At 66.0% G+C, this 137,620-nt stretch overlaps 4 protein-coding genes and 1 pseudogene across 21 annotated transcripts in view; 2 read left to right on the top strand and 3 right to left on the bottom strand.

The window, feature by feature from the left end:
- The first annotated feature begins 9,280 nt into the window (after window positions 1–9,280).
- FAAP20 (FA core complex associated protein 20) lies at window positions 9,281–14,994 on the top strand. The gene is made up of 4 exons (XM_051839300.2): window positions 9,281–9,424; window positions 9,554–9,674; window positions 9,747–10,000; window positions 13,223–14,994. Exons 1-4 carry the CDS (start codon window positions 9,363–9,365, stop codon window positions 13,293–13,295), a joined length of 510 nt encoding a protein of 169 aa, XP_051695260.1. The 5' UTR covers window positions 9,281–9,362; the 3' UTR covers window positions 13,296–14,994.
- A 1,035-nt stretch (window positions 14,995–16,029) lies between these two features.
- Window positions 16,030–99,822, bottom strand: PRKCZ (protein kinase C zeta). Of its 5 annotated transcripts, none has more exons than XM_070076675.1 (18): window positions 96,205–96,223; window positions 95,936–96,057; window positions 94,729–94,818; window positions 92,951–93,001; window positions 42,922–43,007; window positions 37,234–37,365; window positions 33,330–33,411; window positions 32,363–32,412; window positions 32,086–32,274; window positions 28,989–29,086; window positions 23,177–23,263; window positions 21,521–21,656; window positions 21,341–21,428; window positions 19,896–20,015; window positions 19,392–19,471; window positions 18,966–19,055; window positions 16,466–16,581; window positions 16,030–16,366 (listed from the first exon to the last, which is right to left on the bottom strand). In XM_070076675.1, exons 2-18 carry the CDS (start codon window positions 95,988–95,990, stop codon window positions 16,279–16,281), a joined length of 1,638 nt encoding a protein of 545 aa, XP_069932776.1. In that variant the 5' UTR covers window positions 95,991–96,057; window positions 96,205–96,223; the 3' UTR covers window positions 16,030–16,278.
- An 11,285-nt stretch (window positions 99,823–111,107) lies between these two features.
- GABRD (gamma-aminobutyric acid type A receptor subunit delta) lies at window positions 111,108–119,769 on the bottom strand. 2 transcript variants are annotated; one of them, XM_070077111.1, is made up of 9 exons: window positions 119,608–119,769; window positions 115,227–115,339; window positions 114,915–114,982; window positions 114,616–114,806; window positions 113,777–113,859; window positions 113,243–113,380; window positions 112,315–112,470; window positions 111,793–112,004; window positions 111,108–111,671 (listed from the first exon to the last, which is right to left on the bottom strand). In XM_070077111.1, exons 1-9 carry the CDS (start codon window positions 119,670–119,672, stop codon window positions 111,372–111,374), a joined length of 1,326 nt encoding a protein of 441 aa, XP_069933212.1. In that variant the 5' UTR covers window positions 119,673–119,769; the 3' UTR covers window positions 111,108–111,371. The 2 variants fall into 2 exon arrangements, with proteins under 2 accessions (XP_069933212.1, XP_051685513.2); XM_051829553.2 differs by having other exon boundaries at window positions 114,616–114,836.
- A 6,367-nt stretch (window positions 119,770–126,136) lies between these two features.
- LOC138850372 (NADH dehydrogenase [ubiquinone] 1 beta subcomplex subunit 5, mitochondrial pseudogene) lies at window positions 126,137–129,601 on the bottom strand (annotated as a pseudogene).
- A 2,184-nt stretch (window positions 129,602–131,785) lies between these two features.
- The window catches only part of CFAP74 (cilia and flagella associated protein 74), a 63,137-nt gene continuing 57,302 nt past the window's right edge, over window positions 131,786–137,620 (top strand). For 4 of the 13 annotated variants that reach the window (XR_011390921.1, XR_011390922.1, XR_011390923.1 and 1 more), the window contains exon 1: window positions 131,786–132,043. The gene's annotated coding sequence lies outside the window, so the exon portion shown is untranslated. Of the gene's footprint in view, window positions 132,044–133,146; window positions 133,168–137,620 lie in introns of those variants that run through there. The other 9 variants (XM_070079403.1, XM_070079402.1, XM_070079400.1 and 6 more) reach the window with 8 other exon arrangements.

The following is a 137,620-nucleotide window of genomic DNA, read 5'->3' on the forward strand; positions in this document are numbered from 1 at the left end:
CGTCTGGGGCTGTGTTCTGCGTGGACGCGGACATTTGCTGGGATGCCCGAGAAGTCCCCGGGCCCCGCGGGATGGACACGAGCTCCGGAAGCTCCCCGTCTGCGCTCAGCACGCCGGAGGACGCCGCCCCACCGGGCCCCTAGCTTGCCGAGGCCTGCCACCTTGCCTGGGCTCCTGTCCCCAGCCAGGCCCGCGCCTCCCGTCTCTGAGGCTGAGTAAGCTCCAGGCCCACCCCCATCTGGCCTCAGCCCCAAACCCAGGCCCTGGGGGTGCGAGGGGAGGGGGCACAGGGCTGTGGGGCTGGGAGCGGCTGAGCCTCCACGCTGCGGTGCTGGAGGGGTTTCCAGGCGCTCATTCCTGCTCGCTTTCAGCGTGAAGTCCCAACTCGCCTGCGCCTCACGTCGGCAGGCGCGGCCGCAGGTCTGGGCACGAGGCAGGCAGGTGGGCGCTGACTCCAGCGTCCCACACAGGCCCGGTTACCACCCAGGTGGGTCCTGAACGGCCTAGGGACTGGCCCCAGTGGGTCCTGCACGGCCTAGGGACTGGCCCCGGTGGGTCCTGCACGGCCTAGGGACTGGCCCCGGTGGGCCCTGCACGGCCTAGGGACTGGCCCCGGTGGGCCCTGCACACCAGCCCTGCCCGGGGACAAGTGCCTGGAGGAGGCCCCAGGAGTGTCCGGGAGCCTGGCGGGCCTCTGCTCCCAGACAGGACCCGGCTGCGCCTGGGAGACGGACGCTCGTCCAGGGACGCACCTGCGGGCGCGCTCTGTCTACACAGAAGGCAGCACGGAGCCGCGGGGTCCCGGGGGCTGTGAGGGCAGGGGGGCGGCCCATGGAGTGTGCGTGGCCCGCTCCCGGCCTGGTGGGCCTGCCTGAGATGCCACCTCCACCCAGATGCCTGGGGTTGAACTGGTCCAGCCAGCTCCTCCCTCCTGACGTCTGGGGTCTCCGCTGGGCCCTGGGCCAGCCAGGCCTGTCCTGCTCAGACAGGGCTGCAGGGCTGTGGCCTGGAGGGGGTGGGCGCCGGGGGGCGGGGCCCATGCCAGGGTGGGAACCACTGTTTTCTATCGGGTTCCTCTGACAAGTGCCTGTTCTCAGGGCCCCAGGGGACACTGCTCGTTGATGGAGCAAGTGGCACGCTCCTTTTTTAAAAAAATTTGTTTTATTTTATTTGTTTGAAAGGCAGAGTTACAGAAAGAGACACAAGGCAGAAGACTCAACCTTGCCTCCACCGCTTGGCTCCTCAAAGGCCCCCATGGCCAGGGCTGGGCCAGGCTGGGCCGGGCTGGAGCCCGGAGCCAGGAGCTCCGTCTGGGTCTCCCGTGTGGGAGGCGGCAGCACCAACACCTGGGCCATCCTCCGCTGTTTTCCGAGGAGTGGGAACCGAGCAGCTGAGGCATGAGCCGGTGCCCAGATGGGCTGCCGGATCGCAGCCGCGGCTTCACCCGCTGCCCCCCACAGCCGCCTCCTGCAAGGCCCGCTGAACCCAGCTCAGAGCTGGGTGGGGGCGAGGACTGCAGGCAGGGGGACAGCAGGGCAGGGGCCCTGGGGCGGGAGGCGCAGGCTGCCTGTCTGTCGTTAACCTCCGGCCGGGCTTCCCGGGGACTGGGCGCCGCACTGAGGCCGGGAGACCCCACTGTGGGGTGAGCGGGGGCCGGGCCCTGCCGGCCGCCCCAGGGACCGTCCGTGCCTCTGTGCTAGCTGAGGGTCGGCTGGACAGACAAGGCTGTTTCTCTGAACAGTTTGTTCCCAGCCTCGCCCCTCGCCTGGCTCAGGGCTGGGGTGACCGGCTGAGCGGCGGGGAGGGCCTGGCCCTGGCCCAGCCCACGCCCCCCTGGGGCCCCTGGCCAGCCCCTCCCTGCCCTGCCCACTGTGACCCAGCCTGGGGGTTAAGCAAACAGCACCTCGAGTGACTTTGGTCTGGGCTGCGGATGCCCGTCCTGGTCCCCGGCGGGCGCTCCAGGGAGGCCAAGGCGGCCTCCGCCCAGTCCCTTCCTCGGCCGCGCCCCTCAGGCCGGGCTGCCCAGGGCGCTGGGCTCCATGAGTAATATTTAACTTGGAAGGGCTCTCGGACAACTGCGGGGGAGAACTTAACAAGTTAGGATTGGGTCTGCTTGCCAGGGGAGGGGGGAGGGGAGGGAAGGAGGGAGGGGGCGGCCAGAGCGCCAGGCACGCCGGGAGGCGGGGCCCAAGGACCACAGGGCCACCCGGCCCAGGAGTGGGCGCTCCGAGGCCAGTGACGCACGCTGGACGCACGGCGGAGCCCTGGCCCTGACTCAGTTTCACCTGCAGGAAACAAGGGGCAGCCTTGGGACTCAGCTCTGCGGCTCAGAACCCAGGACACGGGCGTGCACGCACACACATGCACACACGTGCACACGCACACACGTGCACACGCACACACATGCACGCACACACACACATGCATCTATACCCACACACATGCACGCACATACATGCACACACACACGTGCACACACACACACGCAGCCCGCCTGTGACTCTGAAGCTCAACCCAAGACCGGAAAAATCCAAGAGGCTTCATCAGGGAGGAGGTTCCAGTGGGGGTGGGGCCGGGACCAGGCTCCCCCAACACAGGCTGCTGTGAGTTCAACCCTCCGCCCGGGCTGGGCAGTGCTCCGACCACTGCCCTCGGCCACCGCGGAGAGCACACACCGCGGCCTGCCTGCGGAGTCTGCTGGGCCGGCGGGCGCTGTGCGGGTGCCCTGGACGGTCGGGCTCCCAGCTCCCGGGGGCGTCACTGGGGTCCCCACAGGCCCCGGCCCCGCCGGGTGCCCCGAGCTGTGGCCACAGCCCCTTCAAGCCAGGCAGGAGTCACGCCCCCTCGCCTGACTCACTCATTCCAGAATGCACCGCTTCTCAGTTTTCAAACCTTTTTTTTCCAGCACCGCGCTGGTTCACAGGGAAAAATCCACCCCTCCCGTAACCTCCTCTTTTTACCCTGATTTGCCCTTGAGCAAAAACCCTACCCCATCTCCTAGGGGGGCAGGGGGCTGGGGGCCTGCAGGGCCCGGGTCCCAGGGGAGCCTGAGCTCCAGGGCCCCAGCGAGGAGCCCCCCGGGTCACACCCAGGGATGCCCGCAGCCAAGCTGCCCCTCCTGGGCAGCCCGCAAGTCCAGCAGGGGCAGCTCCAGCGCCCCAGCCGAGGGGACAGCAGCGTGCTGGATTCCGGCAGCACAGGGTCGGCGACCCCGGCCACAGGGCGAGGCACCTCCGCTGGGGGCTGTGCGGTCAGCGGCCCTGGGACAGGGTCTGCTGGACACGGTCATGCAGTCAAGACCACCCCGGCCCCGAGGCCGGAAGAGACGGAGGGAAACTGAGGCCAGAGACCTTGCACCCTCCCTGAGCCGTGCTCCTGGGGCTGGGCACCCTTGGGGTCGTCCAGGGGGGACCGTCAGAGCCCCCACGGAGCACAGCGCGGAGTAGGGGCGCCCCCAGCACGCGGTCACGGGGGCCCTGAGGCGCGGCCCAGGAACAAAAGGACGCGCGTGGGCCGGCGGGCGCGGGGGCCTCGGGCGCGGCTGCAACTTTCAATCGGCCTTCGCAGGCTTTTCGGTCGCTGCGGGGACAAGGCCGCCCCAGGGCGCCTCTGACGAGCGGGAACCGCGGGCTCGGACCCCGGCCTGGCAGCGGGGCGGGCAGCGCTGGACCGAGGCCCAGAGGCCGGCGGCGGGCGGGGCCCGGGAGGGGAGACGGCGGGTGTGGGACGAGCTGCGGGAGGGGCGGGGGCGGGCGTGGGAGGGGCTGGGGCGGGACTTAGGCGTGGGGGATGCTGGGGAGGGGCGGGGAGTGGGAGGGGCCCGGAGGCGGGGCTGGCGCGGCCGGCCGACGGACAGAGGTCCGGAGGGTGGGGGCAGGCCTGAGGCCAGAGGGAGGCCCCGGCGGCCGGCGGTGACCGGCGGCCAGCGGCTGGCCAAGGCTCTTGCTCGGTGGCGTTTCTGTAGGATGGCGCCGCAGGTCACCCACGGCTCTGGTTGTCTGGGCGGCCATCGTCAGACGGGGCGGGGTGGCCGGCCTCCAGGCCATGCACGCGGCTGCAGGGAGCCCTGGAGAGGTGCTCCCGGCGCCTGTCTCTGGACTTCCAGGCTGTCTGAGCGAACTGATCGGCCCCAGGTCACTCCCGGGCGGGGGGGGGGGTGTCACAGCTCTAAGGGAGGTGGGCAGAGGTGACCCCCGTGGGTCAGCTCCATCCAGAACCATCCAGAATGTGCCAGCCCCCAGACAGCAGCCAGAGCAGGCAGGGTGGGCGCCTGGGGGCACCCGGGGTTGGCAACACTGAGGGACGCCGGCCCATGTCTGGCTGCAGAGGTGGTGGCCGGCGGGCGGGACTGTTGGAGGGAGACCACGAGGGGTTGGCCAGCCGTGGAGGGGCAGCTCTTTCCCTAAGGGTCTCCAGGGGCCCACAGCACGGGAGGCAGCCTGTGTGCACCTGGGGCCCCCGCATGGCAGGAGCAGCCCTCGCTGGCTCCCGTGCGTGGGTCAGCCTCCAGGGTGCTCAGGGAGCGAGGGGCTCAGTTCACGCCGACTCACAACCCCCAGCGGGCGCCACCAGGTGCTGCTGAGTCAGCAAGACCTCCCCCACCCCACCCCGGGCCACCCCAGGGCAGCAGCACCAAGGCCTGGTGTACATCCAGCTGGGGGCTCACTGTCTTGTGGCTCTGACAAGTGGTCGGAGGAGCCCGGGCCTCTGAGATGGGCTGGACGCCTGGACACAGAAGGACCGGGCAGGGATGAGGCCAGAGGCCCAGCACCAGGCTGCCCGCGGGGCAGAGCGTTTGGGGGGTGGTTCAGAGGGGGCAGGCAGAGCCTGCCTGTGTCCTGGGGTGGTCTGAGGGCCTGCCTCCCTCCATCACCCCAGGAACGGGCTCGGGGCACTGGCCAGCTCCAGCCCAGGGAGTGATGGGCAGGTCAGCGCTGAGAGACACGGGGCAGAGCAGAGCTGGGCACGGCAGGGTGACCCCTCCCCCACCCAGTGCTGACCCCCTGCCCGCTGCGCGGCTCTGTGACGCCAGGAGATCCTGGCGCTCAGCTCGCCCACCCCGCACTGCGCCGAGTCCTCAGGTCCGGGCCCAGGGTGGGACACAGCCCGGGAAGGCCAGCGGCCCCCGTGAGTGTCGGGAGCTGCTGTGCAGTGGCCACTGCCGGATGGCGGGGTGGCTGCTTCAGCTCTGCAAACCGGAGTCCACAACCGGGGGGCCCGCGGGGAGGGGACCGGGTCCTGGCCTCCTCACGGGGTCTCCGAGTCCAGGTTTCCTTTTCTTGTAGTCATGGTGGACGGAGGGCCAAGCCTAACCGTGCTACTTTGGCGACGCCTGCTTTCCCAGGTCGCCGGGGGACACAATTGGGCAGACAGACGCTGCTTGGTCCACAGCTCTCCGAAGCCTGGTCCCTGCCTGCCCTTCCCTGGGGGGTGGGTGCCCAGAGTCCCCCACCGGGAGGGTCAGTCGGCTGACTGCTCTGGGCCAGGGCACCCACGAGACTCTGGACAAGGGCTGGGTTCACAGCGGGGGAAGGGCCAGCACCCCAGCCCCGCAGGACAGCCCCACGGGGCTAAGGGGTGGAGAGGCAGGCTGGGGAGGGGCCTGGGGCGAGCAGGATCCGCTGCAGGGCTGTGGGCCGCGACGGCATTGGCCCAGGGTGTGGACAGCCGTGAATGCTGGGGGGTGGCGCGGCTCCGGATGCCCAGCAGACGGCCTGGGACGGAAGCGGGGCCGGACTGCTTCCCGAGGTGCCCCTGGCTGCTGGGCCCCTGGGGCCGGGAGCTGCGGGCTGCACTGGGCTTCAGCAGGCGGCCCGCCAAGCGCCGGCAGGTCCCGGCCACGACCTGCCCCACTGAAACCCGAGGGAGCCCCAGGCCGCCGTGGCGTGCCCCCGCTCTGCACCCCAGGTGGGGGCCCAAACGCTTGCTCTCCTGCAACGTCTCCCAGGCAACATCACACACAGCCTGTCTGCCTGGCACTCCCGCACCCCGTAAATGCCACGGTGCCTGGCTCCAGGCAGCTTTGCCTGCTGGCACGCGCCGGCCAGCAGGTGTGGGGAGCACAGCCCGCTGCCTGGTAGCTCGCCTAGCCTCTAGCTGTGTCCAGCCAGTGGGCACCGCTAGGGCACCTCTGCCATCTGACGCGTCCAGTGCCCGGCGTGCCCACCCGCTCTACCCCAGTGGACACATGTGCTGCTACTTCCTAGACTGCGCTGGCCCCGGGCCTGCTCTGCTCACTGCCGTGTCTTGACGGAGTTTCTAGGGTGCCCCGAAGGCTGAACCAACCCCAAGAAATCAAGGAGGGTGTGGGGGAGCCAAGTGGGCCGGGGTGCGGCTGGGAAGCTGACCTGGGCTGGTGCTGACCAGCCCTGCGCTGGAGTGGAGGCGCGTGGGGAGCCCCGGCTGTGACCCCGGGGGCCAGCGCTGCAGAAGCCAGAGCGGGGAGCCCATCCAGTCCACCTGGAGGGTGCTCCTTGCTGGGGGACCTGCTGGCCAGCCCATCTCACCCCCTTTCTGGAACTGGCTCCTTGGAGAAAGGCCTGGCTCGTCCTGCCCGAATGCATCACGTGATCACGTTCAAAGCCAAGACGAGGAGGGGGAGGCTCCAGCCCAGCCAGGCTGCAGGTGCGGGGGGCGGAGGGCGCACCCCCCACTCTCTGCCCTGAGTGCGAGTTTTGTTCCTAAAAGACTTGTCTCTGCAGCTCGTGTCTGTCCCAGCCAGAAACTAACTCCCCGGAAGGCTCAGTCCCTTCTCAGAAGCGGTAGGCCCTCGGCACCCGCAGCGCCAGCATCCCGCGTGGGCACCAGTTCAAGTCCCCGCTGCTCCACTTCCCATCCAGCCCCGTGCTAATGCATCTGGGAAAGCAGCAGAAGACTCCAGGGTTTGGGCCGCTGCACCCGCATGGGCGACCTGGATGGCGCTCCGGGCTGCTGGCTTCACCCGGGCCCAGCCCTGGCCGCTTTGGTTCCGGGAGTGAACCAGCAGATGGAGGATCTCTCCGTCTCCCCCTCCTCTGTAACTCCGCCTTTCAGATGAGTAAGGGAATCTGGGGGGGGGGGGTGAAAGCCTCCTACCCAGTTCAGCTCTGGAGCCCCCGTCACCACGCCTCGTGCTGACGGCGCAGGGAGGGCTTGTGGGGGGCTCTTCGCGCGTTGCTCCCTCCAGAGGGTCTCGGAGGGGCTGGTCCCCGTGCAGGCCGGGCGGGCAGGCGGCTGTCAGGGGGTCCTTCCCGGGGCGGGTGGCGATTCCTGACAAGTGAGGCAGAGGTCACCCCTGCCTGGGAAAGTGTCCCAGGCTGTAGGTCAAGGACCTCCCCACCTGGCCCTCTGTCCAGTGGAGCCCCCAGGAGGACGGCTGTCACCACTGGGCCTGCTCCTCGTCCCAAGGCCTCCCTCTGAGAGCCACTGCTTAAGTGGACCCCGTGGCACAGCTGAGGCCAGGTGGGGGCCCCTCCTGTGCCTCCCTGGTCTCGGCACCTGTGGCCATCTGGGCCACTTGAGACCCCTCCCCTATTCTGCCCCTCTGGGACCAAGTGGCCGGGCCCCCCGTGTGAGGAAGCTGGGCCACCTGAGGTCTGTGGAGGAGGGGACCTGGCGTGCCCAGCAGGGCCTGGGAGGGACCGGCTGCTGCAGGCCCTTGGTGAGCGCTGGGGTCTGGGCTCCCGGGGGTGGGGTGTGCTGTGTCTCCCCCAGGGAAGCTCCTGCTTGGGCACAGCAGGTGCACACCTGCTCCTGCTGCACACACGTCTGCCCCGCGCACAGGCAGAGAACGGCTGGGGGGCATCCCCGGGGCAGGCTGGCACTGGACCACGGGGCGTCTGGGGACAGGGACAAGGAGCAGCTGGGCCACCCTCCAGGTTGGGGAACCAAAGTGTGGGAGGGAGAGGAAGGGCTGGGACGCTCCCAGGAGAGGCTGAGAGCTGGGACGTTGGAGCCAGGGCCAGCAGGGAACCAGTCAGGGACCCTGGACGCAGGCCACGTGGGACTCTGGTCATCCACCACCTGCAACCTCAGCCCGGCCGCCTCCCTCACCCGAGAGCAGCCCGACCCCGGTCACCTCCTCAGGGCCCTCCGCAGAGCACTGCCTGCAGGGGTGAGCCGGGCCCCGGGCACGCTCGGGACGCCCGCTCAGCCTGCTGGGCCCCTCGGCGACGTGGGGTGCAGGCCGGCTCCCACGCTTCGGGCAGCGGGGATACAGGGCAGCCTGAGGCCCGGTGATGCCCCCGGGCCCAGCAGGCTCCACAGACCACCGACCTCCAGCCTCTTGGGAGGGCAGGAGACCAGGCCTGCAGGGGCAGCATGCTGACGGGAGGAGGGCGGGGGCGCTGGCCCCAGCACAGCCCAGGCTTCTGGGGTGGGGATGGCGGAAACCAGCAAGGGCGCCCGTGCCCTGTTGTGGGGCTGCCACTCGGCCCTGCAGGCCTCAGGCAGGGAGGGGTCCCCGCAGGGGCCGGGAGGGGCTGGGGAGGGCTGGGCCCACGGAGCACCCGGCGCAGCCAGGGCCGGCACAGGGTGCCTGGGCTTCTGCTGCCACCACGTGGCGGCCTTGGACGGAGCCCGGCGGGAGCCGCAGGGCCGGCGGCCGGGTCCACGCAGGGTGTTAGGGCCCCAAGCTCGTCTGGACAGCGTGGGCTCCTGCTAAGGAAGCTGCGTGGCGGCGCGTGACCGCCGTGACCAGCCCTCCTGGGGGGACGGCCAGGCGCGCCAGGGCCAGGGCGGCCTGCGGCCGCGGTACTCGCAGGGAACACGGTTCCCGGGGCTCCTGGGCGCTGCCCCTACCGGGAAGCCTCCTCCTGGGGGCGCAGCAGCCGGCTGGGCGGCCCCGCCCCTCCTCTCCCTCGGAGGGAGGGACCCCGGCCTCAGCTTCCCCAAGGGTGGGGGTCGGGACACCTTGGGCTCGACCTTGTCTGAGGCGGGTGCAACTCGCGGCCTGAGGAGTGGGCGGCGGGAGCCTCCCGGGGGCCGCTCGGCCGGCTGCGGGTGGGTCTCGGGGGCCGGCTTCTGTCCAGGCGCGGAGCCCGGGGCCCGGGACCCGGCGAGCGCTGACGGGGGGCGGGGCTGGGCGGGCCGCGCTCCACGTGGGGCGGGACTCCGTGTGGGGGCGGGCCTCCTGTGGGGCGGGGCCTGGGAGGGCGGGGCTCCTGTGGGAGCGGGCCTGGGCGGGCGGGGCTCCTGGGCGGGCGGGGCTCCTGTGGGGGCGGGGCCCTGGCTGGGCGGGGCTCCTGTCGGGGCGGGCCGGTTTCTGCAGGTGAGGGGCAGGGCCGGGTTAGGGGCGGGGCCTGGGTCCTTGGGGCGGGGCCGGGGCGGCATCCGGGGCGGGGCCCCGCCGGCGTCCTTTTCCGGTGCGCGCGCTCTCGGGGCTGATGGAGGCGGCCAAGAGGCCACGGTTGCGGTTGAGCCGCCGGAGGCCGGCCTCGGAGGGCGGGTGAGTGCGGGGCGGGGGTTGGGTGGGGGTGGGGGCGCGGCCGGGGCCCGCGCCCGCCCCCTCCGTGCCCCCGGCCCGCCCCGCGCCCCGCGCCCCGCGCCGACGCGCCCCTGCCGCCCTGCCCCGCAGCGGCCGCCCCTGGTTCCTGCCCGGCGGCGAGTGCGAGCTGTGGGCCGCGCTGCTGCGCACGGTGAGCGCGGACCTGCGCCTGGACGGCGAGGTGCCGCCGCTGCCCGCCTTCCCCGGCCAGGTGAGCGCGCGGGGCTGCGGGGCCGCCCGGGGGGGGCGGGTAGGGCGCAGCGCGACGACCCCTGCCTTGCAGGAGCCGGGACGCGGCCCGGAGCCCGCGGACCCCTGCGAGGCCTTCTCCGTCGGACCCCAGACCTTCAGCTGGACGCCGTTCCCGCAGCCCGCGGGGGGCTCACGCTGCTCCTACCGTCTGCTCCGCGGGGCGGGGGCGCGGCCCCAGCCGGCACCCCCCGCCTCCGAGTCGCCCGGGACCCCCGACCGGCCGGACGTGAGGAGGCCGCCGGCCCTGCAGAGCTGCCCCATGTGCCAGAAGGAGTTTGGCCCCGGGTGAGTGCGACCCCAGCCCCGGTCTGCGACCCCAGCCCCGTTCTGCGGACCCCAGCCCCGGTCTGCGACCCCAGCCCCGTTCTGCGGACCCCAGCCCCGGCCTGTGGACCCCAGCCCTGCCCTGTGACCCCAGCCGTGCTCTGCGGACCCCAGCCCCGCCCTGCGACCCCAGCCCCGCCCTGCGACCCTAGCCCTGCCCTGTGACCCCAGCCGTGCTCTGCGGACCCCAGCCCTGCCCTGCGACCCCAGCCCCATCCTGCGGACCCCAGCCCCGCATGGAAACCGCAGCCAGGGGTGCCCAGCTCAGCTCTGGCAGCTAAGGGACAGGGAAGCTGCCGGCTGAGAGGCAGAAGGAGGAAGCATGCCTCCCACTGGCTCGCTGCCCAGGCGGCTCCAGCGGCCAGGGCGGGGCCGGGCCTCCCCCGTGGGTGGCAGGGACCCGAGTGGGCGCCGGCGCCACGGCGTCCCCGGTGCGCGTTGGCGGGAAGCCAGGCGCTTCCGTGCGGGGCTGAGTGCGGCCCCGGGTCTGCCTTGGTGCGGGGTGCAGGTGGGGGCTGGCCGGCTCCGACCCCTGCCTCAGGCCGTGTGGGCGGTGTGCAGGGAGCTGGCCTCGGCCCACAGTGGTCCCTGCACCGGTTTCCTCCTGGGACCACGCGGGTGGGGGGCGGGTAGGGGTGTCCTTCACTCTGAGCTTCTGGTCCAGTGCGTTTTTTTTGAAGATTAATTAATTAATTAACTTAGAGTTACACAGAGAGAGGGAGAGGGAGGTCTTCCATCCGCTGGTTCACTCCCAGGCCAGGACAAAGCCAGGAGCCAGGAGCTCCCTCTGGGTCTCCCACGTGGGTGCAGGGGCCCGAGGACCTGGGCCGTCCTCCACTGCCCTCCCAGGCCACAGCAGGGAGCTGGATGGGAAGTGGAGCAGCCGGGACTCTGACTGGCGCCCACAGGGGATGCCGGCACTGCAGATGGCGGCGTTACCCGCTGTGCCACAGCGCCAGCCCGAGCTTTCTTTTTTTAAAAGCGTATATATTGGGGCTGGCGCCGTGGCACAGTGGCTTAGGCTGCAGGGCCGGCTGCTCCACTTCCGATCCAGCTCTCTGCTGGTGGCCTGGGGAGGCAGCGGGAGATGGTCCGGCGCTTGGCCCCGAACCCGTGTGGGAGACCGGAAGGAGTTTCTTGCTCCTGCTTCGGTCTGGCCCAGCCCCAGCTGTGGCAGCCATCTGGGGAGTGAACCTGTGGATGGAAGGTCTCTCTCTCTAACTCTGCCCATCAAACAAGTCTTTTAAAAAAAGGATAGATATGTATTTTTTAAGACTTATTTATTTATTTGAAAGGTAGAGTTAGAGAGAGAGAGAGACAGAGAGGTCTTCCATCTGCTGGTTCACTCCCTAAATGTCTGTGCCAGTCAGGAGCCTGGAGCCTCTCCCAGGTCTCCCACGCGGGTGCAGGGCCCAAGCACTTGGCCATCTTCCACTGCTGTCCCAGGCCACAGCAGAGAGCGGGATCAGAGTGGGGCAGCGGGACTCAAACTGGTGCCCGTATGGGATGCCAGTGCTGCAGGCGGTGGCTTTACGCAACAGCACTGGTCCCTAAATCTTTTTTTAAATAAGGGGTTTGAACCTGGTTTTGGCAGGAAGTTAAACCTCGCATTTGGGCTGCCGATTCCCGGTGGGGCCTTGGCTCTTGCGCTCGGGCCCCAGGTGGGATCCTGGCCTCGACACCGATGTGCAGTCAGAGTTCGGCGGCTCTGCAGGCGCTGGCTGGCAGGCGCCGGGTTCCTGGCCCTCCCTGGATTGCAGCCTCCGCCCCTGCGAGTGCTGTGTGAACCCAGGCTGCTCGGCTCCTAGAGTGGCTCTGCTGACGGTCTGGGAGGCACTGGACACGGCCCAAGTGCTCGGACCCTGCACACATCCGGGAGACGCAGGTGGAGCCCCTGGCCCGGCCCGGCCTGGCCATTTGGGGAGTGACCCTGGGCGGAGCCTCTGCCTCTTTCAGAGAGTTAGGCCGGGGTCCTCAGTCTCCGGAAGCGCAGGCAGCCGCAGGGGAGATTCCAGCGAGCGGGCGTGGGGGTGGGCGCCTGGCACTGAGGGGCAGGGACGGAGTCTCCACCCACGTCCGCTCCCCGGCACTGTTTCCTGGTCTCCCACGTGGGTGCGGGGCCCGCGCACGTGGGGTTGTGGCGTTGCAGGCGGCCCCTCCCGCGCCGTCTGCACCATCAGGACCTGCATGGGCCGTCGCTGGGGGAGTCGTGGCCAGAACAGGCCTGCAGCCGGGCAGCAGGCGCGGGATTGGTCTCCGCGGAGCTGGAGCCGGCAGGTGCCGGGGTTGTCTCCGGGGCTCGCCCTCTGGTGCTGCTCCTGTCCAGGGCTGGTGGCAGTGTTGGGCCGAGCCCCTGCTGCCCCGTGCCAGCTGCCCGCCCCCAGGCTCGGCAGGAGCCCAGGGCGGGCGCAGATGTGGGGAAGAAAAGCTCTCGTTGCTGGGTGGGGTCTGCGGGAATCCCCACCGGCCTGGATGCCCTTGGACTTTTACTCATTTATTTAAAAACTTAGTTGAAAGGCAGAGAGAGACAGCGACAGCGCCTCCGCTGGCTCGCGCCCCAGATGGCCACTACAGTGAGGGCCGGGTCAGGCTGAAGCCGGGAGCCTGGAGCTCCGTCCAGCTCTCCCCGAGCGCCGGGCCGCGGCACTGCCTCCCGGGAGCCCCTCAGCGTCTCAGGGAGGGCGCGGGGGGTGTGTCTCCGTGGCGCCTCGGTCCTCCGCCCGGGAGGAGGGAGATCTTCACTGGCCAAGTGGCCGCCACGGCCCGCGGCAGCCAGGCTGAGCCAGGAGCTCCCGAGCAGGCGAGCAGGCAGCGCGGAGCGGCTGGGCTCGAGTCAGCACGGGGACACCGGCTGTGGCCTCTGTGCTGGTCTCCGTCCCACGGGCACGCGTGCTCCTTCCCGGCTGAGGGCTGGGCAGGGCTGGCCTGGCTGCTTACTGGTGGACACCTGACGGCGCGGGGAGGGCCGGGCCCTGTGGGAGGCGCCATCCCCTGTGCTGCAGTGGGCTTGGGGTCGCTTCCCAGGAAGGCCCCAGGCCGGGTCCCCCAGCTCAGCCACAGAAACCTGGGTGGGCCTGGGAGCTGGAGGGACGCTCCCCCCGGTCCAGGGCTTGCTGGGCCCAGCAGAGCGCCCAGGCCTGGCTTTGGCCGGGCGGAGGTGGCCATGACCGCCTTCTCTCACAGGCTGGCGCAGCTGGACGTTGACAGCCACCTTGCCCAGTGCCTGGCTGAGAGCACGGAAGACGTGGTGTGGTGACCGTCGGAGCCACGCTTGGGCCGAGGGCTGCACAGGCATCTCAGGAGGCAGAGGCCTGGGCTCCTCTGGGATGGGCGCTGGCCGGGGGCAGGGCAGGCGGCCCCGTCCTGTCACCCTCCACCCCCGCCCTGTCACCGCCCCCACCCCTGCCCTGTCACCGCCCCCTGCCCTGTCACCCCCCCCGCCCTGTCGCCTTCCACCCCTGCCCTGTCGCCCCCCACCCCCGCCCTGTCGCCCCCCCTGCCCTGTCACCCCCCCCGCCCTGTCACCCCCCCCCCCCGTGTTCCTTGTGCCGAGGTGGACGTGGGGCTCAGCTGCTCCCCGTGTCCCTCTGCGACGCGGCTCTGGAATCCTGGTCCCCAAGGTGACGGTGGCGGAAGTGGGGCCTTTGTGAGGGCGGGGCTGGAGGGGGCCACCCCGGGCTCTGCAGCGCTGTCCATGCCACACGAGGACCCAGGGGCGGCCCTCAGACCCCAGCGCCTGGAGAAGGGAGTGACTTCAGCCCACCTGGGCCTCGCCATCCGTGGTGTGAAGGGGCCTTGGCGGTGGGCGGGCCGGTGCACCGCGTGGGCGGTGGGTCCTCGCGGGGCTCTGGGCCTGGCCGGGTCCCGCCCCGTCCGCGCACGCCGTGAAAGCTCAGCGGGAGACGCGCACTTTCCTTTTTGGAAAAGGCGCGCGCGGAAGGCCCGGAAGTCATCCCCTGAGCAGGAGGCCGGTGTGGCGTGGGGTTCTCCAGGGGGCAGGAGAGGGACACGAGACATCTCCCGTCGACGGCAGACCTCCCACGTGCCTGTAACGGCCAGGGCCGGGCCAGGCTGCAGCCAGAGCTCCCTCCGGGTCCCTCGCGGGGGCAGGGGCCCTGGGCTGTCGCCGTCTGCGTGAGCACGCGGCCGGGTCAGAGGTGCAGAGGAGCCAGGACTGGAACCAGGCCCTGGGATGTGGGGTGGGGGACCTGCCCCACGCGAGGATTTGTGGGGAACCAGCTGAGACCCGGGGGCCTCAGACCTGGGGAGCCGAGGGTGGGACTCCTGGCCCAGGGCCAGAGCCCGAGTGTGGGCAGGGGCCGCTGGCGTGAGTCCCGGAGCCCAGCGGCGGAGGAAGGCGTGCAGGCGCCCGCCCCCAAGGCCGCACACCTGGGCCCCACAGCCAGGACTGGCCGGCGCTGCCACGCGCTCCTGACCACGTGAGCCCACTTTCCCTCAGTGTAGCTGGGTACCTGAGAGGCTGCTCCGGGGCGGGGGGCAGTCATGTCGCAAGGGAACAGCACCTGGGCCAGGGGCACTCGGATGCTGACCGCCCAGGGTCCCCGCCGGCCCCGAGAGCCCTGGGCCCACCTCAGCCGCCGGCGCTCCGAATACGCAAGATGGGGATGGCACGGGTCAGGGACTGCTGTGGCCCAGCGCCAGACGCACGGGCTGCCCCGCGGCCGGAGTGGACTCCGATGGGGCGGCACGTGTGGCCCGGGCAGGGAGGCGGGGGTGGGGGCAGCGGCCAGCTGGGGAGTCTGCCCCTCCCCCTGCTGCGAGCCCGGGCCTGGGGGTGGGGGCACCTGGGTCCTCGCCAGCTGTGGACCTGCATGGCGTTCTGGGCTCCTGGCTCCAGACTGGCCTGGGCCTGGCCGCTGCGACCCTAGGCGGAGTGAACCAGTGGACAGCAGCTCGCTCTCGGTTACTCTTTCAAATAAATCTTTAAAAACGTCTGAGAGTGGCTTGGCAACCTTTGCTTCCTACATGAGCGTTTTCATTGCGGTCGGGTGGGCAGCACGCCGGGCTCCACGCGTCCGTCCACCGAGCAAGCCCACCACCGAGCAAGCCCACGGCCCCTGCTCAGCCCTTCGCCGCAGGCTACGCTGAAACATCCGTCAGTTTACTTGTGAAAACCCATGCCTGCAGAAACCTCCCTTCTGCTGGGCATGTCCACGTCCTGCGCGCGGGGGCCACGCAGGGAGCGTGGGGGCCACGCAGGGAGTGTGGCCGCCCAAGGGCACTTGTCAGCCCCTCCCTGGAAGGCATCGGGGGGGCCGGGGCTGGGGCCTGACACCATTCTGGGAGAGTGGGGGTGCTGGTTCAAACGCACCCTGACTTGTGGCCAGAAGCCCAGGCTGGGGGGCTGCCTGTCCCTGTCCCTGTCCCACCCTAGCGTCCCAGGCCCGGGTGTGAGCTCAGCCCTGAGAAGGCAGTGTGGGGCGAGGTGCCCTCTCCCAGACTGCCTGGCCCGGGTGGGGCGGGAGCCCCCATGGCCACGCGGCCCCTCCCCTTCCGCCACGGCTGCACCGCGCCCGTCCGTGCTAAGGGCGCGCAAAGACCCAAACCCCAGTGCCTGCCCTTGGGCCGGCCGGGCCGCGTCCAGGTGTCCCTCCCCGAGGCGGCGGCCGGGGCGGGGCGTTGAGGGCGAGGGTTCGAGGGTTCGTCGTGCGTGACTCCTGGAGTCCTCTGAGCTTTGTGTGAGTGATAAAGTTTCCAGAAATCCACGTAACACAAGACAGAACGGAGGCGCGGCTGTTTCCAGAAATATATTTTGTGCAGCTCTGGTGTGGACTTCTGTTCGCTGTTTTTGGTCTGCTGGTGCTCTGGAGAGCACGCCTCAGAACCTGTACCCGGCCTCCTCCCCACGGCCGGCGCTCCACCGACGACGCCCGCCAGGCGCCAACTCACTTACCGCGACTCCGCGTCCTGCTGCCAACGCGGCGGGGGCGCGGCGGGCTCGCGGAATAAAGGCGCCAGGGAGGCCTGGACATCATCGGCACATTTTATTCCTCGGGACAGGACACGCCAGCTTCCTGGCGCAGAGGTCGGGGCACCGAGTTCTGTCTCTGAGGGCCGTGCAAGTCTGCCCTCGGCGTCCGCGGCGCGGAGCCTGCCTCGCTGGGCCCGGGCGCCGGCCGGTCCTGAGCCTCGTGCCCAGCCTGGCATGCATATGCTGTGGTTCAGGATAAAGGTCAAGGGTCATTCACAGGCGTGTCCACGGCGGGGCTGCGCCGGCCTCACACGGACTCCTCAGTGGAGAGCAGGAGTGGGTTGATGTACTCGAAGCCTTCGAACTCGGACTGGTCGATCCTCTTGATGACGTCCCTGGAAGCGCAGGGGAGGGTGGCGGCATCCCGTGGGGCTCCTCCCTCCTCCCCCAGCCCGGGGCGGAAGTGGGGCCGCCCTGCGGCAGGCGGGACTCACTCGTCGTCTGGGGTCAGCTGCACAGGCTCGCTGGTGAACTGCGTGTCGAAGTTGTCCAGGCCGTAGTCGTCCGTGATCTGTGGCTGGAACGGGGGCAGCGCCTGCTTCTTCTCCAGCTGGGGGAACGGGCGAGACGGGCGGTGAGCCTGCTGGACGGAGCTCACACGCCCACGGGCGAGACGGGCGTGCTCCCTGCTGGACGGAGCTCACGCCCACGGGCGAGACGGGCGCGCTCCCTGCTGGACGGAGCTCACGCCCACGGGTGAGACGGGCGCGCTCCCTGCTGGACGGAGCTCACACGCCCACGGGCGAGACGGGCGCGCTCCCTGCTGGACGGAGCTCACACGCCCACGGGCGAGACGGGCGCGCTCCCTGCTGGACGGAGCTCACACGCCCACGGGCGAGACGGGCGCGCTCCCTGCTGGACGGAGCTCACACGCCCACGGGCGAGACGGGCGCGCTCCCTGCTGGACGGAGCTCACAGGCCACGCCGCAGACCCAGGGTCTCAACAGCGCCTGGTCTGAACGCTGGCCGTGTTGTTCCTTAAGATGCAAAGTTTAGGATAAGGGGCGGGCACTGGGACACAGCGGGTGACAGCCCCGCAAGCTCCCTGCTAGTGCACCCGGGAAAGAAAGGAGGCTGGTCCAAGTGTTCGGCCCCTGCGCCCACGTGGGAGACCCCGGCCCAGCTCTGGCCCATGTGGCCATTTGGTGACGTGACCCAGAGGATGGCAGACCTCGCTCGCTCTCTCTCCCTATCTCTAACTCTGCCTTTCAAATAAGTAAATCTCTTTAAAAAATTATGACAAAATACCCACAAGTCCCAGCTGCACTGAGACCTGCTGGGAGCAGCCAGGTGGCGCCCGGGGGGGGGGGGCAGGGCGTGGCCGGGACACCTGGACCCTGGTCAGGAAGGGCTGGGCCCGCATCGCCTCCGCCCCCCGCGGGGCCTGTCCTCCATCAGCAGGCCCTGACGGTTTAGATGCCAACTTCAAACCACAAGGGCCCATGGGCGGGAGAAGCGGGCGGCAGGGAATGGCCGCGGCAGCCCTGAGCCGTGGCTGAGCCGAGAGCGGGCAGAGGGTCGTGTGCCCCACACAGGGGCCTGCTGCACGGCGCCCTGTGGCACACACCTGTGCTGAGACCGTCTCAGTGTGCTGGGGCTCAACCAGTGCAGCGTGGGGGCCGTGGGGGCCGTGGGGGCCGTGGGTCCCGGGGGAGCAGGGCGGGCGCCCCCTGGGGTGGCGGTGTCCCAGCACCATCCTAGGAGCACCAACGCCTCCCCTCCCCGCACACTGGCAGGTGCCTTGGCCTGGGGCTACGGAGCTGGGGCGGTGTTCCTGGGTTACCCAGCCTCATCGTGGCACCAGACGTGCACTCTGGCTCGTCCTCTCGCTCACCCACAGGGGTGCTGCACTCCTGCGGACCCAGAGGGCGCGAGGGAGGGACTGACCGCTGGGTGCTGCCGCCACTCAGCTGCTGTGGGATGGGCCTCACCCCGACAGCCACGTCCTGCACGCTTGGCCCCGACAGGCCCCAGGGCTCCTGCAACAGGGTCTGCCCTGCTCAGGAGAGCCCGAAGGCCTGGGCGACAGCAGCTTCCCCCTCCTCCGAGGGTCCCACACACCCGAGACGCAACGCCCTGGCACATGGCCAACAGTCGCTGTGCCCAAAGGGAAGAGCCCAGGCAGGAGGCGCCCACCACAGAGGACGGCTTTCTCCCTGCTACGCCTGAGCTCGGGTTGGAGGGGACCAGCGCTGTGGTGCAGCCGGTGAAGCCACCGCCTGGGGCGCCGGCACCCACACGGGCGCCGATCGAGTCCCGGCTGCTCCGCGTCTGATCCAGCTCCCTGCGAACGGCCTGGAGGCAGTGGTGATGGCGCACGTGGCAGGCCCCTCCCCTCCACGTGGAGAGCCAGACTCAGGCTCCCGGCTTCAGCCTGGTCCAGTGCTGACCGTTCGGGGAGTGGCCCAGCAGGTGGAAGATCTCTCTGTGTGTGCCACTCGCTTTTCAAACAAATAAATGAATCTTTTACAAAAGTTGACTTGATAAGCTACCTAATGTTTTACATCCTGAGAGAGCACGTAAAGGTTGTATTTCAGTAACTGTGACTGTTTATCTTGAAATTCCGTTTTCCTTTGCCTCAGGAACCACAGCACGGAAGGCCAACCCGGGTGCCACTGGCCAGCCCAGTGCAGCAGCCAGACGCCCAAGGGAGACCAGGCAGGCTGTAGAAGCCAGCGGCGAAACCAGCGAAAATGCCTCTCCCGGGGCCAGCCCCCGAGCTACCCCTCTCAGAGCCCCCGGGCAGTGTAGACCACGCCCAGCGTGTCCCTGCAGGCCCACGATGGCGATGGCCGGGAAGCACCAGCCACAGGCTCCAAGCTGTCTCCGGTTCCCTGCTGGGGGCCCTGCGGGGAGGGGCCCTGCAGTCACTCACCCCAGCCCTACCTGCCCACCCGCCCCGGCCCTGCCCGCCCGCCAGACGTGCTGCCTTACCAGGTCCCAGTCTATGCTGCGGAAAAACGCGTGAGATTTGATGTCAGAAAAACCAGTCTGTGGCCGGCAACCAAGCCTCTCTTTGGGGTCCTGGGGGGAGAGGTCAAAGGACAAATCAGGCCAAGCAGAGGTGGCCCTGCTTCCCCAGAGATCCCAAGTGCCTCTGAGCACAGGGAACCAGCCCCGCCCTTCTGCACCCCCACTCCCCACACCGGCCTCCTGCACCCCCCCACTCCACACCCCCCTCCTCCACCCTCCCATGCCCCACACCAGCCTCCTGCACCCCCTGCTGTGGCTTTACTCTGTGAACTGAGGACACAAATGCAGACTTGCGAACCCACAGCTGGCCACACCCGCCCCACTGCAGCACCTGCAGCTCCGTCCCCACTCCCTGCCGGGGGAGACACTTGGAAGCAGAGCGCGCACCTTGTTTAAAAAGCCTTTCAAGACGTGGGAGGCCTTGACGGACAGGAACCGGGGGATCCGGATCGGCTTCTCCAGGATGACTGCAAGGGCGAGGCCCGGGCGGCATTTCCGATCGGGGCTTTGGGCGCTGGGGCGTCAGCCCCCAGCCCCTTCCCACTGCTCCGTCCTCCCAGGCCTTCGGCTGTACCACCCAATAGGAACCAGCTGCCTCTGGCCAGGTGGGCCAGTGGAAGCCTCTGCACAGGCGCCACTAGAGGGCGCCACAGGTCCTGCACTGGGCTCCCAACTAACTCTGGGCCAGGCGCAGGAGGGCAAGGGCCGTGTTCTGCTCCAGGTGGGCACCTGGCCAGGGCAGACTCTCTTTCCTGGGGCCCCACGGCTGTCCTCTTGCTTGCGAGACTCTGAGAGCCCGTCTGCGGGAAGGGAACTGGCCAGGGGCATGCATGCGGGGGCCTGGGCCCTCGTCCACACATCTGCGGGGCAAGCAGGGCCAGGCCCACGCACCTTGGAAAAGGTAGTCCTCCGTGTTCATGTCAGGGTTGTCGGTGATGATGTCGAAGGGGGAGCGCCCGGCCATCATCTCAAACATGAGAACGCCCAGCGCCCACCAGTCCACGCTGAACCCTGGGCCAGAGCGGGCAGCCGTCAGGCGGGCGTGACCCTCCCCACCTCTCCGGTGGGCCGGGGCAGGATCTCCGGTCTTCGGAGGAGGCAGCGTCCGCTTCCCCAGCGGCTGGGCCTCCCCAGCGTTACCAGCCAGAGCACAGACGCCTGCTCAGGCCTCAAAGCTGGCCCGACACTGCGGGTTTTCCAGGGGTCACTGGGCACCTCTGACCCCCACCTCGCCCCATGTGAAGAGCCGTCCAGTCTGCCTACAACGTGACTGATCCCACAAATGCCTGTTCTGAGACAGGAGCTCGAGCACTGGTGGGGAGCGTGCCGCAGTGGACACGGGGCGTGGGAGGGACTTCTGCCCGCCCATGGACACCAGCTGTCTGGGCGCTGGCACTGCCCACAGTCCACTGCTTGCTGCCCCCATCACGTGCAGGGCAGCGTTCTGGTCCCACCAACTGCTGTCCTTCCTCTGCTAGCCACTGGGTGATTCCGGGAGCCCAGCTACCCCGAGGACCAGTGCCTACCCCCGCCACCACGGACCTGAAGCCACACCTGAGACATGCTTCTTTAGGAACCTCATGGACAACGCACAGGTGCACACAACCCCCCCAGACACACAGCAGTACGTGGTACACACCGTGCACAGGCACAGACATGCGGTGAACACGTTACACCCACATGAGTACACACACGCACGCCGGGCACTGATGAGCGGGCTGCACACGTGTGCACAGGCACAATATGATCACAGGAGGGCCACACACGTGTGCAGGTGCACAGCACATATGTGCACAGGAGGGCCACACACGCGTGCACAGCACAGAGGTACACATGTAAGCACGCACGTGTGCACACGCACAACACACACTCACATATGGGTCACACACAGGTGCAGGTGCACAGCACACACGCGTGCACACTGTGCTCCCCCCAAGTCAAGGAGCAGAAAGGTGCGCCTGGGCCACAGGGCTGGGGTCCTGGGGAAGCCCCCTGCCCTCGCCTGTTCCTGCACAGCCGCCTGGGCGGAGCCTGCTGCTCCCCGGCAGGGTTCGCCTTTGCACCCCGTGTCTCCTCCCCCCGTCCAGACCCCTCCACCAAGGAGACACCCGGGGTTGGGGCTTGCGTGGGTGACGACGTCCAGGTGGAGCGGGTGCGGGCAAACGTGTGCACGCGTGCGCATGCGTGTTAGTTCTGCGAGGGACACACGGATACAGTCCCTTCCCAGCGCTGGGCTGGGAGCCCTGCCTGCCCCACTCCTGCTGAAATGACCTCACCAGGGGGCTTCTGGGGGGCAAGGTGGTCTCCCTGCCCCCACCCGGGCCCCACGTGCTCACCGTACTCTTCTCCCCGCAGGATTTCTGGGGCGATGTAATTTGGGGTCCCACAGAAAGTGCTGGTCGTGTCGCCGGGGCCCAGGCCTTCCTGTGGGGACAGCCACTTCGTCAGCTGCTCCGGGGAGGCCGGGCGCCGCCCGAGCCCGGAGGCCGCGCGGGGAGCAGGGCCGCGCCGCCCACCTTGCACATGCCGTAGTCCGTGAGCTTGATGTGGCCGTCGGCGTCCAGGAGGACGTTGTCCAGCTTCAGGTCCCGGTAGATGATCCCTCTCTCGTGCAGGAAGTTGAGGGCGATGCAGATCTCCGCGGCGTAGAACCTGGGGGTGGGGACGTCCTGTCGTCAGCCCGGGGACCGCGACGCAGCCTGCGGCCTCCTCCGGGGTTCCAGCCGGGAGGGCTGTGCCGCCCAGCTGCTCCCCTCACTACCACCGAGCGTGGGGCCAATAGGACTCGAAGCAGATGCGCTACGCCGCCAGCCCTCAGGGAGACACAAGCCAAGCCACAGTGAGGTGCCAGTGCTGGAGAGAGGAGCGAGCGAGGCCCCGGTGTGCGGGAGCTGGGAGCCGTGGACGTCGGAGGACGCGGCAGCCGCGCTCACGCACAGGTGCACCCGAGAGCCGACCGCACGGACTCAGGCCGCGGCACACCCATGGTCACCGCAGCCCGGCTCCAACAGCTGAGAGGTAAAGCGGCCCAAGTGAGCATGACGGATGGACGGACGGACACGGCGGGGCCGTGCTCACAGGGAGGACACGCTGGCCCGGGCTGCAGCAGAGCAGACGGGGGACGACCGGGCACTGCGGGCACCGTAGCTGCCTCTGCAGGAGGCCCCTGGGGCAGGGCCGGGGTGTTCAGTGGGGACAGAGCCTGCACGGGGAGGGTGAGGAATTCCTGGAGGCAGACAACGGCGTGCAAGGAGCCGACCCCACGGGGCTGTGCCCTGGAAAACAGTGACGGTGACGATGACCAGGCTGGCGCTGCGTGTGGCTAACGCCTGGTTTACTGCGCGTTTCCCCCACAGGGGATCCGGGGACTCACGAAGCCGCCTGGAAATCTCTTTCAAGTGAGGAGATAGAGGAGAGGGCGCGTGTGGGAGCAGGAAGAGGCGATGCGCTTGCGATGGGCCACCCCCGCCCCCCGAGCGTCCGAGGCCCCACGCAGGCCCCACGCAGCCGTCAGACTGCGGAACGGAACACGCCCTCTGAAAACTGCCTCCTCCCGACGCTGCGGGACACCTAGCACGCCGCACACTCAGCGGAGCCCTGGGAAAAGGGGACCAAACCCAGAGAGGCCCAGGAAGCACCCGCCTCTGCCCGAGCTGAGCCTCGACGCTGACTTCATGGCCCCTGCTTGGGGTCTGTCACTGGGGAGCAGGCGGCAGCCTCTGCCGCTTCCCCAATACTGTCTCCTTCAACTCTGCTGACCTCCCTAGGAAGGGGCCCACACACGTGCCCCCTCTGCACAGCCTGCGCGCACCTGGCTGTGGCACCCGCCTGGCTGTGGCGCCCACCTGGCCGTAGCACCTGCCTGGCCGTGTGTGGTGCTCGCCTGGCCATGTGTGGCACCCGCCTGGCCGTGTGTGGCACCCGCCTGGCCGTGTGTGGCACCCACCTGGCTGTGGCACCCGCCTGGCTGTGGCGCCCACCTGGCCATAGCACCTGCCTGGCCGTGTGTGGCGCCCGCCTGGCCATGTGTGGCACCCGCCTGGCCGTGTGTGGCACCCACCTGGCTGTAGCACCTGCCTGGCTGTGTGTGGCACCCACCTGTGTGGCACCCACCTGGCCGTGTGTGGCACCCGCCTGGCTGTAGCACCCGCCTGGCCGTGTGTGGCACCCACCTGGCGTGCTCCTCCGGGAGCTTCCTCTGTCTCTGCATGTGGAACATAAGGTCGCCTCCGTTGACGTACTCTATGACCAGGAACAACCTAGCAGGAGAGGGCACAGGGCAGGCTGGCGACACCCCGTGGCAGGGGTCAGCCCCACCCTCCCCAGCCCGCTGGGGCAGCCCCGCTCCCTGCCTGCCCGAGGCCCTGCCCGCGGGCAGGGGGCCCGGCCACCGTGAAGAGCGAGCCCGTGCAACTGCTGCGGAAAACAGAGACTGACACTCTCATTCGCATCACCCCTGCTCGCTCTCCAATGGTGCCAGGCCAGTCTCGGGTAAAAACGGTGGGAATAAGGCAGGGTGCTGGCCGGAGGCCCCGACGGGGTGAGGGCGGGAGGCTGAGGGCTGCAGAGCCACTCGGGAGGCAGGGCCCGGCCAGGGGACCAGCCAGGGCCGCCCGGGCAGGCGCCCTGGCCAGGTGAGGACAGCATGGAGGTGGCCTCGGGAAGGAGGGGTGGGCCCAGGAGTGCAGGGGGCAGTTTGAGGCCAGGGTGGGGGTGGTGAGGAGGGGCTGGGGCAGAGCTGCCAGGAGGCTGTTCACCAGGGAAGGCAGAAAGGGGCTGGGGATTGGGGCAGCCTGGCTCCTCCGCAGGCTGCAGACAGCACTGCCCGCGACCTGGCCACGTGGGCGTGATGCCACCAGCCCTCTGCAAGGCGGAGCTGAGGCCGCAGCTGGGGGCTGGGGGAGGTCGGGCCAGGGGTGGCATCTGGGCCTCCTCCTGCTCACCTCTCCCAACAGCTGCCCTGGCCAAGTGGTCTCCCCCACTGCCCAGATCCCTCTCCCGTTTCCTAAGATCTGGTTTCGAGGTGACGTCCACACACGACTTCCCGGAGGTGCCCTGGCGCTGGGTGGCGCTGGGTCACTTCTCTGGCCGCATTTGTTGCCCTCAGGAGGGGAAGGGGTGCAGGAGGAAAGGCAAACATGGCTGGTCACCCCCAGGTCCACGGAGCTGACAACGCACTGGCACACTGGGCGGACGCCCGCTCTGTGGCTGGGCTCCGGGCAGTGAACAGGACAGAGGTCAAGGTGCCAGCACAGACAGGCTGCCTGCCAAGTACCTGGGAAGCCCTGAGACCGCCTTCAGGGGGGAGGCCGGCCCGAGCGAGCCGCACCCGCTGGGAACGCCTTCACTCACTCGGAACTGTGACCCTGACCTGGCCCACACTGCCCTCTGCGAACACAAGTCTCCACAACTCACAGGCGTGCACGTAACGAAAAGTAGTACGCACTGTTATAGGTTCTTGCACTGAAAAGGTTTTTTTTTTTTTACAGGCAGAGTGGACAGAGAGAGAGACAGAGAGAAAGGTCTTCCTTTGCCGTTGGTTCACCCTCCAATGGCCGCCGCGGCCGGCGCGCTGCGGCCGGTGCACCGCGCTGATCCAATGGCAGGAGCCAGGTGCTTCTCCTGGTCTCCCATGGGGTGCAGGGCCCAAGCACCCGGGCCATCCTCCACTGCCCTCCCTGGCCACAGCAGAGAGCTGGCCTGGAAGAGGGGCAACCGGGACAGAATCCGGCGCCCCGACCGGGACTAGAACCCGGTATGCCGGTGCCGCAAGGCGGAGGATTAGCCTAGTGAGCCGCGGCGCCGGCCCAATCCTAATTTTTTAAAACAAACTTTTTCAAGCGCATCTAAGTAGTTTTACTAACACAGTACGGCCCGGGGCCTGCCTGCAGCGTCCCTCTGTCCCGGCGCCGGCTCCTGCGCCCCAGAGCGGAACAAGCTCAAGTCCTCTGGAGAACAGGCCCTGTGGTCACGCAGAAGCCACGCGTCCTCCTGTACCCTGAGTCACCTCCAGGTCACTGACAACACCGACACGAGGTCGCCTGCAGCGCCGTGCAGAGCCGGCCAGACCCCGCCATCGGCACGCGGAAACGTTGCGCTCTGGGACTTTTTTTCTGAAGAATTTTTCTCTCTCTTTTTCTTTTTCTCTCTCTCTTTTTTAGATTTCAGTATTTGAAAATCACAGTTCACAGAGAGGGACAGAGATTTTCCAACCACTGGTCACTCCCCAAATGGTTGGAACAGCCAGGAGCTCCATCTGAGCTCTCCACAGGGTCAGCAGGGGCCCAAGCACGTGTGTCACCATCGTCTTCTGCCTCCCAGGTGCCTTCGCGGTGAGCTCGACGCGAGCCCAGAGCAGCCGGGGCCCGTACTGCGCTCTGATAGGAGACGCTGAGCTGCAGGTGGCAGCTTCACCTGCCGAGCCACGCTGGCCCCAGTAAGAACAGCAACAGAGACAGCTGGAGCAAGGTGACCACACACTGTCACGGGAAAGCAGAGGCAGTGTCCTTTTCTACCAGGGCGAGTCACAGCAGAGGTCTGTCGGGGCCTCTGGTCCAGGGCCGCAGCCACCGGCAGGTGGAGCTCCCTTAATCTGCGACGCTGACCAAGCTACAGTAACAGTGGAGGTTTCTGCTGCCTTTGTTTTATGTAAGTCAGAGTTACACACACACACACACACACACACACACACACACGGGGCGGGGGGACTGCTTCACTCCGCAAGGGGCTGAGCCAGGCTGAAGCCAGGACCCAGGAGCTCCTTCCAGGTCTCTCACAGGGCGCAGGGGCCCCCGCACCTGGGCCGTCCCCCGCTGCTCTCCCAGGCACGGAAGCAGGAAGCTGCATGGGAGCTGGATCAGCGCCCACGTGGGACACGGGCACTGCAGGCAGCGGCTGGCCCTGTACCCCACAGTCACAGTGCCGGCCCCGCTTCTCCCAACAGCTGAGTCCCCATTTTTTTTTTTTTTTTTTTTTGCCTGCAGATAAAGACGACTTCAGTCCACCTCTGACGTCTCTCCGAGCAGACACACAGGAGGCCTGTGCTCAGCCCACAGCTCAGACCCCGCCCACGGTGCAGCAGCGCGCAGCCGTCCAGGTGACACTGCACCCGTCTGCTGTCACACAGGCGTCCCAGTGGGTGGCCTGACAGGCACCCTGCGGGCGTGACCACTCCAGGAGTCACGGCGTGCGCAGCAGGAGACTGTCTCTCCAGAGCTACGGGCAGCCTCTAACCTGCAAGTCAGCAACGGTCAGGGACTGGGGCCGGCGGGCACCACTGCACGGCCCAGGGGCAGTCCACTCCCGTGGCCTACGAGGGCGCGTCTGCTCCACGCCACGTGCGGCACAGCCACGGCGTGGCCGAGGCTCGAGGGACAAAGGCAGCAGTCAGGCTCGGCCCGGCGGGCAGGCAGGCAGGCAGGCAGGCGCCGGAACCACAGCAGCAGCTGGAGAGAGGACGCCCGGGCGGGCGCTGACTCCCTGGGGGCGGGCACAACTGCACTTCCAGCTGAGCCCCAGAGCACCTCTGCCTGGAAAGCCCGGTGCAGCCGTGTCCTCCGCTTCGGAGAAGGCCGCAGCCCGGACGTGGAACGTGGTCTCTCCACGAAACTGTTTGTTCTGAGTCACAAACGCCATCGTCCTCGTTTGCACCAAACGTGCACATGTGGCGACGTCAGAGCCGATCCTAAGTCTCAGGGACGGGCGCGGCCGCCCAGAATGGGCACGGCCTGATCCGGGGGCAGTGGGAGAAATCCTCACCCTTCCCCGCCCTGAGCCCCGCGAAACACCGAGCTGATGCGCACACGTGTGCCGCTTCATTCGCCAGACCTGGGGCTGCCTAGGAGAAACCGGTCCCGGCTGCTGCGATCCTGTCGGAACAGGGTCACACTGGCGGGCAGCTGGCCTAGCAACAGAAGGTTCCTACCAGCGCTGCAAACACCGTGTGCGACCAAGGTGCCAAGCACACGCCGGGCAGAGCCCTCTCCCCCGCAGGGTGGGTGGCAGCTGCATGCATGTCCTGGCGGTGGCCACGGGCACTGTGTCACCAGCCACCCCTCGGGGCTCACAGTGTCCGGGTCATGAACAGGGCTCACGGTGGCAGGGCCTCGCTGCTGACTCCCGCGGCGACGCTGGGGGGGGGGGGGGGGGTTCCCTGCCCTCTTTCCAGAGCAGCCAGCTGTGGTCCAGGGGCTGCGCCGTGCAGTGCGGGCGCCAGGGCCTCCACGCACCAGGCGCCGATGGCTTTCCAGCAGGCCACAAGGCGGCAGGTGTCCTCGTGGGGAAGGCACACTTCCGCCCCATTTCCAGGACTCTGTCGTGGTCTCTGAGGCATTTTCTAAGCCTGCAGGATGCACAGGACAGTGGAGCATGACGCCGACGGGCCTGGCGGGTGAGAGGACAACGGACCCCAAGCCTGTCCCCAGCCGGTGCCACGCCTGGCTGCGGCTCTGCCCCGGGGCTCCTGACCCCGACCTCTCTGAGCAGGTTGGAACTTTCCAGACGTTCACGTTGCTTGTAGAAGAAACGTTATTCTACATTCTTCCCTACCGCCAACACAAGGGCCAGGTCTCGAACAACGCTGAGACCCGAGGGACTCGTGCCAGTGCGGTGCGGCGCAGTACACGCCTGGTGCACCAGGGTGAAAACAGAGCCCGAGAGTGCGGGGAGATGCCTGGAAGTCAGCGAGAGTCCAGGAAAGACAAACAGGGAGAGGAATGCGACTCCGTTCGTCCTTCCTGGGCGTGGCCTCTCGTGAGGACGCGGACGCTGCGGAAGTCTTGCAAGCTTTGTGGGAGAGGCAGCACTGAGGGGCTGCACAGTGGGGCCCACAGGGAGCCCGGGGGCGCGGGCCCTCAGGCTGTCTCACACACCAGACTTGTGGCCCCGCACAAGTGCAGGGTGCACGTGCAGTTGTAATGCTCGACGCTTCCTTTGTGCCAGTCGTATGGGGAAAGTAACAGAAACTCGGGGCCGGCACTGTGGCGTAGCAGGTCAGGCCACCCCTGCGCCACCTGTGTCCACATGGGCGCTGGCTTGGGTCCCGGCTGCTCCACTTCGATCCAGCTCCCTGCTATGGCCTGGGAAAGCAGTGGAAGATGGCCCAAGTGCTTGGGCCCCTGCACCCCGTAGGGGACCTGGAAGAAGCTCCTGGCCTGGACCTGGCCCAGCTCCAGCTGCTGCAGCCCTCTGGGGAGGGAACCAGCGGACGGAAGACCTGTCTCTCCCTGTCCCTCTGTGACCTGCCTTTCAAATAAATAAGTCAACCTTAAAGAAAAAGCGCTCTGCCAGGAAGGGTCACTGAGGGCCAGAGCCTGCGATGTTCAGGACACCTGCAGCCCCCACGCTGACCTCGACGCCCCGGCCGTGCTCTCCTGGCTGTGCACAAAGGCTACGCCCTGGGGCTGACTTTACCCCACCCCCGGCCGGGCCACAGGGCGTCCAGGCGCTGAGTGCGTCTGTGACGGTGTTTCCGGAACCGAGACCGGGCTTTGACTCCCTTCTTCGAATCCCAACTCTGCAGAGAATCCGGGCGGTGAGCAGGGCTGTCGGGGAGACCTGGGAGTCCTCCCGGGGAGTCGTCTAACCCGGGGCGGCCTGGGGGCCTCAACGCTGAACAGTTCATGATTTTCAAAGAAACACGCTGGGAGAGGCCAAGCCAACCGAACAAGGACTTCCAACAGGACGCGTGTCTGAGACCGCGGACTGCCAGGCTCTGCCACAGCACACGCGGGTCCAGGGCTCGTGAGAGAAGCTGCCGGGGGCTGCTCGCCCAGAGACCCAGCGCTTGGGCCGCTGCTTCCCTGGCTGTGGCTCACCCGGCCCCAGGCCCTGGGCCTGCGCTTGGTGGCTCACTTCCTTACTAGGACAACCACCACGCAGAACAGGTGCGTCTGATGACCCCAAAAGCATCCTGCTTGGACCCAGAACTCTGGCTGGCAGCCAGAGCCCCAGGCAGACTCTGCCCCCACGAGCCGTCCCCCTTACCGACTTGTCGTCTGGAAGCAGGAGTGCAGGCCGACCAGGAAGGGGTTGCCGGACGCCTGTTCAAACACGTGCTTCTCCGTCTGCACCCAGTCGATGTCCTGAAACAGAGACCAGGGCTGTGGCTGCGGCTCCGGAGAGCAGGAGACAGCGGAGGAGAAGCCCCTCAGGAGACGCCCTTGGGGCCGGCGCCGTGGCGTAGCGGGCTAAGCCTCCGCCTACGGCATGGCATCCCTTACGGGCGCTGGTTTGTGTCCCGCCTGCTCCTCTTCAGACCCAGCTCCCGGCTAACAGCCTGGAAGGCAGTGGAAGGCGGCCCGAGTGCTTGCCCTGCTCGACGTGGGAGACCCGGAAGAAGCTCCGGGCTCCTGGCTTCGGATCAGCGCAGCTCCAGCCACTGCGGCCACTGGGGAGTGAACCAGCGGATGGAAGCTCCCTGTCTGTAACTCTGCCTCTCAAATAAATAAATCTCAAAAAAAGAAAAAAAGACACTCCACTACTGCCTCGTCACCCCCACCATCCGCATCTCCCCGGGCGGCTCTGGGAAGCCGAGGGGGCTCGGCAGCCTCCCCGGGTCCACGGCCGCGACCCGGGAGCCTGCACGGAAGCCCACGGCCGCCTCCAGCTCCCACGGTGGGCGCCTCCCTCCTGTTCACGCCGGACTCAGCGAAGGGCTGCGGACCCGACGCCACAGGGCCGGGTGCGGGGCAGCAGGTCAAACCACGGGTTGCAACGCCGACATCCCACGTGCTGGTTTGGGTCCTGGCCGCTCCGCTTCTGACGCAGCCCCCGCTAACGGCCTGGGGAGGCGGTGATGACGCCCGAGTTCCTGGCCCGACAGCGCGTGGGACACGAAGCCGAAGCTCCTGGCGCCTGACCTCAGCCTGGCCCGCGCTGGCCACCGCGCGTTTTGAGGAGTGTCGGCGGGCGCAGGCTCTCTCTCTGTTTCTGCCTTTCCAATAACTAAGAATTTTTTTTAATCCTTCTCGAACTTGCCAGGGGACGCCACAGAGCTCCAGAAGGCAGAGCTGGAGGCCTGGGGCTCCCTGGGTCACCTCCTCCACCTGAGGGGGCCTGGGGCTCCCTGGGTCACCCCCCACTGAGAGGGCCTGGGGCTCCCTGGGTCACCCCCCACGGAGGGGGCCTGGCGCTCCCTGGGTCACCCCCCCACGGAGGGGGCCTGGCGCTCCCTGGGTCACCCCCCATTGAGGGGGTCTGGGGCTCCCTGGGTCACGCCCCATGGAGGGGGTCTGGGGCTCCCTGGGTCACCCCCCACGGAGGGGGTCTGGGGCTCCCTGGGTCACCCCCCACGGAGGGGGTCTGGGGCTCCCTGGGTCACCCCCCATTGAGGGGGTCTGGGGCTCCCTGGGTCACCCCCCACGGAGAGGGCCTGGGGCACCCTGGGTCACCCCCCACGGAGGGGGCCTGGGGCTCCCTGGGTCACCCCCCATTGAGGGGGCCTGGGGCACCCTGGGTCACCCCCCACGGAGGGGGCCTGGGGCTCCCTGGGTCACCCCCCATTGAGGGGGCCTGGGGCACCCTGGGTCACCCCCCACGGAGGGGGCCTGGGGCTCCCTGGGTCACCCCCCACGGAGGGGGTCTGGGGCTCCCTGGGTCACCCCCCACGGAGGGGGTCTGGGGCTCCCTGGGTCACCCCCCACGGAGGGGGCCTGGGGCTCCCTGGGTCACCCCCCATTGAGGGGGTCTGGGGCACCCTGGGTCACCCCCCACGGAGGGGGCCTGGGGCTCCCTGGGTCACCCCCCACGGAGAGGGCCTGGGGCACCCTGGGTCACCCCCCACGGAGGGGGCCTGGCGCTCCCTGGGTCACCCCCCACGGAGGGGGTCTGGGGCTCCCTGCGTCACCCCCCACGGAGGGGGCCTGGCACTCCCTGGGTCACCCCCCACGGAGAGGGCCTGGGGCACCCTGGGTCACCCCCCACGGAGGGGGCCTGGCGCTCCCTGGGTCACCCCCCACGGAGGGGGTCTGGGGCTCCCTGCGTCACCCCCCACGGAGGGGGCCTGGCGCTCCCTGGGTCACCCCACTGAGGGGGTCTGGGGCACCCTGGGTCACCCCCCACGGAGGGAGCCTGGCGCTCCCTGGGTCACCTCCTCCACCTGAGGGGCCTGGGGCTCCCTGGGTCACCCCCCACGGAGGGGGCCTGGGGCTCCCTGGGTCACCCCCCACGGAGGGGGCCTGGCGCTCCCTGGGTCACCCCCCATTGAGGGGGTCTGGGGCTCCCTGGGTCACCCCACTGAGGGGCGGAAGCCGTCGGAGAGACGAGGCTCAGGGACGGGGACCCGGGGACCTGCTGTGCCCCGCCGCTGGGATCGGCCCGGGGAAAGCCCAGTCCCATCTCGGAGCCCAGGACCCCAGGCCTCTGGGTGACCAGGACCCCAGGCCACCTCTGCGTGGCCCCTCCCCGCGCGCAGCCCCCGCCCTGTGTGACCCGGGTGGGGCCGGCAGGGGCTCCCTGGGGGCGCGGAGCACACAGGCTTGGGGGGCCGGCGGGCCAGGGCTCCCTCGCCCTCGCTGGGGGTGCGCGCACCGCACTTCCTCCCTGGCCGGCTGCCTCCCACGCGGGCGCTGCGGCCACGCGGGCACCCGCGCCCGCTCCGCGCCCTCCAGGGAGCATCAGGCTGAGGAAGCTGCTTTAGAGAGACGCCATCACCCGCGACTTCGGACCCTGCCGAGCGCGCAGCCGGCGACTCGACCCCAAGCGGTAACAGACTGCGACCGCCACCGCCACCGCCACCGCGGTTCGCGCACACCTCAGGCCCACCCGAGACGCGCGCCCACCTCACGCGCAGCCGCCACGAGACCAGCACATGCGCGTCACGCGCGCGGCCGCCATGGGAATAGCGCATGCGCAGTGTGTGCGTCGTCCATGGGAGCAGCGCATGCGCGGTATGTGTGCGTCCTCAGACTAGCGCACGCGTGGGATGTGGGCGTCCTCAGTGAGACTAGCGCGCGCGTGGGATGTGGGTGTCGTCCGTGGGAGTGGCGCATGCGCGGTCCGTGTGCGTCGTCCATGGGGGCAACGCATGCGCGGTCCGTGTGTGTCGGCCATGGGGGCGGCGCATGCACGGTCCGGCGCCCACCTCGTCGTCGTGGACCAGCTCCTTCTTCACGACCTTCATGGCGTAGACCTGGCCGTTCTTCTTGAGCCGCACCAAGAGGACCTTGGCGTAGCTGCCGCGCCCGATGACCCTGATGAGGTCGAAGTCCTGCAGCCCGAGCCCCTGAGAGATCTTGATGCCGTCCACGCCGTCGATCACGGGCTTGAGGTCCTGGGGGGGGGGGGGCGCGTCAGGGCGGGGCCGCGGACGGGGCCCTCTGGGGCGACCTCGTGGAGGTCCCGCCCACCTCGGCACTCACCTCGGCGTCCTCCTGGCCGCTGTCCTGCTTCCGGGTGGAGATGAAAGCGACTGAGGGAGAGCAGAGCCGCCTCAGGCGGGGGCACCTCCCGGGCCGCAGACCCCGCCACGGCGCGCGCCTGCGCCGTGCTCGGCCCTCCGAGCGCCCGTGCCCTTTGTCCGGCCCACCCGCGGCCCTCCGGGCCAGACCCCGCCCAGCGCTGCGGCTCACGCCGGGCCCAGCCCACACGGGGGCCGTCCGCGCGGCTCCGAATGCGTCCCAACTAGACGAAGCCGCTTCCACGCCGGGAAAGAAAAGCTCACTCAGGCTGCCCCGCCGTGTGCAGGCCCGCAGGGCTCCCTGGGGACAGGGCTCCGCGCAGCGCCCAGCTGAGGGCGCGCTGCTGGCTGCTGTCCAGAACCCCTGGAGCCGGCACTCGGTGCACAGCCCCCACCCCGGCACCACGGCGATGTCCCCGCCCACCCCGGCACCCATGGCGATGTCCCCGCCCACCCCGCACCTCCTGGAGCTGTCCCCGCCCACCCCGGCACCCATGGTGATGTTCCCGCCCACCCCGCACCTCCTGGAGCTGTCCCCGCCCACCCCGCACCCACCCCGGCACCATGGAGCTGTCCCCGCCCACCCCGGCACCCATGGCGATGTCCCGCCCACCCCGCACCCCATGGAGCTGTCCCCGCCCACCCCGCACCTCATGGCGATGTCCCCGCCCACCCCGCACCTCCTGGAGCTGTCCCCGCCCACCCCGGCACCCATGGTGATGTCCCCGCCCACCCCGCACCCATGGCGATGTCCCCACCCACCCTGCACCCCATGGAGCTGTCCCCGCCCACCCCGCACCTCATGGCGATGTCCCTGCCCAAGGCCCTCATGTGCCCGTGGCACGCTGTCGGCTGAGTGGGTCAGGGAGGCTGGCAGGGCCCAGGGTGAGGGGCTGCGCTCTGCCCAGCAGGGAGAGGGCGGCACCTACTTCCGTCAGTCTCCTGGGAAGGAAGGTCCGCGTCGTCGCTCTTGTCGGCTACTGGAGGCTCTTGCGAAGGCATGACAGAATCCTGCCCGGGAGACCACAGGGCAGGGTCACCACGCGGCTCTGCAACGCTCCTGTGACCTCTGACCCCACCACGCGCCCCTGCACACTCCTGACCCCGTGACCCCACCACACGGCTCTGCACACTCCTGACCCCATGACCCCACCACACGGCTCTGCACACTCCTGACCCCGTGACCTCACCACACGGCTCTGCTCACTCCTGACCCCGTGACCCCACCACGTGCCCCTGCACACTCCCGACCCCGTGACCCCACCACACGGCTCTGCACACTCCCCACCCCGTGACCCCACCACGCACCCCTGCACACTCCTGACCCCGTGACCCCACCACACGGCTCTGCTCACTCCTGACCCCGTGACCCCACCACACGGCTCTGCACACTCCCCACCCCGTGACCCCACCACGCACCCCTGCACACTCCTGACCCCGTGACCCCACCACACGGCTCTGCACACTCCCCACCCCGTGACCCCACCACACGGCTCTGCACACTCCCCACCCCGTGACCTCACCACACGCCCCTGCACACTCCTGACCCCGTGACCCCACCACACGGCTCTGCACACTCCCCACCCCGCTCTGCACACTCCTGACCCCGTGACCCCACCACACGGCTCTGCACACTCCCCACCCCGTGACCCCACCACGCGCCCCTGCACACTCCTGACCCCGTGACCCCACCACACGGCTCTGCACACTCCTGACCCCGTGACCTCACCACACGGCTCTGCTCACTCCTGACCCCGTGACCCCACCACGTGCTCCTGCACACTCCCCACCCCGTGACCCCACCACACGGCTCTGCACACCCCTGACCCCGTGACCTCACCACATGCCCCTGCACACTCCTGACCCCATGACCCCACCACACGGCTCTGCACACTCCTGACCCCGTGACCTCACCACGCGCCCCTGCACACTCCTGACCCCGTGACCCCACCACACGGCTCTGCACACTCCTGACCCCATGACCTCACCACACGGCTCTGCACACTCCTGACCCCGTGACCCCACCACGTGCCCCTGCACACTCCCCACTCCGTGACCTCACCACACGGCTCTGCACACTCCTGACCCCGTGACCTCACCACATGGCTCTGCTCACTCCTGACCCCGTGACCCCACCGCACGGCTCTGCACACTCCTGACCCCGTGACCTCACCACACGGCTCTGCACACTCCTGACCCCGTGACCCCACCACGTGCCCCTGCACACTCCCCACTCCGTGACCTGTGCAAGGGACTTCACAAAATTCATGGAAAACGGAATCAAGAAGACAAGTTTATTTTGGTACAGAAATTTTTTGAAATCTGTGCATAATCTTTTCATAAAATGTATTTTTCATGAACTTTTGGAAGATTCCTCACATGTGTGGATTTAAAAATGTCTTGTACCAAAATAAACTCACCCTTAAATTGTTTTTCCCTTGGTAATTTGAGAGGCAGTGAGCGAGCGAGTGAGCAAGCTCCCACGCACCGATTGCCCCTCAGGTGCCCGTGACAGTGGGGAGGGGCTGGCACCAGAGCCGGGAGCCCCCCACGCCCCCCACGGGTGGCAGGAACCCCACCACTGGAGCCTGCAGGAAGCTGGAGACAGGGGACCAGGCCAGTGCAGAACGCAGGCCTCTGGGATGTGGGGTCCGCTGAGCCACCCTCGGCCCCATCTGGGATGTGGGGTCCTGCTGGGCCATGCCCTGCCCCCATCTGGGATGTGGGGTCCTGCTGGGCCACGCCTGGTACCATCTGGGATGTGGGGTCCTGCTGGGCCACCCCGGCCCCCATCTGGGATGTGGGGTCCTGCTGGGCCACGCCTGGTACCATCTGGGATGTGGGGTCCTGCTGGGCCATGCCTGCCCCATCTGGGATGTGGGGTCCTGCTGGGCCACCCTCAGCCCATCTGGGATGTGGGGTCCTGCTGGGCCGCCCTGCCCCATCTGGGATGTGGGGTCCTGCTGGGTCACCCTCGGCCCATCTGGATGTGGGGTCCTGCTGGGCCACCTTTGGCCCCAGGCTTCTGAATTCCGTCCCACAGCGCTCTCTGGAGTACTGTGGCGCAGCGGAGGAACCTGGCTGTACCGGATGCATGACACGAGTGACCGACAGATGGCCACCCACCCACGCTCCACCCTTCCCTGCAGGTGCTGCGTGGAGTGGGCACTTCAGTCCTGCACGCCCGTCTCCCCTCACGCGCAGCGTCCTGTGTGGTCGGCAGCCAGGGCACCCAGGGTTGATCTTACAATGGAGGCGACTCCCAGTGGTGGTCATTCAGGTCCCACGCACTGGCCTCTCTGGGGCTGCTCTCACTGTCCTACCGAGAGTGGATCTGTGGGGTCAAAGGGCACACACCGTTCCGGCTTGTAGCAGACTCACGGGGCAACACTGGGGTGAGAGGCGGGTCTAAACTCTTCCTGTCCCACAAGGGGGCGCCTTCCCCCTCTGCATACAGCGCACGCAGGGGAGCCACCCTCCCAGGTGGAGCCCACCATGGACCGTGGCCAGGACGCCAGCCGGGCGCAGAGGGCTGAACATCCAGGCCAGGTGCCCGTCCTGTGGCTCTAGACACAGGCTGGTCAGCAGGTCACCAACGGCCTCTTCAAACCCCAACCTGCAGGGAAGGCGCAGGGGGTGCCTTGAGCCCAGGCCAGTCTCCAGCTACCCACAGGGCCCCAGGCGGGGTCCTCGGGCTTCCCGAGGGAAGGGTGCAGACCTGACTGTGCCTCTGCAGCTCTCAGAGCTGCGTCAAGCGGGTGGGGTGAGCCCCTCGCTCGCCTGTCCACCCCCCAGCCACTCTGGCTTCCCGTCCACCCCCCAGCCTTCCCCACTCCCCTGTCCACCCTCCCAGCCTTCCCCACTCCCCTGTCCACCCCCCAGCCTCCCCCACTCCCCTGTCCACCCCCCAGCCTTTCCCGCTCCCTTGTCCACCCCTCAGCCTCCCCCGCTCCCCTGTCCACCCCCCCCAGCCTTCCCCACTCCCCTGTCCACCCTCCCAGCCTTCCCCACTCCCCTGTCCACCCCCCAGCCTCCCCCGCTCCCTTGTCCACCCCTCAACCTCCCCCGCTCCCCTGTCCACCCCCCAGCCTTCCCCACTCCCCGTCCACCCCCCAGCCTCCCCCGTCTACCCTCCCAGCCTTCCCTGCTTGCCTGTCCACCCCTGCAGCCTCTCTGGCTCCCCCGTCCACCCCTCAGCCTCCCCCGCTCCCCTGTCCACCCCCCAGCCTCTCGCTCCCCTGTCCACCCCCCAGCCTCCCCTGCTCCCCTGTCCACCCCCCAGCCTCTCTCGCTCCCCTGTCCACCCCCCAGCCTCTCGCTCCCCTGTCCACCCCCCAGCCTCTCTCGCTCCCCTGTCCACCCCCCAGCCTCCCCCGCTCCCCTGTCCACCCCCCAGCCTCTCTCGCTCCCCTGTCCACCCCCCAGCCTCTCACTCCCCTGTCCACCCCCCAGCCTCTCTCGCTCCCCTGTCCACCCCCCAGCCTCTCTCGCTCCCCTGTCCACCCCCCCAGCCTCCCCCGCTCCCCTCCCACCCCCCAGCCTCCCCAGCTCCCCTGTCCACCCCCCAGCCTCCCCCGCTCCCCTGTCCACCCCCCAGCCTCTCTCGCTCCCCTGTCCACCCCAGAATTGCACAGGGTTCTGGAGCCTCTCAAGTGCACGGGGGAGGGGCACTCAGGGTCCTGTCCCAGATGCTGCCTGGGGTCCTCAGTGCCCGGGTGCCCCTCCTCATGCCTGGCCAGTAGCGAGGACGGTGCCGCAACCCCTCTGGACAGGGCAGAGGCCCAGGCTCGTGCGATGAGCTCCGACGAGGGCGGGGCCTGCGGCCCGACTCACCATATGCCTCCTGCAGGTCAGCGGGACGAGGCCGTGGCAACGCTTATGCACCAGCAGTTTGCAGTTGATGCACCTGTAGCCCTGCCTTGCGAGACCCCATATCCTTTCGCTGCACTGGCCACAGTACGCTCTCTGTGGGTGAGAACAGCAGACAGAGCTGTCAGCCAGGGCCTGCTCCCCGAGACGCTCCGGGCTCCCGAGATGGAGCCGCCGGCCAGGCGAGAGGCCAGCTGCCTCCTCAAGGGCCCCAAGCAGAGGCCTGGCCCCTCTCTGCGAGGCCCACCGGACAGTGGTGCCCAGGCCAGGGGCTGAGCGCCTGCTGGGCTGGGCCTAGTTGGGGGGGAAGCCCCCTGCAGACCCCACCGGAGGAGAACCTTGGAGAAAACCTGCTTGGATGGTGCCGGCCCACAGGGCGGCTTGCGAGGTCTCAGCGCCACTTCACGGCCTTTCTCTGTTCCACTAAACAACTGGAAATGAGTCACTGGCTTCTTTCCTGATGTTTCCATGAATTTTTTAAATTTTACAAAAGGCACAGAACCAAGGTCTCCTAGCCAGGGCAGGCGTCCGTTACCTGTGTCCAAAGCCACTGTCAGGGTCACAGGCACACTGCACGCGTCCGCGGGGCCTGGTCTCCCACCATCATGGTTATAGGCAACTGCACGCGTCCGCGGGGCCTGGTCTCCCACCGTCACGGTCACAGGCACACTGCACGCGTCCGCGGGGCCTGGTCTCCCACTCCCACTGTCACGGTCATGGTCACGGTCACACTGCACGCGTCCGCGGGGCCTGGTCTCCCACCGTCACGGTCACAGGCACACTGCACGCGTCCGCGGGGCCTGGTCTCCCACCGTCACGGTCACAGGCTCACTGCATGCGTCCGCGGGGCCTGGTCTCCCACCATCATGGTTATAGGCAACTGCACGCGTCCGCGGGGCCTGGTCTCTCACCGTCACGGTCACAGGCATACTGCATGCGTCCGCGGGGCCTGGTCTCCCACCGTCACGGTCACAGGCACACTGCACGCGTCCGCGGGGCCTGGTCTCCCACCATCATGGTTATAGGCAACTGCACGCGTCCGCGGGGCCTGGTCTCTCACCGTCACGGTCACAGGCACACTGCACGCGTCCGCGGGGCCTGGTCTCCCACCGTCACGGTCATGGTCACAGGCACACTGCATGCGTCCGCGGGGCCTGGTCTCCCACTGTCACGGTCACGGTCACACTGCACGCGTCCGCGGGGCCTGGTCTCCCACCGTCACGGTCACAGGCACACTGCACGCGTCCGCGGGGCCTGGTCTCCCACCATCATGGTCACGGTCACAGGCTCACTGCATGCGTCCGCGGGGCCTGGTCTCCTTCCTGTTTTTCCATTTAGAACTCCCGTCAGCACTTTACCAACCCTTTCTAGTGGGCTGAGTTGAGAGTGAGAGGAACACAGCCGGGCCCGTGCAGTGTGCGCTGAGCTCGTCTCAGAGGCTGTGGGCGCACCTGCCCCGCCCAGCCACGTGCACGGTCAGGGTGGTGGGCCCTGCACCCAGGACTGTGCTCTGCCCGGCAGGAGCCCAGGGAAACGCTGACACGCACACAACTCTGCTTTTAACTCCGGTAGGAGGGCAGAAAGATGGGCCCTCCCACAGCTCCTGTGTTGCCATGGCACCGCTGTCACAAGGGAATGGACCCAGGTCTGGGACGTCTGGGGGTGGCTGGAGGTGTAGCGGGGGTTGGGGGGCTCCACCCGAGCTTCGGTTGTGGTCACCCTGGCTGCACACTGGCACTGAGATCTGCCCGTCCACGGCCACTGTCCCCTGCAGCAGCCGCCCTGGCTTCGACACCGCGCCAGCTGACGCGCTGGCCTCCCCCAGGCCACCGCCCTGGGTCCTCATCTGCATGCTAAGAACACGTAGGGCCAGTGCACAGCCACCAGGCGCTGCGCTCCCATCCCCCAGGCTAACAGGGACTCTGCTGGGGAGCTGCTGCCTGGGGCCAGGCCACAGGGACCTGAGGCTACCACACCTGTGCCACAGCCCTGGTTTCTGGTCTACCTTGGAGCTGTCAGCAGCTCAGGAAATGTGCCGTTACATCAAACAGCTTAGGTTCACGTGGACGGAGACCGACGTGGTGGCCGAACCTTACGTCTGCTCCCTGCTGCACTGCAGGTCTTAAACACAGTCCACTTTCGGGGCTGGCGCTGTGGCTCACTTGGTTAATTGTCCACCTGCGGCGCCGGCATCCCTTAGGCACCGGATTCTGTCCCGGTTGCCCCTCTTCCAGGCCAGCTCTCTGCTGTGGCCCGGGAGGGCAGTGGAGGATGGCCCAAGTGCTTGGGCCCTGCACCCCATGGGAGACCAGGAGAAGCACCTGGCTCCTGGCTCTGGATCAGCACAGCGCCGGCCATCACAGCCATGTGGGGGGTGAGCCAACGGAAGGAAGACCTTTCTCTCTGTCTCTCTCACTGTCTATAACTCTACCTATCAAAAAAACAAAACAAAACAAAACAAAAAACAAAAACAAAAAAACCAAAAAACACAGTCCACTTCCAGCCGCTTCCTGGGCTCCTGCTCAGGACGCCCCGTTTCCCACGCTGCTGGTTCTGCGGTGCTCTCGCCTACGGAGGGAGATGGCTGAGCTCTCTGTGGCTCCGGTCGTAAACCTGCCCAGACATCTCCTCTACAAACACCGGCCCCGCCACTGAGGCGCGGTCCTGAGCCACGCAGGCTGCAGTTCCAGCCAGCAGCGCCGCCACGGCTAAGGTTCGGGGGGGGGGGAGGACGCTCGCCTCAGGAAGGGACGCCCGCCGGGCCCGCTGGCGGCACCGAGCTGCTCCCCACACTCGCCGTCTCCGGGGCCTGCTCGAGCGAGGGGTCTTCCCACCCAGGCTTCGTAACACCCGACTTCGTGCCACTCCACGTCCCCAGCCCGAGGAGCCACCCTGGCCGCCCTGCCTCAGCTGTCACTCCAGGTGTCTGCCACATCTTCCCGGGTGTGCTTTGCAGAAACCAGAGACGTTCCACCGGCCGCTGACCCTGACGCCGCACAGAGCCTGGGCCCCCACCCCCGAGGCGGTGGGGGGGTCCTGCCCCTCTGTGGGAAATGGGTTCCCGGCCGGGCCTGACAGGCCTCCCTGTCACCCCGTCCAGGGCACCCTTTACTGGGGAGGGAGCAGCCCCCCTCTTCCCCAGAAATGTGCTGTCTCCCCTTCAATCGTCACAGCTGCACCTGTTCCTTCTAGAAGAATCTAAGGGGCGTCAGTGAGCTGAGGCAGGCAGGGAGCTCTGGGCCCCAGCAGTGGCGCCCACTCACTCGCGGTGTCCTGGGGTCACCCACAGACTGTGGGGCGCGGTCTCCTCGGTGGGTGACTCTCCCCTTTAGGTCCTGCCAAGTCCTAGTGCCCCTTTCAACTGAGAGGCAGCTGGGCTGACAGCCCTGTAATGACTGAGTGACGGTGCCCAGGGCAGCCTGGAGGCCGGGCCAGAGAGCCTCACGGGCAGCAGAGAGAACGCAGAGCCCAGGGACAACGAGGAGGGAGCTGGCGTGCTGGGGTCTCGGCCCAGCCACCTGCGGCCACGCACTGAGGGGGCCGGGGCGGGCGGGGGCAGGCGGAATGGCCCCGCGCTCTCGGTGCTGGCCTGTCCGGTGAGGACGTGGGCCTCACCTGGACCGGTCGGGGAGCCGTCTGTAAACGCCGGGCTGTGGCCGCCTGGCGTGGTGATGTTTGCCGAGCGTGGCGTGGACGGGCAGGAAGGGAGGCGCTCGCCAGGCAGCAGCAATCGCCCCAGCGGCCGGCAGCAGGAACAGGCCGTGAGCAAAGGCCCGAGAGTCCTGTCGGTGACCTCATGTCAGATCTGACCGAGGCCAGAGCAGGGCCGGCGCCCGGGTTCACAGCGAGAAGCCAGCCGGTCCCAGAGTGGCTGGTGTCTTCTGAGCACACGCGCGTGCTAGGGGACGGGCGCGGCCCCGCCCCACTTGGCTCCTCCCACGGTGACACCTGCGGCTCTCCCACCATCCACACCTGGCTCGCGGGCTCCTGTTGAATCCTGGGGAACAGGCCCTGGCCCCGAGTCTCCACTGCGGCCCCCGGCTCTCTCTTCCTACCATCACTGAGTCCAACGAAGGACAACTGGTGCCTGGCAGTGCTCACCGTGTGCTCGCCATGGCAGGCACGGGGCTGAATGGTGCCCTCCCTGGGGACACGTCTGCCCAGGACCCAGGGGTGGGCTCCTCCTGTCCCTGCAGGTGCCAAGGGTTGAAGCGAGGACACACCGGGCGAGGTGGGCCCTGTCCAGTGACCGATCCTGGTGAGCCCAGGGACACATACACACTGACCGCTGGTGAGGACAAGGCAGGAGTAGGCCCAGGGCCAAGCAGCAGCAGACGGTGGGGCAGGCGAAGGAGGGGCGTTTGGAGGAGCCCTGGGCAAGGGGCTTTGTCCCAGCAGGCCGATCCGGGAGGGCAGTTTCTGCACTGCGACCCTCACCATGGCCACCTCCAGAGGCCACACTCCCCTGACCACTAGGCCTCCCACCTCCTATCAGTGCACAGCTGAGACCCCCTGGGCGCCCAGTCTCAGCCCCCGGGACCCCCAGACTGCTGGTGCCCTCTGTGCCTCCCGCATCCTGCTCCAGCACCTCTATGTTAACGTAAGACCAGACACCTCCTCCGGGAAGTCTGCTGGGCTCTGCTCAGCACCGACTTACCTTCCTGAGTGCTGCTCTCCCCACGCCCCTCACACGGGAGCCCGGCCTCCCACCTCCCCACATCAGCTCCGGGGGCGGGGGGGAGTGAGAGCGGTGCGAGCCACGTTCTCGCCACGATAGGCCCGGGACACGGCTCATACTCAGAGCCGCCCAGTGGTCCAGAGGAGGCTCCGTGACGACTTGGGACCGCGTGACAGGCACGAGTGGGAGGGGCCGCCCGACGTGGCTCTCGGACCACAACTCCCACCCAGCTGCCTCAGGCCTCCCACGTCTGCTCCGTCGTCTTCACTTGGGGGGGGCTGAGGCAGAGGGGGTGGCACCTTGATGAGGAGGTGACAGCTGGCACTCGAACCAGCAATGGAGCTGCCTCCACCCCCCACGGAGCAGAGGCTGCCAGTGCGGCCACGTTGGCACAGTGTGGCACAGGAGCCAGGGGCTCACTGGGCAGTTCCGTGGTCCACGAGGGCTGATGGGGACCCTCGCAGGGTCCTGCTGCAGGGACAGGTCCACACGCTTCCGTGTACCCCCTCCACGCCAGGGGCCACCAAGGCAGCTGGCTCCACACCGCGGCACAGAACCACAGCCACGTCGTTGTTCCCAGAGCACAGGCAAAGGCACCAAGAGCCCAGGGGAGGCGGCGTGCGTGCTCGGGAACGCGCGGGACGGGCGGCCGTGGGAGGACAGAGGCTGAGGAGGACGGGGGCCGGCGCCTCCAGGGCTCATGGGAGACCCCGTGTGCAGCTAAGAACACGCTGGCAGGCGCCACGTGTCCAGCACCCTAGTCCCTCCCCCCACACAAGCAGGCTGGGCCCAGGTGGAGGATTAGGACACCCGGGCAGCAGGGGACGCCGGGATGCACATGGCACTGGTCGGGGGAAGCCCCCGGGGGCTCCCGCGTGTCTGGAAGGAGCCCACAGCCCTGGGCAGGCAGCGCTGTCCCCTTCCCCGGGGGCGGGGGGAGCCCACAGAGGCGGGGCCCCGGGCTGGGCACTCACCCTGTTAAAGCGCTTGGCTTGGAAGAGATGGCCGTTGGCACGGTACAGCTTCCTCCATCTTCTGGCTCCGCGGCGGTAGATGGATTCTGGGAAGGGAGTGAGGAAGGGGTAAGGAGACAACATCGCAGCCCCAGCGGGCCCTGCCGGGGACAGGCCACGCCCCCTCGGGCGAGGGGAGCGGGAGCTGAAGTGACAGGACCGGGCAGGGGGCTCTCTCCTCCTCACACGACTCTCCTGTCGTCTCAGCCACGGTGAGCAGGTACGGACCCACGCGAGGCCGGCGGCCCCCGCCTCCCTTTCTGCCCTCACTCCTTCCCTCGGGACAAACCAGGCCCTTTCTCCCGGAGGGCTGAGGCGTCGGAGCGGGGAGCCCGGCCCGGGGCCCTCGGCCAGCCTGAAGCCACCGGCCGCATCGCCACAACTCACCCGGGGCCGGGAGGCGCCAGGCCTCAGGGCTCCCGGCCAGGGCTCCCGTGGCCCTGGCAGATCTCGGGGCAGGACGACCAGGCCGTCGGAGCACCCATGGTCACACTCGCGGTCAGCAGCGCGGGCTCCCCGAAACCGCCCGAGCGGGACCCGGGCTGAACCGCGGGCGCGCCCGGCGGCCCCACGGCGCTGACACGGACCCAGGCAACACCAGACTTCGGAAGCGCGGTGCACAATGGTGCGCTTTGTGCTTTCATAAAAGGCGACTTTCATGAGCCCGGTGGAGGTGCCGGGAACACACTGGAATGGAAACTCTAACGGAACGTCTTTACAGCAGGCGAATCACCAGCGCCTGGAACCTGCTGCCGTCGGGCAGGGCGGCTGCAGAACCTGCTCCTCTCCTCGCACCCAGCCCTGCTGGCACCGGCTGCCGCGGCCCTGCACGTGGCTTGGGGTTTGGCAGAGGCCCGGGCGTCACCAGGGTCCCAAGGCTCCCCACCACGGACAGGCCACCCCGGCTGCAGCGGGGCCGGGGCCAGCCCCCCCCCCCCAGCAACAGGAGCGGCAGCAACCCTGGTCCGAATGCCCCTCGGCTCTGAGGGCACCCGTGAGCCCCACGTGGCTCAGCCCAGCGGTCCCTGCCTCCATGGCTGTGGTCCTGACTGTCCCTCAGCCTTCACAACACCCCCAAGACCCCCATCCCGGAGTAGAAAGGGCAAAGGGCACGGAGGGACTGGGACAGGGAGAAACGCAGCCCCGGGGGGCCACACCGGGACCCAGTGCCATGTCCAAGCCTGAAAGCCGCCCCCGGGGGTGGGTGCTGTGGTGCCGCTGACTGACAGCCGCCTGGGAGCCCACATCCCATCAGGAGCGCGGGGGCTGAATCCCAACCCTGCCTCCAACCAGCTTCCTGCCAATGCACCCCAGGAGGCAGCGGATGATGGTTCAAGTACCTGGGTCCCTGCCACCCCCTTGGGAGCCTGGATGGAGCTCCTGGCTCCTGGCTCTTGCCTGGCCCAGCCCCTGCTGTTGGCGGCCACTTGGGAAGTGACCCAGCAGGTGGAAGATCTCATTCTGTGTCTCTTTCTTTCTCTGTTGGGCTCTCTTTCAAACAAATAAAAACAATAAACAACCAAAAAATAAAACGAGATGCACCTGCCTGGTGTCCTTCAAGTTGGTCACAGTGCAGCCAGCGGGGTCCCCGCGCCTGGCCCCGGGGCTGCACCTGGGAAGGGGCCTGGGAACGAAGCTCAGCGAGGCCGTGCGGGGGGGTCCTGACGCCACAGACTGGCGCCCCTGCACCCGCAGTCAGGCACTTGCAACCCGGGGGCCGCACCCTGAGCACACGTCCCTTCAGACAGAAGCGGCCAGAGCTCAGCGGGAAGGGCGGGGTGGTAACCACACAGACACACACAGCACGAGCCAGGAAGGGGCCAGGGAGACCCGAGCACCCGCCAGCAGGAGACACCCACACACGGCCGAGAAAGGCCCAGTGGCTCAGGACCCTGATGGACATCTGTCAACCTGGAGTGGAACGGTGAGAACAAGGCACCTCCCAGAGGACAGATGGACGCCTGGGGGACAGCACAAGGCCATGCCCGCAGCCCCAGGCTGCCGAGGAGGGGCGCCCTGGGAACCTGGCTCATCTGTGGAGGGAACAGTGGCTCAGTCGTGTCCCCCAGCTTCTGTGCCCTGAAACCAAAGGGGCCCAGGGAACATTCTAGAACATTTGAAGATCCCGCAGCCCACAGAGGAGAAGATGGACAAACAGCCAATGTGGTGTCCGAGGGAGCACTGTCCACCACGTGGCCTGCGTCCAGCCACAGGCAGCTCAGGGGGCCTCCCGACGTCCACAGGCAAATCCTGGGGTCCTGTAAGCCAGTGCCCCCGTCAGGGAGCTAAACAGCAAGCAAAATCAGCGGCGCATCACTTCAGGCCTGGCGATCAGGAACCCGCTCCGGCAGAGGAGCAGCCTACGCCGCGTTCAGGACGGGGGGGGGGGGGGGGGGGGGGCTCTGGTCTGGGTCAGGTCCCAGCCCTGCTTGATGGCGGCGAAGGCCTCCGTCGTGGCGCGCTGCTTCGTGTCTTTGGGTAATTTATTTTCATTTCATTCGAAAGGCAAAGAGACAGAGGGGCTCATGCACGCACGGGGTCGCTCCCAGGCGCCTGCAGCAGCTGGGGCTGGGCCAGGCTGAAGCCGGGAGGTGGGACGTCACCCAGGGACCCAGCTGCGTCAGCAGGCAGCCGGGAGCCCAGCCCGGGCCCTCTGACGGGGTGGTGGGCGTCTCGGGTCAAACCTCAGCCCCCAGCTTTCTTCTTTGATAACTGACTCTCACAGCAGCTTTAGGTCTCAGGTTTGTGCTAAAACAGGAAAGGGAACACAGGCCCACACTGCTGCCGTCAGCTGCCACTCACACCGGCTGATGTCGCTGCGGCTGACCGTGCGTCCCGGGGAGAGCACCCGGGCACTGGCAGGATGTCCCCCACCCCCGTCGGGCCCGCCTGGTGCCCCTCACACTGGGCCTGGCCGTGGCCTCCTCCGCCCGCTCTGACCCGAGCACCTCCTTGAAAAGTCCACACCACACCATGCTGCCACCAAGATTCTACGGCTCCCTCGGCACGCTGCAGGCACAGAGCCCCACGGCTCCCTGGGCCCTGGGTCGCGAGGACGGGAGGGGTGCATACCGAGCACTGCCCCACCCTGCAGGCCGAGGGGACCCAGACTGGGGGGATGACGGCCTGTTCCTGGGCGGCAGAGACCGGGCCACCTGCATGGTCACCTCGCTCCTCTCCAGGCAGGAGACTTGGAGAAGCTCGGCTTCCCCTGTGGGGCAGACGCTGCGTGCTGGCCGCTGGGCAGCCAGGACCTCACACTGGCTGGGGCACGCGCAGGGCTGGGTCAGGGAGGGGGGGGAGGCTAGGTCAGGGAGGGGGGGGAGGCTGGGTCAGGGAGGAGGGGGAGGCTGGGTCAGGGAGGGGGGGGAGGCTGGGTCAGGGAGGAGGGGGAGGCTGGGTCAGGGAGGAGGGGGAGGCTGGGTCAGGGAGGAGGAGGAGGCTGAGTCAGGGAGGAGGAGGCGGGGTTAGGGAGGAGGGGGAGGCTGGGTCAGGGAGGAGGGGGAGGCTGGGTCAGGGAGGAGGAGGCTGGGTTAGGGAGGGGGAGGCTGGGTCAGGGAGGAGGGGGAGGCTGGGTCAGGGAGGAGGGGGAGGCTGGGTCAGGGAGGAGGAGGCTGGGTTAGGGAGGGGGAGGCTGGGTCAGGGAGGAGGGGGAGGCTGGGTCAGGGAGGAGGAGGCTGGGTTAGGGAGGGGGAGGCTGGGTCAGGGAGGAGGGGGAGGCTGGGTCAGGGAGGAGGGGGAGGCTGGGTCAGGGAGGAGGAGGAGGCTGAGTCAGGGAGGAGGAGGCGGGGTTAGGGAGGAGGGGGAGGCTGGGTCAGGGAGGAGGGGGAGGCTGGGTCAGGGAGGTGGAGGCGGGGTCAGGGAGGTGGAGGCAGGGTTAGGTGGAGGCGGGGTTAGGGAGGAGGAGGCGGAGCTAGGGAGGAGGAGGCTGGTTAGGGAGGAGGGGGAGGCTGGGTCTGGGAGGAGGGGGAGGCTGGGTTAGGGAGGAGGAGGAGGCGGGGTTAGGGAGGAGGAGGCGGGGTTAGGGAGGTGGAGGTGGGGTTAGGGAGGTGGAGGCTGGGTTAGGGAGGAGGAGGCTGGGTTAGGGAGGAGGAGGCTGGGTTAGGGAGGAGGAGGCGGGGTTAGGGAGGAGGAAGCTGGGTTAGGGAGGAGGAGGCGGGGTTAGGGAGGAGGAAGCTGGGTTAGGGAGGTGGAGGCGGGGTTAGGGAGGAGGAAGCTGGGTTAGGGAGGAGGAAGCTGGGTCAGGGAGGAGGAGGCTGGGTTGGGAGGAGGAGGCTGGGTTAGGGAGGAGGAGGCTGGGTTAGGGAGGTGGAGGCGGGGTTAGGGAGGAGGAGGCTGGGTTAGGGAGGTGGAGGCGGGGTTAGGGAGGTGGAGGCGGGGCTAGGGAGGAGGAGGCTGGTTAGGGAGGAGGAAGCTGGGTCAGGGAGGAGGGGGAGGCTGGGTCTGGGAGGTGGAGGCTGGGTCAGGGAGGTGGAGGAGGCGGGGTTAGGGAGGAGGAGGCGGGGTTAGGGAGGTGGAGGTGGGGTTAGGAGGTGGAGGCTGGTTAGGGAGGAGGAGGCTGGGTTCAGCCTGACAGCCTGGCGCTGCCATCAGGAGGGCGTGGGCTGCTCCTCCTTTTCTTCCCTAACTCCCACAACCCCCAGGAGCTCTCTGCCTGCCTTTGAATTTCTATAATTAGGCTGGGCGCAGGCATGCTAACGAGCTGGTTTCCATGGCGACGCGGCACTCTGACAAGCGAATAAAACACATTTTCAAAAACTCAGCTCTGCAACAGGCTGTGAACAAACCATGGCAGCCCCAGATCCGGAAGCAAGCGTGGGGCGGGGCCGCCAGGTCCCCTGCAGCAGGGCACGACCCTGCCACAACGCGGGCCCAGCACCGGAAAAGGGCGCAGGTTGGCCGTGGAGCCCCATGGGGTCCACACGGGTCAGCCCGCAAGGCCAGCCCCTAGGACACCTGACCCCCTTTGGCAGTCAGAGGACGGGGGGCCCTCAGGCCCAGGGCGCCCACAGAGGGGCAGCTGCCGCCTCTCAGCTGGGTTCCCCCCTCCCACCACTGATGTCCACCAGACTCTAGGCCCTGGGAGGGCGGGGCCTGCCCGTCTCCTGCCGGTTTCCTGCAGGCAGCTCACACCAGCTCACACTGAGCACACCTGACACAAAACCCTCGGTGAGGAACCGACGCCTGGGTGTGGGGGCGTGGGGCACTCTCAGGCGGCCACCCCCAGGGAATGGGCCAGGGTTGCAGCGGCTGACCGCAGGGCAGGGCTCAGCTCTCAACTGGCCACGCGTCCCACCAGAGGCTCCCAGACCACATGCACTGTCCCCCCGACCTCTAGCCACTGCCGTCGGGGGCTCAGGAGGGTCACCCCATTTGCCTGGCTCAGCCTGCTGGCCTGCCCCTTCAACCCCGGGCACACCTGATGCCCAGCACTCGCTCGGGGCTCCCGGGGGCTCAGTGAACGGGATCTGGGTTATTCCCTCCACCCCGGGCCACTCCAGCCACTGGTGCTGTCCCAGGTGCTGGGGCAGCGACAGGGACCTGGGTGGGGGATGGAGCCCCCCAGCAGGGACCCAAGGGGCAGAAGGGGGGAGCAAACGTGACACCTCAGCGGCGCCCTGGCAGGGGCCTGCAGCTCTGCCCACGCCGGCCACGCCAGCGCCGCAGGCCGGAGGAGGAGCAGCCCGGGTGGGGGCAGGGCTGCGTCGTTTCCAAGGCAGCTGTTCAGGGCTTTCTGAAGGCGCTTGAGAGAGAACACGTGATAGAACACCCGACCAACCCGGAAGGGACGGAGGGAGAAGGAAGGACGGGCTAGGGAAACGTGACGGAGTCGAAGTGTGGCGCGGCGGCCAGCTCCGCACGAGAACCGACTGACGGCTCTGCCCCAGCGGGGGAGAACAGACTTCTGCCGAGTCCGGAGCACGGCCCAGAGACGCACACGGCACACCCGGGCTGTGGGGTGCACAGCTCTGCAGCAGGGATTCTACCGCTTCAGAGAAGAACTCCCTAACACAAGCTGCACTGCTGGTGCCCTGTGCTGTAGAATTCAGCCTGACTCAGCGGCTGTGCCTGAAGGCCAGGCTTTCGCCTTGTCACCATCGCCCAGCAGCACAGGGAATCGCTGCCTGTAACCTCTCACAGCATCTAGTCGTCACTAGAATCATCACGGGCTACACGGGCACGCAAGGCTACGCAGGCACCTCTGCACGAGGAGCTGCTGCACCCGTGGGCTCCGGTATCTAGGGGGGCCCTGGAGCCCACCCCACAGATGCTGGGGGGCTGAGAGGAAAAGGCCACAGGAATGCACAGCCCCCACTGCACACACGGTGCACCTGCACCCACATGACGGCACAGCCCCCACTGCACACACACACACACGGTGCACCTGCACCCACGTGACGGCACAGCCCCCACTGCACACACACACACACGGTGCACCTGCACCCACGTGACGGCACAGCCCCCACTGCACACACACACACGGTGCACCTGCACCTGCACCCACGTGATGGCACAGCCCCCACTGCACACACACACGGTGCACCTGCACCCACGTGACGGCACAGCCCCCACTGCACACACACACGGTGCACCTGCACCCACATGACGGCACAGCCCCCACTGCACACACACACACGGTGCACCTGCACCTGCACCCACGTGATGGCACAGCCCCCACTGCACACACACACGGTGCACCTGCACCCACGTGACGGCACAGCCCCCACTGCACACACACACGGTGCACCTGCACCACGTGACGGCACAGCCCCCACTGCACACACACACACGGTGCACCTGCACCCACGTGACGGCACAGCCCCCACTGCACACACACACACGGTGCACCTGCACCACGTGACGGCACAGCCCCCACTGCACACACACACACACGGTGCACCTGCACCCACGTGACGGCACAGCCCCCACTGCACACACACACACACGGTGCACCTGCACCCACGTGACGGCACAGCCCCCACTGCACACACACACACGGTGCACCTGCACCTGCACCCACGTGATGGCACAGCCCCCACTGCACACACACACGGTGCACCTGCACCCACGTGACGGCACAGCCCCCACTGCACACACACACGGTGCACCTGCACCTGCACCCACGTGACGGCACAGCCCCCACTGCACACACACACACACGGTGCACCTGCACCCACGTGACGGCACAGCCCCCACTGCACACACACACACGGTGCACATGCACCTGCACCCACGTGACGGCACAGCCCCCACTGCACACACACACACGGTGCACCTGCACCCACGTGACGGCACAGCCCCCACTGCACACACACACGGTGCACCTGCACCACGTGACGGCACAGCCCCCACTGCACACACACACGGTGCACCTGCACCTTCACCCACAGGAGGGAGAGGACACGATGGCACAGCGCCCCCCACATGGCGGTGGTTGGACTTTGCGGTTTTCTGACCTCACGATGGTGAGAAAATAAAACGTCCTCAGTGGAAATCATCTGAATCCAATCCTTCCCCAGGCAGCAGCGTGAGGTCCTCTCTCCTCAGCAATCCTGGGCCTGGGCCGTGATGACCGTGCCGCCCAGCCAGGGTGTGAGGCCAGGAGGTGACCTCATCCTACATCTAGAAGCACCTGTGACGCTTCTCACTCCACAGAGCAACACAAAGGCGTCCCATCAAGAGGCAGCAACACCAAACTGTTCACCCAACACGGAACACGCGAGGAAAACCTCAACAATCCAAGGAGAAATCCACAATCCTCAAGGTTGCAGACAGTTAACATATCTCACTCAGTAACTGGTGCCAGGGGCAGACCCAAAAGGAAAAGACAGAAAAAGATCCGTGCAAGACTCAGCCACGCCCAGTCAGAACCCCGTGCCCGACAGTGTGCACCGGGCACCTGGCGGGCAGTGACGCAGCCAGAGAGCGCCGGCTCGCGGAACGCACCGGAGCCCAGCGGGGCGGGCGTTTGGAGAGTGGCTCAGACACCTGCGGGGAGGTGCCTGGGTTCGTGAGCTGCCCCGCTCTGGATCCCGGCTTCCTGCTCATGTGCACACTGGGAGGCAGCAGGCGAGGTCCCTGCCGCCCACGTGGGGGCAGGAACGAGTTTCAGATCCCTGAATCCGGCTGCTGTGGGCATCGGAAGAGTGAACCGCGGAGGGGAGATCCGTCTGTCTCTGTCTCACTCTCTGCCTTTCAAATAAATAAAAGGAACAAATACTTGAAAAATTAAAAAGAAGGCTGGAGCATACGGAGTACGTCCTCTGAGCATCACAACCAAAAGGTAAAAAGGCACCTGTCGAGATCACAGAGGACGCCGCTCGGCCCACGGCCACGGCACCGCAGGACGCGGCCCAGCAGCCGCCGACAGGCAACGACTCAGCCTCGTGCACGCTGGAGAAGTCGAGGGTTTCATCCATCTCCACGAACAACGAGCAGAACAGCTAACCAGACCCGAAGAACGCAAAGGACCAGGCTACTGAGGACAGGAGCCCTGCCGACATCGTGGCACGGGGGCTAAGCCACCGGCCTGGATCCCCACATCCCTGCTGGGCACTTCCGATCCAGCTCCCTGTTACTGTGCCCGGGGCAGGCGCGGATGATGGCCCAGGTGCCTGGGCCCCTGCACCCACATGAGAGCTGGACTGGCTCCAGGCTCCGGCTTCCGGCCTGGCCCAGCAGAGAGACAGCCAGGTCTTCATCCACTGGGTCACTCCCCAAACAGCCACAAGAACCACGGCTGGGCCAGGCTGAAGCCCGGAGCCAGGAGCTCACCTGGGTCTCTGACGGGCTGTGGGAGCCGCGGCACCCGTCTGGAACCTGGCTGCTGCCCCAGCGTGCGGCCTCACTCTGCTCTCGGTCATCTCTGTTCCCTTCCCTCTGTATCAGTCTTGCTAGACACTGATCACATTTATCTTTTCAAATAACCAACTTTTTTGGCTTTGCTAATTATTCTATTGATTCCTGCTCCTGTTTCTTCATGTGTTTAATCGCATCTATTTTGAAGTGTGCAAATATAACAACTGAGATTTTTAAAATCCTCGAAGACACAACTTAATAAAGGTGGAGCGCGGAGTCCGATGCTATTTTAAGGGAACCATGCTGAAGGGAGACGCTCACAAAGTAAACAAGCTACTAACCGGGGCCGGTGCTGCCGCCGCCTGCGGTGCTGGCAGCCCACATGAGTCCCGGCTCCACTTCCTAGCCAGCTCCCTGACAAAGCACCGGAAGATGCTTGGGCCCCTGCACCTGTGTGGGAGACCCGGCAGAAGCTCCTGGCCCCTGGCTTCAGTCTGGCCCAACTCCAGCTGTTGCGGCCATTTGGGGAGTGAACCAGCGGATGCAGGATCGATCTCTCTCTCTCTCTCTCTCTCTCTCTCTCCCTCCCTCCCTCCCTCCCCCACCCCAACTCTGTCTTTCAAGTAGATAAATTAATCTTTAAAAAAGTCAGACATCCACCATCACAGCACCTTGCGTTTACGAGAAACAAGCTCGGTGCTGCTCCCGGGCCAGCGCCTCTCGACCGCACCATCACGGCACAGGGAGCCTCGCCAGCCTCGCCAGCCAGCGGCTGCAGCCGTATCAGACGCAGAGCAGCAGATTCGAGCCCGAGCCAGTCAGGCAGGGCCGGCCAGAGCGCCCGTCTTCCCGGCCACAGGACGAGGCGGCGCCCGGTGACCTCCAACCACGCACGGCGAACGCTTCTGAGCGGGGGCGGAGCAGGGCCCCTGAATTTGGTGATGGGATTTGCAAGAGGAAAGCACACAAAATCTGGAACTTCCCCTAAGCCAGGCACACGGGACACGGCCCTCACCACTTCTATGCCACGCGATTCTGGAAAACTAACAGTGTCCAGGAAACAGGGCGACAGCCAGGGGAAGGCGGCCACTGCCAGGAAGTACCGAGGCTTTCGGGGAACCACAGGAGTCCATGAGAGGATCAGCAGGTGGGCGCCCAGGCCGCCGAGCTCAACGTGAGACAATCACGTTTCTCTACACAAATGAAGGAAACCAACCCTGGGAACGGTTCCCACAGAGACGCAGGGACCGTGCGAGGCCGCGGACAGCTCCCTACAGGCTCAGCCCCAAGGCACACAAAGCCCCTCACCGTGGAACCAAGCCCTGGACCGTGGCCACTGGTGGGTCCTGGTCTCAGCCTCCAGCCTGCAGAACCAGGGCAGCCATCCCCTCGGGGATCCAGATCACCAGACAGGCTGTTCCTCGCCCCTGCTGGCAACATCTTAGTGTCCAGTCAAAACTCTGGGCAAGCAGTAGCCACTTGTGCCTGCACCCCCTCTGCCATCATCAACATTCCCTAAGGGACAGCATCACCAGCCAATCAGAGGGCCATGGGCACAGTGCACCAGCCAGGGGCCCGCCCACGAGCCAAACACATGCCTCCCGACCCCCACTTCTGTCCCTAGGAGCCTTCACCCCAACCCCTCGGCCCCTCGACCCCTCGGGGGAGCTGGGACACAGTGGTGGCCACCAGCCTGTTGCTCCGTGCTTTGCAATAAGCACCCGCTTGCTTCCAGCTCCCATTGCTGCGGACGGGCACGTGGGTGTCTCCCGCGCGGCACACTGCGGGCTGACTCACAGGGAAGGTCAGCCCGTGAGCACTTGGGGGTGAGGGCTGGGCAGGCGCCCGCCAACCTGGCCGCCGTCCGCTCTCCTGGGAGGTGAGAACACCTGTGGCTCTCAGGCCAGGTCCAGACCTGTCCCTCGCAAGTGACCCGGCTAGGCCGACGGGGACAAGCGATGTCCCACTTAACTCTAACAGAAGCAGGTCACACCAGCATTTCACCGACGCGATGCCCGAATGGCTCAGCGCACGACTCACGGGGGCCGGGGGCGCCCCCAGGGCCTCCCGCTCTGAGGGCTCCCGAGTCTCCCAGGCCTGCGTCCTGGCCCCCCTGTGGTGGCCACTTCCATGAGGCACACGTGGCCTTCAGCTGGTCTGCACGTGGACGAGTCTGCCCACTCACAGGGGCACTTGGGGGCGGGGCTGCCTTGCGCGGGGCCCAGCCTCGTGGCCGCGGGTGCCCTGGATGCCCGCAGAGAGAGCAGTGGACGAGGGGCTCCAGGGGCACGTGGGCACCTCCCCCGCCGGCACGCCCTGCAACTCCCCGTCTATCGCCTCCGACAGCCCAGGAGGCAGGTGGCACCGCCCACTGGTAACGGGGCACCAAGCAGCTTCCAGGCCCCGGGAATGTGGCGCCAGCCGGAGGCTCCGACAGACCCCCAGGCTGTGCCAGTGCTGACAGGTCCGTGGCAGTGGACGCCTCGGGGGGTCAAGGGGAACAAGGGGCACCACCTAAACGGGGAGCACGGGCGCGGGGTGTAGCACAGGGGTCCAGCCATGGCTTGGGACACCCACATCCCACACCAGGGCACTCAGCTCCCTGCTCACGTGCGCCCCAGGAGGCAGCAGACGGTGGCCCAAATACTGTGTCCCTGCCACCCCGGTGGGAGATGCGGATGGAGCGCCAGGCTCCTGGCTGCTGCAGGCATCTGGGGGGTGACCCAGCGGGTCGAAGATCCATCTCTCTCTCTCTCTGTTGCTCTGCCTTTCCATACAGTTTTTTAAATTTATTTTTTAAGATTTATTTATGGCCGGCGCCGCGGCTCACTAGGCTAATCCTCCACCTTGTGGCGCCGGCACACCGGGTTCTAGTCCCGGTCAGGGCACTAGATTCAGTCCCGGTTGCCCCTCTTCCAGGCCAGCTCTCTGCTGTGGCCCGGGAGTACAGTGGAGGATGCCCAAGTGCTTGGGCCCTGCACCCCATGGGAGACCAGGAAAAGCACCTGGCTCCTGCCATCGGATCAGCACGGTGCGCCGGCCGCGGCGGCCATTGGAGGGTGAACCAACGGCAAAGGAAGACCTTTCTCTCTGTCTCTCTCTCTCACTGTCCACTCTGCCTGTCAAAAAAAAAAAAAAAAGATTTATTTATTTATTTGAAAGTCAGAATTACACAGAGAGAGGAGAAGCAGAGAGAGAGAGAGGCCTTCTACAGCTGGTTCACTCCCCAGGTGGCCACAATGGCTGGAACTGCACCGATCCGAAGCCAGGAGCCAGGAGCTCATCCTGGTCTCCCATGTGGGTGCAGGGGCCAAGCACTTGGGCATCTTCTACTGCTTTCCCAGGCCATAGCAGGGAGCTGGATCGGAAATGGAACAGCCAGGTCTTGAACCAGCGCCCATATGGGATGCTGGCGCTTTAGGCCAGGGCGTTAACCCGCTGTGCCACAGCGCTGGCCCCTAAAAACAATTTAAAGAGGAGATCTCTGTGGGAGCAGCAGCTGGGGGGTTCTCTATCACTCACGTTGGACCCTCAAGTTCTGCTGTGATGGTGCAGAACCAAGGGACACCAGCCAGCAGCCCCGGGCCACATCGGCACCCCTCCCCCCATCAGAGCAACCAGAGGCTCAAGGGCAAGAGTGGGGGCGTCCGAGTCACCCCCAGGGGCTGGGCACAGCGCTGACTGCCTGGTCCACCCCGCGTGGAGGACGCTCTGCGGCTGATCACCGGGTTAAAATCCGCACACTTCATGTTCACGTTCCCAGAGTTAAGCTAAGAACCTCTCCCTACTTTAAAAAACTCAGCTGCACCCACGGGGCATTACATAGCCCTGCAGTCCCTCATGCGCCGTCCTGCCTGTGCGTCACCAGGGACCGTGCCCTGGAGAAGAGGACCTGCTGCGCCCCCCAGGTCCTCCGCTGGCCAGGTCTGCCTGGCCTCTCCCCGAGCTCGGGCCCTGATATCAGCGGCAGCGTCCGGGGCATGGAGGGTCCAGTGCACGGCGAGTGCAGGCAGCTGTCTGTCCTGCTGCTTGGCTGCAGGCCTGACCCTCGCTTCCCAGAGGTCACCACAGGCACAGAGGGGATGCTGGGAGGGGTCGGTGGCTTCCGAGCTGCAGCTCTGTCCCTGGAGGGGCTGAGGAGGACACGGCGGCCCCACCAGCCCAGCTCCCAGCTCCAGGTGACAGAAGCAGCGAGCGCTGCCTGGGCTGGTGGCCAAGCTGGCCCCAGGGGTCCAGGCCTGAAGTCCTCAGCTCTGCCTCCCGTGGTCATCCAGTGCCAGGATGGCCGTGTCTGGGTGAGTGAGGTTCTGGGCTGGGAGGTGCAGCCGGGCCAGGGTCTGGGGACCCACAGGAGGCCTCGGGCAGACACCTCCCAGGCCGTTGTCTTCCTCCTTTCCTGAACAGGTGACCGTGAGGAAGGCTCGGCCCTCATGGGTCCACGGGCCTCCTCCCACGGTCTGTCACTGCCCCTTCACCCCCAGGGCCCTGGTCACCGCCTCCTACAGACAGGGGTAGAGAGCAATGGACTCTGCCCTGGACGCAGAAGACAGCACAGGGCGTGGTCCACTGCCCTGGCCACCACGTGCCCGCCACAGGGAGCTGCCACCTGCAAACGAGGGCTCCACCAGGACAGCAGGTGCCGTGGGCGGGGCCCAGGAACCCGGCAGGGTCACCCCAGAACCCAGCAGTCCGGGAAGCAAAGGTGAACAGCCTGACGGGACACCAGGGCACACAAGTGCCCCCAGGGGCTCTGCGGGGACGTGGCCCCAGGTGACTCACAAACCCAGCGGCCCAGGCACGGCAGGGGCTCAGGAGCTGTGGAGGGCGAGCCGGGGGTGGCAGCCGTCACAGGGGCAGGGGCAGGGGCAGAGCTGGGCGAGCCCAGGACAGCGCTTTTTATAGGGGGTGGGGGTGGAGCCTGAGGGCGGGAGACGGCCAGGGCGGGGAAGGTGGCGGCAGTGAGCAGAGGGCCGGCACACCCTCACCTGAGAGCGAGGATGGGGGCGGGGCGCTCCTGCCCCAGGCAAGGACACGGCAGGGGTCAGAGACAGGACCGTGGCCGCCTTCCCCCGGGCTGCCAGCCAGGAATCACCACAGTAGCCACGCCGCCGGGAACACCGTGTCGCCCAGGCCGTCACTCCCACTGCCATCACGCACCTGACCCCGTGACCCCTCAGGCTGCCTCAAAAGGACAGAAAACGGGCAGTCACCAAGTTCCCGGACACTGCATCTGTGCCTCCAGACCACAGCGGGGATGACCTGCACCCGCGGTCTCGGCTCCCAGCAGAGCCTGCCCAGGGCCCGCCCCACGCCAGGACCCGCCCCCACATGCCAGGACCCACCCCAACCCCAGGACCCGCCCCACACGAGGACCTGCCCCCACTTGAAGACCCTCCCCACATGCCAGGGCCCACCCCAACACCAGGACCTGCCCCCACTTGAAGACCCTCCCCACATGCCAGGGCCCACCCCAACCCCAGGACCCGCCCCACACGAGGACTTGCCCCCAATTGAAGACCCTCCCCACATGCCAGGGCCCACCCCAACACCAGGACCTGCCCCCAATTGAAGACCCTCCTCACATGCCAGGGCCCACCCCAACACCAGGACCCGCCCCCACACGAGGACCTGCCCCCACTTGAAGACCCTCCCCACATGCCAGGGCCCACCCCAACACCAGGACTCGCCCCACACCAGGACCCGCCCCACATGCCAGGGCCTGCCTCCACACGAGGACCCACCCCTACACGAGGACCCGCACACCCAGCCCCGCATGGGCACGCCCCCTCCCCAGAGCCCACCCCCACATGAGGACCCGCACCCCCCGCCCCGCACCAGGCGTCATCCACGGCTGCACCCCCACTTCAGCGCGGGCTCCCGCTGTTCCCGCGTCTCATGCGTGCGTGCGTCCGTGTGTCAGAGACAAGAACCTGCGCCTGAGGGCCAAGGGGGCTGCCCCGGCCCCCAAGGAAGGGGACTCCCTGAGGCGGGCACCCAAGGGTGAAGACTGACCCGGACCACGAACTCCTGAGAAAAACAGGGGCTCCCGGCCCCTGGCGCCGCCCGCCCGCCACCCCACCAGGGGGGTCGCCCTCCCACCCGGGCGGCTGCTCTCAGGACCGGGAGCTCTGGTGCCCCAGGAGCCCTGGGGGTCCTCCCTGGCATCTCCCTCTTCTCTGCCACCCCCATGGGCACGGAAGTGGAGCCCTGCACAGACGAGCGGCACCCACGGGGACGGTGCCAGCATCCCAACATGGCCGACCCCAGGGACACCCGCTAGAGGCAGCCCCCAACCCAATCCCCCCACCCTAGAGAGATGGGCGCCAGGGCTGCCCATGAGACCGCGGGCTTGCTGCCCCCCGACAGCCCTCGGCAGCAGCCTGGCAGAAGTGGGTGCGGGTCCAGTCCCAGACGCACGGTCTGCTCTGCCCAGGGACAGACAGGGTGTCCAGAGAGAGGCCAGTTCCAAGTGGGAGCCCAAGGCGGCAGCGGGCGTCCGAGAAACCAGCCAGCAGCTGCAGATGGATGTCCACACCCAACTCCAGGCACCCACACCCACACCCGCCACACCCCTGCCTGCACACACCCACCTACACTCCTGTCCACCCACACCCGTCCACAGCCCTGCCGGTCCACAGCCATCCACACCCACCCACAGCCCTGCCGGTCCACACTCCTGCCCACCCACAGCCGTCTACACCCCTACCTGCACACACTCACACCACCCCTACCTGCACACATCCACCCACACTCCTGCCCGCCCACAGCCATCCACACCCCTACCTGCACACACCCACACCCACAACACCCCTACCTGCATACACTCACCCACACTCCTGCCCACCCACAGCCATCCACACCCCCGCCGGCCCACACCCCTGCTTGCCCCCACCCACCACACCCCTGCCTGCACACACCCACCCACACTCCTGCCCACCCACAGCCATCCACACCCCTACCTGCACACACCCACACCCACCACACCCCTGCCTGCACACACCCACCCACACTCCTGTCCACCCACACCCGTCCACACCCCTACCTGCACACACCCACACCCACAACACCCCTACCTGCACACATCCACCCACACTCCTGCCCGCCCACACCCGTCCACACCCCCACCAGTCCACACCCCTGCTTGCCCCCACCCACCACACCCCTACCTGCATACACTCACCCACATTCCTGCCCGCCCACAGCCGTCCACACCCCCGCCGGTCCACACCCCTGCTTGCCCCCACCCACCACACCCCTACCTGCACACACCCGTCCACAACGCTGCCCTCCCACACCCGTCCACACCCACCCACACCCGTCCACAGCCAATGTACACACCAACACTTGAGCCCACCCACACCTGTCCACACCCACCCACACCTGTCCACAGCTCTGCCTGCCCACACCATCCACAGCCAATGTACACACCAACATCATCACACTCGAGCCCGCCCACACCTGTCCACACTGCGTCCACACAAGGGAGCAGGTGCTTTCCCAGGGAGCTGCCGCTGTCGGCCCAGCCCCTGCACTGCCCACTTCTCCCCAGCCAGGGCTCTGAGCTGGAGCTGAGCGCCCCCGTGGGGCGGCTCCCTCGCAGCCCCTAACCTGTCACTCAGCGTTTCTGTGTCCTGGAGCTGGGGCTGAGCCGGAGCGGCAGGGCCAGGGCCCGGTGCTCACGGACACGGGCGGGGCAGCGCCCAGGACCTGCTTTGTTGAGACGTTGGCGGCTTCCTCTCTTCTCAGCTGGGACTGAGATCTGGTTCCCTTCCCAGCCGGCCCGGTGATCCCGGCACCCTCAGCTCCCTCCCAACCCCCACCGTGGTCCTGGGTGCTGTCCCTCCCTGACCCCGGCAGGGTCAGTCTCAGCTGTCCTGGCCCCGAGCAGGGGGCCCAGAACCCGCCCTCCCCTCAGCCCTCACTGTCCGCTCACTTTGAGAGCTGTGGACTCCGCCTTTGCCGGATGAACCTCCTCCAGTGCTGAACAGTGAGCTGTGAAGGCGCAGCCGACGTCCGTGAGCGCGCGGGGCTTGTCTTACCCGGCGGCAAGAGCAGCTCCCAGTGCTAGGAACGACCCACCGAGCCTCAGGGCCCCCGGCCCCGCCCCTTCCAGCGCTGACGGCCCCGGGCCTGCGGCTGCCCCCGGAAGATAGCAGCACCAAGTGGAGACCTGGGCCAGGCCAGGGCCCCAGCCCATTCCTGCCAGGGTGTCCAGGCTGTCCCTGGGCACACAGGGCCCTCAGCAGGGCTGACCACTGCCCTCCACCTGTGCCGTCGTCCCGGCCTCCACGGCTCTCGTCCAGAATTCACCTCATACCTGGGGGCAGGGGAGGGGGTGGCGCGAGTGTCTGTCCCCGTCACCCATGTGGGAGACCCAGACTGAGTTCTCGGCCCCCGGTTTCAGCTGCTACAGGAATTCGGGAAGTGAACCAGCGGACGAAAGCAAAGGCCCACGACAGTCATTTCTCCAGACACCGTCGCTCACAGAAGAGAAGCCAGTCCAGACCCCAGAGAATCCGCTTCCCGCTAGGGTGGCCACTATCACGAGAACAGAGACGGGCGCGGGGACAGAGACAGGCGCGGGGACAGAGACAGGCGCGGGGACAGAGACAGGCGCAGGGACAGAGACAGGCACGGGGACAGAGACAGGCACGGGGACAGAGACGGGCGCGGGGACAGAGACGGGCGCGGGGACAGACAGGCGTGGGGACAGAGACAGGCGTGGGGACAGAGACAGGCGCGGGGACAGAGACAGGCACGGGGACAGAGACAGGCACGGGGACAGACAGGCGTGGGGACAGAGACAGGCGTGGGGACAGAGACAGGCACGGGGACAGAGACAGGCGCGGGGACAGACAGGCGTGGGGACAGAGACAGGCGTGGGGACAGAGACAGGCGCGGGGACAGAGACAGGCACGGGGACAGAGACAGGCACGGGGACAGACAGGCGTGGGGACAGAGACAGGCGTGGGGACAGAGACAGGCACGGGGACAGAGACAGGCGCGGGGACAGACAGGCGTGGGGACAGAGACAGGCGTGGGGACAGAGACAGGCGCGGGGACAGAGACAGGCACGGGGACAGAGACAGGCACGGGGACAGACAGGCGTGGGGACAGAGACAGGCGTGGGGACAGAGACGGGCGCGGGGACAGACAGGCGCGGGGACAGAGACAGGCACGGGGACAGAGACAGGCGCGGGGACAGAGACAGGCGCGGGGACAGAGACAGGCACGGGGACAGAGACAGGCGCGGGGACAGAGACGGGCGCGGGGACAGACAGGCGTGGGGACAGAGACAGGCGTGGGGACAGAGACAGGCACGGGGACAGAGACAGGCGCGGGGACAGAGACAGGCACGGGGACAGAGACAGGCACGGGGACAGACAGGCGTGGGGACAGAGACAGGCGTGGGGACAGAGACGGGCGCGGGGACAGACAGGCGCGGGGACAGAGACAGGCACGGGGACAGAGACAGGCGCAGGGACAGAGACAGGCGCGGGGACAGAGACAGGCACGGGGACAGAGACAGGCGTGGGGACAGAGACAGGCACGGGGACAGAGACAGGCGTGGGGACAGAGACAGGCACGGGGACAGAGACAGGCGCGGGGACAGAGACAGGCGCGGGGACAGAGACAGGCACGGGGACAGAGACAGGCGCGGGGACAGAGACGGGCGCGGGGACAGACAGGCGTGGGGACAGAGACAGGCGTGGGGACAGAGACAGGCACGGGGACAGAGACAGGCGCGGGGACAGAGACAGGCACGGGGACAGAGACAGGCACGGGGACAGACAGGCGTGGGGACAGAGACAGGCGTGGGGACAGAGACGGGCGCGGGGACAGACAGGCGCGGGGACAGAGACAGGCACGGGGACAGAGACAGGCGCAGGGACAGAGACAGGCGCGGGGACAGAGACAGGCACGGGGACAGAGACAGGCGTGGGGACAGAGACAGGCACGGGGACAGACAGGCGCGGGGACAGAGACAGGCGTGGGGACAGAGACAGGCACGGGGACAGAGACAGGCGCAAGGACAGAGACAGGCACGGGGACAGAGACGGGCGCGGGGACAGAGACAGGCACGGGGACAGAGACAGGCGCGGGGACAGAGACGGGCGCGGGGACAGAGACGGGCGCGGGGACAGACAGGCGTGGGGACAGAGACAGGCGTGGGGACAGAGACAGGCACGGGGACAGAGACAGGCACGGGGACAGAGACGGGCGCGGGGACAGAGACGGGCGCGGGGACAGACAGGCACAGGGACAGAGACAGGCGCGGGGACAGAGACAGGCACGGGGACAGAGACAGGCGCGGGGACAGAGACAGGCGCGGGGACAGAGACAGGCACGGGGACAGAGACAGGCGCGGGGACAGAGACAGGCACGGGGACAGAGACAGGCACGGGGACAGAGACGGGCACGGGGACAGAGACGGGCACGGGGACAGAGACAGGCGTGGGGACAGAGACAGGCACAGGGACAGAGACGGGCACGGGGACAGAGACAGGCGCGGGGACAGAGACGGGCACGGGGACAGAGACAGGCGTGGGGACAGAGACAGGCACGGGGACAGAGACAGGCGTGGGGACAGAGACAGGCGCGGGGACAGAGACAGGCACGGGGACAGAGACGGGCACGGGGACAGAGACAGGCGCGAGGACAGAGACAGGCACGGGGACAGAGACAGGCGTGGGGACAGAGACGGGCACGGGGACAGAGACAGGCGCGGGGACAGAGACAGGCGCGGGGACAGAGACAGGCGCGAGGACAGAGACAGGCGTGGGGACAGAGACAGGCGCGGGGACAGAGACAGGCGCGGGGACAGAGACAGGCACGAGGACAGAGACAGGCGCGGGGACAGAGACAGGCACGGGGACAGAGACAGGCGTGGGGACAGAGACGGGCACGGGGACAGAGACAGGCACGGGGACAGAGACAGGCACAGGGACAGAGACAGGCACGGGGACAGAGACAGGCACGGGGACAGACAGGCACGGGGACAGAGACAGGCGTGGGGACAGAGACAGGCACGGGGACAGAGACAGGCGCGGGGACAGAGACAGGCACGAGGACAGAGACAGGCGCGGGGACAGAGACAGGCACGGGGACAGAGACAGGCGTGGGGACAGAGACGGGCACGGGGACAGAGACAGGCACGGGGACAGAGACGGGCACGGGGACAGAGACAGGCACGGGGACAGAGACGGGCACGGGGACAGAGACAGGCGCGGGGACAGAGACAGGCACGGGGACAGAGACAGGCACGGGGACAGAGACAGGCGCGGGGACAGAGACAGGCACGGGGACAGAGACAGGCACGGGGACAGAGACAGGCACGGGGACAGAGACAGGCGTGGGGACAGAGACAGGCGCGGGGACAGAGACAGGCGCGGGGACAGAGACAGGCACGGGGACAGAGACGGGCACGGGGACAGAGACAGGCGTGGGGACAGAGACAGGCACGGGGACAGAGACAGGCACGGGGACAGAGACAGGCACGGGGACAGAGACAGGCGCGGGGACAGAGACAGGCGCGGGGACAGAGACAGGCACGAGGACAGAGACAGGCGCGGGGACAGAGACAGGCACGGGGACAGAGACAGGCACGGGGACAGAGACGGGCACGGGGACAGAGACAGGCGCGGGGACAGAGACAGGCGCGGGGACAGAGACAGGCACGGGGACAGAGACAGGCACGGGGACAGAGACAGGCACGGGGACAGAGACAGGCACGGGGACAGAGACAGGCACGGGGACAGAGACAGGCACGGGGACAGAGACAGGCACGGGGACAGAGACGGGCACGGGGACAGAGACAGGCGCGGGGACAGAGACAGGCGCGGGGACAGAGACAGGCACGAGGACAGAGACAGGCGCGGGGACAGAGACAGGCACGGGGACAGAGACAGGCGTGGGGACAGAGACGGGCACGGGGACAGAGACAGGCACGGGGACAGAGACAGGCACAGGGACAGAGACAGGCACGGGGACAGAGACAGGCACGGGGACAGACAGGCACGGGGACAGAGACAGGCGTGGGGACAGAGACAGGCACGGGGACAGAGACAGGCGCGGGGACAGAGACAGGCGCGGGGACAGAGACAGGCACGGGGACAGAGACAGGCGCGGGGACAGAGACAGGCACGGGGACAGAGACGGGCGCGGGGACAGAGACAGGCGCAGGGACAGAGACAGGCGTGGGGACAGAGACAGGCACGGGGACAGAGACAGGCGCGGGGACAGAGACAGGCGCGGGGACAGAGACAGGCACGGGGACAGAGACAGGCACGGGGACAGAGACGGGCACGGGGACAGAGACGGGCACGGGGACAGAGACAGGCGTGGGGACAGAGACAGGCACAGGGACAGAGACAGGCACGGGGACAGAGACAGGCACGGGGACAGAGACGGGCGCGGGGACAGAGACAGGCGCAGGGACAGAGACAGGCGCGGGGACAGAGACAGGCACGGGGACAGAGACAGGCGCGGGGACAGAGACAGGCGCGGGGACAGAGACAGGCACGGGGACAGAGACAGGCACGGGGACAGAGACGGGCGCGGGGACAGAGACAGGCGCAGGGACAGAGACAGGCGCGGGGACAGAGACAGGCACGGGGACAGAGACAGGCGCGGGGACAGAGACAGGCGCGGGGACAGAGACAGGCACGGGGACAGAGACAGGCACGGGGACAGAGACGGGCACGGGGACAGAGACGGGCACGGGGACAGAGACAGGCGTGGGGACAGAGACAGGCACAGGGACAGAGACAGGCGCGGGGACAGAGACAGGCACGGGGACAGAGACAGGCGCGGGGACAGAGACAGGCGCGGGGACAGAGACAGGCGCGGGGACAGAGAGAGGCACGGGGACAGAGACAGGCGTGGGGACAGAGACAGGCACGGGGACAGACAGGCGCGGGGACAGACAGGCGTGGGGACAGAGACAGGCACGGGGACAGAGACAGGCGTGGGGACAGAGACAGGCACGGGGACAGAGACAGGCGCGGGGACAGAGACATGTGCGGGGACAGAGACAGGCACAGGGAGGTTGTGCAGGAAAGCTGCGGAAACACAGTTCAGCGGAGAACAGCCTGGAAGCTCCCTGATGCGAGCGCGCCCGGCTGAACCAGAGCAGGCACAGACACCTGCCCGGTCACGCCCATCACACACACCTGCCCGTCACTCGATATCCACACACGTCACACTCACATGCCCAGGCTCAGACACCCACACACTCATCACTCAGACACCCACACCCGTCATACTCAGACGCCCAGGCTCACTCAGACACCCACGCACCCGTTACACAAATACCCATGCACCCATGATAGACACCCACGTGCCCGTCACTCAGTGACCCACGCGCCCGTCACTCAGACACCTACACACCCATCAGTCACCCACATGCCCAGGCTCAGACACCCACACACCCATCACTCACACACACCCGTCACTCAGAAACCCACGTGCCCATCACTCAGACACCCATGCACCCGTCACTTAGACACCCACACACATCACACTTACATGCCTGTCACTCAGACACCCACATGCCCGTCACTCAGACACCCACACGCCCATCACTCAGACACCCACGTGCCCATCACTCAGTCACCCACACACTCGTCAGACACCCACACACCCATCAGACACCCACACACTCACCACTCAGACACCCATACACCCATTACAGACACACACACTCGTCAGACACCCACACACCCATCACAGACACCCACACACTCACCACTCAGACACCCACACGCCCGTCACTCAGACACCCACACGCCCATCACTCAGACACCCACACGCCCGTCACTGAGACACCCACATGCCCGTCACTCAGACACCCACACGCCCATCACTCAGACACACATGTGCCCATTACAGATACACACACACTCGTCAGACACCCACACGCCCGTCACTCAGACACCCACGTGCCCATCACTCAGTCACCCACACACTCGTCAGACACCCACACACCCATCAGACACCCACACACTCACCACTCAGACACCCACACGCCTGTCACTCAGACACCCGCATGCTCATCACTCAGACACCCACACACTCGTCAGACACCCACACACCCATCAGACACCCACACACTCACCACTCAGACACCCACACGCCTGTCACTCAGACACCCGCATGCTCATCACTCACCCATGCGCCCACACTCACAGCAGCCACGAGGCCACGGACAGGCCTATGTGCCAAAGACACACTGGAGGGCATCAAGCCCTGAAACAAGCGAGTCAGAAGAGACACACTCGGTGTGGTTCCACCGGCGGCTGCCGGGAGCTCAGGCAATCCGGTTCCCAGGGTGGATTGGAAGTCCGTGTTGCGTGGGCACAGTCTGAGTTTTCATGGTGACAAACGTGGAGAGCTCGGCTGTGCGACTTGACTGTCCTTTAACAGCTGGCTGGCACTCCTGGAGGTGGCTGGCGAGGTGGGTCCCTAGTGTGTCACCACAAGGAACAGAACAAGGGCCCGACTGCGGTGAAGCCGTCGCCTACAATGCCGGCATCCACATCGGCGCCGGTTCAAGTCCCGGCTGCTCCGTTTCTAACTCAGCTCTCTGCTGCGGCTGGGAAAGCAGTGGAGGACGGCTCCAGCGCCTGCACCCAGGCGGCTCAGCGGGAGCGAACCAGCGGATGGAAGTGCTGGCTCGCGCGCGCGCTCTCTCTCTCTCTCTCCCTCTATCCCCCATCTCTCTATCACTCTTTCAAGTAAAACTTTAAAAAATTGATACTGTTAAAATATTTGCATAGAAAAAAAAAACACTGAAAATAAAGAAACTAAATATTAAAAGCAAAAAAACAAAAGAAGCAAGAGAAACACACACACCAGGGTCCCTGGAATCCTGGCCCCGGAGTCCGCCCTGGGCTGCCGCTCGTGGCGCACGCAGTGGCTCAGAGGCCACAGCAGGTCTCCTGCGAAACTGCACCCAGGGAACAGAGCTCAAGGAGCCACGGGCTGCACCTGAGAGCACCGGGACCCCCGGGGGTGACCAGAGCCACCGCTGGGGCCATGAGCTCTGGCAGGACACGCTGAGGACGCGGACATCAGTCGAGTGACAGTGTTGGGGTGGCGTGGTGGCCAGCGCACGGTGCCCTGGGGGATTCCAGGCACCAGCCTGGCACATGGCACCCACACCACACTCGTCAGTCAGCCAGGCCCTGTCTGGGCACTCACACGGGGTCCACTACAAGGCTGCGGGCAGTGGGGGCCGGGGCTGGTGTGGAAGCCCCGCGGGCCCTGCTGGGAGCCTTGCCAAGCCGAGGCCCCAGTGGAGGCCGACCCCATCTAGCCGAGGCTGACCCTGTCCAGGAGAGGCCAACCCCATCTAGCTGAAGCCGACCCCGTCTAGGTGAGACCGACCACGTCTAGCCGAGACCGACTCCATCTAGCCGAGACCGACCCCGTCTAGCCGAGACCAACTCCATCTAGCCAAGACCGACTCCATCTAGCTGAGACCGACTCCGTCTAGCTGGACCAACTCTGTCTACCTGAGATTGACTCTGTCTAGCCAAGACTGACCGGTCTAGCCGAGACCGACTCTGTCTAGCTGGACCGACCGGTCTAGCTGAGACTGACCCCGTCTAGCCGAGACCGACTCCATCTAGCCAAGACCGACTCCGTCTAGCTGGACCAACTCTGTCTAGCCGAGATTGACTCTGTCTAGCCCAGATTGACTCTGTCTAGCCGAGACCGACTCCATCTAGCTGAGACCGACTCCGTCTAGCTGGACCAACTCTGTCTAGCCCAGATTGACTCTGTCTAGCCGAGACTGACCCCGTCTAGCCCAGATTGACTCTGTCTAGCCGAGACCGACTCTGTCTAGCTGGACCGACCGGTCTAGCCGAGACTGACCCCGTCTAGCCGAGACCTCTGCTGTCAGGTCCTGCAGATGACCCACTGTGCAGCCACCACTCGGGCTCCATGGCGACCAGCATTCTGGTGAGACGGGCACCCACGAGGACAAAGACACCAGCTGCATACCTGGGGGAGACCCGCCTCCTGTCTGCCCCCCAGCGCCACCCCCTGGGACCCCAGTCCTCACTCGCTGGTCTCTGCCACCACTGCGAGCCAAAGGTCTTCGGGCGACCTCGGGAGGAGAACGAGAAACAGAGCAGCCAAGACCGGGACCGCGGCGGCCAGCTCAGCCATTCTAAGCAGCAATGATAAATTCGGACAAAACGAACACTCACCGCTGACACTATTTTTAACGTGTTAACTGGCACTGGAGCCTCCGAGCCCAATCTTCCCCTGGGGCCCGAGCACAGCGAAGCCGGGGCGGCTCTCCACACGCGAGCCCACACCACACACAGGAGCTCGGGGCGGGGGGCTGCAGGATCCTCACTGTGGCCGCCCCCACGCCCGGGGGCTGCTTCCATAGAGCAGGAGTGGCCAGCAGTGGCTGCGGGAAGACCAGAGAGGACAGGACCTGCCGGCCACAGGCCACGGAGCCACAGAAGGGGCACAGATTCGTGGCCCCGGGGTGGGAGTGGGGTGGGGGCCAGCAATGTTTACACCAGGATTCCTTTTCCAAGCAAGATGCAGCCACAGGAGGAGATGCCCGTGGGGCACCCTGGGCCTGACGTGAAGCCCACGACACCCTCGCTGCACGCCCACCCATGACCCTAGGGCCTGGGCGGCCCCCAGAGGAGTGTGGCTGCCCTCAACCCCCACTGCCGTGACCGAGCAGCGCCCACCCCGCCACCCTCACACCAACAGCGTCCATCCGATCCCAGTGTCCCGAGTCCGTCCTGAACACCACTTCCAGGTCTAGTCACAGAGCCCACCCCTCTCACAGTGTCGGCTCAAGTGCCCCTCCCTCACGTCAGGGATCCCCCCATCTCCCACCCCTCACAGACACCCTGACCAGGTCAGCACTCTCTTCAGACCCCGAGTCCTCCTGCCAGCCCCCAGCTGGCCCAGGACCCAGCAGCCTCCCTGGCTGACCACCGAATGAGGGTCCCGTAACGGATACCACGACATCCGACCTGCCCCAGGCCCCCAGCCACGAGCACACCTCGCCCGTGGCTCTGAACACACGTGGCACACCGTGGAGAACGCGGTGAGAGGTGACTGCTGGGTGCTTGCCTGGCTAGGGCAGAGCCAGCCTCACTCTGACTCCAAGGTTCTTGAACCCACGTTGAGCAGGGTGGGGTGGGGGGATGCACAGCTGTGGTGTGCGTGGGCACACGTTGGAACACACTGGACACCACTGGAGCACAACAGGACCATGGGATGGGAGGATAGGACCAGCATACACCCAGCACCCCAATACCACGTCGTTCCCGGGAGACTGAAACAAAGCTGAGGCCGTGTCTCGGGGAGAGCCCCCCACGCAGGCACCCTCGTCTCATAGGTTCTAAAGCACAAACCCCCCGTGGGCTCTGGCCTTGCGGGAAGCCCCCTCCCTATCAAAGTGCAGGTCTGATTCCCAGTGCTGGACCTGACTGCAGCTTCCTGCCAGGCACGCGTGAGCCCTGGACGAGCGGCCAGGCTCCTTCCACCCCCCGGGTGCACTGAGCTGCCTGCCCGGGCGTTCATTTGGGGAATGAACCACACACGTATCTTTCTGCAGAGTAACTGGGTGTCACCATCACTCGGAGGCAGCATGGGGGCTCTGGGGGCCCGCGGGCATGGAGTCAGGACGGGGGCTCCTAACTAGGGAGGACTGTAACGCCCTTCCGTCACAACGTGTAAGTACGAGGCGGATCGGGCGAGGACACACGGGACTTCTGTGCTCCAGGGAGGAGAGGAGGGTGGAGCCCCAGGCTGCTGGGGCCACAGTGCCCGGGAGGCCCCAGGAGGCAGAAGGCGGGGTCACAGCGTCTCCACCCAGGTACCTGGAGTGGGGCCCAGGTGAGCGGGGGGACTACTGGCAGGTCTCTAAGCAGAGATTCCAGGATGGGGGGGGCCGGAAGCTGTGAGGGGCAGCAGGGGCTGCGGTCCTGGCTTTGCTGGGCTGCCTGCCTGGTGGGCAGTTCATCCAGGTGAGGGGGTGGGGCCCGGCCAGGTAGAGGAGGAGCCAGGAGGTGACCTCCCTGGGGCTGTGCTAGGGAGAGGCAGAACCACAGCCCAGCTCCCCGCCCCCACCCCCCGCAGCGGGGGAGAAAGCCGCCATTCAGGAGGGCCTCTGCACGGCCGGACAAAGGGCGCCTTCAACCCCGGGCCCAGCGGCCAACACGTGCCAGTCACCACTTGGCCTGGAGGCCATTCCAGGACCCCAACGCTGCCTGAGGCCAAACACGGCCCCTCCTGGTGCGCGGGTCGCTGGGAGGAGCCCCTCTTAGGGAAACCCCAGATGGCCCAGAGCCCTGTCTTGTTCTTGGAATGACAAGCCAGAATCTTCTGGGTGACTGACAAGGCCCAAGCCGCCCATGGCAGAGACACAGGTGCCGTGGAACCCAGATGCGAGGTCCAGCCGGGCTTCAGCCCACAGACACAGCCTTTACGCTTCGCTCTTGTTTATTTTATTTATTTTTTGACAGGCAGAGTTAGACAGTGAGAGAGAGACAGAGAGAAAGGTCTTTTTTTCCGTTGGTTCACCCCTCAAATGGCCGCTACAGCTGGCGGGCTACACCGATCCGAAGGCAGGAGCCAGGTGCTTCCTCCTGGTCTCCCATGCGGGTGCAGGGCCCAAACACTCGGGCCATCCTCCACTGCCTTCCCGGACCACAGCAGAGAGCTGGACTGGAAGAGGAGCAACGGGGACAGAATCCAGCACCCTGACTGGGACTAGAACCCGGTGTGCCGGCGCCACAGGCAGAGGATTAGCTTAGTGAGCCGCGGCGCCGACTACACTTCGCTCTTTACAGAAACCTTTGTTTTTTCTTTTTTTTTTTTTTTAAAGATTTATTTATTTGAAAGAGTTACACAAAGAAAGAAGGAGAGGCAGAGAGAGAGAGAGGGAGGGAGAGAGAGAGGGAGGAAGGGAGGGAGGGAGAGACAGATCCATCCGCTGGTTCACTCCCCAACTGGCCACAACAGCAGAAGCTGCGCCGACTGGAAGCCAGGAGCCAGGAGCTTCCTCCAGGTCTCCCACGCAGGTGCAGGGGCCCAAGCACTTGGCCCATCTTCCACTGCTTTCCCAGGCCACAGCAGGGAGCTGGATTGGAAGCGGAGCAGCCGGGACTGGAACTGGTGCCCATGTGGGGCACCAGCACTGCATGCGGTGGCTTTACCTGCTACACCACAGCACCGCCCCCAGAAATCTTTGTTTAGAAATAGACAAAGGGCAGGTGTCTAGTGCAACTGGGACACTCACGTCCCGTCTCAGAGGGCCTGGGACCAGGCCCCAGCTCCCCAGCCACGTGCCCGGGAGGCAGACGGGATGGCTCCAGGAGGGAGACTGGAAGGAGCCCCAGGCCCTGGGGTCAGGCCTGGTTCAGCCCTGGCTGCTGCGAGCATGTGGGGAGGTGAGCCGGTCTGTGGGGGTGCACGCACCCTCTCCCCCCCTTGTGTGTGTGGTGGCTGTGGGCGTATGTGTGTGTGTTTGTGGGGGGGTATGGATGCTGTGTCTGTGTGTGCGTGGAGGTGTTGTCTGTGTGTGCATTTGTGTGTGTACAGGTTGTCTGTGTGTGCATCTGTGTTGTGTGTGTGTGTCTTTCAAATAAACATGCAGCTTACCCACAGGGGTCTGCAGCGACCCCCCGCGCCGCACACGAGTGGTTGGGGTGGCGAGCGCCACGTTCTGTGCTTCTCACTGCAACTGAAAAGAAGGTGGGTCGGCCTCCAGCCTGGACGTCAGCACGGGTCCAGGGCAGCGGGGCCTGAGTCCCAGCTCCACCAAGCCCGGCCCCTGCTGCCGCGCACCCGAGTACCCGGCTCCCTGCCGCCCACGGGGGAGTCCCTGACGGAGCTCCGGCTCCTGCCTCAGCCCCCTAGTCCTGGTGATTGGGGAAGTGAACCAGCAGAAGGGGGCTCTGTTTCCATCTCTCGAACAAATTTTAAAAAAGAAGGAAGAAACAGGACGTACGTGGACGTGCGTGGCTGATGGCCTGTGAGTATGGCCGCCCAGTTCTCTGAGACGTGCGAGTTGCTCTGAATAAAAATTACAGTAAAAACGCCTGCACGACATCCAGCGATTCCGAATGCTTGTCTGAGCGTAAGCCTCTAGGCCAGCGGACAGCTGGCACTTCTTTGCGACAGGATGTGTGTTTCATGCACATCCCTTCTTTTTTAAAAGATTTATTTATTTATTTACTTGAAAGGCAGAGAGAGAGAGAGAGAGGTGTCTTCCATCCACTGGTTCACTCCCCAGATGGCTGCAATGGCCGGAGCTGCGCTGATCCAAAGCCAGGAGCCAGGAGCTTCCTCTGGGTCTCCCACGCGGGTGCAGGGCCCAAGCACTTGGGCCGTCCTCCACTGCTTTCCCAGGCCACAGCAGAGAGCTGGATCGGAAGTGGAGCAGCCGGGACTCAAACTGGCATCCACAGGGGATGCTGGGACTGCAGGGGGCAACTTTACCTGCTACACCACAGCGCGGTCCCTCATGCATTTTCATAAAAACATCGAATCAAGTCGTGCATTTCATCCACTTCTGTAAAAAGTCAACACATGGGCCAGTGCGTGGCTCAGTGGGCTAAGCCGCCGCTTACACCGGAGCTGCGCCTTGAGTCCCGGCTGCTCCACTGTGACCCAGCCGGGAGAGCAGCGAAGATGCCGGATGCTCGGGCCCCTGCACCACGTGGGAGCCCGGATGGAGCTCCTGGCTGCGGCCTGGCTGACCTGGCTGCTGTGGCCATTTTGGCAGTGACCAGTGGATAGAAGTGTCGCTCCCTCTCTGCCTGTAACTCTGCCTTACAAATGAATAAATGAGTGAATGACAAGTCAGGGTGGAGGGAAGCTGGTAACACGGGTGTGAGCAGAAGCACGTGGACCCCACTGTGCATGGCACTGTAACAACGGCACCGGGGTAGAGAGCCCCTCGGAGGTCTGAGAGTGCACCCGGCGCCACGGGCTGCGTCCCACAGAACTGCACGGGAACCGCGAGCCACACCCCTGTGTCCTCCCGGCTCTGCGTGGAGTGGTTCTGAACCCGTGGCACAAGCATTTGGAGCCACAGCACAGGGAAAGGAGACCGAACCTGGGACCGCAGGGCGGAGCCCACGCCGGCACTGTGCACACACACAGCCCTGGCTAGAACCCGGGACCGCAGGGCGGAGCCCACGCTGGCACTGAGCACAGATCACTTACGTGTGCACACACACAGCCCTGGCTAGACCGGCCCGGCAGTTGCCACGTCCCGGAAGCAGTGAGCACATGGACTGGCACCTGAACACCACGCCCCAGACAGAGGAAGCCAGCTCCTAGGAGAAACAGCCGGTCCCAGCCTAGGGCAGGGACACGCAGAGACAAGCCCAGAACCCGACGGCCAGGCAGCGCACACCTGCTCCACGAAGCCCTCGTCAGCCACGTCGGGCAGTTAGTCTCCAGCGAGTCACGGCAGAGGTGGTACCACAAACTCAACCTTTGGAAATCTTGCCATCCAGCTGGGAGGGGGGAGGGGGGCTGCTCCTCGCAGGGCAGGACAAGGAACCGCACGACGGCACAGCCGGGGTCAGGCAAACCCAGGATCTGGGCAGGAGGGACTGAGACCCTCCCACCCCCACGTGCCGCCTCCAGACAAGATTCCGAGAACTTCCATAAACAAACACCGGCCGTGGCAAGGGGGAGGTGCAGCCACGCAGCCGGGAGCTGGGGTGAAGCTGAGCCCTGCCTGGCCGAGCTCCGATTCTGAGGAGGGCCGATGCTGTGCCCGGTGTCACGTGTGGCACAGCCACGCTTCTTCTGCTGTTCCACTCTGGCTGCGTCTGGCTTGGACATGGTCGTGGGTCACGGCAGCACAGTCCCACGTCCTTAAGTAAACACACACAGATTCTGAAAACGCCATCCGCGGGCGCCCTTCACGACACAGAACATTCCAGATGTCTAAGCAGCAAAGCCCAGGGGTCTGGAGAAGAATCGGAGTGGAGCCAGGCTCTTCCAACTCCTCCGTCATTCACTCGAAGACGCCGGGCTCCCAGCTCCCTCTGGCCACACCGTTCCCTGCTGTGCCTCTGCCTGCAACGGGTGGTGCCGACAGGCACAGAAGAACCTTCTAGACACACACCCCCTGCCCTCCTCGCCCAGCCGATGGCGGGACCCCACTGCACGCAGGCCCACTCGTGTCAACCTGGGGGTGCAAACAGCCGCCTGTGAAAGCTGTCCCACCTTCAGTGCCTGAGCCCCTGGTGACAGGGCACAGCCACGCAGGCCAGCTCCGGGCAGCCCAGGTGCTGTGGCTGCTGAGGGAGTGCCCTCAGAATGCCCAGGCAGAAACCAGGGCGGGGCACCGCCAAGCAGCACCCCCACACCCCCCAAATCCTATGCACCCAACACACAGGGCAAAGGATGGTGTGTACTGTGCTCCCACATGAGGGGGTAGGGGTGAGAGGCTGAGCCCAGGTGGGGGCCAGGGCCCCTGGGGGGTCCCCAGAGACCCCCGTGGGGGCCACGTTGGCTGATGATTTCGAGGGCAGGGGGCGTCTTCCGCCAATTCTGAGAGATTGTCGGAGATCAGTGAGTGACAGGGAGGCTGACGAACAGTGATGGTTGTTTGAGAGAAAGTGTAAAGGAGGAGTCCACGCTTACCAGAGCCGGCCACGGAGCCCAGAGCCGGCCACGGAGCCCAGAGCCGGCCACAGGAGCCCAGAGCCGGCCACGGAGCCCAGAGCCAGCCACAACAGTATGGCCACCCCCTCGCTACATTTTCCTTTCCTGGGGGGGTTTGTATTAGAAAACAGCCATTTTTCACTAAAATTATGTTATTTATGTTAGCATGTAATGGGTTTACAATCTTCAACTCAATGAAAAAATAAAGATTACTCATTTTAAATTTCCAGTAGCTAAAGCCCACGTACCCCAAATGACCTCAAGGATTTTCATGAGCGTAGGGGGCTCCCGAGACCACCAGCCCCGCCCCCAGCCTGGGCCAGCGGTGGACAGGGGCCTAGGAGACAGCCCTGGGTCTGCCCCGTCAAGCAGCTCCCCCATGCCGCCCCAGATACTACACACCACACGCAGCCCACTCAGCCACGCGAGGGCGGGTGTGGCCCAGTGGTCGGGGCTTCCTGCCGGTGCCCACTCTGGGGCATCTGGTGGTGGCTCAAGCACGTGGATCCCCACCACCCACGTGGGAGACCAAGACTGGGTTCAAGGGTCCAGCGCTGGTCTGGCCCGGCCCTGGACGCTGCAAGTATTTGGGGGATGAACCAAAAGAGACGGAGACCCTCCCTCCCTCCCTCCCCCCTCCCCCCTCCCTCCCCCCCTCCCCCCCTCCCTCCCCCCCTCCCCCCTCCCCCCTCCCTCTCCCCCTCCCTCTCTCTCCCTCCCTCCCTCCCTCCCCATCTCTCTCTCTCTCTCACTCCCTCTCTCTCTCTCTCTCCCTCCCTCCCTCTCTCTCTCCCTCCCTCCCTCCCTCCCTCCCCCTCTGTCTCTCTCTCTCTCTCTCTGTCTCTAATTAAAAGACTTCAATGCTTCTAGGTCAGCGCAAGCCGAAGACTGAATGACATCATTTGAGAACTGGGACAAGGAATCCACCACCGGTCTCCACGGCGTGGCAGCCCCGGAGGGGACTTCACCCTCAGACCTACTGCGACAGGACGGACCGCTCCCGGTGTGACACCTGTCCTTCACCCACCGGCCCCGCCATCTTTGTAAGTCTGCTCTGTGGAGGGGCAGGGTGGCAGGACGGATGCTCTGCTGTGAGCTCCCGAGTCAGACAGGACAGACGTGGGCTCTGACGCTCGAGTGATGAGCGAGCCCACAGATGGTCCCTCGTCACCTCCCCAACAGCCTCCCCAGCAGAGGAGCCCCCAACCCAGGGACAGGGCATGGGGGGCTGGAAGCAGCTCTCGAGGGCCGGCTGTGCAGTCTCCGCCCAGATCTGCTGGTGTTGCCATCACAAAGGCAGCTGTGGGGGAGTTCACACCAGGGAATCGGCCGTGCGGGAGTTCACACCAGGGAATCGGCCGTGCGGGAGCTCACATCAGGGAATCGGCCGTGCGGGAGCTCACACCGGGGAATCGGCCGTGGGGGAGCTCACACCGGGGAATCGGCCGTGCGGGAGCTCACACCGGGGAATCGGCCGTGGGGGAGCTCACACCGGGGAATCGGCCGTGGGGGAGCTCACACCGGGGAATCGGCCGTGGGGGAGCTCACACCGGGGAATCGGCCGTGGGGGAGCTCACACCGGGGAATCGGCCGTGCGGGAGCTCACACCGGGGAATCGGCCGTGGGGGAGCTCACACCGGGGAATCGGCCGTGGGGGAGCTCACACCGGGGAATCGGCCGTGGGGGAGCTCACACCGGGGAATCGGCCGTGGGGGAGCTCACACCGGGGAATCGGCCGTGGGGGAGCTCACACCGGGGCATCGGCCGTGGGGGAGCTCACACCGGGGAATCGGCCGTGGGGGAGCTCACACCGGGGAATCGGCCGTGGGGGAGCTCACACCGGGGAATCGGCCTGGGCTCCCCATTGCACCTGCCCTTCCCCGGAGAGTGGGTGTTGGGCTCTTAGCACCAAGCAGGAAGGATTCAGCTGCAGCCTCCCTGTGTGACGGTTCCCACCCCAATTCACCTTCCTGCAGTGCCTTTCTCTTTAAGGCACAAACATCAACTGCAAAGGTGGACACGCCAAGTCCACGTGGAACAGCCACGGGGCCACGAGCCCATGTGGGACGACACTCAGGAAGCAGCGCCAGGGCCCCTCCCCCCTCCTAGTGGACACAGCACAGGGCCCCTCCCGGCCCCTCTGTCCTGGTGGACACGGCACAGGACCCCTCCCGGCCCCTCTGTCCTGGTGGACACGGCACAGGGCCCCTCCCGGCCCCTCTGTCCTGGTGGACACGGCACAGGGCCCCTCCCGGCCCCTCTGTCCTGGTGGACACAGCACAGGGCCCCTCCCGGCCCCTCCACCCTCCTAGTGGACACGGCACAGGGCCCCTCCCAGCCCCTCCACCCTCCTGGTGGACACAGCACAGGGCCCCTCCCAGCCCCTCCCCCCTCCTAGTGGACACGGCACAGGGCCCCTCCCAGCCCCTCCACCCTCCTAGTAGACACGGCACAGGGCCCCTCCCAGCCCCTCTGTCCTGGTGGACACAGCACAGGGCCCCTCCCGGCCCCTCTGTCCTGGTGGACACGGCACAGGGCCCCTCCCGGCCTCTCTGTCCTGGTGGACACGGCACAGGGCCCCTCCCAGCCTCTCTGTCCTGGTGGACATAGCACAGGGCCCCTCCCAGCCCCTCTGTCCTGGTGGACACGGCACAGGGCCCCTCCCGCCCTCCTGGTGGACATGGCACAGGGCCCCTCCCAGCCTCTCTGTCCTGGTTGACATGGCACAGGGCCCCTCCCGCCCTCCTGGTGGACATGGCACAGGGCCCCTCCCGCCCTCCTGGTGGACATGGCACAGGGCCCCTCCCGCCCTCCTGGTGGACATGGCACAGGGCCCCTCCCGCCCTCCTGGTGGACATGGCACAGGGCCCCTCCCGCCCTCCTGGTGGACATGGCACAGGGCCCCTCCCGCCCTCCTGGTGGACATGGCACAGGGCCCCTCCCACCCTCCTGGTGAACATGGCACAGGGCCCCTCCCAGCCTCTCTGTCCTGGTGGACACGGCACAGGGCCCCTCCTGCCCTCCTGGTGGACACGGCACAGGGCAGACTGGGCAAAGTGTGCTGACCCCTTGTGTGTCCGAGGCACCTTCCTGGTGTGATCTGGAAACCTGAGGGAGCCGGAGCGGTCGGTGTGAAAGGCGCTGCAGGGTGGACAGGAGACCAGGACAAGAAGATCTCGCCCGTCTGTCCGCAGAGGGTGAACCAAGAGGGGCACAGCCCGAGAGCAGCAGACGTGGAGAGGCAAGGCCACGGCCCGGCTGTGCTGATCATCTCCCAAGGTCCCTGCCCCCCAGGCCTCCCCACACGGCCCCCTACATCTAAGGCCCTCTTGCTGGCCTGGGCCCTGCTGTCGTCCTGTGGCCCTACCCTGTCCATACACCTTCCCTCCCCACCCCTGCTGGGGCCTGGCCCTCATTCCCCTCACTCCCACCCCTGCCGACATCCCAGTGCCCAAGGCTGGAACAACTGGGTTCTAACCATGCCCATGCGTCCACACGCACAGATCACTCAAGCAGCGGGCCAACGGGAGAGGAGAGCGCCCCGTGTGGCCACGGCAGTGATCACGTGGATGCCTCACCCCTCGCACCCAGGGCCACGGGGGCTACACAGCGACTCTGTCCAGAGGGCACAGGGTGGCGCAGCCTCAGGAGGAAGCAGTGGGCCGTAGCAGCACCAGGGCCACCACAGCCCCAGCCTGAAGCCACCATCTGACCCCGAGAAGAGAGCCCCAGGACGCCTCAGGGACGCTAGGACACCCCAAGGGCAGGGGGAAGACGCGAGGGAGAGAGGAGGCCGGGCCGGGCCCCCCGCCGTCACTGAGGCACTGCACTGCAGGGACAGGGATCTGGGCCCCCTGCTACCGCCTGGGTTTCCCATGGACCCAAGGAAGCACTGAAAAATAAAGTCCATTAAAAAACAGACCTTGGTCCAGCAAAGCCGCATGCTTAAGCCCCCACCAGACCACCCAGCACACACGGATCCACAGCAAACAGGAAAGGCCACACCCCAACACTGCCCACATTCTCTGGTCCCCTTGGGACCACCCAGGCCACGGCCACAGCCACCTGCAGTGGTCTCTCCCAGCGCCAGTGTCCTGTGGGATCTGGCTTCAGGAAAGTTAGATCTGGGGGTCTCCCGGTGAATACTGAGGGCCCTGCCAGAACCACAGTGCCAGGACCACAAGCCTCGCCAAGAGGAGTGGCGGTGGCGAGTGCTGGGACAGGACGGGGACCAGACCCCCAGGAAGGGTGGAGGCCCTGACACAGGCTCCCAGATGCCGAGGAGAGGCCGTGCCCAGAGCCCCTTCCTCACCCACACAGCTGTGGAAGCTCACACTGGGGGGCCAGGCTCCTCCCAGCCTGCCCCGGGCAGGTGCTCCCCTGCTGTGGCCGCGAAGTGGACCTGGGCAGACAAGCGAGGGCCCACAGTCCGGGAAAGGCCTCCGGGCACAAGATGGACAAGAGGGAGCGGGGTGGGAATAGCCGCGGAGGAGGCGGAGGAAAGCACCAGGAAGCGGTGTCCCCACCCACTCCACCGCCGCGCGGCCTCACCGCCTGTCAGCATCAGTGGGCAGGGCGCTGGAGCCGTGCCCTGGGGGCCACAGTGGCAAACAGCAGGCCCCAGGCCCGGCCACGCAAGCCGAGTGATTTGGGCTACCCCGTCTGGGGGTCCTGGGTCGTGTTCTCGCCCGCCTCAGGGCGCCGTGAGCACTAGCGGGGCATCCGCACGGAGCCGGGAGCCCACAACACCACCAGCAATGTCACCGTGTCTGTTGGCCACGGTGAGTGAGCCCAGAAGCGGGCAGGGGGCTCTGTTTCAGAGAGGAGGCTTGAGAGGACACAAAATAGCTCGTGGAAGTTGGGACGTCTCAGGGACACACTCAGTGGACGGTCTGGACAAGAGATCCTGAAGCTGCCCATGCCAGGCGGCAGAACGGGAGACGAGGAGACAGCCAGCAGGCACCTCCGAGGGCCAGCCAGGTCAGCCTGGAACAGGGGCAGCTCCCAAGGACAAGAGGGTCAGTCCCCGGGCGACTGAAGCTTCCACACTGGCCATTCCCAGCACCGGACTCAGGGCGCACCACCACCCGAGGACACGCAGAAGATTCTAGAAACTTCCAGAAGCAAATAACCGCACACATGTGAACACTGAGATGGCATCTGACTCTGCAATGAGGCCTCCACGCCCTGAGGGGACGCCCACTCTGACGCAGACATCCCATGAGGCCGTGGCCACGCTGAGGTCGCAGAGCGGGCCGCGGGAGGAAGGCAGGGCCCAGGTCAGAGACCAGGGAGGGGCCGGCACTGTGGCACCACCTCAGTGCTGGACCCTGCGTGAGCGCGTCTGAGCCCCGGCTGCTCCACTCCCCATCCCGCTCCCTGCTACTGCACCTGGGAAAGCAGCGGAGGACGGCCCAGGCCCAAGAGCCCCTGCACCCTTGGGAGACCGGACGGAGCTCCTGGCTCCTCACTTTGGTCTGGCCCAGCCTTAGCTGCTGTGGCCATTTGGGGAGTGAACCAGTGAACGGAACATCTAACATCTATCTCTGCCTCTCAAATAAGCAAACAAATCTTCCTGAGAAAGAGAGAGAGACAGAGAGACACAGACAGCAGGGAGAGGAGAGAGGGCCAGGAGGCCCCAGCCCTGCGGGACGGGAGGGACTGGGAGCAGGAGGGGAAGGGCTGTGGCTTCCGCGGGCACCTCGGTCTCCCTGTCACTGTCCTCAGACACCTGAGGCCACGCTGCAGAGAAGAGGGCCGTGCAGCTCCCAGCTCTGCAGGTGCACGGCTGAGGGCTTCCTGTGGGCAGAGTCCCGAGGGGGCGCCGGGCCTCACAGGCGTGCGCCTAGGTGGTGTTTCTCTCTCTCCCCCCACCCTCTAAGCCACCAGCACCCACCACAGGGACTGCACCTCCAGACACCACAGCCCAGCCCCTTGGCACCTGGCACTGCGGGGACTAGACCCCTGCCTGGGCACAAGGTGGCTCAGGGTGGCCCAGGACGAGGACTTCCAGAAAACTCCGAGAGGACCAAGACTAGCATCAGCACAACCAGAGCTGCAGGGGACACGTGGGGACACGGGAGCACGCGGACTCTGCACAGGAGCCCCGCGGAACTCCCGGGCACGCACGGGAACGCTGCAGGCCTCCCAGGCTGCGAACGCTCACTGCTCCCCGGTGCCCGAAGCACAGCCCCCAGGGCACGGGAGCCGACCAGACCAGCACCGTCCCAGACGGAAAGGTCTAGAAACCGCCGCGCAAACGCGTTCTTAGGACTCCGGAGTCTGAAGTGGGGGCAGGCGTCTCCCTGTCAAGCCTCCAGCACCACCTGGGGACACAAAGTGCAAGCCGCAAGCTCCCGTGTGCGTCCACACTTCACCCGCAGCGCACAGCAGGCCCAGGGCCGCCCGCCTGTGCCGACAACGGCCTCCTTCGGACGCTCAACCGACCTGTTCCACAGAAGGGCAGACTGAGGGAGCCACCCAGGGCGGCGGGGGACCCGGGGTGGGCAGACATCTAGCTGACCAGGGCCTGACCAGGGGCTCCGTGCTGCTGGGAAGGGAATTCTTCGAAGCCCGCAACAGACAACACATTTTAAAAAGCAAGCTGTAAAACGGCCCATTCAAACCAAATTAAACAACCGAGAACGAGACCGGGGTCCCCTCGGCCCACCTGCGCCTCGTGAACTGGCGTGCACCGGAACAGTCACGGCCGCCGCAGGCTCCGCTGGTTCCCGCCGGGCTTTCTCGCCTCCCCTCTGCGGGGCAGCGACCGTGGCTGCCGGGGAGGGGCCCTGCTTGGTGTATTCGGGGTGATCCTAAAACCACCCCGTGTCCAGATTCGCCAGTGGGGTTCTGCCGAGCCGTGACTGTCGGGCGGGAAGCTCCAGAATCTCACCACCACACCTGAGGGCAGGCGAGCCACGGCCTCCCGGCCTCGGCCCCTGCGCCGCCTGCTCCTTCCCTGAGCCACGCTCCCAGCGGCCTGCTTGCCAGGTGCCGGGGCTGGGCTGGCTGGCTCCGTGGAGTGACAGCTGGGGGCCCTGCTCCCGCAGTGCCGTTCACCTGCCCAGAACACAGGGCATGGCACAGGCAGGGCCCTGTGGCACGAGGCGGCAGGGGGACAAGAGCAAGAGGCTGGAGCCAGAGGCCAGAGCTGCCCTGTGCCAAGACCCCCAGACCCGAGAGCCCTCCTTCCCCGAGCAACGAGGACCCGGCCCAGCCCAGCCCGAGGCCGCTCTCGGGCCTCCCCTCAAGGGCACAGGGCTGCCCCGCGCTCCGTCCACAGGCGTCCTGGGACCGTGCTGTGCTCAGCCTGGCCTCACCACTCGGCTAACTGGGTGAGGGAGGCAGCGGGGCCGCGTGTGGGATCCCCTGCAGGGCTCACAGCTGGCCGAGGCGGTCAGGCTGCCCGGGCCCCAGCTCCACGCTGGAGACAGCACACGCGGGACGCAGACACGGGCGCCTTCCCCGGCAGCTGCCCCAACCCCCTGGGGAAGTGGGAGCCAGGGTGGCGGCCTCCGAGGTGGCATCGGGAAGGTGGGAGCGGAGCCCGCGCCGGCTAGGGGCGCACGACTCCTTACGTAACTTCACAGAGCCGATGGGAGCGAGTCGGCACAGGAACGGGTGAGCCCCTGCAGACCCGCACTCCCCTGCCCCTGTGCACCAGGGCTCTCTGGGTTGGGGGCCCTCTGCTCCCGGAAGCCGTCCCCCATCTCGGCTCTGCCAGCAGCCCACCGACCGCAGGGAGGAGCCGGCGCCGGTGCCCTGGCAACGCACTCACACCCGAGAGCTGGCCTGGGCCAGGCACGGCCAGTGCAGCCCGCGCAGCACCAAGCCGTTCCGGACACCTGGCCAGGCGGGCGAGCTGGCCTCCAGCTCGGTCTCCCCCTCCACGCCCCTCAGCGCTCCTGAATCCTCCTAACCCGGGAGCCACCCGCAACCCTGGCCGGAGCGGCGGGGGGAGGGGCGCCCCGCAGCTCCGCGCCCGGCAGGGAGGCTGCTGCTGCTGTTGTTGTTTTTTCCTTTTATTTCCACAAACACCTTGCAAAATGGACGTTCGCACCCCCCACCCCCCGCAGCCCCGCCAGGACGCGCAGCCCCGGGTCTACCTCCAACCATGTCGGGACGCAAGAGCGGAGGCCGCGCGCACTCCCTGACACCCGGGGACCCGCTGGGGCGAGCCGTGCACGCCGACGCCGTCACGGCCACCCGGCTCCAGCACGACGCTGGCGTCAGCGCGGAGCCGGGCCAGACCACAGGCGCGGCGCGGCGCGGGCTGGAGGAGACAGGTGACCGGCCGGCCCCGCCGCGGGGGGCCGGCCCGCCCGCCCGCAGCCCGGACAGTGCCGCGCGGCCACGGCCACCTCCCCAGGACCCGCACCGCGGCCCCCGCACGCGCCGCCTCCCTCCCCGCCGCGCCGGCCCCTGCTAGGGCTGATTTCTCTCCGAATCTGTCACCCGTGCAGACACGGCCTCTCCGCACGCAGGCCGCGGCCGCCCGCCGCCCGCCCTCCGCGCGCACCCGGCCTGCGGGCCTGCGGCGCCCGGGGGATGCGCGCCCTCACCGCTTTCTTCTCCCGCGGGCTCCGCTACGGGGCGGGGGCCGCGCGCCCAGGCATCCTCCTCCCCCGCGGGAGCCGAGCGCTCCGAGCGACAATGGCAGGCCGGGCGCGGGCGCGGGTCCTCAGCGGCGCGCGGGCCGGCCCGCCGCCCGCCCCTCACGCCGCTGCCTCCTCATGCCTCCGGCCGGTGGCACCGGCTCCCCCGGGAAGCTGCGGCCGGCGGCGGAGGCGCGGAGGCGCTGAGGCGCGCGCTAAACGCGGCGCGGACGGGAAGGGGCTGACGTCACAGGAAAACGCGCGCTCCGCATCCAAACAGGCTGCCGGGACGCGGGCGCGGCGGGCGCGGGGCTGGGGCGCCGGCGGGGGCGCGGGAGCCCCGGGGCGGAGCGGGGCCGGTGGGCAGGGCCAGGGCTGACGCGGGGGAGGCCCAGCGCGAGGCGGGAGTGGCCCCCCGGCCCCGCAGGACCTCACACGCCGCCCACCGGGCCTGCCCGAGGGGTGCTGACCCGGCCATCGCCGGCACCGCAGAGGCGGCCCCCGCACCCGCCGGCACAGCTGGCCGGTGAGAGCAGCCCCGCACCCGCGTCCGCGGGGGCCGCCGGCACCGGCCAGGGCGAGGCTGGGCGCCGGCTGCTGTCAGGTGCAAGGCGAGAGCGCCCGCTGCTTTTCCTGTTTCCCACACGGGGTGGCCCTGGCACTCGGTCAGCGCTGCCCTTCAGCAGGCTTCCCACGGGCAAGCCAGTGGCCCCGGGCCGCGCGAGTCACCAGGGCTGGGCGGCCGTGGGCAGCGGTCACTCACACTGGGCGGCCCTGAGTTCTCCACCACCACACCCATCTTTCCCATGGAACCACACGGTTCTCTCTGTCCCTCTGCGTCCCCCTGGTGCCCCCATGTGGCCGTGGATGCCCCTCCCCTGGGAACCCGGTGACCACAGCCTTCTCTGGAGGCCCCTCCTGATACTGGCCTCAGCACAGCTGCGGGCTAGAACCTACACGCCGGACAGCCGGGCTCGGCCACCTGTCCATCGGCACTCACGGCGTGGCCTCCGGGCCAAAGCCCCCACCGTGTGCCCCGAGTCTGCACAGCTCCTCCCTTGTCGGGAGCCCCCCGTGTGCCCCGAGTCTGCACAGCTCCTTGTGGGGAGGGAGCCCCCCCCCGTGTGCCCCGAGTCTGCACAGCTCCTTGTGGGGAGGGAGCCCCCCCATGTACCCCGAGTCTGCACAGCCCCTTGTCGGGAGCCCCCCGTGTACCCCGAGTCTGCACAGCCCCTTGTCGGGAGCCCCCCCCCCCCGTGTGCAGAGGCACGCCTGAGGACGTGAGCCTCAGTCCCGACACTCGGGCCTCTCGCGAGACAGTGGGTGAAGCCTGGCAGGCAGGGGCACTGGGTGCTAAGCCCCACAAGGCCCCACAAGCAGCAGCCCCCGCTGCCACACACAGCGTCAGCGCCGCGCCGTGCGGCCATGAGAGAGAGCGCGTGGCCCGCAGAGCCCAAGAGAGCAGGACCCCGACTGAGAAGTGGCATGGGGGCCGCCAGCATCCGCGCGCATGCGGGGCTCCCGGCCAGTGCACCTGCGAGGCGCAGTGATGGCCCAGGTGCTCAGGACCCTGCCACCCACATAGGGTCGCAGACGAAGCTCCTGGCTCCGGGCGTGGCTAGGTCCAGCCCTGGCAGCTGTGGCCATCTGGGGAGTGAGCCAGTGGATGAAAGCTCCATCAGTCTCCCCGTGACTCTGCCTTTCAAATAATTATTAAATCAGTCTTAAAAATAAAGGAAAATGAAATCGTAAAACAACACGACCACCGTATCCGCAGGCAGCTTTGAGTGGGAAGGCAGACGTGTCCCGTGTGACGCCCACGCACACCGGCCCCACCCACTGCCACCTTCTCTCCACAGTCCGTCCTGGACACCAGTCCACAGGGCTCCAGGGCGTCCAGGCTGAACCCACACTTGGTCTTCCCTGGAGCCCTATTCTAGGTGGAAAACCAGCTTTTCCAGTTTGTTGTAAATAATTGAAGACAAAGCTGAATGCGGTTGGGTTTTTACTAAACAATGGACAAGCACACCTATAAAGAACTTCCAGGACTCACACGAGTTGTTAGCTCCGAAGGATTCCAGAGGATTCCATGATACCTTGCCCAGCCATACCCGGAGGACACTGCTGGCTCTCAGCCCTCCACCCACCACCCACCACCCACCAATAACCAATAACCCAGGAACCCACCAACAACCCCCAAATCCCACCAACAACCCAGATCTCAACAGTGACCCAGCAAACCAACAACCACCCACCAATAACCAACAACCCACATCTCAACAGCCACCCAGAAAACCACAAAACCACCACCACCCACCAATAAACAACAACCCACATCTCAACAGCCACCCAGAAAACCACAAAACCAGCCTTGCCTCAGCCCCGACCCCACGAGGAGACGGGCAGGTGGACCTGAGGGCAGCGCTGTGGGGGGGCTCGTGGTGACCCCAGAAAGCTGAGAGCCGTGGGCGATGTCATCAGCTGAGGGTCTTGAGACGAGCGGGGTGGGGGCTCCATCCTGACTCCCAGATGCACCCTAAGTCCAGCATCCGTGTGAGAAGAGACCAGGGAAGGCCACGTGAGGACACAGGCAGGATGGGAGCAAGGTGTCCACAAGCCAGGGTGTCCAGGACACAACAACAACCCAATCACCAGTAACCAACAACTCACATCTCAATAGCAACCCAGGCCGGCGCCATGGCTCACTAGGCTAATCCTCCGCCTGCGGCGCCGGCACCATTGGGGCGCCGGGTACTAGTCCCGGTTGCCCCTCTTCCAGGCCAGCTCTCTGCTGTGGCCCGAGAGTGCAGTGGAGAATGGCCCAAGTGCTTGGGCCCTGCACCCGCATGGGAGACCAGGAGAAGCACCTGGCTCCTGGCTTCGGATCGGCGCAGCGCCGGCCGTAGCAGCCATTAGGGGAGTGAACCAATGGAAGGAAGACCTTTCTCTCTGTCTCTCTTTCACTGTCTATAACTCTCTCTCTGTCTAACTCTGCCTGTCAATAAATAAATAAATAATAGCAACCCACAAAACCACAACCACTGCCACCCACCAATAAAAAACAACCCAGTCACCAATAACCAACAACTCACATCTCAACAGCCACTCAGCAAACCACAAACTACCACCTCCCACCAATAACAACCACCCACCAATCCACAAAGCATCAACCCCAAACCTACAACCAAGGACAGCCCAGTGTAACAACTCACCAAACACCCACCAACAACCACCCAGGAGCCCCACCCCACCCCAGACTGGCGCGCACTCCGTGGGGGGTACGTTCCATCCTACTGGATGCGGCGGAGTCTCCCTGAGTGGCGACTGCTCACACAGCCCCGCCTACAGAGGACGAAACGGGTCCAGCAGGCTCCTGGCTGAGCCGGGGCTGCGCCGGCAGTGTGCGCCATCTGGATGTTAGAGCCCAGGGCCCTCAAGCTGCCATGGACACTTGGGCTCCCACCGTGCCCACCGGGACCGGCCCCAGCCACAGCCCCTGCCCGCCCAGGGCTGCTGCAGGCTCACCTGCGTAGGACGGGCACGGCTTCAGGGTCAGAGGGCAGGCGGGGCCGCGGGGGTGGGGCTGTGACGAGCGGGGCCAGGCCAGCGCCCTGCCTGGTGTGAACCCACCACCCACCGTCAGCCCCAGGCCACGGCCCCCCAGCCTTGCCTCAGCCCCGACCCCACGAGGAGACGGGCAGGTGGGCCTGAGGGCAGCGCTGTGGGGGGGCTCGTGGTGACCCCAGAAAGCTGAGAGCCGTGGGCGATGTCATCAGCTGAGGGTCTTGAGACGAGCGGGGTGGGGGCTCCATCCTGACTCCCAGATGCACCCTAAGTCCAGCATCCGTGTGAGAAGAGACCAGGGAAGGCCACGTGAGGACACAGGCAGGATGGGAGCAAGGTGTCCACAAGCCAGGGTGTCCAGGACACAAGGACTCATGGTGGCACTGGACACTGCACAGGCTGGGGCTGGGTGCTCCCTGGAGCCTCCCTGCCTTGTGTCTGGGCAGGCAAGGGTGGCCCAGGGGCCACAGCCACAGAGGGGGGATGGGGACACGCATCTCGCCTCCACGGCTCCTGGGCTAGGGACTCGTCTGCCGTGTGTCACCAGGAGGGCAGCCACGCCCGCAGGTCCCTGCAGTGCGTGGCCCAGGTCTGACCGCTGCATCCCCCAGGCCACAGGGCTGCCCCTCATCCGCATCAGCAAGCCACGCAAGGCCACGTGACTTGCTGCAGGTCCTGTCCTGCCGCCGGCCAAACCACCGGGAGCCTGGATTCCTTACGGCGTTGCCTACTCTGCCCCGCCTGTCCCCTCCAAGTGCCCTGGACACACAAGGCCAGCCCTGTGGCTGACCAGAGAGCCCAGCCACCGTCCACACCCCCACAGCTTTCAGCAACCACGGGTGAACCTGCCATCCACACTCACGGGGCCCCGGCCTGGACTGAGGTCTGACCATGGAGGGAGGACCCTGAACTGCCTGCTGGCGGCTTCCTCTGAGGCGTCTCAGCCGCACAGGCCACGTCCAACCCAGTGTTGGCGTCGAGCGTCCCGGCAGTGGTTTAGACGCTGGCTGGGACGTCCATGCCCTGGGTTCAAGCCCCGGCCACTCCCCTTCCAGTCCAGCTCCCTGCTGATGCAACCTGGGGCCCCGGCACCCACGGGGAGACCTGGATGGAGCTCCTGGCTCCTGGCCTCACCCTGGCCCAGCACTGGCCGTTGTAGATATTTGGGAAGAAAATCAGTGGATAGGAGATCTGTCTGTCTCCCTTTCAAATAAAAATAAATACATGAGTCAGTAACAGAGAAAATTGGGAAATTCACCGATTTACGAAAACTAAACACAAGATGGGTCAAAGGTGGAATCACAGTGGAAACCGGGAAATCCGAGAGATGAGCAGAAATGAGAAGCCACAGAACCCGGGGGCCCAGCGACCTAGCACTGACCGGGAAGTCCACCCCGACCGGCGTCTACACGGAAGGGGGCTCTCAAACCCACCACCAGCGTCCAGCTCCGGGCTGGGAAAAGCCAGGGGTCGGAGGAGGGGCCAGTGCGAGAAGAGGAGACAGAGCGACTGGGGCGCGAGGGGCCCGGCTGGTGCTCAGAGAGGGTCGGGAGCGAGGGCAAGACCTGAGCCACTTCCATCAGACAGCGGGGCCGGCCCCAGAGTTCCACGGAAAGGACAGGAATTCCAAAGAGCTCCGTGAACACTCTGCCGGCCAGCAGACCTGACAGCCTGGAGGAAAGAGAGATCGACCGGGACCGGCGCTCGGAGACCCGGGCAGGCCTGAGACCGGCCGGCGGAGACGCCCTGGCCAGGCAGCCCCGTGGGCGCGTTCAGCAACACTCGGAGCGGCCGACGCTGACCCCGTTCACACTGCAAAACCCCAACGCCTCGGCTCCCCACGGATCAGGAGCGAAGCCAACGTGATGCCACGTTATGGAGGCACGCCACAGCCACGCGGCACTTTCCGTGGGACGCAAGGTCCATCGACGCAGGACACTGGATGCCAGGGCAAAGGGGGGCACCCACACGGGCACCCAGCAGAACCCAGCGCCCTCCTGAGGGAAACCCTCAGAAACAAGGCGCCCCCAGCCGCCCGGGGGCAGGCAAGGACGCTGGCCCTCCCACGTCCACGCACACAGGCCACGGGAGAGGAGACGTGAAATCGTCTCTGTTCACAGACGGCACAATCGTAAACGCAGGCAGCCGCAGCCCAGCACGAGGACATGAGCTCGGCACAGAGACCCGCTGCCGGGCCGCGCCCTGGCCGCCTGTGTCCCACACGCGAGGGCTTGAGTTCGAGTCCTGGCTCTGCTCCCAGCGCCAGCTTCCTGCTAACGTGCGTCTCTGCCGCCCCGGCGGCCCAGCCCTGCTGCTGCACACGTCCGGGGGGCGGACCAGCGGACAGAGGCTCCTCTTCCTGCCTGTCTCCCTCCCTCTCGTGTCTCGGCCCCTCAAAAAACTGTTTCTATCAGCTGCATGTCTGCACATCAACCGTGAACAATCCCACCTACAGCAGCATCAGAACAAAACGCTCAGGAATCAGCCGGGGGGGGGGGGGGACACTCAGGACAAGCAGTGAGAGACGCCGCAGGAGCGTGGACAGAGGGCAGCGGGACAGGCCCCGGCCCCGGCTGCCGGCGCAGAGCTGCCCAGACGGGCCCGGCGGCAGATCCAGCCAACCCCGTCTCAGAAAGGCCGCCGCCGGGACCTGTGCGGGAAACATTCCCGGAAAAGCACAAAGCTGGAAGACCCACAGGTCCTGGTGCCAGAATTCACTACAAAGGCAACAATCAGAAGTGTGGCACTGCCGTAGAGACGGACGGACAGGCCAGCCACGGAGACAGGACAGGGCCCAGACGTAAACCCTCAGGGCCCCTCAGGTGTGCCAGCAACGTCCAGCGGAGAGGACGGTGCTGTTCCAGAGGACAGAGCTGACCCCACAACAGGGTCCCAGAGGACAGAGCTGACCCCACAACAGGGCCCCAGAGGACAGAGCTGACCCCACAACAGGGCCCCAGAGGACAGAGCTACCCCACAACAGGGCCCCAGAGGACAGAGCTACCCCACAACAGGGCCCCAGAGGACAGAGCTGACCCCACAACAGGGTCCCAGAGGACAGAGCTACCCCACAACAGGGCCCCAGAGGACAGAGCTGACCCCACAACAGGGCCCCAGAGGACAGTGGCCGGGTGTGGCAGGCCAGTGGCCCCTCACGCCTGCAACCCACATCCCAGTGCCTGCTTCCAACCCTGGGAGGCAACAGATGGTGGCCCAAGTGCCGGGGGCCCTGCCCCCAACATGGGAGCCTGGCCGAGCCCCAGGCCTCCGCCTGGCCCAGCCCCGGCGCTTGTAGGTACATGGGGAGTGAACCAGCAGATGGCAGACCGGAAGATCTGTCTCTTTGCCTTCCAAGTAAGTTAAACAAGTATATTTTGGGGGAAAAAAAAAAAAAAAAAAAAAAAAGACTTGTTTGTTTGAAAGGTGGAGTTACAGACGGAGGGAGGGGGAGGGAGAGGGAGATCTTTTATCTGCTGGTTCACTCCCCAAATGGCCACAAAGGCCAAGACGAGGCCAGAAGCCTGGAACTCCATCCAGGTCTCCCACGCGGGTGCAGGGCCCAAGGACTTGGGCCATCCTCCACTGCTCTCCCAGGCCACAGCAGAGATGTGGATCGGAAGTGGAGGAGCCGGGACTTGAACCAGCATGGGACACTAGCGTTGTGGGCAGCGGCTTAACCCACTGTGCTTCAATGCCAGCCCCAGAAAATAATTTTTTAAAATGCATTACTGGGGCCGGCGCTGTGGTGCAGTGGGTAAAGCTGTCGCCTGCGGTGCCGGCATCCCATGTGGGCGCTGGTTCAAGTCCCGGCTGCTCCACTCTGATCCCGCTCTCTGCTGTGGCCTGGGAGAGCAGTGGAGGGTGTCCAAGTGCTTGGCCCTGCACCCACGTGGGAGACCAGGAGGAGGCTCCAGATGAACCAGCAGGTGGAAGACCTCTGTCTGCCTCTACGCCTCAGCCTCTGTAACTCTGCCTTTCAAATAAATACATAAATCGTTAAAAATGTATTATTAAGAGTAAAAATTCAGCCAGTAACGGAGAGAAAACATCGTACGTCGGGCAAGGACTCAACACGCAGGACTCGAGGGTCTCTGAAAGTTCGCGGAGAACACGCGGCGCGAGGACCTGCGCGGAGTGGGGCGCTGCGCACCGAAGGGAGCATCTCTCAGCGCCATTTTCCGCGAACTTTCTGAAGGACTCACAGAACTGGCAGCACTCGCTGTCAGGAAAGCAGCTGGGCACTCAGCCTGCTGGTGAGGACGCCGCGGCCCACGGGGAGTCCCGGTGCGGGGCCTGGTGCCACTCAGCTGCCCGGGCGCGGGGCCTGGCGCCCGACTTGGCTCCCCGGGTGTGGGGCCTGGCGCCCGACTCGGCTCCCCAGGTGCAGGGCCTGGCGCCCGACTCGGCTCCCTGCCCTGCAGACCTGGACGCAGCGGTGGTGGCTTGGTGGCGGTGCGTGTGATGGGGCTCCTGCCCACCACGGGAGACGTGAGTGAGGTCCCAGTCCCGCCCCACCCAGGGGTGGAAGATCCCGCTCGCTCCCCTCACGTCATCAAAAAGTGCCTGGATGTTGCGTGCAGAGGACCTGCGTAGACGCTACTCCAGGAGGATGAACAAACGGCCGTGAAGTGCCTGAAAGGTGCCCAACTCTACTGACCTCAGAGCCGCAAGAGCCGCGGGCAGCCCGAGAGCCACGGGCAGCCTGCCAGGACAAGAGCCACGGGCAGCCTGCCAGGACAAGAGCCACGCCCAGCCCCGAGGACAGGCCACGGGCAGCCGAGAGCCACGCCCAGCCCCGAGGACAGGCCACGGGCAGCCGAGAGCCACGCCCAGCCCCGAGGACAGGCCACGGGCAGCCGAGAGCCACAGGCAGCGCCAGGGTGGGTGTTGGTGGGAAGCAGCGAGTGTGGAAGGCAGGGACAGGACAGCAAGGCCGAGTGTCCAGAGCAGCGTCTGGCCAGCGCCACGCGGCTCTCGCTGCCCAGCGCCACGCGGCTCTCGCTGCCCAAGTCCCGCCAAGCAGGGGGACCTCACTCAGCCGCTGCCATGGTGACCACGCTGACTGTGGGTCTGGGGTCCTCCTTACATGCGGTACCAAGGGTGGCGGGGCTGGGCCGGCTCACAGGTACACAGTCAGACAGAGGAGACGGCACGTGAGTGGACCAGGCGCCATGAGTGTGTGTTCTAAAGTGGCTGCGGCTGCGAACCTCGCTCCAGGGCACTTCTCAAGTGAGGGGAGAAGTATGTGCAGAATGCGCTGGACGGTATTCAGCCCTCGCCGCTGCCACCGTCCTCCACCGGTGCCCTCGTGAGCGCCGCCCCCAGCAGGCTGGCCCTCGCACTGACCCCTGGCCCTGGGCAGCGCTGCTTGTGGACAGGAAGCCGGGAACACCTGGAGGGCCGCGTCCACGGGGCCGCTGGCGGCAGAACGGAGCCGGGCTCTCACGCCGGCACCGTTTGTCACTCCTGCTTGCTGGGTGCCCAGTGGGTGGACGCCAGAGCCTGGAGTGGGGCCACGGGCAGGGAGACGCCTGCCTGCCCCCACACCAGCCTCAGCCACCTGGGAAGGCATCGCAAGGGCCCACTCTGCCCACGGCGCCTCCTGCAGGCTCGGCCACGCGCTCTGCATTCCCTGCCTCGGCTCACCCCACCCCCACTCGCGGGGATCCCTCCCTCCAGGGCCCTGGCCTGAGTGACGGAGCCCCCTGGGGTGGGACAGTGTCCCCACCAAGATCACCTTGGCAGCAGGCCCACGGTGCCCAGGCCCTCCCTGACGGCCACACGCGTGGAGCACAGCAGTAGGCGACGCACACTGAACGGTCACAGGGCCAGGCCCACACGCAAGGACCTGAAAGCTGCCCACACAGGTGGCACAGGGGCCTCCCCGGGCACCACACTCCTCCTCGCCTGGCCTCTGTGCGACCCTCAGCCCCCACTGGGAGCTGGGCTTGGGGAACCCCTGCTGGGGGCCGAGCAGGCAGCGTGGGTGTCTGCCCTGGAGGCCAGCACAGGCAAAACCCGGGTCCTGCCCAGGCGAGAAGCCCCCTCCGTCCCATCCCTCACACCCCAGGGAAGGTGCCCCCACTCAGGCCCTGGTGACGACAAGGCGGGGGCGTGGCCAGCGTCCGACCGACGCAGGCTGACCCGTTCCCTCCCACGGGTCAAGGCCCCTCGGCACTTTTGCCATCGAGGGAGCAGGCCGGCCACTCCCCGTGCAGCCAGCGCGGGCCCGCGGCACTGGCCCTCCGACATCCTCGCAGGCACGGACGCTGGCTCAGCCCCGCCAGGCTCCAGGCAGGGTCACGGTCACGGCGCCGCCGCCTTCGCGGGCAGCAGGGCGGGGCAGGGGCACTCACTGTCTTCCCCGGGACACGGCATGCCTGGCTGCTCCGGCGTGCTGGGGAACACTGCAGGGGAGGGAGACAGAGGTCAGTGTCCACAGACGGCCCAGACCCCCGATGGGAGACCGAGACCCCCGGAAACCTCAGGGCAAAAGCATGGGAGGGTCCCGGGGCGCCTTCAGGGGAGCCCTGGTGCGACAGCAACGCAGGACAGGGAGGAATCTCCACGCACCCCAGACTCCGGCTCTGCCCTCGCAGGGCAGAGCCCAGCACTGAACACCTAACACTCTGAGCTGCACAGGGAGCACCCAGCACTAAACACCTAACACTCTGAGCTGCACAGGGAGCACCCAGCACTAAACACCTAACACTCACTGAGTCTACGCGAGGGAGTACCCAGCACTAAGCACCTAACACTCACTGAGTCTACACGAGGGAGTACCCAGCACTAAGCACCTAACACTCACTGAGTCTACACGAGGGAGTACCCAGCACTAAACACCTAACACTCTGAGCTGCACAGGGAGCACCCAGCACTAAACACCTAACACTCTGAGCTGCACAGGGAGCACCCAGCACTAAACACCTAACACTCACTGAGTCTACGCGAGGGAGCACCCAGCACTAAGCACCTAACACTCACTGAGTCTACACGAGGGAGTACCCAGCACTAAACACCTAACACTCTGAGCTGCACAGGGAGCACCCAGCACTAAACACCTAACACTGAGCCTACACAGGGAGCACCCAGCACTAAACACCTAACACTCTGAGCTGCACAGGGAGCACCCAGCACTAAACACCTAACACTCACTGAGTCTAGCGAGGGAGCACCCAGAACTAAGCACCCTAACAGACATTGAATCTACGCGAGGGAGCACCCAGCACTAAACACCTAACACTCACTGAGTCTACGCAAGGGAGCACCCAGCACTAAACACCTAACATTCACTGAATCTACGCGAGGGAGCACCCAGAACTAAGCACCCTAACAGACACTGAGTCTGCACAGGGAGCACCCAGCACTAAGCACCCAAGACTCACTGAGTCTGCACAGGGAGCACCCAGCACTAAACACCTAACACTCACTGAGCCTGCATGAGGGAGTATCCAGAACTCAACACCCTAACACTCACTGAGCCTACACAGGGAGCACCCAGCACTAAGCACCCTAACAGACACTGTGCCTGCATAGGGAGCACCCAGCACTAAACACCCTAACAGACACTGAATCTACGCGAGGGAGCACCCAGCACTAAGCACCCTAACACTCACTGAGCCTGCACAGGGAGCACCCAGCACTAAACACCTAACACTCGGCCTGCACGATGGATGCTCGAAGGCGGGGCTCAGAAAGGGTTAAATGTGGCTGCAGCAGCCGTTGCCACGTGCGACCCCCCCCCCCCCAGGAAGCAGAGCGGCAAACCGGAATGCCAGGAAGGCCGAGGGGCAGACAGAGGAGCGGGGGGCCCCGGCCCCACCCCAATCCCAGAGCTGCAGGCAGGCCGGGCGGCCCGACAGCCTGAGCCCGGGGAGGGGCACGGGTGGGGGTGCCAGGTGCAGGGGCCCAGCGAGGGAGGGCACAGGACCCCCGCACGCACCCAGCCGGACTCTCCGGGGACCCTGAGCTCCCCTTGCGGTACCAAGATGGCGGGAGAAAACCCAAACCGGACGGCACGGACCCAGCACCTGCAGTTCTGTTAAAGTGAGGTCTCCACGCCTCCTCCATCCCCTGCTCCCAGGCACAGCTGCGCCCACCTGGGCAGCCCCCGCCCCCGCCGGCCGCCACTCACCGTGAAGGATGAGCCCGTCGTCCCTGTGCTGGCCGGCCAGGCGGAAGGCCTCCCCCAGCTCCATCTGCGAGGACACCGTGCAAGGGTCACCTGTGTGGGCAAGGACACCGCTGGGGGTCAGGGGCATGCGAGGCCAGAGTCGGCTGCTGTGGCTCAGCCACCCCGAAACTGGTCCCCGGACAGCCGCAGCCCACAGCCCCCATGTGAGACCCAGCCAACCCCAGATGGGACACAAGTCCACCCCTCGCTGACCACTGAGCAGGACAGAAGCAACAACAGCAGGGAAGGACACCCCTCTCTCACTGGGCAGGACAAGCCACGAACCCAGAGCAAATGTGGCTGGACACAGAGACACAGCCGCCACGAGGCTGGACACAGAGACACGGCCACCATGAGGCTGGACACAGAGACATGGCCACCACGAGGCTGGACACAGAGACACGGCCGCCATGTGGCTAGACACAGAGACACGGCCACCATGAGGCTGGAAGACACGACCACCACGAGGCTGGACACAGAGACACGGCCGCCACGAGGCTGGACACAGAGACACGGCCGCCACGAGGCTGGACACAGAGACACGGCCACCACGAGGCTGGAAGACATGGCCACCATGAGGCTGGACACAGAGACATGGCCACTATGAGGCTGGAAGACATGGCCACCATGAGGCTGGACACAGAGACACGGCCACCATGAGGCTGGACACTGACAGACACAGCCGCCATGAGGCTGGACACAGAGACACGGCCACCATGAGGCTGGAAGACACGGCCACCATGAGGCTGGACACAGAGACATGGCCACCACAAGGCTGGAAGACACGGCCACCATGAGGCTGGACACAGAGACACGGCCACCACGAGGCTGGAAGACACGGCCACCACGAGGCTGGACACAGAGACACAGCTTCCACAAGGCTCCGCCCACTTGGGTGCATCCTCAGTCAGCCAATGGGAAGGGGTCCACCCTGGACGGACTCCCCACTCCGCAGATGCTAGGATGGGTGTCTGACTGCATGAGGGGGATGGAGACAAAGAGGAGGGAGAGGAAAGGAGGCAGCGAGGGAGGGAGCAAGGGAGGGAGGTGGGCTCCCCTCGCCGAGCCACCTGCCAGGGACGCCCAGCACAGGACGGAGCAGGCGACCTGCCCACGGCATGCACGGAGCCCACAGCATGTCCGCGCCCAGGGGAAAGCAGGCCCGCACCTTCGCTGTCCACCCACTTGAGGGTGAGGGGGTGGTGCTGGTGCAGGCCGCACATGTCCCTCACTTCTTCACAGAGCTCCTCGAAGGTGGTGGCCGCGTCCACGCTGGTGATGAAGATGTCCCTGGGCAAAGAGAACACGGACGCCCGTCGCAGGGGCTAAAGGCGGATCCCCGGGGAGCCATATCGTTGCTCAGATCCACGAGACAAAATTCTGCCCAAGATGACAGCCCTCCCTGTCCCAAACAGAGTGCCAGAGGGGGCGCTCCACCTGCTGGTCCACTCCCCAGAGGGCTGCAACAGCCAGGGCCAGGAGCTTCACCAGGTCTCCCACGTGGGTGCCGGGCCCAAGCACTTGGGCATCCTCCACTGCTTTTCCACGTGCTTTAGCGGGGAGCTGGATCGAAGTGGAGCAGCCGGGACTCGAACCGGCGCCCACGGGCACAGGCAGCGGCTTTACCAGCAACGCCAGCCGACTGCAGTGTTTAAAAATTAACAGCACAAATTCCACCATGCAGAGAAAAAAGATCTCCTGGGAGCAAAGGTCAGGGAGGCCCCCCACGCCCCCAGGAGGGATCCAGACAGTGGCTGCTGCTGGGCTCCCAGATTCCGTCTGCCCAAAGGTGACCGTCGGGGGATGGGGAGGGCAGGCCCCCGGCTTCTTTAAGGTGAAAGACCCGCAGCCCCTCCCACACCACAGGGCATGAATGGGGGGGGGTTCTGATTAGCAACTGGAGGCGGAATTCTCAGACCCTGGGGAACGGCGGGTGGCAGCCTGCAGCTGTGACCCAACAGGTCGGAGGCGGCCACCACGGTGGGACTGGACACCCGGTGAAGGGGACAGCGGCCCCGCCCCTCCTGCCCCCACCTGTGGACAGAAGGGATTCCCTCAAGGCCAGGCCGGAGCAGGAATCACAGCCTCACCAAGAGCTCGCGGTCCAGGAGTCTCCGAGCAGTCTCTGAGCACAGGCGCTGGAAGGCTCGGACCCAGCCCCCCAGTGGTGGGGTGGGGTGTCTGCATGGTGTCCCCAGAGGTAGGGGTGGGGCAGGGGTGTCTGCATGGTGTCCCCAGAGGTAGGGGTGGGGTGGGGGTGCATCTGCATGGTGTTCCCAGAGGTAGAGGCAGGGTGGGGGTGTCTACATGGTGTCCCCAGAGGTAGGGACGGGGTGGGGGGTGTCTGCATGGTGTCCCCAGAGGTAGGGGCGGGGTGGGGGTGTCTGCATGGTACCCCCAGAGGTAGGGGCGGGGTGGGGGTGTCTGCATGGTGTCCCCAGAGGTAGGGGCAGGGTGGGGGTGTCTGCATGGTACCCCCAGAGGTAGGGGCGGGGTGTCTGCATGGTGTCCCCAGAGGTAGGGGCGGGGTGGGGGTGTCTGCATGGTGCCCCCAGAGGTAGGGGCGGGGTGGGGGTGTCTGCATGGTGTCCCCAGAGGTAGGGGTGGGGTGGGGGTGCATCTGCATGGTGTTCCCAGAGGTAGGGGCAGGGTGGGGGTGTCTACATGGTGTCCCCAGAGGTAGGGGCGGGGTGGGGGTGTCTGCTGGTGCCCCCAGAGGTAGGGGTGGGGGTGTCTGCATGGTGCCCCCAGAGGTAGGGGTGGGGTGTCTGCTGGTGCCCCCCAGTGGTGGGGTAGGGGTGCCTGCGGGGTGCTGCCCGTGGCCCCCTGAGGCCTCGGTTACAACAGGCCCCTCTGTCCTCACTTATTGTTTACCTGAAAGACAGCAGGTCCTCCACCCTCGCTTCACCCCCAGTGCCCAGCCCAGCCAGAGCCCGGCTCACGCACACCCCAGCTCTGTGAGCAGCACACCCAGAGCCTCGGGCACCCGGGGTCCCTCTGCTCAGCAGCCCCCAGTCACGGGGACGACCACCCCAGTGCTGCGGCAGCGCCCGTCGTGTGGCTCATCAGTGGGGGTCACCCACACTGCCCCGCACACTGGCCGCCTGACCTAGGGGTTCACCTTTGACCGCTTCCCATCCCCCAATGCCCCGCACCTGAGGTCAGGTCAGAAACTCCAGGGCCTGGCAGGGCCCAGCTGCGGCTGGACTGCAGCCCAGTCACCTCCCAGGCCCGGGTGAAGCAGCCCCTCCGGGCGCCAGGGCGCAGCGGCACAGCCAGGGACATCCGGGCTGCTGGTGGGCCCTCCCTGCCCCCCTGCGTCCTGGGCCCAGCTCCTCAAGCCCAGGGCCCCAGGACGAAGGCTGGGGGGGACGCAGGGCCGGCAGCAGCAGGGTCCTGAAGCCTGGCGCCCTCCCCGGGGACCCTCTCGTTCCCGGTGGCCGTCTGACAGGGAAAGGCCCTGGGGGTCAAAGGGCAAGGGGTGGCCGAGGACCCCCCTTCCAAAGAAGGGCCTCAACCTGGCCAGGCCTCAGCGCCCCCCCACCCCCCGGGGACAGAACTTCCCGTCTGCGTGGCAGGTGCGGGGATGGAGGGAGGGAGGAGGGAGGCAGAGGAAGGGGAGGGAGAGGAAGGGCGGGGGAGGGAAAAGAGGAAAAGGGAGGGAGAGAGAGGGGCATGCAAGGGAGGGGAGGAAGGACGGGCGAGGGGCTCCGCCTCAGCCGGGAAACCAGAGTGCGCAGGTTGAATTTCCCTGCCCATCACCAGTAACCGGAGCCTCCCCAGGGGCCAAAGAGAGGGAGGGGGTGGCCAACAGCCCAGCCCCAAGCCCGGGGGTCCGCCGGGTCAGAGCCCAGGTGCCCCCCGCCCTCCCACCAAGGCCGCACTGCCGAGCAGCACCTGTTGAGAATGTTGGCTCCTGGCCAGGATGGACCTGGACAGTCTGGGAGAGGCTGGGGGCACCCAGCACAGAACCCAGGAGCCGGAGGCCTCCGTCCCGGGCGGACACCCCACCAGCCAGGGCTGAGACCTTCTGGGGGAGGGGCCCGGCCGGTCAGTCTCCCAGAAATCCTGCTCCCTCTGGCTCTGGCACCAAAGGCACCAACCCCACCAACACCCACGCCCGGGGCCTCCCAGGGGGGCAGGAGAAACCCCAGCCCCCCGAGTCCCCACTGGAGACCCCCAACGTCCACCCTGAGGCCAGAAGCTGACCCATGTCCTCCAGGGCAGGGCACTGCCGAGGCCAGACCCAGATCCGCAGGTGCCAGCCCTGCCGCCTGCGCCCGCGCCCGCGGCTCCGCTTGCCACCATGGGTGCCAGGAGGGTGCCGGACCCGAGGCCGACCCTTAGCGGGAAGCCGCGGGCGGCCCCGGCTGCTGTCCAGGATCCTCCGGCAGTGCCAGGCGCCGCACCTGGGCGCAGCCCCCGCCGCCGCTGCCCAGGGCGGCGGCCAAGCGTCCCGCGCTCCCGGGGCCGGGCCGGACGGCTCGCTGACCACGGGCGGCTCCCGCTCCCCGCCCCGTTTCACGGCGCTCCGGGCCCCGCGGGCCGCAGCGAGGCGGCCTCGGCCGTGTGTGGCGCCTCCGCGAAGTCCCGGCCCGGCTTTCAAACTCGGTGCGCGGCGGAAAGTCCGCAAACCCCGCCCTCGCTTCCAGAATCGGATGGAAACTTCGGTCCCCGCCGACGGGCGTCCGTCCTGTCCGCCCCGCGGTCCGCTTCCCCGGCCAAACGCCAACAACCGGGACGCCGCGCGCGGGAGGCCTCCCCGGCCCGCTCCCGCCGACCCCCGACGGCCCCGCGCTCACCCGCTGTAGTGCGCCTTCAGCCGGACGCGGCCGCCGCTCCCGTCCATCTTGGGGCCGGCCCTGCTGGGCATGGCGCGCCCCGCTGGCCGCCGTCAGCGCCGCGTCCCGCGCCCTCGGGCCATGGCGGAGCCGGGGCGCGGAGCGCAGCGGGCGGTGCCGGAGTCCCGGGCCGGACGGGCCAAGTCCTCGGAACTCGGCGCGGGCCGGGGGCGCGGTCGGCAGGGACGCGCAGGGGGCGGGGGACGCGCGGGGCTCCGGCCCGTCCCGAATATGGCCGACCCGGGCGAGTCGCCGGCCAATCGGCGGGGCGGGCGGTCCGGGGCGGGCGGTCCCGGGGCGGGGGCGGTGGCACCTGCGGCCAATGAGGGCGAGGCGGGGCGGCCACCTGGGCCAATCCCCGGGGGACCTCGCGGCACCGCCCAATGGCGGGCGCGGAGGTGTCTACCTGCGCGCGGGCGCGGCCGCACCTGCGGCCAATGGGAGCGCGCGGCCGGCCCCGCCCCGCCGCCCCGGGCTCGGTCCGGCCGGCGGGGAGCCGGCGGGGAGCCGCGCCCCCGGGGTCTGCGGGACGCGCCCGGCCGAGCAGCCGGCGCCGTGCGGACGCGGAGAGCGAGGTGCGGCCGCCCCGGCCCGCGGAGCCCGACGCCGCGACCGGGGGAAGCGGTCCACACTCGCGCGGTCCCAGTCCGCGGAGCCGGTGCAAGGGCTTCTCAGCCGTCCGCGGTGTCTCGGAAAGGCAGAGAGAGAGAGAGAGAGAGAGAGAGAGAGAGAGAGAGAGAGAGAGAGAGAGAGAGAGAGAGGGATCTTCCATCCGCTGGGTCTCCCCAGTGCCCGCAGCAGCCATGGCCAGGCCGGAGCCGGGAGCCAGGAGGTGCACCAGGGTCTCCCAGGCCGCAGAGCCCGGCCGGCACCTGCGCATCGGCGGGCAGCGGGAGCCAGGCGCTCCTACGCGGTGCTTCCAGCTTTCATGCCCGGACCCGTGGGCTGACCGCGGAGGGCCCGGTGGACACTGCCCTCTCCCTAGCGGTGGCTGAGGCTCCCTGCGTGGCCGCGCTCAGCCGCGCTCCCTGCGCCTCTGTGGCACAGACTGCCCCTCCCCTCTGCGGCCACTTTATCACACACCTCAGGGGTCACTCTCTTCCTGACGGGACCTTGGCTGCCCCCACTTGCGGCCTGCAGCCTCAGCCGGTTCTCTTGCGAGCTCCGAGGCCCCTCCCCCTAGGCACTCCCCCTCCCCACCCCTGCCCAGCCAGGGTCTTTCCAGGGGTTCCTTCGGGCCCCTCCCTCCAACACCACATTTCTGTGTCTGCAGGCCCTGGCAGCTGCACCAACACGGTCCCAGCACCCAACGTGGAGCCCTCGATTCCACTGTGACTCCTGGCCCAAGCCACGCCCTCTCCACACTGGGCTCCTCTCCAGTCTGTGTGTCCGTCCATCTGTCCATCAGTTCCAAGCCCCCCAAAGGTTCCCATCACTCAGAGAAAAGCCAAGTCCCCACCCTGGTTCACGGCCCCCCTGCTGCCCCAGGGCCTTGGCACATGCAGTCCCCCCTCCCCCACCTCCCCAGGAAAACCTGGCTTCAGGGCTGTGTTGAACTTCCCGAGTGTTCACTAACAGGGCCACGCCCAGGAGGCAGACTGTCCATTCACCCGTCTCTGCTGGACTCCCTGTCCCCACAGGAGGGCAGGCAGGGCACCGCGGCCGGGCCACGGCGAGGCAAGGCAGTGCAGTGGGATGGAGGTGGCTGTGGGGGGCTCCAGAGGGAGACCCTGGACCAAGGCTGTGCCTGGTCCCCTTGAGCTTGGAGAGCCGCTGAGAGCCTGTGGCACTTCCTGGTGAGTGTGGGAGAGCCAGGTTCCCCTGGGTGGACACAGGCCCCTCCTGCAGGGGCCCTGCACCCCCAGAGCACACTGCCCCCCACAGGGCCCCCACACCCCTAGTGTCACTGCCCCCCACAGGGCCCCCACACCCCCAGAGCACCACTGCCCCCCTAGGGGCCCCCACACCACTAGTGTCACTGCCCCCCACAGGGGCCCCCACACCCCCAGAGCACCACTGCCCCCCAGGGCCCCCACACCCCCAGTGTCACTGCCCCACAGGGCCCCACACCCCCAGAGCACCACTGCCCCCCAGGGCCCCACACCCCCAGTGTCACTGCCCCCCCAGGGCCCCACACCCCCAGAGCACCACTGCCCCCCCACAGGGCCCCACACCCCCAGTGTCACTGCCCCCACAGGGCCCCCACAACCCCAGTGTCACTGCCCCCCAGGGCCCCACACCCCCAGTGTCACTGCCCCCACAGGGCCCCCACACCCCCAGAGCACCACTGCCCCCCAGGGCCCCACACCCCCAGTGTCACTGCCCCCCACAGGGCCCCCACACCCCCAGAGCACCACTGCCCCCCAGGGCCCCACACCCCAGTGTCACTGCCCCCCAGGGCCCCCACACCCCCAGTGTCACTGCCCCCCACAGGGCCCCCACACCCCTAGTGTCACTGCCCCCCACAGGGCCCCCACACCCCTAGTGTCACTGCCCCCCACAGGGCCCCCACACCCCCAGAGCACCACTGCCCTCCAGGGCCCAATACCCCAGTGTCACTGCCCCCCAGGGCCCCACACCCCCAGAGCACCACTGCCCCCCAGGGCCCCACACCCCCAGAGCACCACTGTCCCTCTCAGGGCCCCACACCCCCAGAGCACCACTGTCCCTCACAGGGCCCCACACCCCCAGTGTCACTGCCCCCCAGGGCCCCACACCCCCAGAGCACCACTGCCCCCAGGGCCCCACACCCCCAGTGTCACTGCCCCCAGGGCCCCCACACCCCCAGTGTCACTGCCCCCCAGGGCCCCACACCCCCAGAGCACCACTGCCCCCAGGGCCCCACACCCCCAGTGTCACTGCCCCCCCAGGCCCCCACACCCCCAGCGTGTCACTGCCCCCAGGGCCCCCACACCCCCAGTGTCACTGCCCCCCAGGGCCCCCACACCCCTAGTGTCACTGCCCCCAGGGCCCCCACACCCCCAGTGTCACTGCACCCCAGGGGCCCCACACCCCTAGTGTCACTGCCCCCCAGGGCCCCACACCCCCAGTGTCACTGCCCCCCCAGGCCCCCACACCCCCAGTGTCACTGCCCCCCAAGGCCCCACACCCCCAGCGTCACTGCCCCCCAGTGTCACTGCCCCTGCAGGCAGATGGGCCGGCCTGGGCCCTCTCTGTCCACTGGGCAGCATTTCTCGGACAGGCCCCGCCCAAGGCCCTGCTGGACACAAGGGCAGGCCTGGCCCTGGAGCCCTTTCTACCCAGGGAAGCCGGTGCCGGGTCTGATCCTGGCCGCCCGGCAGGGAGCCCTGTGCCAGCCCCTGTCCCGGGGGGGCCTCTGGTCTGCTCTGGGGGGGGTGGGCAGCAGTCCTGACCTGGGGGGAGGCCTTGCTGGGTCCCACTCCCCACGCACCCGCCCCAGGCTCCCAGGGAGGAGGTGCTCCTGGAAAACCTCTCTGGGCCCCTGGTCCACAGCACTGACCGCTGGGCAGCCTCTGGGCAGGTGGGGGCAGGCCAAGGGGGAGGAGTCCCGGAGGCCACACCGGGGAGGCCCTGGTGACAGAACAGGCTGTTTACTCCCCGCCTCGCAGGCCCCGCCCCCTGGAGCGCAGGTGGGCGTGGCTGGGGCGCCTGCTCAGGTTTCCTGGTCTGCTTGGGCCTCCTGGGGTGGGCGGAGCCTGCAGGTGACACTTGGAGCCCTAGCCTGGAGCAGGGGCCGCTGCGGGCAGGGCCCTGGGGCAGCCAGCGTGCGTCCTTCCCACCTGGCCGTCTCTGCACAGAACTGGCCCAGACCACTGTCCTCTCCCGACCACAGACACCTGTTGGTTCCAGCATGGAGAGTGCTCCTAGCGACACCGGTGACACAGGCTGGGTGTGACACGGCCACGGGGAGGTGAAGGCACGGCTGGGAGGTCCACTTCCGGGCCTCGCCCCGGCCAGTGCAGGTCCGGGTGGCCGCCCAGTGGCAGCCGAGGGAAGGGCGAGGGGCCCTGGGGAGGGGACCCCCAAGCCTGTCCCTGGCTCTGCTCCGGCACAGCCGGCCCGGTGCCTGGTTTCCTTCCAGCAAGGTCCTGAGACAGCTCTCGGATGGGAGCCGACCAAGTCACGGACACATGACCACTCCCTCTGACCCCGCCTCCAGAGGGGGACCCCAGGAAGAGGGACTGGCGTGTGGAACTTGTGTCTGGAGGTGGCCTTGCCAGCTGTGCGACTGGCCGTGCGGGCACAGGAAGAGCCCAGAGCGCTCACTGACAGGTGTTTGGCACGCGAGCCGAGGCGGACGCAGGCACAGGACACGTGTCACAGAGGCTTCCTTTCTGTGTCACAGATCACGGGTCGCACGGTGACATCCACTTCCCCCGCATGTGTGTGCAGCGTCTGTCTGTGTCCACAGGTTGTGAAAGAGCCTGTTTTTCAAAAAGGATTTATTTATTCGAAAGGCAGAGTGACAGAGAGGGAGAGAGCGAGCGAGCGCGTCCACCCTCTGCTTCACGCCCCGAGTGGCTGCAGTGGTCCGTGCTGGGCCAGGCCAAAGCCTGGAGCCAGGCGCTGCATCGGGTCTCCCATGTGGTGCAGGGGCCCATGAACCTGGGCCACCACTGCTCCCCCCAGGCATAGCAGGGGCTGGATGGGAGCGGAGTAGCAAGGACTCGAACTGGCACCTCCAGGCGGGGTGCAGCATCGCAGGTGGGGGCTTATCCTGCTGCACTCCCCGGCCGCTGTGCCGAGCCCCGGTGTGTAACTGTCTGTGTCTGCATCCGTGTGTCTGCACCCCGTGTCTGTGTGTCTGTCTGTGGGTCCCTGTGCCTGCGTCCGTGTGTCTGTGTCCCTGTGCCTGTACCTGAGCCCATGTGTCCATCTGCACCCCTGGGTCTCTATGCCTGTGTCCGTGTGTCCATCTGCACCCCTGGGTCTCTGTGCCTGTGTCCATCTGCACCCTTGGGTCCCTGTGCCTGCGTCCGTGTGTCTGTCTGCATCCCTGGGTCCGTGTTCACTCGGCATCTCGGCCCCAGGTGCACCTGCCGCACCTGTGGTCCTGGGTCCGTGTGCCTGTGTCCATGGGTCTGAGTCTGTGTGTCTGTGTCCGTGTGTCCGTCTGCACCCCTAGGTCCCTGTGCCTGTGTCCATGTGTCTGTCTGCATCCCTGGGTCCGTGTTCACTCGGCATCTCGGCCCCAGGTGCACCTGCCGCACCTGTGGTCCTGGGTCCGTGTGCCTGTGTCCATGGGTCTGAGTCTGTGTGTCTGTGTCCGTGTGTCCGTCTGCACCCCTAGGTCCCTGTGCCTGTGTCCATGTGTCTGTCTGCATCCCTGGGTCCGTGTTCACTCGGCATCTCGGCCCCAGGTGCACCTTCCACACCTGTGGTCCTGGGTCCGTGTGCCTGTGTGTCTGCACCCCTGGGTCCCTGTGCCTGTGTCCGTGTGTCTGCCTGCACCCCTGGGTCCCTGTGCCTGTGTCCATGGGTCTGTGTCTGTGTGTCTGTGTCCGTGTGTCTGCCTGCACCCCTGTGTCCGTGTTCACTCGGCGTCTCAGCCCCAGGTGCACCTGCCCCACCTGCATTCCTGGCAGGAGCCTGCCAGCTGACATTTAGCCTGGCACTGCAGGGCCCTGGGCTGGGTCCCGGCTCCACCCATGAACCTCCCACGCAGTACTGGGCTTCCCCAGGAGAGGGCGCAGGAGGGGCACCATGGAGGCAGGGGCTCCTTCTCTGGGCGGAGGCAGCCTCCTGGGGGTCCTGGTGAGTGGCAGATGTGGGGGGTGCTCTGTCCAGCCTCGGGTCCAGGACTCGGGGCCCTCGGCAACCTCAAAACCCTGGCCGGCCTGGACCCCCCAACAAGGGCACACCGGCCCCTGGCCTCTTGTCTGGCCCGCAGTGGATGGAGCTCCACCCTCAAGGTGGCCAGCAGGCAGGTCTAGGACCCTTCCAGCGTGGACCCCAGGGTGCCGCCTCAGCAGTCACCCCCGTCACGGGGTTACTTTTAAGTGGTCCCTGTTGAAAATCCAGGACTGTTCCCAACACCCCGTGTGTGCACACGCATGTGCCTGTGTGTGTTCAGTGTGCGTCTGTGAATCCTCCGTGTGCACCCGTGTGTGTCAAGTACACGCCCCGGAGGAGGCGGGGTGAGGCCACACCTAGCAGGGGGGAGCGCAAGGCAGGGGCTGTGTAGGAGCTGGGAGTGGGGGCACAGGGGCTGGGAGGGCGCCACGCCCCGGCAGGGAAGGCCTGGACACTGCTGGGCAGGGCTCCCCGCACCCCAGCCTCCCGGGGGCTCAGCCCCACAGCTGGGATCCAGCTGCACCTGCTGTGTTGTGCTGCTCCTCGGAGGACCCCTCTGAGCCAAGCAGCGGCTCTAGGACCCAGGTTGTGGGGTGTGGGGGGAGCTGCCCCGCTTTATCTCTGGGCTGGACGTGGCCGCAGAATGGGTTCACTCTCCTGGGGCCTGCATGGGGACTGAGGACCAGGCCTGGGCCAGACCCGTCTGGTCCTCGTGGGTGGACGGGCAGCTGCGCTCCTGTGTGGCCACTCAGAGTCGGACCCTGCCCGCCGGCACCCCATCCCCCGCCTGGGGTTATTTAAGACCTTGTGGGAGCCGGTCGGAGGGGCTGTGCCAGGACCACGTCGCCATGGCAATGCAGGCAGGCGCGTGGGGCTGCTACGAGTATTATTTTAGCTTCATAAAAATAGACAAAATCGTGGTTACCTCAAATGATCGCGGAGAGGGACTGGGGGTGTGGGGTGGGCAGGGTCTCCCAGCCCACAGCCTGAGCCCCCTCCCCAGGGCTGCACCCCTCCCCCCAGCGTGTCCAGGGGAGCTCGGATGGGGCCACACACACCCCCCCCCCGCACGCCTGGCATTGCTCAGACACTGCCGGGGCTTGGGCTCCGCTCGGAGGAGTCCTGGAGGCCGTGGCGCCCACGGCGGGAGGGCAGGACCTGGGACGGCCGCGGCGTCCAGGGCAAAGTGAGCGCAGCCAGAAGCACGGGGGACCCAAGCCCATCGTGGGCTCCCTGTGACCAGCAGGGCCGCGGCCTCTGGGATGGAGCGAGCTCACCCGCCCTGGCACTCGCTCCGGCCAGGTGGGAGCAGCTCTGGCCGGACGGAAGGACTGACGCTGGCCCCGGCAAGCAGCAGATGGGCAGCCAGGGCCCTGCCCAGCAGGAAGGCCGCGCGGCCCGGCTGTGTCCGGGCCTCTCACTGGAGAGCGTCCAGCTTCCCCTGCAGGGAGCAGCTCCCGGGGCCCCCGCCTCTGAAGGCCGGGGCTCCCGCAGGCAGAGGCCAGGCTGCCCCCCCGGGGGCTGCCCGCTGCGGCCAGAGCCCGACTCGGCCCCGCTGACCCCTGGTGACCCCTGCCCAGAAGGTCGCTCTGCTCTCAAATAAATAAATAAATAAATCTTCATTTAAAAAATGAAGTCACCCATGCAGAACCCCAAAAGTGGAGTCCCAGGCCGTGAGGGAGGGGCCCACACGTGCATACATGTGTGCACACACATGCAGCGCTCACACGCGTGTGCATGCTCTCATACATGTGCACACATGCTCATGCATGCGTGTGCAAGCTCTCACACACGTGCACACGCTCACACCTGCACACGGTCACAGTGCAATGCTCACACATGTGTGCATGTGTGCGATGTTCACATGTGCTCGCTCACACATATGTGTTCGTGCATGTGTGTAATGTTCTCACACACATGCGCACACACTCTCACACACCCCGGGGCACTCGGAGAACCGCAGCCTCCCGCAGAGACGCCGCGCGGACGCCCCCCCAACCCTTGCCCTGAGCTGCTCCTCTGGGTGCTCGGTCCAGAGCCGCGCCCCGCCCCTCGCTTCACCTTTGACCTCGCCTTCCTCTGGCAGGGTGCAACTCCCACGGGGCAGCCCTGCGTTGCCCCCCGGCCGGCTCCGTTCCCTGGGGAGCCGCCGTCTCTCCGCCCTCTGACCCCGTGTGGCTGCCCGCCAGGGCTGCTCGCCCCTTCCTGCAGCCCGGGCCTGGGGGAGGTGGGCTCGCCCCGCGTCTCGGCTGGGAGGCCTCGGGGAGGGAGTGACCCGAGCCTCAGCCCGAGGCCCGCCCTCCGGAGCTACACAGGAGCTGACAGCGCCGGGATCCCCACACCCTCTGCTGGTCTGACGGCTGTCGTCCAAGCATGAGCCCTCTTTTCTTTCCTTTTCAAGATTTATTTATTTATTTGGAAGGCAGAGTTACACAGAGAGAAGAATAGAGAGAGACAGAGACAGGGAGAGGGAGAGGGAGAGAGGCAGAGGAGAGAGACAGGGAGAGAGGTCTTCCATCCACTGGTTCACTCTCTAGATGGCCACAACAGCCGGCGCTGTGCCGATCCGAAGCCAGGAGCCGGGAGCCTCTTCCCGGTCTCCCACGCGGGTAGAGGGGCCCGAGGACCCGGGCCGTCCTCCACTGCTGTCCCAGGCCACAGCAGGGAGCTGGATGGGCAGTGGAGCAGCCAAGCCTGAGCCCTCGCATTTCTTCCCCAGCCCGGCCGATCAGGCTCCACCACAGCCACGTGCTTGGCCAAGCAGCAAGATGGCACTGCGTGGCACTGGGCGCCGGGCCCTGTGCTCCCTGCTGTGTGACCACGACAACCAGGAGGAAGGCACCGCGGCTGCCCCATGCTGCAGAGGAAGCCGGGGAGGCCCCAGGAGGTCTGGAGAGCTGGGGGCTCCCGGAAGGCGGCTGGCGTCAGCAGCGCTAGGTGACAGAGCTGCGGGAGCTCCCAGACCCCGGGGAAGGGACCTGGGGCCCCCCACGCAGGCAGGACGCCTCTCCCTGCCCCCGCCAATCAGAGCGCCTGGGCCCTGGGGGCAGGAGGCTCGGAGGCTGGAGCACTGCTGAAGACGGGGCAGGGAGGACCCCAGGCGCAGGTGGCTGAGGGGAGCCCAGCCCACGTCCCCCTCGTAGATGCAGAGGCTGCGTGGGACCACCCGAGGTCACACCCAGGGCCCCAAGAACCCTCCCTGTCCCCCGCCCGCGGAGTCCAGCCCCCAGGCAGAAGCGGCACGGCGCCAAGGACTGCCCGTGGGCAGCAAGAGCTCGCGGGGGCAGCAGTGCCTCCTGTTGGGTCCCCACTCTGGGTGGGCACAGAGAGGACGACGATGAAGACAGCGATGTGAGCAGGTGGCCGGCAGCTCCCGACAGGGCCAGGGCCACCGGTCGCGGCTGAGCTCACAGGCTGCTGGCCGGCCGGGCTGGGTGGGGGAGGCAGTGGTGAGTCCGACTGTGGCCCCACGGGGACAGATGGCCCTCCCAGTGGCTCTCTGGCTGCCTTCTCCTGGCTGCTGCTTAGTCACAGATGAGCTGGACCTGGTGGTGCCCAAGCCACAGCCCTGCAGCTCCTGGTGCTGGCCACAGCGCCCCCTGGTGTTGCCGGACACTGGGGGTGGCCCGTGGAGGAGGATAAATCCCCCAGCCCCTACTCTTCGAACGGCCACCCCTCCCCCTGGGGCCCCTCACGATTCACACCCCAGCTTCCCCGTGACCTCAGCCCGCGGCTCTGGGGGTCACTCTCTGTGCCAAGATGGATGGGGTCCCCCAAAACTCCCGCCCAGCAGGGCCTTTGCAGACGTCGCTGCTTAAGATGAGGTCGCCCCAGGGTGGGCTGGGCCTGACCCTCCGGGCGGCGCCACACCGGGAGGAGACACCGATGGGAAAACACACAACACCAGGAGCAGGGCAGGGCCTGGGTCGGATCCTGTGCCCCCCTCCAACCACCCCAAGCCTCCAGAGGGACCCAGGCACCCACACCTGAGGCTGGATTTGGCCACCAGGGCTGGGAGGGACACGGCCGACCCACACCCCGCACCCAAGCCTTCACCCCAGGCTCTGCTTGGCGAGCAGCAAATGAGGACCCCACCCCCGGCGTGGTTGTGGCTTTGCGACAGGAGAGGGGCTGGGTGCTGCCCACCACGCCCCGGCCCCCTCACCCCTCTCCTGTGGCCTCAGGGACTGACAGGGTGAGGAAGCCGCCAGTGCCCAAAGGCCATCCCTGGGGAGTGAGACGCAAGACCCCGCGCTGAGCCGGCTCCTGGGGCTGCAGACGGGGATCCCCTCGGCCCTCACTGTGGCCCGCCGCCCCCGGAAGAGCGCCGGCCATCAGAGCGCCGGCCTCCCGCCCCTCCCGGCCCTGTAAGCACGCGGGCAGAAGAGCAGCCTGCAGGCTGCTGTGGAGTCGGCGAAGGCTCTGCCCGGGTGGGCCCGGCCGCGGCGCCCGGGCCGGCACAAAGGCTGGCTTTAAATAGCTGCAGAAAGGAGGGCGGAGGCGGCGCGGCGCAGGGCGGGGCAGGGGCCCGGCGGCAGAGGGGCTCAGCCTGCTGGCCCGCAGCAGCCCTGCAAAGCTCCAACCCCCCCACCCCCCCCAAAGCCCAGGGAGCGCTGACCCTGGGTCACCCGGTGAAGGTCCACCCTCGGGGTGAGAGGACACGGCGGGCAGCAGGGGGCCGCCGGGCTGCCGTGTGCGCCATCTGGCTGGCAGCTCTGCGGGTTGCCACGGTGGGAAGAGGGACAGCAGGGGACGTCACTGCCCTGTGTCCTGCCCTGGCCGGGCCCCGCCTGCCTCCCCGCATCGGGAGGTGCCCGCAGCCGCTGACCCAGATCTGTCTCTGCTGGGAGGCCACCTGCTCTCTGCTGGCTCCGAGGCCCGTTCCGTTCCATTTGCAGCTCCCGGTCGCTGCAGCCCAGTCCACCCCATCCCCGACAGCCCCGTCCTTTAGGGCAGGGACCACCACCACCGGGACGGAGGGACCTCGGCAGGGGAGGGGCCCTGATCAGAAGCAGACGGTGGGCGCTGGCCTGTGGCCCCTCTGAGCTTTGAGAAGGACCCTGGTGCTCTGGCTCTGGCCTCCGGCCGGGCCTGCACCACACCCAGCCACGACGGCCGCTCGGCACGCTGCCCCGCGCCTCTTCTGCAGAGCGACCTGCAGGAGCTGCTGTCAGAGGCTGCAGCCATCACCGAGCTCCTGGGAGAATCTGTCCGGTGTCGCTGGGGCCTCTGAGCTCCTGTCGCCACTGCCCCGGTGCCCCGGCGCTGGGGACCACGGGGCCAAGGGGGCAGTGCCTCCTCAAGCCCTCCAGGCCTCCAGCCCGGGCCAAGGCTGGCCCCAAGCCCTGGGATCTCAGGCCGGTCTCAGAAGCACGCGGCTCTGGCCTCCGCCAGCCCTGGGCTCCCTGCCCTCCGCTGTGCCCACTTTAGAGCACGAGCCCACCCCTGCCCACCTGCAGCCGTCACAGATGCCAGCTACTCCTCTTCCCAGGCTCCCCCGTCAGATGCCAGCTACTCCTCTTCCCCAGGCTCCCCCGCCAGATGCCAGCTACTCCTCTTCCCAGGCTCCCCCGCCAGGTCAGCCGCTGCCTGGGCCCAAGCCCCCGCGAGCCTGGGCAGGGTCCCAGGGCCTGCAGAGACAGCCCCACCCAGAAGCATCCCCTGAGCCCCGGGCTGGGAGCAGGCAGGTGGGGGGTGGTCCAGGCGCCAGAAGACACAGCGCAGTCGGAGCAGAGCCAGCCCCCGGCCAGGGCTTTATTCCATGCTGGGACAGTGGCCTCCTGCGGCTTCCACCGCCCACTCCACCTCCGTCCGCAAACGCCCCACAGAGCGAGGCCTGGCAGCCGGGGCGGCCGCTCTGCCGAGAGCCGCAGGCCAGCTTTGGGGGAGGCTGCAGTGGGAGCCAGGGAGGCCCAGGGGTCCTCGTTTGCCGGGGTCGGTGGGAAACAGGCAAGCAGGGTCTTCCTGGTGGGAGGGGCGCGTGCCACCTCACATGGTGTAGGCCGCCCAGTACACGACGTTGACGGCCGCGAAGGCCGCGGGGAAGACGGCGCGGGCGTAGATGTCGATGGTGTCGGCGCCAATGGGCTTGAACCGGGCGCGGAGGCCCCCCGAGCCCCCCGGGCAGGCCGGCCCCTCCTCCTTGGTCTCCCCCGTCTCCACCTCCACTGACCGGTAGGAGCCCAGCAGGTGCCCAGGGACGCGGCACGGCCGGCGGGAGACGGCCAGCTCCTGGGTGACGCCAGCGGCCGAGAGGGAGAAGAGGACGATCGCGTTCCTCACGTCCATCTGCCCGGGCAGGGGCTGGGGTCAGGGCGCCGCGACCACAGCAGCCGAGGCGAGGCGCCCAGAGCTGCCCCGTCACAAGAGGGACCTGCATGGGGGCCTGGGGAACACACTCCGGCCTCACCTCCGCCCTTGGCTTTGTGACCTTGACCTTGGCCTTCCGCTTCCTCCTGTAGTCGGCGTTGAAGTGTGCGAAGGCGTACTCCACCAGGGCGGCAAACACGAACACGTAGCAGATCCAGAAGTACACGTCCAGCGCCTTGATGGCCGAGGCCCGCGGCAGCGAGGAGCGGGCGCTGACCATGAGCGTGGTCATGGTCAGCACCGTGGTGATGCCTGCGGGGGTCACGCGGGCGGTGCCGTGTGGGAGCCCGGCCTCGGCGGGCCTGGGTCCCAGACAGCGAGGGTCCACCAGCCTCCCTGCCCCCCGTGCAGGTCAGAGTCCACTGAGCAGGCTGGCCCGGCTGGCCGCTGCCCAGGACAGCCAGCATGAGGCGCCGAGCTCACGGCGGGTGTGGGGGTCCTGCTCCCCGGCACCGCCCTCCAGCCAGCCCCCTGGGAGGCCCCTTTACCTAGAGACACCCTGGCGGGCACCGCCCTGCTCCCCAGCACTGCCCTCCAGCCAGCCCCCTGGGAGCCCCTTTACCTAGAGACACCCTGGCGGGCACCGCGGCCTGGCTGATCCAAAAGGAGACCCAGGACATGGCCACCAGGAGCACGGAGGGCATGTAGGACTGGATGATGTAGACACCGCGGTTCCTCCGCAGGCGGAAGTGCAGGCTGAGCCGGGGGAACTGGCCGGCTGGGGGAGGCACGGCCCACCGTCAGACCTGGGCCGCCGCCCCCTGGGGCTCGGGGCAGGAGGGGCTGTGGTGGGCACTCGGGCCTGGACCCTGCCTTCCCCAGCTCCCACACCGGCTGACGGGCCAGGGTCCCCAGCCTGGCCGCGGGATCGCCCAGAGGAAGCACGGGGGAGGCCCGGAGCTGTCGGTGCCTCGGCTTCCCCCAGGGCAGGGGGCGAGGGCTCCCCGGCTCTGCCAGCCGCCCACCACGTGGTTCCATGGAAGGGCGGCGTGGGGCAGCAGGAGTGGAGGGCCAGGCAGGCCAGGGGAGGCCTGAGAGAGGCCCCCACACCCCCCAGGGCCGCCTCGGCAAGGTGCACACCCCAGGCCCCAGTGCCGCCTCGGCAAGGTGCACACCCCACACCCCCAAGGGCCGCCTCGGCAAGGTGCACACCCCAGGCCCCAGTGCCGCCTCGGCAAGGCGCACACCCCACACCCCCAAGGGCCGCCTCGGCAAGGTATACACCCCAGGCCCCAGTGCTGCCTCGGCAAGGTGCACACCCCAGGCCCCAGTGCCGCCTTGGCAAGGTGCACACCCCACACCCCCAAGGGCCGCCTCGGCAAGGTGCACACCCCAGGCCCCAGTGCCACCTCGGCAAGGTGCACACCCCAGGCCCCAGTCCGGGCGAGCCCGTGCCCCTCGGCGGGTTTGAAGTCAGTGGTTTTCCTGCTGTGCCCAGGACCCTGCACGGCCGGCCGGGCCCCGTCACAAGCAGGAGGCGCCCGCGTTACCCGACTTGAAGTTCATCAGCTCCGTGGAGAAGCGGTAGCTGGTGATGGTGAACTGGGCCAGCTGCAGCCTGTCCAGCCCGTGGATCTGCTCCTGGTTTTCCGACCAGTAGTACACGATGTCCTCCGAGGAGTAGCCATCTGCAGGCAGGCCCACAGGTGGGCCCCGGCCCCGGGCAGCCCCCACATACCCCAGGCCCCCAGGGGCAGGACCGGACGGGGCCCAGCCCACAGCACCTCCAGGCAGGTGGGTGAGGCCAGCAACGCTGGCAGAAGCAGGGTCACCATCGTCAGCAGGTGCAGCCATGTTCCGGCAGCCTGGGCCAGCGACACACAGGCGTCTGGGGTCCTCAGCCCAGCTCTCCCTGGTCACCCGGCCTTCTCCCCGCTCCATCGCCCCCCAAGGCCCCTTCCACTCCTGTGACAGCTTTGCCCTGGGCTCCTCCCTATCCCCTGAGCTGGCTTTGTCCACACTCCGGCCTGCCCCGGTCTGCAACCGCCTCGTCTGACCCCCTCCGGCCACGCCGGCCCACTCACAGCTCTCCAGTTCCAGCATGCACTCCTGCTCATCCATGGGGTACTTGGCCAGGTCCATGTCGCAGGCCACCGTGGAGGTGATTCTGCCCAGACAAGTGTGGAGTGAGGACCGTGGGCAAGGCCAGCCCTCCGGAGCCGGCAGCTCCCCTGCCCCCTGCCGCCCACGGTGGGCTCAGGGGCCCTCTCAGCTGTGAGAGGGCTGTGACATCTGAGAGCCGTGCTCAACTCTGGGGGCGCTTGGGCCTTCAAGAACGGGATTTTATCCGTCCGTCCTTCAAGGTGCAGCTCGGCCAGGGACCTCCGAGGCAGGACCCAGCCGGAGCAGCCCGGCTCTGGCCCGAGAAGCTGTAGACGGCCACGTGGGAGCAGACCCAGAGCTGCCCAGGGCCCTGCTGGCCCGGGGGCGGCCAGAAGTCAAAAGCTTACGTAAAATCTGCTTTTGACAATGTTAAGAAATAACTGCATTTCCAGAAGGCCCGTGTGTGAGCAAAGCACACAGTCGCCAGCGGCAGACGGCCCTCGTGCGCACGAAGCAACCACAGGGCGCGGAGGCAGGGGAGTGACGCTCGCAGCGGCTCCGACGAACCTCAGCACCGGACGCCAGACGCGTGGGACAGAGACAGGGGCTGGGCTGTCGGCACAGAGCGGAGGTTCGCACGGCCTGGCAGACAAGCTCCGTGCCGCTGGACTGTCCACTCGGAGACGCGGACCTAACGTGCCAGGAGCTCCGGCCCTGGGGACCCTGCAGCTGAGGCGTCACCAGCAGACGCCGGGGCCGGGTGCCAGAATGCCCCCCGCCCAGCCCCCGCCAGGAGCAGCCCCGCGCCCAGACCGCTCACCGGATGCTGTACAGGACCACGCCGTCCGGCTGCAGCCGGATGAGTTTGTTCTCCACGGTGACGTCGTGGAACCAGGCCGACTTGGCGTTCACGATGAACGTGTCGGGCAGCCACAGCTTGTCCACGAAGCGGCTGTCCAGGCCCAGGGTCTCGCTGGTGTGGTTGTAGGAGAGCCTGCTGTCCCTCCAGCTCTGGTGCAGGAACACGGTCATGGTGTACTCCTGTGCCGGGCGGGGCGGGTGCGGCTCAGCCCCTGCTCTCGCGGGGCTCGAGCCGGGGGCAGCCGGCTGCACACTCACCATGTTCACCTCCGAGATGTGGTCGATGCTGGCCACCTCCAGGGCGAGGGCCACGTTCACAGGGGGGCCTGTGAGGAGAGGACGGAGTGCAAGGGGGGAGGCGCAGGCCAGGCCCCCCGCCAGGGCCAGCCCAGCGGAGCAGGTCGGCATAGCCGGGGCCTCTGCGCGGGCTGGGTCTCGGTGTGCCTCTGCCGTCGCATCGCAGCTTCCCTGGGGGCCTGGGGCTTGCGATCCAACAGAGCCCCCCGGGGAGACCCAGAGCCCTTCGGGCACACACCCACAGGCAAGCCACTGCTTGAGCCGGCCCCTCACCTCCGATGCCGGGCCGGAAGTTGCGGGCATAGCCTTCCACCAGCCCGTCCAGGTTGGGGAGCCAGGAGATCTCCAGGTTGGAGCCCACGTAGTCCCCGATATCGTTCATGGCTCTGGGAACACAAGGCCAAGTGGTCACCGACAGGGCCCTGGGGCGGCAGCACCGGCCTGGGCACCTGGGCCAGGATGAGGAGTCGGATGCAGGGGAGCCCGGGACGTCCTCGGCCCCTGCACCGTCCTGTGCTCAGCCTCCCCCCTCCCCATGGACCTGCAAGGGAGGCTGCCCAGGAGGACCCTCTCAGGGACACACGGCCGCCCTCCAGCCTCTGGCAGAGAACCGTCCAATCGTCCTTCTAAACATCCATCCATCATCCCTCCACCCATCCATCCATCATCCATCCATCATCCATCCATCCATCAACCCATCCATCCACCCACCCATCTACTCATCCATCATCCATCAATCTACCCATCCATCATCCATCCATCATCCATCCATCATCCACTCATCCATCAGCCATCAGCCATCATCCATCCACCCACCCATCCACTCATCCATCATCCACCCACCCATCCATCCATCATCCATCCATCCATCAACCCATCCATCCACCCATCCATCCACCCACCCATCCATCAGCCATCAGCCATCATCCAACCACCCACCCATCCACTCATCCATCATCCATCAATCTACCCATCCATCATCCATCCACCCACCCATCCATCCATCCATCATCCATCATCCACCCACCCATCCACCCACCCATCCATCATCCACCCACCCACCCATCCACCCACCCATCCATCATCCATCCACTCATCCATCAGCCATCAGCCATCATCCAACCACCCACCCATCTACTCATCCATCATCCATCAATCATCCACCCACCCATCCATCATCCATCCATCATCCATCCATCATCCATCCACTCATCTATCAGCCATCATCCATCCACTCATCTATCAGCCATCATCCATCATCCATCAGCCATCATCAATCCACCCACCCATCCACTCATCCATCACCCATCAATCCACCCACCCATCATCCATCCACTCATCTATCAGCCATCAGCCATCATCCAACCACCCACCCATCTACTCATCCATCATCCATCAACCATCCACCCACCCATCCATCATCCATCCATCATCCATCCATCATCCATCCACTCATCTATCAGCCATTAGCCATCATCCACGCATCAGGTGACTGACTCCCTGGTGTGGGTTCCACTTCAGAAACGCGGCTGCACCGTGGGCAGAGTCACAGCCCAGGCGTGGGTGGAGGTCCAAGTGTCATGGGGGAGGGGCGGGCAAGTGGCTTTAGATTGACAAGCGTTGTGGTAGGGGAGGTCAGGCCCCTGGCCGCCAGGAGTCTGGGGAGGAGACCACCGCCCTGAGAAAGCCACGCCAGAGCCCAAAGCCAGAGAGCACGAGCGTCCAGGGAGAGGCCAGAGGGGGCAGCAGGGAGGCCCAGGCTGTGGGCAGGGATTGAAGGGGTGGGGCCCCTCCCAGGGCTGACCTCCCCCGGGTCAACTCAAGGTCATGAATGAGGTGCCGAGAGATGAGACAGGATTCTGGTGAGGCCAGAGGAGTGCCCGGGGAGCCGGGCAGTGCGTCCTGCCTGGACTCTGGTCCTTACATCACACTCTCAGGGGGTCCTAGAAGCCCCCAGGAAGCCTGGGTTTGAGAGGCACCAGGAGTGGGCCCCCCTCCACAGAGCCACGTCTCTGTCACAGACTGCCCCCCCACAGAGCCACGTCTCTGTCACAGACTGGGCTCTGAAGGAGCCGTCTTTGAACAGAAAGTCCCTCAGCTAAGGTGTTTTGCAAACTTCTGATCGTCACGGGTGGGGAAAGTGACCTTGGACAAGGCCTGCGGCTCTGCTGTCCACCCCAGACAGTCAGCCGCTGCTCCCTGCTGGTCCCCAGGGCCAGGGCTGGGGACAGGGGAAAGAGCTGGAGTCCTGGTCCTACGATTAAAACGCCAAGTGGAGGTCCCCCTGAGGCCGGAGGCAAAGGGATTGAATTGTTTTTGGACCTGCCCAGCTGCCATCAGCCTGCTGGAACCAGGCCACCAGGAGACCACGTCCTCCCTGGGCGCACCTCTTGCCTGTTGACCCCCTTCCCTCTGCACCTGCCCCAGACAAACTCTGCAGCGGGCGGGGCTGGGGGAGCTTGGCAGGGGCAGGGGGCTCCCTGGTCCACCTCCCCTCTACACATGGGGGCCTGAGAGGTCCCCAGGGGGCCTCGAGGCCAGTGTGGCCGGGCTCGGGGCTGCCCTCGGGGAGACGGCTCTGCGCCCACACTCAGAAATTCAAGCACGTCGTGCCCTGGGGCACCGTGAGGACCGACGGCCTCTGCCCAGGGCGCACCTTGGCTATCAGGCCTGGTTCCCTTCTGCCCCCCCCCCCCACAGAAGCAAAGCCGCCCCCGGCACTGCGCCCCTGGGGAGGGTGGGCGTCACCGAGCCCAGCACTGCGGCGGGATCCTCCCCAGCACACTCAGCCTACGGATCCTGACAGCTCCACTTTTAGAGCAACGCAAGGCTCGCCAGCACTCGGTTACCAAGGCAAAGAGCCGCGTGCGGCAGCGGCCGTGAGCTGGCACGGCAGGCGCCGCTGCTTAGCCGCTCCGGGGACTCGGGGCGCCTGCGACCCAGGAGGGCTGCCCCCAAGCAGGCCCCAGCCCCTGACCCCGCCAGCGCCCACAGGAGTCTGGGCTGGGGAGGGTTGGCTAGAACCAGACCCCATCCCTCGGCAAAGCTCCAGGGATGAGGAGCCTGACGCTGGCGGGAGGGAGCGCGGCCGTCCTTGGTCCTGCAGTGGAGGGGACAGGGGTGGCAGGAGGTTCCGTCTGAAGGCCACGCAGGGCGGGAGGGCAGCTGCTTCCCGGCCCCTTCTGAACCTTGGGGCGAACCCACAGCTTCGCACCTGCGCTGTCCCGGTCAGGCCAAAGCCGGGGCAGGAGGCGGAGCCCAGCCCAGGGGCACAGCCACGGCACCCAAAACGGCAGAGCTTAGGGCTCAGGGGGGCAGGCAGTGCGGCGGCCCTGTGCCCGGCACGCGACACCCTGGGAGCCAGACGCCGGCCAGCGCTTTGCAGGAGGCCTCTCCGTGCACGTGTGGACTGGGAGGGGCATCTGGAGGCCCTGTGAGCAGGGCACACAAACGTGAAGCCAGCACCGGGAGGGGTTTACCAGACGGCGAGTCTCGCTGTCAAACTCGGGCTCAAACTGTGTGCTCAGAGCTGTGGGGACTTCAGGCTCGCGGCTCCGTGGAGGGGGCCTGGGCTGGACCCTCCGGCCAGCATGGATGAGCTGGGCCACGCCTCACCCCCGGCCCTTGCTGTCACCTGGGAGTCCCGCAGGACACGCTCCCGTGGTCTCCAGCCCTGCAGCCAGACCCAGGCCTTCCTCGCTCATTCCTCTGGCCCAGCAAGGGAAGTGACACCCCCTCTTCCCCAGCCCCCCCACCATGTTCCCTAGACACCGGCGGCTGAGGCCAGCCATTTTGTCCCAACGGCCACCAGGGGCCATCAGCAGGTGCAGTCCCCTCGCGGGACCGCCTGTTTTGCTTGCACAGAGATGGTTCCAGGAAAGACCCTCTTGCGGGCTGTGGCCGGTGGCCGGGGGTGCAGGGGCCATTCGGACGCCCAGAGAGAGGGCAGAGCGCAGCCCGCACGGAGCCACAGCTGGACCCTTCTCCCAAGCTCCACTACACTTCACGCAGACCCAGAGGTCTTTCTCCCAGCCGGGCACCTGGGCGCCGGCCACCTACTCACCGGGAGCTCAGTGGCTCCTGAAAGGGGCCCACGGCCACCTGGCCCGGCTCCCCCGCAGCCACGCACCTGCCTCCGGGCTCCCACCCTGCTCCCACCGCAGGGGAGCGCCCCCGCCCCAGTTCTCGGATTCTCCTCCCCTCTCTCGCCGCTGGAGGGGGCCGCAGATGCTGGGCGAGAGCTGACAGCAGTTGGGAGGCCGGGCGCTGCGGCCCCCCCACCCCACCGGACAGCGGCCAGCGCCGGCCGGCAGGGGCGCCCGCGGGGACACCGGGGACGAGACCCGCGGTCCCCGCGCCGAGGTTCGCGTCCGCAGCTCCACTCCAGCTCGGTCTCGGCCCGCGGGGGGCCCCCAAATTTCTGGCTCCCCGAGTAGGGACTCCTGCCCCTCCAAGTGCCCCCAGGTAGAGACCCCTGTACCGCGGCGAACCCGTGTGCAGACCTCCACTCACGTGCGGACCCTTGCCCTCCATGTGTCCCCGGGTGGGGACCCTCGCCTTCCTGGCGCCCCCCGGCCGGGACCACCGCTCATCTGCAGCCCCGGGGTGCAGACTCCCGCCCTCCCGGAGCCCCCGGGCCAGGACCCCCGCTCACCTGGCGCCGCGGGGCCGCGCGCGCAGCAGCAGGAGCGCTGGCAGCAGCCAGCGCAACGAAGCCATTGCCCCGGCGGCTCCGCGGGACGCCCGGCGGCCTCGGGCGGCGCGAAGTTGTCCTCCAGGGCCGACGCGGCTGCACCGGCGGGGCGGGGGCGGAGCCTGGCGTCGGTCCCGCCCCCAACCCTGGGCCCCGCCCCCGGCCCCGCCCCGCGCCCGAAGATCCGGACCCCCAGCGGCTGCCCTCGCCCGCTGCGGTCGCGTGTCCTCGCGGGGGCGGCTGGCAGCAGACGGGGCTGGGGGCAGCGGCCCTTGCTCGAGCCAGGGCCGGGGTCCTGGAACGCGGGCGGGCTGAGGGGGAGGGTCCCGGGAACAGCGGGCGGGGGGAGGGGCTCTGTCGCTGCTCACAGCGGTCTGGACTCGCTCCGGCCCCCGGAGCAGTCAAGTCGCGGCCTGGGCTGGCCAGGCCCCACCACGCCCGGAGAGCTAAGAAAGTGGAGGGGCTTTTTTTTGTTTTTTGGGTTTTTTTCTCCATTCTGTTGGAAAGGCAGAGAGACCGCGAGATAAAAAGAGACAGAGAGGGATACATCGTCCATCTGCTGGTTTACTCCCCAGAGGCCCAAGCAAGACAGAAGTCCAGCTGGGTCTCCCACCGGGTGACAGGGCCCCCAGAGCCCGGCCCACCCCTGCTGCCTTCCAGGGCGCCCGTGAGCAGGACGCTGGACTCCAGGTAGAACCCAGGCACTCCGGTGCCCCCGGCTTGGGTTAACGCGCACGCCAAACTCCCCCTCCCCCGTTTTTCTTTTAAACTTGAAGTTCTGGGGCAATTCCCTATAAAAAGATGATCAAAAATTTAGCTTCTGTTCAGTCTCATGCCCTCACTTCTGGTTCCTGGCAGCATAAACGGAACTTGAGAAAACGCTGAAAAATGGTGGACCTTCTCCCCACGTCAGCTGAGTCCCCGCAGGTGCCTGTGGCCCCTGGCCAGAGCAGGCCGGGGAGGGCCGTGTGGATGGCAGTTTGCGGTGGGCTTTCCTAGCCCCGGCTGGGTGCAGTGGGTGTAGAATGGGGCCGGTTCTGTTTGCTTGCTTTCTGTGTTTTTGAGGCGTATTTACTTGAGAGGCCAAGAGAGACAGAGCACTCGTGTCCGATGGTGACTCCCCCAAAGGCCTGCGTTGGGCCCGGGCAGAAGCTGGGGCTGAGGGCTCAGTCCTGGGCTCCCACCCGAGCGGCAGGAACCCAGCACTGCCGCCTCCCAAGGTCTGTGTTAGCGGGAAGCTGGGGTCGGGAGCAGCAGGGGGACAGACGCAGGGCTGTGGTGTGGGACACGGCGTCTTCACGGCCAGGATGCCTCTCAGCTGCTTCTCTTTAAAAAAAAAATTATTTATGTATTTGCAAGGCAGAGACACAGAGATGGGAACAGAGGAATTGACCGTCCACTGGGTGACTCCCCCAAAAGGCCACAGTGGCCAGGGCTGGGCCAAGCTGAAACCAGGGAGCTCCATCCGGTCTCCGTGTGATGGCAGGGACAGACCCAAGCATTGGGCCATCCTCAGCTGCCTTCCCAGGAGCACTGTTTTAAAAGAATTATTTATTTATTTGAAAGTCAGAGTTACACAGAGAGAGAAGGAGAGGCAGAGAGAGAGAGAGAGAGAGAGAGAGAGAGAGCGAGCTCCTCCATCCGCTGGTTCACTCCCCAAATGGCCACAACGGCTGGGGCTGGGCCAAGTGAAAGCCAGGAGCTTCTCCAGGTCTCCCCCGTGGGTGCAGGGGTCCAAGGACCCGGGCCGTCCTCCACTGCTTTCCCAGGCCACAGCAGAGAGCTGGATCAGAGGTGGAGCAGCAGAACTCGAACTGGTGCCCATATGGGATGCCGGCACTGTAGGTGGTGGCTTTACCCGCGACGCCACAGCGCCAGCCCCTCCAGGAGCACAAGCAGGGAGCTGGATCGGAAGCGGAGCAGCAGGACTCGAAGTGTCCCTTCACTGCGGGATGCCAGTGTTGCAGGCCACAGCTGAACCGGCTGCACCCCGGGCCCTCAGGGATGGGCTGCACAAAGCCCCTCTGGTCTGGTCTCAGCTTGAACGTCCCCTCTCGGCTCCTCCTGGCTCCCAGCTGGAGTGAGCTCTTTGGTGGGAAGCGGGGCCCTCGCTACACAGCCCACTCTGTGCCGGCCACACAGGCCCTGGGAGAGCTGGGCCCAGGGCCCGGCCTGCCCGCCCCCCCAGGAGCTGAGGCTGCCCGCAGGTTGCGTTCATCATCTCGTCCCCTTTGTGGAGCTCCTGTGTCTAACAGTGTGGCATACCATCGGTGCCTAATAAGGACAGAAAAACACAGGCTCCGTCTGCATGGTGATCAGCGCCTCCTTTACACGTTGGGACACTGCAGCCCTCGGGGTGACCCTGGGTCAGGTCACCCCTCCGCCCACTCGCAGGCGAGCCCTGGTGACCTTGCGAGTTCACCAGTTCCTTCAGGAGGGACCAGAACGCATTGCTCTTCACTCCTGCTATAGAATCAACGCTGGGTTCCCACGGCAGCGAAGAGCATAGCTCAGGAGGACGGACCGGCGTCTCGGCCCCGGCACTGGTTGTCTGCTGGCATCAGCTCCCCTCCTCCCAGCTACAAACCCGGATGGAGAAGCAGGCGGAGCAAGCCCCCTCGGACGCGGACGCGGTGGACGTCAGCCCGGAGTTTGCAGTTTCCCAGAACACCTGCCGGTCCAGCAGCCCGGAAGCCAGAGCCTGCGCGTCTCTGCGCAGCGCTGCGTTTCAGTTGGATCTGCAGAACGGGAGTCCTTGCGATTGCTTCTTCAAGGTTTTCAAGATTCTGTCACCGTAGCTGGCTCCAGTCCCTTTCCCCGGCTGCTCCCTGCCCTCGTCCCAGCTCCTCCCAGGGCAGCTCCTGCTACTCCAGCCCAGCGGGGAGCAGCCACCCAGGGTCAGGGCCGAGCCGTGGTGCCAGGGCCGAGCCATGGTGCTGTGTGGCCACAGGCTGAGGCGGGCCCGGGTGAGGCGGGAGCGGCACCTGCTCTCCGCTGTTTGAGAATTCGGGAGTGCCGCCCACCAGAGGTCTGGGTGCCAGTGCTGGCTCTGCCGATGGCCGCGCGTGAGACCCCGGGGAAGTCATTTCTCCTGGTGCTGATCTCTCCATTGGCAAGAGCGGGTGAGAGTAGCAGTTTGCTTCCTCTGCATCGCGAGACCAAGATGCTGGTCTCATGTTCTCTCTTTTTTAATTTAATAATGTAGTTGGGCTGGCGCTGTGGCAGGTAAAGCCATTGGCTGCAGTGCTGGCATCCCATATGGGCACTGGTTTGAGTCCCTGCTGCTCCACTTCAGTCCAGCTCTCTGCTGTGGCCTGAGAAGGCAGTGGAGGACGGCCCAACTGCTTGGCCCCTGCACCCACGTGGGAGACCAGGAGAAGCACCTGGCTCCTGACTTCAGATCAGCACAGCTACGGCCATTGCGGCCATCTGGGGAGTGAACCAGCAGATGGAAGACCTCTCTCTGTCTCTCCTCTCTCTGCTTGTAACTCTATCTCTCAAATAAATGAATCTTTAAAAAAAAGTGATTTAAAAAAATAATGTAGCTGACTTAGCTGTCTCTTTAAAGATTTACTGAGAGAGATCTTCCACCTGCTGGTTCACTCCCCAAGTGGCTACAACAGCCAGAGCTGGGCCAGGCTGAAGCCAGGAGCCAGGAGCTCCCTCCAGGTCTCTCACGTGCGTGCAGGGCCCAAGCGCTTGCATCATCTTCCGCTGCTTCCCAGGTGCATTAGCAGGGAGCCGGATCAGAAGTGGAGCAGCCGGGACTCAAACCTCCACCTCCACCTCCTCCTCCTCCCCTCCCATTATGTCACAGCACTGCCCCCGATGCTGGACTACTGAAAGGCGTTGGGGGGGGGCCTTCGACCCAGCTGTTAAAAGACACCTGCAGCCCCCATCGGAGTGCCTGGGTCCGACGTCTGTGTCCCGTGCCTGACTCCAGCTTCTCGCTACTGTGCATCCAGGAAGGCAGTGGTGATGGCCCAAGTCCCTGGGCCCTGCACCCACGTGGGAGACCTGGATGAGCTCCTGGCTCCCGGCTTCAGCCTGGCCCAGCCCTGGGTGTTGGAGATATTTGGGGAGTGAACCAGTGGATGGAAGACATCTCTCTCTCTCTCTCTCTCTCTCTCTCTCTCTCAAATAAGTTAATTTTAAAGACTCATGGGGGCCAATGCTGTTGCATAACAGGTAAAGCCACCACCTTTAGTGCCGGCATCCCATATGGGCGCTGGTTCGAGTCCCGGCTGCTCCATTTCCGATCCAGCTCCCTGCTATAGGGCCCAAGATGGCCCCTGCACCCACGTGGGAGACCTGGATGAGCTCCTGGCTCCTGGCTTCGGATCGGTGCAGTCCCAGCCATTGTGGCCACCTGGGGAGTGAACCAGCTGTAGAAGGCCTCTCTCTCTCTCTCTCTCTCTCTCACGGCTTCTCCTCTCTCTGTGTAGAGACTACAGGTCGGTGAGACCAGAGCTTCCAGTTCCAACAAAGGCATGTGACCGCTACCTCTCCACTAACTGCTGTGAGCTCCCTTCCTGCCCCTCCGACCTGGCGCTGGCTTCTCCCAGGGTGGGATCCGTTCAGAGCCCTTAGGTTGAGTGAGGAGGGCACCACTGCCATCTCTCTCCCACCCAGGCAGGCGGGCGTCACGCCGCGCCCCACGCCCAGGGCCCTGCCGCTTCGGTCAGTTCCAGGAAGTCTCAGATGCCGTCTCTTCTGGCCAGCAGTGCCCTCCCCGAGTGGCATCCAGAAAGCTGTGCAAGGGTCACCAGCAGGCCGCCTGATGTCCCCGCTGGCAGCCTTGTTGGTGTCAGCCTTCGGAAAGCCGCGGGGGGGCGGTGCAAGTCCGGGGCCTGGGGGGCGCTGGCCTGAGTCCGTCCTGGCGGCCTGGGCCGTGGAGGTGAGTCATGGGGGAGGGGGGAGGAGGCTGCAGCAGCTAGATGTAAAGCCCCTGCCTCCGCACTGGGGAGGCTGCTCTGTGATTTCCCCAGGAAAGCGCACCGAGCAGAGGACCTGGCGATCACGTGGAGCCGAGCTCCCTGGGCTCCCAGCGCAATCACGCAATCACGGATCCTGTGATTTCAGCTGGAATCCGTTCATCCAGACTGGCACAGGAGACCTGGCAGAGGATCGAATGCAAAATGCCCGCAGCGGCCGCGCGTCCAACCGGCTCCTCGGTCGGAGCGTGCTGTTCACGCGGAAGCCGGGCTTGGTTTCGCTGCTGTTTCCAGTAATCAAGGCCTTGGGAGCCGATAACACTCACTCCTTGAGCCAAAGAGATGTCGCAGCACAGCGACTGGCTGGCGTTTAAGGTGGAGAAACCCGTTTTAGTCTTAAGGCGGCAGTGTGAATTGCCTCCAACGCAAAGGAGCATTCCTAGGACACAGTCTGTGGGTCGAGGGAGGCACACGTGGACTCTGAAGGGTACAGGAAAACCGCTACAAAAGGTGCAGGGCGGCCAGGAACTGCCAGGGACTGGCCCTGCAGCTGCTCAGACCGGAGTCTCCGCACCATGAGGAGCCCAGCCCTCCCGGCCCTCGCCGCACTCCTCCCTGCGCGGTGTGGGAGAAGGGAAGGCAGATTTGCTGTCATCTTCCAGGGTCCTGCAGCTCTCTCCAGGGAAGCCCTCTGCAGATCGGCACCCACCCAGCAGACAGACCTCGGGCGAACGAGAGGAGGAAGCTCCCTGCCCCCGGAGAGGAAGGATAGACACGAGGTGACAGACAGGGCTGCAGCTGTGGCGCAGCGGGCTAAGCCACCCCTGCGACACTGGCATCCAATTCAACTGCTGCTGCTCCCCTTCTGATCCAGCTCCCTGTTAAGGAGCCTGGGAGAGCATCGTGGGATGGCCCAAGTGCTTGGGGCCCCTGCCACCCACAGGGGAGACCCCGGGGCACTTCCAGATTCCAAGCCTTTTATGGCCGTTTGGGGAGTAAACCAGCTAATGAAGATCTGTCTCTTCCTTTCTGTAACTGTGTCATTTAAAGAAATAAATAAATCTGTTCTTTAAATTTATTTGAAAGTCAGAGTTACACAGAGAGAGAGAGAGAGAGAGAGAGAGAGAGAGAGAGGTCTTCCATCTGCTGGTTCACTCCCCAAATGGCAGCAATGGCCACAGCTGAGCTGATCCGAAGCCAGAAGCCAGAAGCTTCTTCCGGGTCTCCCACATGGGTGCAGGGGCCCAAGGACTTGGGCCATCTTCCACTGCTTTCCCAGGTGCATTAGCAGGGAGCTGGATTGGAAGTGGAGCAGCCGGGACTTGAACCGGCGCCCATCGGGATGCTGGCATTGCAGATGGCGGCCTTACCTGCCAGGCCACAGCATCGGCCCCATTTTTTTTATTTTTTAAGTATTTATTTATTTATTTGAAAGTCAGTTACACAGAGAGAGAGAAAGAGAGAGATTGATTGATTGATTGATTCCATCCACTGGTTCACTCCCCCAGTGGCCACAACAGCCAGTGCTGAGTCAGGCTGAAGCCAGAGGCCTGGAATTTCCCAGGGGTCTCCCAGGTGGGTGACACGGCCCACGCTTTGGGCCATTTTCTGCTGCTTTCCCCAGGCCATTAGCAGGGAGCTGGATTGCAAATAGAGCAGCCGGGATGCGAAACAGCGCCCATATGGGATGCCAGCATCACCGTGACAGCTTTGCCTGCTATCCTGGCCCCTAAAAAAGAAAATAAACAGAAAAGAGCACTGATTCACGATGGAATGCATGATGTGGAAGGATTTAAGCAAGAAAAAATGGCAAAATCTACCTGTGCTGGAAGGCACTGAGGGAGGTGTCAGTGGGAAATTTTCGGAGGTGATGACGGAGCTGACGCTTGGAGAGAAGGCCAGCTTCATCAAGACTCGGGAGGAAGACAGGAGGTGCAAAGACCCTAGGCAGGGGCCACCGGCAAGCTCAGCGGAAGCGAAGTCAGGCCAGTGCATGCTGGGATGAGAGCAGAAAGAGGGTGCAGTGGGGGCGGGGTCAAGGCCTGGAAGACGGGCTTTATATGATCCTTACGGGTGGTTAGCCGAGAGGCGGGATGGGCTTTATATGATCCTTACGGGTGGTTAGCCGAGAGGCGGAGACGGCAGAGACAGCAGAGACGGCACTCCCGACCACAGCAGGGGCCAGGAACTCAACCCAGGTCTCCCAGGCAGTGGCAGGGACTCAACTTGAGCCATCACCGCGGCCTCCCGTTCCCAGGAAGCTGGAGTTGGGAGCCAGAGTCAGGACTCATGTCCGAGCACTCCGTTTGGGGTGCGGTGTCTTAACTGCTGGGCCAACTGCCTGCTCTTGCTCTATCTGTAATCAGCTTTATTGAGATTAAAGTTCATATGCGATGAAACGCACTAATTTTAAGCATCCAATCCGATGAGTTCTGAGACGGGTGTGGGGTTGTGGAGCCACACCGTGCTCCTGACGTCACACATTCCCATCGCCTCGGAGAGATCCCTCCTGCCCACGCCATCTCCTCTCCCTTCGCCCAGCCCTGGTGACCACGCGCAGCTGCCCTCTGCCCCGTGGCTTTGCTTTCCTGGAAGAGGACGTTAGTGAGGTCGCACAGCATGAGATGGGGGTCGACAGCCTTCCAAAGTGGCTCCCAGTGACCTGGCCCTGGCACCACGAAACTCCTTCCCTTACGTGAGGTCTGGATGCAGCGACTTGTTCTAACGCCACCCCAACAGGCATAACCACCAGGGGACGGCTCATCAGGTCTTGCTGACTCTCCCGCCGGTTCCCTTTGATGGAGCTGGCTGTCATGTTTTGAGCTATGTGCTGGAGGCACGGAGTGCTGAGGGCAGCCTTGGCCACCAGCCCAGAAGGACTGGCCCCTGCCCCCAGACAGCAGGGAGCTAGGCCCTGCCAGCTGCCCTGAGGGAACTGGAAGTGGATCCAGCCCACTGACCCGCAAGCTGACAGCGGCCCTTGCCAACCTGATTGCAGCTCGGTGAGTGACCACGAGCCAGGAACCCTGACCTACAAAAACCAGGACAGCGAGGCCTGCAGTGTGACGCCACGCCATCTTGTGGTGGCTTCTTGTACAGCAGCTCTGACGCCTCCCCCAGTGTCCACGCTTTCTGGAGCCCCATCCATGTGGTTTGCTTTATTGCGTAGTTTTCCGTGGCATGAACACACGTCAGCACATTCAATGTCCACCTGCTGGCGGGTGTCGCGGTTGTGTCCGGTCGTGGCTTTATGTGAAAGCTGCCTCAAACATTCAAGCACAAATCTGTGTGGACGTTTGTTTTCATTTCTTCTGAGTAAATGTGTAGGTGTAGGCTGGCTGGCTTTTAAGGGGAATGTGTGTGTGATTTCGTGAGAAGCTGCCCACCTGTGCTCCACAGTGCCTGTGCCTCTCTGTAGTCCCACCAAGGACACCTCACCAACACTGGACATTGTCAGTCTTTAATTTTGCCAGGCCACTTGGCAGCATCTCATTGTAGACTGCATGTGCATTTTCCTAACTACTTCTTTTGGCAAATTGTTTATTTGGCTACATCTTTAAAAAAAATTTAAGTTGTTGGTCTTTGTGTTGTTGCATTGCAAGAGTTCTTCCTACATTTTACACGTGAGTCTTTGCTGGATGTGTTTTGCAAACATTTTCTTCCAGCCTGAGCTTGCCTGTTCATTTTTTTGTTGTTGTTCATTGAAAAACTTTATGAAAGCGTTGATCATTCTCTATAGCTGGTTCAGTACTTCCTGGGCAACTTAAAATGCTGAGTCATTCCTGAGTGCGGGTATCTGCAGCAGAAGTGTGAACTACCACATCTGACTTCTCTAACTTACACTTAGCAGGTCAATAAAAACTAACCTTTTAAAGACTTCGCAAATTCCTATTTCCTTGTTTTTGTTTTTTGTTTTTTGTTTTTTTTTTTTTTTTAACACTTTAAACCTTCTTAAAAGAGGCAGCTGAAACCCCACAATCAAAGCCTCAGCCTGAACGAGCGATCCAAGAGGCTCCTGGACTCATCTCAGAGCAGACGGAGCGCGTTTAGCATTTATTTCCCACTAAAGAGGATGCATTTGGGAGAAGGGAATGAGCCGTTGTCAGGAGCTGCTTTTGGTGAGTGATCAGTAAGAGCCTCGGCCGTCATGTACTGATACCAGGGCCCACTGCCTCTCTCACACGTCCATCTTTGAACTTCCAGCTCCTCTACCTGTAACTCAGCCTTTTCTGCTTCAGTTTGAAGAACGGCCATTGTTTGTTTATTAATTCTCTGCAGGACGATCAAAGAGAGTATGGGCAATCCGTGTGGATGTACGATGCTTGCCATATTCCCAGTGTTCTGGGATACGGCTTCTGGCGTGTCTGCTAATTCAGCTTCACCAATGAGTATATCCACCAGAGTTATGCCAATTGCTACTGAATCGCAGTCAATAAAATGTAGAATTTCAACAGCTTCAAAAACTGCTTGCCATAGGATCCAAGTTTGATGAGTCTTTTCTCATGGTCTCCACCGGGCGGGACAGAAGCGACAGCCTTCGGAGAGCCAGGAGAGAGCAAGCCTCCAAATCCGAGTTGAGGGCCAAGGCAGCGGCCAAAGCGGCTACTCTGTTGAAGCACACGGCACAAACTCGCCCTGCCACAAACTTAAACTCATTTCTGCCAAACTCGTGGTGTCACAAACTCATCTCTGCCGCGGTTACGACAGGCAGTAGAAGGAAAGCTTGCCTTTCAGTTTATTGAAGTATCTTCGAGGAGTTGAAGTTCTTAATGAAACTAATTTTATCTCTTTTCCTTTGTGGTTTGTGCTCCAACTTAGTTTTCCTTTGTTGAACAGGGGCCTGTGCCTTTCCCAGGCAGGACACGGGGGTCACCAGAGGACTCCCTGTGTGCACTGCCCGTCTCCCAGCGATCGCTGTGCTCGGAGCCGTCGGGTCGATAGTTCGAGTACGGTTGCCCGAATGTTTTGTTCAGGTTTTCTGTTGTTTCAGGCAGGAGGTCCATCTGTTCCCGCTCCTCCATGTCAGCTAGAAGCTAAGACCTCGCCCTCAGGGTAAATGTACCATACATACACACAACAGCTTCACTGAGCTATCACTCACTAAGCCATAAAATTGCCTTCTTTTTTTAATATTAAGGTTTATTTCATTGGGGCCAGCGATGTGGTGTAGTGGGTTAAAGCTCCAGCCTGCAGCACCGGCATCCCATCTGGGCGCCAGTTCTAGTCCCAGCTGCTCCTCTTCCCACCCAGCTCTCTGCTGTGGCCTGGGAAAGCAGTGGAGGACGGCCCAAGTCTCTGGGCCCCTGCATCCATGTGGGAGACCCAGAGGAAGCTCCTGGCTCCTGGCTTCGGATCAGCACAGCTCCAGCCATTGCAGCCAACTGGGGAGTGAACCAACAGATGGAAGACCGACCGACCTCTCTCTCTCTCCTCTCTCTGTGTAACTCAGATTTTCAAATAAAATAAATAAATCTTCAAAAAATTTTATTTTATTAATTTGAAAGAGTGATAGAGATAGGAGAGACAGAAATCTTCCATCTGCTGGTTCACTCCCTAAATGACTGCAACAGCCAGGGCTGGCCCAGAGAGGCCAGGAGCCAGGACCTCCTTCCAGTCCTCAGTGTGGGTGGCCAGGGCCAACTACTTGGGCCATCTTCAGTTGCTTTCCCAGGTGCGTTCACGGGGAGCTGGATCCGGAGTGGAGTGGCCAGGACTCAAACTGGTGTTCCAATGTGGGACACGAATGTTGCAAGCAGTGGCCCCACCTGCTGCACCACAGCGCAGGCTCCCTGCCCTCACCCTTCAAAGTTACTCTCTGGGCATTCACACTGAGCTCATCAGCACTCTGCTGGGTTTTGTTTGTTTTAAAGATTGTAGAGTTACAGACAGTGAGAGGGAGAAACAACGTTCTTCCATCCGCTGGTTCACTCCCCACATGGTCCCAACGGCCGGAGCTGAGCCGATCTGAAGCCAGGAGCCAGGAGCTTCTTCCAGGTCTCCCATGTGGGTGCGGGGGCCCAAGCACTTGGGCCATCTTCTACTGCTTTCCCAGGCCACAGCAGAGAGCTGGACTGGAAGAGGAGCAGCTGGGACTAGAACCGGCACCCTTATGGGATGCCGGCACCACAGGTGGAGATGGGCCCACTGCGCCACCGCGCCGGCTGATTCTTGTTTTCTCTCTACTTTCATCTGATTGCATGATTTCTCACAAGCAGCTGGTGCACTCCCTTGTTGCAGTGTATGGAAAGTCTGAGTACTTCAGAGTTTTCCAAGTCTCATTTTCATGTTTGATTACTATGTCTGCTGCTGTTAAGTTCCTGGTCTGTGGCCTGTGTTCGTCAAGTTGGAAGACATGAAGCCACTTGGGCGGTGAGCTCTTGGCCCGTCCTGGGGTCTTGCATGGGTGTTGAGCCACGAAGCTCCCCTCCCCCAGCCTGTGCCCTCAAGCCCACCCCAGGCGCGTGCGCGGTTTGCTCCTGCAGCCCCCTTTCTCTCTGCGCAGGCCCGCTTAGCGATGAACTGGAAACCATCTCAGGGCATCTGCTGGCGACTCAGGAACTGCGGCGTCCTCCCGAGGGCTCGGGGCAGCGCCAATGGCTTCAAGTTCCTTCTCTCCCTCGGGTCAGGCAGGGGGGACTTCCGCCCCACGAGTCGCGGCGCCGCGCACCGACTCCGCCTCCCGATTCCTCACGCAGCGTCAGTGGCTCCACCCTGGCCTGGTCACTGGGCCTAGCGAAGCCCAGTGCGAACCAAGGCCCTCCGACACCGCCGACTCAGCACCCGCTCGCCCGCCGGCAGCCAGCAGGGGGCTGGGCACGGGCTGCGGGGGCAGCCACGCGCGACCCCGCCCCGCAGGGAGAAGCCACGCATCGCCAGCTGGACCCGAGCCCGGCCTGCGAGGGCCCGGCCGCTCCGGCTTTCCTGTCAGTTCCGGTCGCCATCTCTGCGGAGCGGCAGCCGACGGCGGCACCTGGGCCCCCAGCACCAGTCGGGGGCGCGCCCACCACGACCGCGGCTGAGGAGAGGGCCCGCCGGGGCCGCGCGGCCGCCGAGGAAATGGCGGGCGGACGCCCTCGCGGCGCAGAGCCGCCCACGGCCGCTCCGCCAGGCCCGCGGCGCCTGGACGACCGCGCACCCTGTGGGCCCGGGCGCGGCGCTCCCGGAGGGGCGGCTCCCACAGGACCCCGCCTGCGTCCCCTGCGGCGCGGCCCACCGCCCGGCGGCCTCCGAGGGGCCGCGTCCCTGACCGCGTCGAGGACACGCGCCCGCCGCGCCCACACTGCGCCTGCGCGGGAGGCCGCGCCGCCGGACCGGACCATCCGCCCTGGCGGGGGAGCCCGAGAGCCCCCGCAGCGATGGAACCTCCCGTTGCCAAGGAGCCGCCGCGGGGACGCCGAGAGCGGCCGCCGGAGCTAAGCCGCGCCGGGACCCCAGCGCGGCCTCCGCGGACCCGGACCCGAGAGGTGAGCGCGGCGGACGAGGCGTGCCGCGGGTGCAGCGTGTTGGTGTCTGCGAGCGTGGCCCCGGCCCCCGCGGGCCCTCGGGGCCGCCGGGCGGTCCCCGCGCCTGTGGCCGTCCTCGGAGCCCTGGGGCCCTGCCAGTGCCTTCCCCCTCTCTGCTTCCCCGGACGCCCCCCGGAGCCAGGTTCTGGCGCGGGCACCCCAGTCAGGTCCCCGCCCCGCCGGGCAGGGGCAGCCTCTGCCTGCCCGAGCCGGGACCGCGAGGGGAGCCCCTCCCGGACGGGGCTGACCTGTGGCTGATTTCCTGCTGCTCTTGGCCTTGCTGACCGCGGGACAGGCGCCACTCTGCAGACTTTACGTAAACGGAGTAATTCCGTATTTAGTCCTTTTTAAACTTCGGAAGCAACCAGGCTTACGCTGAACCCGCAGCTGGGCACAGAACGCGTCTTCCTGAAGCTGTGGGCCCGAGGCTGGGCTGACCGCCCCAGGGGGCCTCTCCCCCCAGGGGGCCTCTCCCCCCAGGGTCTGCACCCCGCCCAAGGTGCTGTGAGGGGGCAAGGACTTGGGGGAGGGGAGGAGCAGCCCTGTGCCTCCCCCGGCTGCTCCGGAAACACCCTACCACCCATCACCCTCACCACCCACCCCACCCACCACCCATTACCCACCACCCTCCCCACCCTCCCCACCCACCACCCACCACCCTCCCCACCCACCACCCACCACCCACCACCCTCCCCACCCACCACCCATCACCCACCACCCTCCCCACCCTCCCCACCCACCACCCACCACCCTCCCCACCCACCACCCACCACCCAACCACCCTCCCCACCCACCCACCACCCAACCACCCTCCCCACCCACCACCCACCACCCATCACCCTCACCACCCACCACCCTCCCCACCCACCACCCATCACCCTCACCACCCACCGCCGCCCACCGCCGTGTGCCTGCCGCCATTCTGGGGGAGTTCAACCCTGGTGCTCTGCGTGGCCCGCGCTGTCTCCGCGGCTGTGGGGCTGTGACTTGCGCCCCGAGACGCTCACCTGTCGATGCCCCACCCGCAGGATCTGGACACGCGAGCTCATCGCTGTGAAAAGCTGAGACGGTGGTCCCCGCGCCGGGTGGGTTGGCGTCCCTTTAACAGACGCGAATACTGGTGCTCGCAGGAAGTGCAGCCGCCGGCCGGGGCGGGCCCTGCAGACCCTTGGTTCCAGGCGTCCAGTCCCCAGACGGGGAGAGCACCAGGGCTGGGCACCATGTCCCATAGCCCAGGGGCCTGTGGGGACAGGAACCTCGGAGCCAGAGGGCCTGGCAGGTGGACCCATGGCCCCCAGAGACGCCCAGGCCCTGACCTCTGAACCTGGGGCTGTAGGTGGGCGGTGTCCTGGCGTCCTGAGTGGGCCCAGAGCCATCACAGCGCCTTTTGATTGGAAACAAACGGGAGGCAGAAGAGTGAGAATCAGAAAGACAGCAGCCGGCGCTGTGGCAGAGCCGGTTCGAGTCCCAGCTGTGCCACTTCTGATCCAGCTCCCTGCTATGACCTAGGAAAGCAGTAGAAGATGGCCCACGCACTGGGCCCCTGCATCTGTGTGGGAGACCGGGAAGAAGCCCCTGGCTTCAGATGGGCGCAGTTGAAGACCTTTCTCTCTCTCCCTCTCACTGTCCGTAACTCCCCCTCGCGAATATAAAATCAAATCTTTTTTTTTTTTTTTTTTTGACAGGCAGAGTGGACAGTGAGAGAGAGAGACAGAGAGAAAGGTCTTCCTTTTCTGTTGGTTCACCCCCCAAGTGACCGCCATGGCCGGTGCACCGCACTGATCCGAAGCCGGGAGCCAGGTGCTTCCGGTCTCCCATGGGGTGCAGGGCCCATGCACTTGGGCATCCTCCACTGCACTCCCGGGCCACAGCAGAGAGCTGGCCTGGAAGAGGGGCAACCGGGACAGAATCCGGCGCCCCAACCGGGACTAGAACCCGGGGTGCCGGCGCTGCAAGGCAGAGGATTAGCTTAGTGAGCCGCGGCACTGGCCGCGAATATAAAATCTTAAGAAAGAAAGAACGGAAGGAAGGAAGGAAGGAAGAAAGGAAATGGAAGACAGACAGTAGCCGACACGGCTGTTTGTGGAAGGAAACCCTGAGCCAGGCACTAGGTCCGCTGGGCTCTCTGGGAGCCCCCAGGGAGGCGCGCAGCCCTGCTGACACCCCGACTTCGGCCCGTTGAGACTCCTGGGTGTCTGAGCCCCGGAGCTGTGCGGCGGTAACTCGGCGTGACTCTGAGCCCCTGAGTTTGAGACGGCTTCTCCCATCTGGGACTGAGAGGGAGTTTTAGCTTCGCTGGATGACGTCGGAGTCCTTCCTCAGGGCCTGTCCCAGCTCTTCCTCCCCCGTCAGCGCACGAGAACATTTCAAAGTCCGTAGAGACGGAATTACAACACTAGTTTAGGGGCAGGCATTGTGGCCCAGCAGGTGAAGCTGACCCTCCAAACGCCAGCATCCCACATCAGAGCGCCGGCTGAAGGCCTGGGTGCTGCACTTCCCATCCAGCTCCCTGCTAGCGCACCTGGAAAGACAGCACGTGATGGCTCAAGGACTCGGACCCCTGCACCCACGTGGGAGGCCTGGGTGGAGTGCCAGGATCCTGGCTTCAGCTTGGCCCAGCGCTGGCTGTGCTGCCATTGCAGAGTGAACCAGCGTATGGAAGATTTCTCCTTGTCTCTCTGCCTTTTAAATAATAATAGTCATAGAATAATTAAAGTTTATTTTGGTGCAAAATGCTTTGGCATCCCTGCAGTTTTTCCAGTAGGCACATTTTTAATCCCGCAAACATTCCCCACTTCACGCCCTGGCTGGCACCTGCTGGTGTGTTACCACATCAGTCTGCTAACTGCGGAAGGATCATTCCTCATGCCTTTATTTTTAAGATTTATTTATTTATTTATTTGAAAAGCAGATGGAGAGAGATCTTCCAACCGCTGTCAAGTGGCTACAACAGCCAGGGCTGGGCCAGGCCGGAGCCAGGAGCCGAAAGCTCCACTGGGTCTCCCACGTGGGCAGCAGGGGTCCAAGCACGTGGGCCATCTTCCACACCTTCTGAGCGCGTTAGCAGGGAGCTGGATCAGAGTGGAGCAGCTAGGACCTGACCCAGTGCTCTGATCCGGATGTCGGGTCAGAGTGTAGTAGCCGGGATTTGAACCAGCGCTGGAGTCACGCCAGGCCCCACCTCGTGGTTTCACTTTGTGTTTCGCGGGTCCCTCGTTAAGGTGAGCAGCTTGGGCTGGTTTACGACGTCTCCAGCCCGGCCTCTGGAGCTGCCAGGAGGCCGTGGATTTCACAGGGAGCGGCTGGCGGGCGCCCCCCGTTTAACCCAGTCCTGATGCCTCCGCCTGGAAGCACAGGGGCCTTCACCCAACCGCAGGTGGTTTTCCCTGGCTAGAAATTGGGGCTCCCGCAGCTCCCGTGGGCTCAGTTAATTTGCTGAAGCAGCTCACTCGGGTTTGCAGGTTCTCACAAAGGGCCCAGGTGCAGAGGTGCACGGGGCGGGGGCGGGCGCACCCGTGTCCTCCGACACCGCCCCGCAGGGACCTCTGTGCGCGTTCTCGGGGAGCTCCCGGAACCCTGTCCTGGGTTTTCTTGGAGACTTCAGCCCCTGTGTGGGGCAGGACAGGTCTGTACCGGCTCTCAGGCGAGGTGGGTGTGTGCACACATGTGCACACATTCATGTACTCCTGTGGAGACTGAGAGGGGTTTCGGTTGACCTATAGGTAATTTGCAAAGAATTGCAGGGGTGGTTTATTATAGAATCATGATTAGGGAGGCAGAGAGAAATTGATCTTCCCTTCACCGGTGCCCTCCCCAAACCCCAGCAACAGCTGAGGCTGGGCCAGGCCAAAGCCAGGAGCTCAGTGTGCTGTCCCGTGTGGGACGCAGGGTCTGCGTAAGCAGGCAGCTGGACCAGAAGCGTGAGCCCAGGCGCTCTGTGGGGCGCAGGCATCCTGAGCCGTGTCTCGACTCGACTCGCTAGGCTGTGGGGACGCAGATAGTTAGCTTCACACCTGGCACACGGCGCCCCAGTTACGAGCAGCTTTGAGGACATCACCATGGGCTTTTGTGGCCAAAGACTCTGCCTGCTTGCTGGCATGTAGGTCGGTGGCTTTAATAAACCCCTGTCCAGGGGTCTCTGCCCGCTCACCCCGCCGTACGCAGTGTAGGGGAATGTGTGCGCGGCCCTCCCCCACTAACAGCATAAGTAGGTTGCTGCCTCCTGTCGGGGGCCGAATCTCTTCTCAGATGCTGCCCCACCCCCACGATCCAGGTGGGCTGCAACCTTAATTCCCCCTGCTGTCCTGTCTTCAGGAAGTCTTTTCTGCTTTAATGGCTGCCCCCTGCCTTCCTCAAACCCTAAAATCCTAAAACCAACATGATCCCCACCCCCAAGAATTGCGTGATGGCAGCATGGGGTTTCCAGTGTCTGTTTATTTTTTTAAAAAAGGTTTATTTATTTATTTGAAAGAGTTACACAGAGAGAGGAGAGGCAGAGAGAGAGAGAGAGAGAGGTCTTCCATCCGCTGGTTCACTCCCCAGTTGGCTGCAACGGCCGGAGCTGAGCCGATCCAAAGCCAGGAGCCAGGAGCTTCAGCCAGGTCTCCCACGTGGGTGCAGGGGCCCAAGCACTTGGGCCGTCTTCTAATGCCTTCCCAGGCCACAGCAGGGAGCTGGATCGGAAGTGGAGCAGCCAGGACTCGAACTGGCGCCCAGATGGGATGCCGGCACTGCAAGCATTGGCTAACTCACTTTGGCCACAGCGTTAGCCCGTTTACTTTTTTGTTTTAACAAAAGATTGATTTATTTATTTAAAAGAGATGCAGAGAAGGAGAATCTTCCATCCTCTAGTTCACTCCCCAAATGGCTGCAATGGCCGGAGCCTGGAGCTTCTTCCAGGTCTCCCTTGTGGGGCAGGGCCCAGGCACTTGGGCCGTCTTCTGCTGCTTTCCCAGGTGCATGAGTGGGGAGCTGGGTAGGAAGTGGGGAGCTGGGGCTGACGGGTGCCGCAGGTCTGCATCACGGCACCAGCCTGCTGTTTCCTTGTGTTGAGACTCCCGTGGGGGCGCTGGCTGGGCTTGTCTCCACCAGAGGAAGGGCTCGAGGCGCAGATGCAGGGAAAGAAGTATAGCAGGGGTGGGAGCGCCCGCCTCGGGCCAAGGCAGCCCCAGGCAAGACTCAAAACTCACCAGGCTGCGGCAGGCTGATGTTTAAGTGGGTCATTTTGCAGGCCCTCACATTACATAATAAAGATCCAAATGGCCCTTGGCAGAAAGCAGGTTCCCCGCCCGGCACTCACTCGGCGGTGCAGAGCAAGGGCTTGGTGGTGCCGACCGGGCTGACTCGTGGGCACCACCTCCCTGCCTGCAGCACTGCTTTCTGGAAGCGCTGATTCCGCAAAGTCAACGTCCCCCAGTAGGGAGAGGGGAAGTGTGAGCCCCAGGGACCGCCCCGCCCAGCAGACGGACACTGGTACTTGTGTTTGGTACCCCCGGGGCCGCCCTGCCCAGCAGGCGGACACTGGTACTTGTGTTTGGT

Source organism: Oryctolagus cuniculus, chromosome 7 (genome assembly GCF_964237555.1).
Source record: "Oryctolagus cuniculus chromosome 7, mOryCun1.1, whole genome shotgun sequence".
Classification (NCBI taxonomy): Eukaryota; Metazoa; Chordata; class Mammalia; order Lagomorpha; family Leporidae; genus Oryctolagus; species Oryctolagus cuniculus.

What these genes read in the sequence shown, in the direction of transcription:
- FAAP20 (XM_051839300.2), top strand. Translation starts at nt 9,363, where the DNA reads ATGGAGGCGGCCAAGAGGCCACGGTTGCGGTTGAGCCGCCGGAGGCCG. An exon ending in AGGCCGGCCTCGGAGGGCGG is followed by an intron (nt 9,425 to 9,553) that starts GTGAGTGCGGGG and finishes CCTGCCCCGCAG; the next exon opens with CGGCCGCCCCTGGTTCCTGC. An exon ending in CAGAAGGAGTTTGGCCCCGG is followed by an intron (nt 10,001 to 13,222) that starts GTGAGTGCGACC and finishes CTTCTCTCACAG; the next exon opens with GCTGGCGCAGCTGGACGTTG.
- GABRD (XM_051829553.2), bottom strand. Translation starts at nt 119,672, where the DNA reads ATGGCTTCGTTGCGCTGGCTGCTGCCAGCGCTCCTGCTGCTGCGCGCG. An exon ending in GCGCGGCCCCGCGGCGCCAG is followed by an intron (nt 115,340 to 119,607) that starts GTGAGCGGGGGT and finishes TTGTGTTCCCAG; the next exon opens with AGCCATGAACGATATCGGGG. An exon ending in TCACAAAGCCAAGGGCGGAG is followed by an intron (nt 111,672 to 111,792) that starts GTGAGGCCGGAG and finishes CTGCCCGGGCAG; the next exon opens with ATGGACGTGAGGAACGCGAT.
- PRKCZ (XM_070076674.1), bottom strand. Translation starts at nt 99,640, where the DNA reads ATGCCCAGCAGGGCCGGCCCCAAGATGGACGGGAGCGGCGGCCGCGTC. An exon ending in TTCCCAGGAGACTGACGGAA is followed by an intron (nt 32,413 to 33,329) that starts GTAGGTGCCGCC and finishes GCTCTCCCTCAG; the next exon opens with TCGCTTTCATCTCCACCCGG. An exon ending in TGCTTCCAGACGACAAGTCG is followed by an intron (nt 23,264 to 28,988) that starts GTAAGGGGGACG and finishes CTCTCCTGCTAG; the next exon opens with GTTGTTCCTGGTCATAGAGT.